The 128,225-nt window shown below is 45.6% G+C and overlaps 2 protein-coding genes across 4 annotated transcripts; both read right to left on the bottom strand.

Moving 5' to 3' along the window:
* Positions 1 to 20,453: 20,453 nt before the first annotated feature.
* Positions 20,454 to 51,038, bottom strand: ALDH4A1 (aldehyde dehydrogenase 4 family member A1). Its single transcript, XM_074975717.1, has 15 exons — positions 50,915 to 51,038; positions 45,550 to 45,643; positions 44,481 to 44,573; positions 42,573 to 42,620; positions 41,318 to 41,473; positions 39,383 to 39,532; positions 39,113 to 39,187; positions 32,900 to 33,087; positions 30,539 to 30,612; positions 28,245 to 28,441; positions 27,782 to 27,829; positions 26,252 to 26,404; positions 24,701 to 24,822; positions 23,184 to 23,302; positions 20,454 to 22,923 (listed from the first exon to the last, which is right to left on the bottom strand). Exons 1-15 carry the CDS (start codon positions 50,968 to 50,970, stop codon positions 22,811 to 22,813), a joined length of 1,686 nt encoding a protein of 561 aa, XP_074831818.1. The 5' UTR covers positions 50,971 to 51,038; the 3' UTR covers positions 20,454 to 22,810.
* Positions 51,039 to 64,324: 13,286 nt separating this feature from the next.
* Positions 64,325 to 125,025, bottom strand: IFFO2 (intermediate filament family orphan 2). 3 transcript variants are annotated; one of them, XM_074975732.1, is made up of 9 exons: positions 124,154 to 125,025; positions 86,829 to 86,889; positions 85,448 to 85,543; positions 82,077 to 82,217; positions 80,034 to 80,176; positions 75,637 to 75,757; positions 72,481 to 72,573; positions 71,595 to 71,725; positions 64,325 to 71,146 (listed from the first exon to the last, which is right to left on the bottom strand). In XM_074975732.1, the coding sequence occupies exons 1-9, from the start codon at positions 124,753 to 124,755 to the stop codon at positions 71,041 to 71,043; spliced, it is 1,494 nt and encodes a 497-aa protein (XP_074831833.1). In that variant the 5' UTR covers positions 124,756 to 125,025; the 3' UTR covers positions 64,325 to 71,040. The 3 variants fall into 3 exon arrangements, with proteins under 3 accessions (XP_074831833.1, XP_074831834.1, XP_074831835.1); XM_074975733.1 differs by lacking the exon at positions 82,077 to 82,217; XM_074975734.1 differs by lacking the exon at positions 82,077 to 82,217 and having other exon boundaries at positions 80,034 to 80,119.
* Positions 125,026 to 128,225: the final 3,200 nt, after the last annotated feature.

The following is a 128,225-nucleotide window of genomic DNA, read 5'->3' as shown; positions in this document are numbered from 1 at the left end:
CAAGGTTACATGGTCTCTGCCACCCCAGAGTGTGCAAGGGGAGTCCTTGTGGTCAGGCAGACCCCTGGGGAAAGGAAGTGGGAGCAAGGACTGAGATCCTTTTGCTAGCCCATTTCACCCAGGTAATGTATAAGCCAGAAACATTCCCCACAATCCCAGGACCATTCACCCTTTGCACCTGTACCCCACAGTACCAAATCCAGCCCTCTTCTCTCCCCACACCTCTCCCCACCAGTTTCACACCACACATGAAAAGGAAAAAGAGGAACTGAATGACATGTTCTGAAGGCAGAGTGCTCTTTAATGCTTTTAGTTCCAGGCTATTTTTCAAACTTTAGGGGTGTTTTTGCTCTATGTACAGCTGTAGCCCTGGGCCAAGACTTGAGTTCCCTAGACACTACGGTAAGACAATAATAATAAACTCAAAGTCTTCAGTTCAAAGTGACCCATTCCTTTTTACCCATTGCATGCAAAGCACCAGTGCCTTCACCATGGAAATGTATTTGTAGTTCACATTTGCATTGGATTTTATTTGCATGCATGGCAACAGGAACATGAGCTAGTAAGATTTGTTCTTTCAGTAATGTCTAAGACTAGTTTAAATGTAGGGAACCTCCATAACAGGTAGGTTGCTATTTGTAGCAAGCAACATGGGGACATATAGGTAGTTGTGTTTTAAAGCAGATGTTTTAAGTACTGGCCTAACCAGACCTTTCATATATTGGTTACTATTTTGTTATTGCAATATGAAGAGACAGCACGGCCTGCCTGATAGGCCACTGGCCTAAGAACCATCATGGTAGGTTCAATTCCTAGTTCTGCTTCTGATCTTGAGCAAATCACTGCCTAAGTTTCCCCTAGTGCTCTTTGTCTTGGGTATTTACTCTGTAAGCTCTTAAGGAGAAGGGCTTTCTGTACAATATCCACTCCCTCCTGGGACTGCCATAATGCAGGTAGGTAAACTGCCCAGTTTGTTAGTACATTCAAGAATTTAGACATTGACATGCCCTACCCTGCATTCATAAGTATGGAGACCAACATCTGAATGGCTACTCCTAAAAGCTGGGAGATGCTCATTTAGGGCCAATTCACACTAAGAGATATTTTACACCTTGAATCGCCCTACAGGATTCAGGGTGTATGAACTGGGCCCTGTATCTGGAGTCTGGTTCCCAGAGCAAGCTTTATTGTAACCCCCCATACTGTGTATTCACCTCTGTGCATGCTCTGATTAGAAGATAACTCCACTGCTCTTCACAGAAGCACAGTCTGAATCGTTGCTCAGACTGCAGCACTTCATCATTTTATCTCCAAAGTCTCCAGGTTCAATCCTCTGGCCTCCATCTAGATGATGGGATGACAGTACCATAACTAGCTGCAGAAAATAATGAGAGTAAATAGCTGGAAACTCAGAAGTCTGCACCTTGTTCTGCTTGTGGAGCAGGATGGAGAAGGACTTTAGGAACAAGAACTAGCAATGCTTTGGACCAGCTAATCAGTGTGAAAATTGGGATGGGGTGGAGGGTAAGTGATGTCTATATAAGACAAAGCCCCAGTTATCAGGGCTAGCCCTATAACAATGGGTCATCTGGTCACCCCAGCCAGAGCCTGCTATGGTGAAATACTGTACTCTGGGGCCCAGCATCAAAAAAAGAGAAGTTACTCACCGTAGTAACGATGGTTTTTCGAGATGTGTCCCCATGGGTGCTCCACGATAAGTGTCGAGCTCGCCCCGGCGCCGCAGGTCGGATCTTTCCAGCAGTTTCTGCCGGACCGCACATGCGCCGGTGCAAGCCACTCCCTTGCACGCTCCCGGCCACGTGCGCGATCCAGTCCCCACCAGTTCCTTGACCAACCGCCTCGGATGCTCCTGAAAAATACTAAACAGAGATCCGAAGCGGGGAGGATGGGCAGGTGGTGGAGCACCCACGGGGACACATCTCGAAGAACCATTGTTACTACACTGAGTAACTTCTCTTTCTTCCTCGAGTGTCCCCGTGGGTGCTCCACGATAGGTGACTACCCAGCAGTAACCCAAGATAGGAGGTGGGTAATCGGTTTATGTGCAGCTTGTCCCCGAGAGGACTGCTGTCGAGAGGCGGGTATCCTCTTGGAATACCCTGTGAAGGGCATAATGCTTGGCGAAGGTGTCATAGGATGACCAGGTCGCTGCTCTGCAAATGTCTTTTAGCGCAACGCCCTTGAAAAAGGCTGTTGATGCCGCCACTGCCCTAGTGGAGCGAGCCCTAGGCGGGGCCAGTAAAGGAGTCTTTCTAAGTTCGTAGCACATTTTTATGCAGGATACGATGTGCTTCGAGATTCTCTGCGAAGAGAGACCTTCTCCTTTCGATTTGGGAGCGAGAGAGACTAGGAGTCTATCTGTTTTCCGGAAGGACTTAGTCCTGTCTATATAGAAAGCCAGCGCCTCCTCACATCCAGGAGGTGTAGGCGCGCCTCTTTGTTGGAGTTATGAGGCTTTGGATAAAACGAGAGTAAAACTATAGGTTCGTTAATATGAAACTCTGAAGAAACTTTCGGAACAAAGGCTGGATGCAGCCGTAAGGTTACTGCCTCCTTGGAAAATACTGTGCAGGGTGTCGTTGCCATAACTGCCGCAAGCTCGCTCACCCTGCGAGCTGACGTAATTGCAAGAAGGAAGGTCGTCTTTATCGTAAGGAGACGGAGGGAAACCGTGGCTAAGGGTTCAAACGGTGGTCCCATTAGCGCATTAAGCACCAGGTCCAAGCTCCACGAAGGTGGAAGCGGTTTCCGAGGGGGGTATAGGTTTACCAGCCCTTTGAGGAACCTGGTAACCATGGGATGGGCAAACACCGTGTGCCCTTCCTCTTCATGTCTGAAAGCCGATATAGCAGCAAGGTGGACCTTCAACGAGAATAGGGAGAGTCCACCTCTCTTGAGGTCCAGTAAATACTCTAGTATTATGGGTATAGGCGCAGCAAGGGGGGCTAATTGCTTGGTAGAACACCATGCAGTGAATCGAGTCCATTTTTGCTTATAGGTCTTCCTGGTGGAAGTCCTTCTGCTATTTTCTAGGACTTGTTGCACTCCCTCTGTACACGTGCGCTCTAGGGAGCTGAGCCATGGATTAACCATGCTTGCAGTCGCAGGCCTCGGGGGTGTGGATGCACTATGGACCCCTGGGCTTGCATGAGCAGATCCGGCGCCACCGGGAGGGGCATCGGTGGACGGTCTGACATGCGCAGGAGTAAGGGGAACCATTGCTGTCGATCCCACGTGGGGACTACTAGGATCATTCGGGCTCTCTCTCTCCTGGCTTTCTGCAAGACTTTGTGGATAAGCACTGTGGGAGGAAATGCGTAGAGCAGGGGGCCCCTCCACGAGATCGCGAATGCGTCACCCAGGGACCCCTGTCCCAGTCCTGCCCTGGAGCAGTATTGTGGGCACTTCTTGTTGTGTTGAGTGGCAAACAGGTCTAGCTGGGGAAATCCCCATGCGTGAAAAATCGGTCGTAGCAGATCGGAACGGATCTGCCACTCGTGTGTGAGTGCGAAGTGCCTGCTCAGCTGGTCTGCCTTCACATTGTGAGCGCCTGGTAAATACGAGGCTTTCAAGGTTATATTGTTGGCGATGCACCAGTTCCACAATCGGACTGCTTCCGCGCATAAGGCACGGGACCGAGCTCCTCCTTGCCGATTTATATAAAACATGGTGGAGGTATTGTCTGTACTGATCCCGACTACTTTGCTTTGTATATGGCCTCGAAAGTGTTTGCAGGCGTTGAACACTGCTCTGAGCTCCAGTATATTTATGTGCAGTGACTGTTCCGTGGAGGACCACAGTCCTTGCGTCACCTTTTCGCCCATGTGTGCTCCCCACCCTATGTGGGAGGCGTCGGTAGTGAGAAAAACAGATATTTGTGGTTGGTGAAAGGGCACCCCTGTTAGCATGTTCTTGGGGTTCACCCACCATTGCAGGGATCTGCGCACCTCTGTCGTGGGCGACACCACCCTGTGGACGGTGTGTGCTGCCAGTTTGTAGACGCTCGCCAGCCAGTGCTGCATGCTGTGCATATGCAATCGGGCGTTCTGTACCACAAACGTTGCTGCTGCCATGTGGCCCAGCAGCTGTAAGCATGTCAGAACCGGCACCGTAGGGCTGAAGGTGATGACTTGCACAAGGGAACCAATGGCGCGAAAGTGGGCATCTGGTAGACAAACCCTTGCTGTGATGGAATTTATACGTGCCCCTATGAACTCTATGTCCTGTGTGGGGTCTATCTTTGATTTTGCCAGATTGATGACCATGCCCAGCGAAGATAACGTGTCTGCTGTGACGCGTATCATGCGAAGTACCTCCTCCTTCGAGGCCCCTTTCAGTAGGCAGTCATCCAGATATGGGAATATAAACATCCCCTGTCTGTGCAGGTAGGCTGACACCACTGCCAAGGTCTTGGTGAAGACTCTGGAGGTCGAGGAGAGGCCGAACGGCAGAACCTTGTACTGAAAATGTTCTTTGCCTACCATAAACCGGAGAAAACGCCTGTGAGCCAGGTGAATAGTTATGTGGAAATACGCGTCTTGTAAGTCGAGGGCTGCGAACCAATCTCCATCGTCCAGTGCCGTAAGTATAGAGGAGACTGTGATCATCCGAAAGCGTTGCTTGCGCAAGTACCAGTTGAGGCCTCGAAGATCTAGGATGGGCCTCCAGCCTCCTGTCTTTTTCTCTGTGAGGAAGTATCTTGAGTAAAACCCTTTCCCTCGGAGTTGCTCCGGCACTCTTTCCACTGCCCCTATAAGCATAAGATGGTCTACCTCCTGCTTGAGTCTCACTTCGTGGGAGGCGTCCTTTAGGTGGGGTCTGGGTGAAGGTCGTGGCGGTGGGAGCAACTGGAAGGGAATCGCGTAACCCGTGGCTATGATCTCCAGTATCCATTTGTCTGTGGTGATCTTTTGCCACTGGTCGTAGAATGGTCGGAGGCGATGGTGGAATAGTAGCTTCGGATGACATTTCGCGATGGTAGTGATAGTGCAGCCCTCGATCTGTGTGTCAAACTTGTGGCCTTTGGCCCTGCCCCGAGGACGCACGGCTCTGTTGGGAACGTCGCCTGGGAGTTCTGTACTGTTGGTGCTGTTGATGTCGCCCTTGCTCGTAGCCCCTGTGGTACTGGGGACGCTGTGGTTGATACTGGTATCGTCTTTGTTGGGGGTAATACTTTTTCTTTCTGTATGGAGGGGTGTAAATCCCCAAGGTCCTGAGAGTAGCTCTTGAGTCTTTACTGGAATGAAGGACCGAGTTGGTTGATTCAGCAAACAGCTTCTGCGTGTCAAAGGGGAGATCAACGATCTTCGCCTGCAGATCCCTCGGGATACCCGATGTCTGGAGCCAGGACTCCCTGCGCATGACCACTGCCGTAGCTGTTGAGCGTGCTGCCATATCCGCTACGTCTAGGGTGATCTGAACTCCTGTCCTCGAGGCCGCGTAGCCTTCCTGCACGATGGCCTTGAGCACCGGCTTCTTGTCCTCTGGAAGCAAGTCCATGAGGGAAGTCAGCCTGGAGTAGTTATCGAAATTATGGTTCGCTAGATGCGCTGCATAATTCGCCATTCTCAACAGTAGGGTAGAGGAGGAGTAGACCTTTCTGCCGAACAACTCTAGTTTCTTGGCATCTTTGTCCGTTCCCCCTGTCTTGTACTAAGAAGTTTTCGACCTCTGTTGAGACGATTCCACCACCAGAGAATTTGGTTGCGGGTGACTGAACAGGAACTCCATGCCCTTTGCCGGGATGAAGTACTTCTTATCCGCTCTCTTGTTTATAGGCAGAGTGGATGCAGGGGTCTGCCATATTGTGGTGGCGGACTCCACGATTGCTTCGTCAAGCGGAATAGCTATTTTGGAAGAGGCCGGAGGTCTCAGGTTTTTAAGGAGCTTATGGTGTTTCTCCTGCACCTCTGCTGTTTGGATGCCTTGCGTGAAGGCCACCCTTTTAAACAGCTCTTGGAACTGTTTGAGATCGTCCGGAGGATGGACGTCCCCTGGGGCCGTGGCCTCGTCAGGGGAAGATAGCGAGGAACTGCTAGGGTAAGCCTCTCTGGACCCCTCTGGGTCCTGTTGATGGTGATACATCCTCTCGCTAGATGCTTGCGAGGGAAAATCTCGGGGTTCCAGAATCAACTCCCCCTGAGATATCTGCGTTTCCGTCCCCGTCTGCAATTGCCCTCGGGGATATTGAACCGTCTGGGGGGACCTGTTCCTGGGAGTAAGCCTATGGTGTCTATGCCCCGCGTGATAGGGGCGACCATGGCAACACGGGCACTGTTCCTGAGATGGAGACCTGGACCACTCTGGAGGCGCATACCCCCTGCGTCTGGGGGAGCGAGATCGTCTGGGTGATTGAGATAATGGAGAGACTGATTTGTTGCAGTATTCCAGGGGTTCAAAACCCAGGAAGGGCGATGGTGGTCCAAGCCATGGTGATGCTGGCTGTAGGAATGGGGATGGGGGCTCAGGGTATACTGGAGGTGACCCCTGCCACCTCGTTGGAGTCCGCAGCATAAGTGGAGGGCTTAGAGCGAGTAGCCCTGCAGCCCTGTCTGGAGAAGGGCTGTGGTGCCGGGTTTTCTAAGCTGCCTTTCCCCTCCCCTGTGGGGCTGGCTCCACCCCTTTCCGCGTCGGGGATCTCGGCTCCGCTGTCTGCGCCGCGCTCGGCACGCTCCGCTGCGGTGCCGCGCGGGTGGTCTCCCTCGGTGCCTGCAAGCTCTGCACCACCGGTTCCCCGGGGGTCGGTGCCGCCAGCTGCGGTGCCGCCGGTTCCAGCGCTTGCCTGGCCGCCGCCCTGCCTGCGGTTCGGGGCGGCTGTTTGATTATCGGAGACTCAGCCTCTGCCATGTGCATCTCTGCACCGCCGCCGCTCAGCTGTGACTGCGGCTGGGGGCTATGCGCTTCACCCGTCCCGCTCGCTGTGGCTGCCAGCAGGGATCGGGTTGGTGAAAGCTTCCTCCGTTTTTGCGCTGATGGGGTTAGGGAAGCAGCTTTCCTTTTATGGGCCCCTGCGGGTCCCTCCTGCTGAGGCCGCTCCGGCGCGTCTGGCTGGAGGGCCTTGTCAAAGAGCAGCATTTTCAGCTGCATCTTTCTGTCCTTCCTTGCTCTGGCTGTGAGCTTTGCGCAGAAGGAGCATTTCTGGGTGACATGAGATTCCCCGAGGCACCTAATGCACTGACTGTGCCCATCGGAGGCCGGCATCGCTTCGCAACTTGACTCATAAGAACATAAGAATGGCCATACTGGGTCAGACCAAAGGTCCATCAAGCCCAGCATCCCATCTGCCGACGGTGGCCAATGCCAGGTGCCCCAGAAAAGGAGAACAGAAGACAAGTGATTTATCTCCTGCCATCCATCTCCTGCCCTTGTTATGAAGGCTAGGGCACCATACTTTATCCCTGGCTAATAGCCATTTATGGACCTGACCTGCAAAAATTTATCAAGCTCTTTTTTAAACCCTAATAGAGTCCTGGCCTTCACAGCCTCCTCGGGCAAGGAGTTCCACAGGTTGACTGTGCGCTGTGTGAAGAAAAACTTCCTTTTATTAGTTTTGAACCTACTACCCATCAATTTCATTTGGTGTCCCCTAGTTCTTGTATTATGGGAAAAGGTAAATAATTTTTCTATATTCACTTTCTCCACACCGTTCATGATTTTATATACCTCTATCATATCGCCCCTCAATCGCCTTTTTTCCAAACTGAAAAGTCCCAGTCTCTCTAGCCTCTCCCCATATGGGACCCTTTCCAAGCCCCTAATCATCTTAGTCGCCCTTTTCTGAACCTTTTCTAATGCCAATATATCTTTTTTGAGGTGAGGAGACCACATCTGCACGCAGTACTCGAGATGTGGGCGTACCATAGTTTTATATAGGGGAAGTATGATATCTTTTATCTTATTATCGATCCCTTTTTTAATAATTCCTAACATCCTATTTGCCTTACTAACTGCCGCTGCACACTGCGTGGATGTCTTCAGAGAACTATCCACTATAACTCCAAGATCCCTTTCCTGATCTGTCGTAGCTAAATTTGACCCCATCATGTAGTACGTGTAATTTGGGTTATTTTTTCCAACATGCATTACCTTACACTTACCCACATTAAATTTCATTTGCCATTTTGCTGCCCAATCACTCAGTTTGCTGAGATCTTTTTGTAGTTCTTCACAATCCCTTTTGCTTTTGACTGTCCTGAACAACTTGGTGTCATCTGCAAACTTTGCCACCTCACTGCTTACCTCATTTTCTAGATCATTGATGAACAAGTTGAACAGGATCGGTCCCAGGACTGACCCCTGGGGAACACCACTAGTTACCCCCCTCCATTGTGAAAATTTACCATTTATTCCAACCCTTTGTTTTCTGTCTATTAACCAATTCCCGATCCATGAAAGGACCTTTCCTCCTATCCCATGACCACCTAATTTACATAAAAGCCTTTGGTGTGGGACCGTGTCAAAGGCTTTCTGGAAATCTAGGTATATTATGTCCACTGGGTGCCCCTTGTCCGCATGTTTATTAACCCCTTCAAAGAATTCTAATAGATTAGACAGACACGACTTCCCTCTGCAAAAACCATGCTGACTTTTGCCCAACAATTCGTGCTCTTGCCCAACAATTCGTGCTCTCACTTTTTGAATCCTGAAGAGGACATTGTGGTGAGTCTTTGAGTTGTTAATAGGGTACTTAGCACATTCTCTGTGCCTGTTCCCCTCTCGGACTCAGCCTGCCGCGGTAGAAGGCCTAACGGCCTTAAGTCCCCGGGCCTCCGCTTGCTACTAAGGCTGTAAAACTTTACTTTTTACTCTCTTTTTTTTTTTTTTTTTTTTAAAACAATAACAAGCTAACTTAAGCTAAAAGACTGAAAAAGAAACTCTAAACACTTTAAAAACATTAAATACGCTAACTCTGGCCATAGCCTGAGCAGATTCTGTCTGCAGCCGATGGCGGCTAAAGAGGAACTGGCGGGGACCGGATCGCGCACGTGGCCAGGAGCGCGCAAGGGAGCGGCGCGCGCCGGCGCATGCGCGGTCCGGCAGAAACTGCTGGAAAGATCCGACCTGCAGCACCGGGGCAAGCCCGACACCTATCGTGGAGCACCCATGGGGACACTCGAGGAAGAATGTGTAGCTGTGCATGAGGGAGGGCAACCAAATGACATGCTGGGACATGAGCAGGTGGAGTCATCCACATCCACACCCACCCCAGTAGTTGCGCCTAACAGGGAACGTCGTCAGGTGAGGTGCTGCAATTCATTAGTGAGGCACATGACTAATCTCTCACAGCTGCAATATGGAGGTAACCACACAGCCTTGACTAAACTTTCAGAGCCTTCCAACATAACCTCCAGTGCAAGGCGAAACCTGCGGTGAACTCCCTGGGAGGTGTTGGGGAAAGGGACACAATTTCTCATCTCTTTGTTGTTCCAAAGTCAAGGTCAAAGCTAAAGAGAGGAGATCTGCAGAGGTCATATTAACCATTTTCCTAACCTCAGTGATTTCCCAGGGGTCTATAGTTTCATCTGTCTGCACAGGTACTGTATGACGGAGCTGCTCCATACTGAAGTTTGATATCCCGGAGAATGTGTCTCTTGGCCTGCTGTATTTCACTGCCAGTCAGTGACATAAAAGCCTTTAGCCTTTTATTCTCTCCCACTGCGTTCCTAGCCCTCACATGCTGGCAGAACTGATGTGTGTACAGGTCAGCTGACACAAAATCCACCCTGGCTGTGAGTGCCACGAGGCCAGATGCACCATAAGAAAGACAAGGTGGGTGCGGTAAGCTGTCCTGTTGGACCAGCTCCAGGTGCTGAGAGACAAGCTTCCGAGCTTACACAGAATTGTACTTCAGGTATGAGAAGTATATTACACATATCACAGCACACACAGACATTCCCAGGCGATAGCTGGCAGAAGGTGCAGCATTGCTATTCAAAAGGTCAACTCAGTAACTGCGCATGCTCTACGGTGAGCAGTGGGTACCTAACGAAAAGCCCCGCACTCCTTCCACAACCAAGCCAAAGGGCATTCCCATGTTACCAGAACTTTCTATTTCCCAGGAATAAGCAGCAGATGATATGAGATATGTGCATAAATTTGGCACAGAGTTGAGAATTTTTTTAGGCACATGTATTGGCCTGTCTTCTTCGTGCCTGTTCTGGGGCTCTGAAGTCTCTGCTTCTATAATATCTCCAGTTCTTTATGGACAGGGCCCTAACACTGGGACACTATCTTAATGGGTCCAGCACTCAAGACCCCCAAACGCTGCTTTTACTCCTTTGGAGAGGTGTTTCAATGAAGTGATAACACATGCATCAATGCACAGTTAGCTGTGGGTTCCAGAGAAGAAAATAATTGGTCCTGCTCTTGAACACGTCAGGTTGGTTTGCATCTGAATCCCTTCTCATGTTTGCCAAGTCAAAGTCATGGCATGCACAGAGCTATAGGGAAAAATAAGAAGCCTCCATATGGTTGTGTAACAGTAGCCTACCAGTCTCCAGAGCCACAGGGAGCTGGAGTTGTAACATGCCCTGCACGCATCCCTGCAGTAACTGAATTCCCTGATTCATGTGCTCCCTCCAGCTGGCTACTTAAGACCATAAGACTGGCCATACTGGGTCACACTAAAGGACCATCTAGCCCAGGCGCCTGTCTTCTGACAAGAGCAGTTCCAGAAGATACAAAGGGAATGAACAGAACAGAAGAGCTATCTGTTGACCCAGCCCCCATGATCCAGTGCCAGCTTCTGGCAGTCAGAGGCTGAGGCCCCTGGAGCATGAAATTGCATCCCTGTCCATCTTGGTTAATGACCATTGATTGAACCTATCCTCTGGGAACTTAGCCAGTTCTTTTTTAACCCAACTATACTTTTGGCAACAAATTCCACCAATTGTGTGTTATATAATACTTCCTTATGTTTGCTTTAAACCTGCTGCCTAGTAATTTCATTGAGCGACAGCCTGCCCCCTGCATGCACGCACACACACACACAGCAGTTCTTGTATTATGAGAAAGGATAAATAATACTTCCCTAGTCACATTCACCAAACTGCCCCTGAGCAGATGTTTTTGGAGGGCTAGCCATGACCCCAGATCTCATTCTTGAGGAGCAACAGCTAATTTAGACCCCAGCATTCTGTGTGCACACCTGAAATTAAGATTTTCAATACACAGCATGCTACACTTACCGATGCCGAAGCTGCTCTGCTGCGTTCTTGACTAATAACCCAACTTTGGGAGATCATTTTGCAACTCTTCACAGTCAACTTGCATTTTAACAATCGAGTAATTTTACACCATCTGCAAACACTGCCACCTCACAGAGTCACCTACTTTCCCAGATCATTTATGAGTATCTCCTTGCACAGGTCCTTCAGAACATTAGGGTAAGTACTGTCTGGTCCTTGTTACATGCAGCTGTTTAATTTTTCAACCTGTTCCTAAATCTGGGACTGATTCTCAGATTTGTCACCTAAAAGGAATGGCCTGGGGGTTGGGAATCTCCCTTACAGCTTCTTCATTGATGACTGATGCAAAGGAGTCGTCTACCTTCAGTGCAACAGCCTTGTCTTCTCTGAGAGCTCTCTTCACCCCCTCCATTGGTCAGCGGCCTCATGGATTGTTCAGCAGGCTTCCCGCTTCTGGTGGGGTTTTTTTTTTAAATTGCTGTTTGTTTTCATCTTGCTGGTTGCTCTTCAAATTCTCTAGTCACCTAATTCTCCAGATCTGAAGAAGTGGGTCTTTCCCACGAAAGCTCATCACAAAATAAATAATATTGTTAGCCTTTAAGATGCTACAGGACTCCTTTCTTTCTTCTATATTTTTATACTTTGCTTGCTAGTTTGTGTTCCTATTCTCCTCCGTAGGGTCTGACTTCAATTTTTTTCAAGATGCCTTTTGGGATCTAACCCCCCTCTTTTACTCTGCTTTTTAGCCACAGTGGCATTTGTAGAGAGCTTACTGCTTTTCCCCTTCTGGGAGATGAGTTAGTTGGAGCTTCGCTTCTGGCTTTTTTTTTTTTTGTTTCTACGAAGCTTCCAGGCATTTCACTTTTGTGACCATGTCTCTTAATTTCCAGTTAACAAGCATCCTCCTTTTTAGGCAGCTCCCCTTTTTAAAGTGAAAAGCTATTGCACTGGCTTTCTTTGGCATTGTTTTGCTCCCTGCAAGGACCTTAAGCTTGATTACATTAGGACCCAAGGCAGCTAACTTCACCTCATGGACTAGCTGTGGTGCTCCTCTTGGAATTAAATTGAGAATTGCCTCTCCCCTCCTGGGTGCTAGAGCAGCAGTTATTTAGTGTGAATATAAACAAATCAACAATCAGGGAGAAGCGCATCCTAAAAGCCCTTGGAGTTGAGCCCTCGAATTTAACCATACAAGCTGAGGAAGTGTATGGTTAAATTAAATGTAATTAATACTCAGATTCTTAAAGGGAAGGGTGGCTTTGGAGTTGAAGTAGTGGCCTGGGACTTATTGGCTGGCTCCTGGTGGGTTTATCATGAACAGACCAAGTAACTTCTAAAAATCACCTCGTCCAAATTTTTCAAAAATGGTTTTGGCGAGTTTTTTAGGTGCCCCTATTGAACAACCTCACATTTCATGGAATCATGGCATCTTAGGACTGGAAGGAACCTTAGGAGGTCATTGTGTCCAACCCCAACATAAAGCAGAATCAACCCTAATTAAATCATCCCAGCCAGGACTTTGTCAAGCCAGGATTTAAAAACCTCTAGGGATGGAGAATCCGCCATCTCTCTGGGTAATGCACTCCAGCACTTCACCACCTTCCTGGGGAAATAGATTTTCCTAATATACAACCTACACCTCCCATGCTGTTACTTGGGACCACTGCTCCTTGTTCTGCCATCCACCACTACTGACAACAGCCTCTCCCCATCGCCTCAGAGCCCCCCCTTCAGGAAGTTGAAGGCTCCTATCAAATCACTCCTCACTCCCCTCTTCTGCAAACTAAATAATCCCAAATCCCTCAGCTTCTCCTCATAGGTCATGTGCTCCAGCCCCCTAATTATTTTGGTTGCCCTCCACTGCACCCTCTGCTATGCACCTGCATCCCTTCTCTACTAGGGGGCCCAGACCTGGATGCCATACTCCAGATGTGGCCTCACCATTGCCAAATAAAGGTGAAATAACCTCTAGATCTGCTGGGAATGCTCATTTGATTTTCACACTCCAAGCAGACAACTTGAAATAAAGACAAAAGAATCTGTGAGAACCCTGCAGATCTGAAAATTAAGCCTTTGGGGTCACAAGTTTATCACTCAAACTTTAAGCTCAGTTTTGAAAATTTGAGCCCGTTTCCTCCCTCTGTAAAATGGCCTGATATATACCGCCTCCCACAGGGGTTGGGATTTAAGTCAGTATCATCTGGGACATGGTTAGAAAAAAGGCATTGTGTGAACACAAGGTGTACCGAGAAATCTAGGATAAATTCTCAGTTTGGGTAAGGCTGTGTTTAGACTGCATCACAATCTTGAAATAATTTATGCAATTTGCACAACGCAAGTTGCATAAATTATTTCAAGACCTTATTTCACACTGACACCATCCAAATGGCACCAAATTTCAAAAAAAAGTGGTTCTCTCAAAGATTCCACTACCCCTCTCATGACAAGAGGTAGCGGAACCAGAATACCACGCTCAAAGTAGCGCTACTATTTCAAGTTCTGGGAGAAGCCGTGGAGTTGCTATTTGGGATGCATTTGTATCCCCAAATAACCACCAGTCTAAACATAGCCTAAATGATGTCAGCAGGGGGTCAAATCAGATTTGTTACCTAGGGCAGCGGTCTGCAAAGTGGGGAGGTGGAGGCCCCTGTGGAGGAGGCATGAAATTTCCTAAGGGAAGCATAGTACAGACTTACTTTACACAAGTGCCAAAGGGATTTTCTCTTTCATATGAACATCACCAAAATTTCCGTGAGCTTGGATTACATTAAACAAGTGGGGGCACGGGGTCTGCTAACTGCAGGGAAGAAAAGTGGGCCCCGATATAAAAAGTTTACTCACCCTAGAACTAGGTTAGGTTAGTTTAGTTTAGGGAGGGGTGAATGGGGTCCCAGGCCAACAGCTTGACATTCCTTTTAGCAGAAGAGGCCCAAAATCTTGAAATATTTAGGTAGTGGAAAGAGACTGGCTACTGTACCTTAGAATTGGGCAACTTTAAAACAAACACTTTTTCAGCAAAAAATGTTTTAACAAGTGCAGTTAAAAGCCTGAATTGCTACAATTAAAACTTGGTTACATTTTCAATTTTTTTTTCATTTTTGTACAGAATGACAAAAAAAAAAATCAAGGAAATTACACTTTTTAATGGTCAGGACAAAAGTTGGGTGGGTTGGTTGGTTTGTTTTTAAATTATGATCTGCTGAAATGTCCAGAAAGTTTTGGGAGGTTTTGCTTTGACCTGAAATGTATTTTTGCAGACCCCCACCCCACAACCAAACCAAGAATCAGCCCAGCTCTCCTTGCATCTTTATTTTGCCCACAAGATGAGAAATGTGTCAGCATGCAGATCGGCTTCCCTAGTAAGCACTGAGCACCCTGCTGCTGGATCCCGAGAAGGTGTTAGCAGAGATTGCAGTGCCATTAACGTCTATCATCCTAACGTGTGAATTAAAAGGGTGAGATGCGACTTGAAAGGATTTGACAGGAGCATGAAAACCAGACAGAGCTGAGAGATGCTCCCTGATGGTTCTTGGCGAACATCCAGCATTAGCAAGGCATGGTACATCCTCTCGAGTTCACTCAGTAAATAACACGAGGATTGTCTCTCTCCGATTCCAAACCCTCTGAAACAACAGATGATGTCATCAAAAGTAACCATGGCAATTAATCGAGGCGGCTTGGTGGCCTGTTGCCTTTCCCTTGGGGAGTGGTGGGTGGCAGAGAGGAGCTGTTTGACTGAACCTACTTGTGGTAGTACTGCAGTACTTACTGATGGGGAAGCCACCCACGCACTAGGCACTGATCGGTTAGCGCACTGGTTACTGGTTTGCAGCAGTAGGGCCCTCTCCTACTACCTCTCTGAAATCCAACTGAACCTAGGAAGCACTTGGAGTGGGGAAGAGCTCAGCACCTCACAGGATCTGTCCCTTAAAGGGCCAGATTTTCAAAGGTCTTTCAGCACCTAAAAAGGCCGAGAGGACCCCAGAGGGATTTCCAATCCATCTGCCTCCTGAGATGGTGAAACACCAGGTCCTGTGTTCGTTTGGTGAGGCAGAAATAATCCCAGCTCCTTTGGCCAAGTTTAGATTTGTGATGAGCAAAAGAAATTCTCCAGGACACGGCTGGGCTTTGCAACTCTTTTATGAGCACTACCTGCCTTACCCTGAGTATTATTCTCATCCATCAACAGCAGCAGAATGTTTCATGTTAAACACCTGGCAATGTTTAGCCCAGATTGATCTGCAGCAAACAGCAATCCAGCCTGAGAACAACCAAGGAATCTTTTGCAAACACTCTCAGCTTTTCAGAGTGTTTGCAAAACCTAGTAAGCTGAAGTTCATCCATTATGAACAACCTGCTCACCCACTTAGCTGTCCATCTGATCAACCTTGCTCTCTCTGTTCAGGGCATTTCAGATAAGACCCATTTTGTTCATATGCCATCAACCGGATATAGCTGTGTAGACAACAGCATTCAAATTATTACTACGAAGGAATCAACCAAATGGAACCCCTGTGCCTTATTATAAAAGCATGAAAATGCTGGTTCCATTCACAGCTTATGGAGGTGGAGAACTGCCATTACAGATCATTCCTCTAATATGAATATGGCATTAGGAATATATTACCGACCACCTAACCAGGACAGTGATAGTGATGCTGAAATGATAAGGGAGATTACAGAGGCTATCAAAATTAAAAACACAGTAATAATAGGAGATTTCAATTATCCCCATATTGATTGGGTGCATGTCACCTCAGGACGGGATTCAGAGATTAAATTTCTTGATGCCTTAAATGACTGCTTCTTGGAGCAGCTAGTACAGGAACCCACAAGGGGAGAGTCGATTCTCGATCTAGTCTTGACTGGAACGCAGGATCTGGTCCAAGAGGTAACTGTTATTGGACCGCTTGGAAATAGTGACCACAATATAATAACTTTTAATATTCCTGTGTTGGGAAGAACACCGCAGCGGTCAAACACTCTGGCATTTAATTTCAAAAAGGGGAATTACACTAAAATGAGGAAGCTAGTTAAACAGAAACTAAAAGGTAGAGTAATTAAACTAAAATCCCTGGAAGCTGCATGGAAACTGTTTAAAGACACCATACTAGAGGCCCAACTTAAATGTATACCCCAAATAAAAAAACACAGTAAGAGACCTAACAAAGAACCACCATGGCTTAACAGCCATGTTAAAAAGGCAGTGAGAGAGAAAAGGGCAGCTTTTAAAAAGTGGAAGTCAAATCCTAGTGAGGAAAATAGAAAGGAACATAAACACTCCCAAATTAAGTGTCATAATGTAGTGAGAAAAGCCAAAAAAGAGTTTGAGGAACAGCTAGCCAAAAATTCAAAAAACGATAGTAAAATGTTTTTTAAATACATTAGAAGCAGGAAGCCTGCTAAAAAAGCAGTGGGGCCCTTGGATGATAAAGATATAAAAGGAGCGATCAGGGAAGACAGTGCCATTGCGGAGCAATTAAATGATTTCTTTGCTTCAGTCTTCACGGCTGAGGATGTTACAGAGGTTCCTAAATCCGAGCCAGCCTTTTTAGGTGACAAATCTGAGGAACTCACTCAGATTGAAGTGACATTAGAGGAGGTTTTGGAATTAATTGATAAGCTAAATAGTAACAAGTCTCCAGGACCGGACGGCATTCACCCAAGGGTTCTGAAAGAACTCAAATGTGAAATTGCGGAGTTATTAACAGTGGTTTGTAACCTATCCTTTAAATCCACTTTGGTACCAAATGACTGGAAGACGGCCAATATAACACCAATATTTAAAAAAGGCTCTAGAGGAGATCCTGGCAATTATAGACCGATAAGTTTAACATCAGTACCAGGCAAATTAGTAGAAACACTAGTAAAGAGTAAAATTGCAAGGCACATAGAAGAGCACAAATTGTTGGGCAAAAGTCAGCATGGTTTCTGCAGAGGGAAGTCGTGTCTAACTAATCTACTAGAATTCTTTGAAGGGGTTAATAAACATGCGGACAAGGGGCACCCAGTGGACATAATATACCTAGATTTCCAGAAGGCCTTTGACACGGTCCCACACCAAAGGCTTTTATGTAAATTAGGTGGTCATGGGATAGGAGGAAAGGTCCTTTCATGGATCGGGAATTGGTTAAAAGACAGAAAACAAAGGGTGGGAATAAATGGTAAATTTTCACAATGGAGGAGGGTAACTAGTGGTGTTCCCCAGGGGTCAGTCCTGGGACCGATCCTGTTCAACTTGTTCATCAATGATCTAGAAAATGGTGTAAGCAGTGAGGTGGCAAAGTTTGCAGATGACACCAAGTTGTTCAGGACAGTCAAAAGCAAAAGGGATTGTGAAGAACTACAAAAAGATCTCAGCAAACTGAGTGATTGGGCAGCAAAATGGCAAATGAAATTTAATGTGGGTAAGTGTAAGGTAATGCATGTTGGAAAAAATAACCCAAATTACACATACTACATGATGGGGTCAAATTTAGCTACGACAGATCAGGAAAGGGATCTTGGAGTTATAGTGGATAGTTCTCTGAAGACATCCATGCAGTGTGCAGCGGCAGTTAGTAAGGCAAATAGGATGTTAGGAATTATTAAAAAAGGGATCGATAATAAGACAAAAGATATCATACTTCCCCTATATAAAACTATGGTACGCCCACATCTCGAGTACTGTGTGCAGATGTGGTCTCCTCACCTCAAAAAAGATATATTGGCATTAGAAAAGGTTCAGAAAAGGGCGACTAAGATGATTAGGGGCTTGGAAAGGGTCCCATATGGGGAGAGGCTAGAGAGACTGGGATTTTTCAGTTTGGAAAAAAGGCGATTGAGGGGCGATATGATAGAGGTATATAAAATCATGAATGGTGTGGAGAAAGTGAATATAGAAAAATTATTTACCTTTTCCCATAATACAAGAACTAGGGAACACCAAATGAAATTGATGGGTAGTAGGTTCAAAACTAATAAAAGGAAATTTTTCTTCACACAGCGCACAGTCAACCTGTGGAACTCCTTGCCCGAGGAGGCTGTGAAGGCCAGGACTCTATTAGGGTTTAAAAAAAGAGCTTGATAAATTTTTGCAGGTTAGGTCCATAAATGGCTATTAGCCAGGGATAAAGTATGGTGCCCCAGCCTTCATAACAAGGGCAGGAGATGGATGGCAGGAGATAAATCACTTGATCATTGTCTTCTGTTCTCCTTCTCTGGGGCACCTGGCATTGGCCACCGTCGGCAGATGGGATGCTGGGCTGGATGGACCTTTGGTCTGACCCAGTATGGCCATTCTTATGTTCTTATATGTTCTTATCACGCAAGCCCAGCATTTGTAGAGTGAAAGGGCAAACTGGAGGGCAGGATTAAGCAAGATTTTACCCACAGCTGATCACTTTCCTGTGTTGGGTGGCAAGGAGGCAGACACAGAAAGGGGTTCTTATCAGCAGTTCCTAATACTGGAAAGTGAAGTTCACGTATCATTAGGAAGGATCAAAACGGAACCCAATTTTTTCCCCACAAGCCACCTGGCCATACAGTAGCACAGGAGCAGGTTGTCTACTGCAGCAGATGGCAATGGCTCAGTCTGCATCCACTGAGTTTTATGCAAGCAGCCTCCTTGGTTTTGAGGCATGAGATTTGCACCACTTGATTCTGTGAGCACTGGTTCCTTTGAACCCAAAGTCAAAGTGGAACTTATGTAAGCCTATGAATTTCACAGGCTTCCCAAATGGGACAGGACCGAGCTTGCAACTAAAGACAAACCCAGGTTCTTTCTTGCAACAATAGCACTAGTGAGTCCAAGAGAACCCTTCTTATTTCACCCTTATGCTAGGAAAACCTGGTATTCCAAGAGGGTCATTCCATGCTTAAAAGCTTTGGGCCTCTTAGATCTCACTCGTTTTCATGAGGAGGTACAAAGCCAGGTCATCTCATGTCCCAGACTGCCACAAAGGCAGGTGGAAAAGAATGGGATTAAATGAGAAACTACACTCAATGCAACAAGAAGTTGGTAGAATTAGGCGCCATAGGGCCTGGACAGCAGAATACTATGGAGCTAACTCAGCAGTTTCGATCCAAGTTTAACAAGAATGAGGCATGGAACAAGCTGAGAAGCTGCAGGTGCAGATTCTGTAGCAATCACTCACAGTTGGTAGGGAAGGGACTGAAGACATGGAGAGGATAGGTAAGAGCTGGGAGGATCCAAGTCACTCAGCACTAAGGGCGTATGTCAACTCATCTTAAGGTAAGACCATTTAATTGCAGTGCAGATGGGTCAAGCTCAAGCTCCAGACCCACCTCTGGGTATTCCCACTTGGCAGGGTCCTAGAGCTCGGACTCCAGCCCAAACTCAAATGTCTACAGCACAGTTGAGCTGCCCCTTAGTCCAAACCCTGCAGGAAGGGCCAGCCACAGGTATCTAACTACAGCATACATGTACTTCAGGGGGCTTCTCCACATGGGTCCCCAGGGAAGACTGCAGGAGCGTGAACTGCAGCGCACACAGTCTTGTGCTGTAATTGCCCTGGTAGACTTTGCTAGCACAAATGAAAAAAGAGTACACACCTGGTTCACAGTAATGTAGTCCCGTTAGAAACAGCCGTATGCTGGTACAAAGTGGGTCTCTCCCTAAGCTCAGGGTCGGCAAAGTGTAGGGGAGAGGGGTGAAATTTCATAAGGAGGCCACAGCACAATCAGCTGCTGGGTCTCAGGTTCATGCAGCTCATTAAAAACGTTGAAATCTGTTACTGTTTTTATGTCTGTGTATTCACCTTTACATGGCCATCAAGGAAGTTTTTACATTCTACGTATATATTTCCGTACACATGCTGAAAGAGTTTTTTTCATATGAATATAACCAAAATTTCCATGTTTGGATGACAGACAGGCTGGGGGGCCCTGCTAATTGCAAGGATGAAAAGTAGGGCCTGACATAAAAAGTTTACTCGCCCCTGTCTTAGTTCATGCTAGCAAGAGCTACATGGGGCAATTTCAGCACAAGCTTCAGTGGGTGCTACAATCCAGACAAGCTCTACATGCAGAATTAGAGGAAGAGAATTTATTCTTACCAGCAGTGTTACACAAACTTACCTCATACACCTATATAAAATAGGTATCAATCCAAGTATCCATCACATGAATATTTGTATTTACTGCATGTATTGCTGATTCCGTTGGCTATGCGAAATGTTGTGGCAAACCACTGCAGATTAATGCTGTATAAGATTACATAGAAATAAAATACATATACAAACTGTATTTCTTTGAATCAAACACTTTAATACAGTGAATGCCTTCAGCCTTACACAGTTAGAACCAAGTCGTGCTGCTATCGTCAGTCATTTACAAATATTTGCTTCAAGAATTACCTTGTGAAGAACCACACAAGCCTGTGCAACTCAGTGAAGGTCACAGCTTCTCATGATTCGGTCTGGGCTATTTGCAATAAATGGATACCAATTTCAGTGGAGGTACCCAGTTATGGACCTGAAAACTAAATACTAGCCAAGATGCAGCAGTCAGCCAATTAACATCAGGATTGTCAATCATCTGCAGTTCCTAGTTCTGGCTCTGAGATGGTCACTCGTAACAGCTTGCTAGCGAAAAAACATTCCAAGTGAGAACTGAAGTTAGACGGTCCAGTCCAGCCAGGATGTGGAAACTTGGAGAGAAGACCTCCGTGGAGAAGTCCAGTGAGAACCTACTAATGGGCCTGCAGTAGCATTTGCAACGGAGAGCAATTTTGTGCCTCCAACCAGGAATGTACAGCCAGGGGTATACACTGTACACACAGCAAAACAGACTCAACACTGATCAGTTCACGCTCCCTCCTAGCACCTGAGAAGATTCCTGTTGTGGCCACGCACCTGCTACTAACATCTCTCTCTCTCTCTCTCTCACACACACACACACGGGAAGAGGAGATGGTCTCTGCATCTATTCAGGTAACCGCACAGGGGAGGGAGGTGCCTGCCAACTGAACAGCTGCCAAGGCTCTAGGAAATCCCAGACCAAAAATTCTTATTGCAGCTATTCCTGAGGCAGTTGCAAAGTAGTATTCTATGACTAACGCTTGGCCTTGGCTTAGCACAGGTAGGGACTGTTCTAATGTGAAACCTGTGGCTAGTGCTGAATATGTTTTAAAGCCAAAAGGTTTAACAGCAGAATAGCCATGAAGAACGCACAGTCACAGCATCCCCTCGGTGTTACATGCAAAACAGAGCTGCCACCACAATGCTATTCAAACTGGAACCTCAGTCAAACCAAAGCCTCTGATCAGCAGTTCTGGGAAAACAGATAGCTAGAGTCCAACTGTGTAGCTCTCTGGGTCAATTCAAGGCAGAGTTCACCTCCATTTCACACCACATGAAACAGAAACTCGTAACCCACCAGCAATTTAAAAATCACATTGAACAAGTCTGATTTGTAACATGGCCAGAGCATTAACCAAAAACAAGCACTGGGAAATAACAGAACTCTGAAAGTAACAGCAGCAAACCCACCCTGTTAACACCATTATCTGCTCCAATACACTTCCTCTCTCTCTTGCTTTAACTGTGTCAGGAATCTCACTTCAAGGGGAAAAAGAAAACATGTCCCCGGTCCGGTCATGGGCATGACAGCCTGCTTTTAGGAAAGGATGGGCCGAGTTTGAAGACAAGGGCTCTGCCAAGTCTCAACTCAGCAGCTCTACTGTTGTGCATGACTTCCCTAAACACATCTTCCTTCTCACCTCCCTACAAAACCCTTACAGGAAATTAATGTAAGTCACCCCCTGCAAGAGTCTGAGGATAAAATATGTGGTTCAGCCGCACAAGCTCTTCACTTTCAGCAAGCTGGGAAGCAAATCTACCATGCACAGAAATTTCCCGAGTGCGCTTAGATTTACCCCACTTGGAGTAGACTACAGTGCACTAGGGAATGACTAGAAGGCAGCAGCAAAGTCCACCAAGACACTTAGTGCCCAGCAGGGTGGATTCAGACTGCAGCTAGCAGCAAAATACACGTTCCTTTGGCCCAGCCCTTTAAAGAACATGTGTTCCCACCCTCTCCAGGAGCAGACTTGCTCCATAGCTGCAGCAGGAACCACTCAGTTCCCGAGCACTAAATGCAAAAAACACACTCACGCCTGGACCAATGCAGGTGGGAGAAACAGACAAGAACCTCCCAGGCCATGTTCCTCTATGACTTGACAGGACTTGGAGGGTGAGCAGGAGGATTTGTTAAGCCCAGATCAGTAGGAGCCCCAATGATCTCAGTCCTTCCCAAACATCCCCGCTACTGCCTCTCAGCCCTGGGATTCTTGCTGTTTCATTCCTGTTCTAGGCTAGTCATTATGAAGTTCCTGACTTCCTTGATCAGCAGCCTCCTCCTGCCAAAGGACTGTGAACAAACTGAAGAACCCTGCCCTGGTCTAACCCTCTACCACACAGCTGAGACAATCACAAGAACGGCTCTTCTTGATGGGTAACAGTCCATTACGTTTTGTCTGAAACGCTTTAAATACAGTCAGAGCTTAGCTATTGCACTCTAGAATGGAGATCGGCCACTATGCTCTGCATTTGCACTCCGCCGGAAGGGGGCCCTCTCCCAGCATGGATGGAAATGATCAGCCATCACTGCATGTACGCATATGTCCAGTCCCCCAGGGGCACGTGGGTCTCCTTGATGGCCTGGGGAGACGTCCAGCGCAGGAGGTAGTGGGGACTGCCAGGTTTGTCGTTGGTCCCTGTTGGAAAGCCAGGAAAGGCTCTTTACTGGACGGAGGAGTCATTCAGACTCCAGGGAGATCCCCCTCCCACAGCTGAGGAGATGGCAGCGTGGAGCAGGAGTGGCTGGCACAATGCCACAGGGCCGGGAGTAAAACTTGGGCCTGTTCACTCCCAACACCTCCTCCCCAGGGAGGGGGCCGTCACAGCCTGCTGACTGTGGGTCAGCTGACAGCTCCTCCCCCTCACATGAGCATCTGCCCCAGCACAGGGCTCTCACCTGAGACACGGGAGCCCCCAAAGGGCTGCTGGGCCACGACTGCTCCGGTCGACTTATCGTTAATGTAGAAGTTGCCAGCGGCATTCCTCAGAACTTCCCTGGCTTCCTGGAGGATGCTCCTAGGAGAGAGGGATCGGGGAGGACGCCACGCTCAGGGCATCACTCTTTCATCCGGCTGCGAGCCTCCTGGCCCAAGGTGGCGTATGAGAAAACACACTGCGGCCAGTTGCCCCAGCCTGACACCCATCCCAGCAAAGCAACCCACCCTTCCGGTCCTGCGCTGTCCTAGAAGAGATTCAGCAGCCGTGGCGCACACTGGGGAGCTCGGTGTAGCCTGCACTTAGCTTAACTTAGTTGTATATGGTTTAGGTTAATACTTATTGCATTTTAATAGACATTGAGAAGCCATGACAGTCTAGCTAACTGAGGCCTAGAAGGGCCTATGCCTACCCATCTTTCCTGTCAGCAGTAACGCAAGTGGTCTGCCAGTTAAACATGGCATGAGGAGGAAGCTTTGGGCTAGACAGTTTTCCATACATAGGTTTAATGTCAGGTTAGTCACGGTATGCGTATCAGTCTGTGCCATCTAAGGACATGTCTCAGACACCAATATACGCCTAAACTTTATTTATTGATGTTAAATAAACAAACCATAAGTGCTGCTAAAATTGCCTGTGTTAATTACTGGGAATCCCAAAAACTCACCTCCAGCCTGAGCCTGAGGCTCTGCCTCAGACTGAGCCGTTCACTCGGGGGAGGTGCAAACCTATAATCTTCAACTTTTAAGTCAGATGAGCGAGCGTTCTCAAATCCATATATCCTGCTACCTTTCACCCAGGTCAACGCCGGTCAATCCTTGGCCCCTGTGCTGAAGCTGACCACAGAACTGGCCCACTCTTAGTCACTGCTGCTCTAGGCTCGGCACAGCCCCAGCTGCGAAATGTGTTACCGCTCCGAACATGTCCCCAGTGCGACCGAGTCCCAGGGCGCTGCACCAGTTAACGGTCACTCCCTCCGATGGCAATGGGGTCATGCTAACCAGCCGGCTGGGGCTGGCAGGACACAGGAGTGGTGTCTTGAGGGGAAAAACCCCTTAAGACTCAAACAGCAACAACCCCCTGGGACGACACTTCAGAGCCTCTTTGGAGGCTCAGCCAAAGCCTCCCCGCCCTAAATCACTATTAGATTCATTCTGTGCAAGGCTCCTTCCCTCCTCCAGGGTTGTGCTATTGGTCCAGGACTACAGGCGAACAAATTCTTATAGGCTCCAAGTCTCCCCTTTGGTGGAGTGATGACAGTAGGAATAACCCCATCACTATGACTGATTTTTGATGGTGGAACTACAATAGGGTGTAAAGACGACAGGGTCTCTGAAGACAGAGATGAAAACGTGTGGCTCAGCATGACACAACCCAAAGGGTCCAGTGATTGTCACCCAAGCGCAAGCTGGAAAGAAAGGGAGCGGACTGCAAACACGTAGCGCACACCGCTAGGGCAGTGAGAATTCAGGCACTTACTTATCCTGGGCAAACACTGCCCCTGTGAGGCCATAAGGGGATGTGGTGTCTATGAGCTGCAGGACTTCCTTGTACTGCTTTTCTGGGTAGACATACACAGTCAGGACTGGGCCAAAAATTTCCTGTGTAACAAAACAAAGGCTGTCAGGGCTGGAGTAGCCGAGTCCATGTGCTTGAGAGCGTGGTCCACAATTGCTGCTCATTATTGATGCCACCATCTGCTGCTCCAGCCCACAGCTGGTGTGGAACAGGAGCCACGACCAACACCATGAACCTCGCAGGAGCTGGGATGGACTTCCAGGGAAAGCAGAGCATCACCTTCCAGCCCACCTGGCTGCTCACGCATAGGGTGTGTGTGGCACACCAGGCCCTTACAATCCTGCTAGGGACAGCAACGTGACATTGATGTTATCAAAGACATTTAGGGACCCATACACAGTGCTTGGGCCAGACTCCCACCCACACAACACACACTCCCCCCCGTCCTTCCCACCCCGGATGGACCTATGTTACTTAGGAGGCACAGCTCTACATGCATCCATCCCCGGATTGGAAGGTCAGAGCTATTCTGGCTCAGTAAATAGTCATGGGAGTGCATGGGAAGCACAGATGAAGAAAAGAAACAGCTGCACATATACTACAGGGCTGGGACATGTCTATACAATCAGACACCCACACATGGCCTGTGCCAGCCAACTCAGGCCTGCAGGGCTCTTTCATTGCTGTGTAGATGTCTCAGAGCTCAGGGTCACTTCAAGGCTGGAAGTCTACACCACCAGCAGGAGTGAGTCAGCTGGGACAGGCCAGCTGCAGCTCTCTTTGCTGCATAGACATAGTGGAAAAGGCATCTGCTTCTGCACTGCTTTCATTGGTGGCACCGTGCGTGTAGGGAATGCTCTGCGGGACAGAACCCAGCCCTAAACCCATGCCCACAGAACAGCTTGGGGACAAGGCTGAAGCCACGGTTGCTGGGATGAGGCGGTTGCTTCTTCATTTCAATGGGCTCTAGTTTTAAAGTGATTTGAGGAGCTGACCCATTGGCCTTTACCACTGACACAGCCCTCATGCTCTCGACATGCCGCTTAGCTGTGGTTTCCGCCCATCACGTGGCAGAAGAACACAGCGCTCTACATCCTTCCTAACATACACCACAGCCCCAGCCTGGAACCTGCATGTGGCCCCATCGCTCCAGCCACTAACAGCCGGAAAGACAGCATGGGGAATAATCCTGTATCACCTCCTCCAGCACTGCGCCTACGGCCTCCTATTGAACCGCACATTCCCGCACCATGGAGTCTGCGTTGCTCTGAGGCCTTGCGAGCACCCATGGGAGGGTCACAATCTAGACAGGTGGCAGCCACTCTCACACTGAGTTGCTCATTAAGGGGAGGGGAGGGAGTCCTACAGCATCCACCCTAGTTGATGGGAATCTCTGGCTCAGATGGCCAAGATTTTTCTCTCCAAAGTTCTGTGCTTCTGCGATGGCTCTTCCTCCTGCTCCTCTGGCTGTCAGGTCAACCTAGACGTCACCGGCCAGTCAGGGACTCTCACCTGCTCCATGATGGGGTCCTTTGGATCCTTGCTCTCCACGATACAGGGCTCGATAAAATACCCAACAGTGTCATCGCACGCCCCCCCGGCCAGGATGCTGAGGTTGGGCGACGTCTTGGCGTGCTGGATCCACTTCTGGATGCGTGCAAACGACTGAAAACAACAGTGTGAGGAGGAGGCTGAAAGGGAGCCCTGCCTGTCAGTGACACTAGCCAAGGACCGGCGTCATTCACTGGCCCCCTTGCCTGCTCAGATCTGCCAGCAGAACCAGTGCATGGCAGATGAGCTATGACAGGCTGTGGAGTCACATCCCAGAGGGCTGCCTAGCAGGCACTGCTGGGGCCGTACCTCACTGCACCTCCCCGGCTGTGCTTCCAGGAAGATGCTTCATGAGCACTTAGAACCTTAGGCCCCTCCGGGACAAGATCACGAGAACTGTCCCCGAGGGCTACCACTGGCCATAGCAGGCTCAGTCCAGTGCAGGAAGGCTGGAGTGCACAGACTTGGCTAGAAACCCAAAGCCACGTCTGCTTTGCACACCGTCGATGGCCCCGGAGACACAGACCCCAAGACAGCTGAACCACTCTAATCTGGAACTCTCTCATCTGGCAACATCCATAACCAACAAGATGTGAGTTAGCCAGACAACCACTTATCACAGGCATGGCCAAGTTTCCCGTGGTCCCATAAAGTTTGTTTCCAGCCACCAGCCCTGGCTCTCAGTGTTCTGTGCTGTTATTTAGCTGTAATTTACCCCTAAATGTCTGCGAAGAGCCCAGTGAGCCGTGGAAGTGTTGGTGATGCTGCCAGACAATATTGACCTGCTGTGGTCCAGCAAATTCTCTCGTCAGGACCCCGAGAGCGCCAGACAAGAGAGGTTCAACCTGTTCTACAAGCAAAGTGGAGCACCGCATGGAGGGACCTGCAGCACGACCAGCCATATCTCTGTATTAAAGATGAGCAGCCACAGTCTTAGGTGGTCAGAGTTCTGCCCACGCTGTGCAACAGACTAGAAAGATGGACCCGGCCTCCAGTGGGGTCACGCACAGCCAGGAGCTGCCCAAAGCCTGACAGTGAGGGGCAGGCCCTGTGCCGCAGAGGCCTACCCTGCCTGATGAACTGACACCAAGAGGAATCCTCCTGCAAGGCCAGCCCTGAGGAAGCCAGGGCAGGATATGCCCCAGGCACCACCAGCTCAGAAGGAAGCAAGCTGGGAGGCTGGTTCTGTGGGAGAGTGGGAGGAACCAACCTGCTGTTTCCCAGCTCAGTACATCTGGGGCAAGGTAAGAGGACGACGTGCAGCACCCGACGAGGCCCAGCGCAAGGGCGAAAGGATAATCAGTACCCAGGAGGAGCCAGCTAGCCTGGGGAACACCACACGGCCGCTGGGGAAGCAGCAAGAAAGATCAAGCAATGGCACCTGGGTAAAAAGGCCCACCTAGGTGCCTGGGTGCTTGCTAAAGCTGCCCCCGAGCCAGGCCCACCCTCAGGAGGGACTCAAGCACTCAGCCAGCAAGGGATCGAGCTCACCTTGTCATCTATCACCGCCGAGAAAAAGGTCCCGAAGTCCTGGGCAGGCTACGGAAGGAAGAAGGGAGCTGGTGACAGGAGCGAGCGGGATGCCTCGGCCCACAGCCCAACCCACAGCCCGCCACCAAGCCCCAGGCAGGTCGCTCAGAAGGCAGGAGAAGGAAGAAAGAGAATCTAAATCCCCCGAGCGCTGCTGTCCCCTCTAATATCACACACCCCACACCCCTAAGAGAGAGCAGCCGGTCTTTTTCAATTATGCTGCGGCGTTAACAGTGCCTCACAATCGTCCCTCCGCGGTCCAGGCTACAAGTTAATTTCTAATCGCTAAAAAGATGAGGGGGGAAGAACCAGTGGATAAAAAGCTCGGTTCAATAGGAATTAGCAGCCAGTGACTGCAGCCTCTAATCCCATCAGCCGCCCGCTGAGCCACAAAGCCCTTCAGCAGCCCAGCGGATCCACTCACGTCTCCCACTTTGATCTTCTTGTGCTCCTCCAGCAGTTTCTCTTTGATCTGGGGCCACAGCACGTCGGGGGCGTAGAGGCGGGAGCAGGCCGAGCATTTCTGGCCGCCGTACTCAAAGGCCGAGCGCAGGGTCCCGCTCACCACGCTGGGCACGTCGGCCGAGCTGTGCACGAAGTGGAAGTTCTTCCCGCCACACTCTGAGGAGACAGAGACCAGGCCAGTCTGCTCTGAGGGAGCCGTCGCCGGCTCGGCGCTTCCCGAGAGGGTGACTTACAGACAGTCCCAAACACTCCACTCAGCATGGGAGAGTCCCTCTGAACACCTGAGCCAGGCCAACCCTGCACCCACCTAGCTGGACACCCTGCCCCAGGCTTTTCAGGAGTCAGAGCTGACTCTCAGCCAATACACATCTCGGAAATAAACGCCAATGATGTGGGAGCCACACGCCTCGTTCTTCCACAGCAGCTCAAGCCACATGTCGCCCCCTGAGGTGGGTGGGAATTGCCTTGTCTGCCTTACACCGAGGGAAACTGAGGCACCGGGCAGGGGAAGTGACTCCCCCAAGGTCATTGGCAGAACTGGAGTTTGAACCTTTCTCCCTTAGGCCCAGGTTTCCCTCTGGCCTTGCAATCCCTCAGGTTCACCCTGTCTCCTCCAAGGGCCGACCAGCAGGAGGACAGCATCTGCTGGAAGCTCCTGAGAGAGAGCAGAGAGGAGCACGCCCAGCAGGGAGCTAGAGCCTTACATAATCACCCACCTAAATAGCTGCAACAGCACCAACCAGCCCCAGACATCCCTTCCAGCCCCACAACCACCCGTCCTCTGCTCTTCACCCAGCTCCTCACACACCACCCACCCGAGAAGCCACAGCCGGTTCTGCACCAGGCTCACTAAGCCAAAGCCGGCTGCTCCCACCAGGAGGTTCAGTGCAAGCCCCCTGGCTGATCTCAAGATGGCATCAGGTTCCCTAAATACCTTGGCACCATCAGCTGAGCCCAGGCAGAGTGCGCTGGGTTAAGGATGTGCTCTGTAACAGTACAGCCAGGCAATACGAGATCGCAGCTGGGCCGTGGCTGTAACCAGCACAGAGTACCACGTGCAAGAGCTAAATGAAGCAGCTTCGGATCTTTACTCTGTGTCGGAGACAGAGAGGAACAGCCTCACGTCTCCCTGCATGGCTGGGAAGACAAGGACTCTGCCCTGCCATGGTGGGACCTGAGCACATGCCCCTTTGGTGTTCACATCACCATGGTCTGCCCTGCTCTAAACTCTGAGCATCCCTAAGGGGAATAAGCCCCGTCTGAAAGCTCAGCAGAGAGCAGTTAACGGAGGTGCCCCACCGGCAAGGCTCCAGCAGAGCTCTGACACTACAACCCAGGAGTCCCGGCTTTCAGGCCACTGCTCTAAACACCAAACCGCGCTCCCTCCAAGACCTGGGAAAAGAACCCAGGAGTCCTAACCCAATTCCCTGATGGCCACACTGAGCTCACTCCTGCCCAGGTACGTCTCTGGATGCCTAGGCTATATCACATGCATGTGTTTGGTAGAAGGCTGCCTGAAAGGCAAAACAGCTATGGAATTGAAGAGTAAGCTGGCTCTTATTGGGGTGCATTAGCAGGAGTATTTCCAGTAGATCTAGCTTGAAATTATTCCCCTTTATTTGGCACTCGTGCGGCCACATCTGGAGCATTTCACCCAGTTTTGGGCCCTTCAGTGCAGAAAGGATGTGGATGCATTGGAGAGGGTCCAGCAGAGGGCAACCAAAATAATTAGGGGGCTGGAGCACACGACCTACAAGGAGAGGCTGAGGGATTTGGGCTTATGTGGTTTACAGAAGAGAGCAGCAAGGAGTGATTTGCTAGCAGCTTTCAACTTCCTGAAAAGGGAGCTCTAAAGAGCATGTAGACAGGCTGTTCTCAGTGGTGGCAGATGGCAAAACAAGGAGCAATGGTCTGAAGTTACAGAGAGGAGGTGTAGGTTGGATATCAGGAAGAACTATTTCCCCAGGAGGGTGGTGGAGCACTGGAATGTGTTACCTAGAGAGGTGGTGGAGTCTCCATCCCTCGAGGTTTTTAAGTCCTGCTTTGAAAAAGTCCTGGCTGGGATGATTTAATGGGGTTAGATCCTGCTTTAGACGGGGGCTGGACTCGATGACCTCCTGAGGTCCCTTCCAGCCCTAGAATTCTATGGGTTGGTGTTGCCCGGCAGCTGCTCAATGCCTGCTAAGGACTGGCCCTGCAGCTGGCACAGCCTGGGTGGCTCTTGTCCCCACACAAGCTATGTCTGGGCGTTACCTCCAGCCAGGCGTGGGAAGGTGCGGTACCGATCCAGGTTCTCCGACACCTGCTTCCAAAGGCGCTTGAAGGTTCTGAAAGGCAGAGGATGAGAGTGAGGCACCAGCACCACACTGGAGGTGGCATCTCTAGAGCTGGGGACCAGGCTCCGGCTCTCAAGCCCCCTCAAGGTTTGGGGGGGGGGGTTCAGAACCCCAAGCCCCAGATCCACAAGCTGGAGAAACTCCACCACCCCCTTCCAGACAAGACGCCAGATCCGAGGCCCAAGGAAGCAGTAGAGACAACGCCCACTGACTTCAACGGGCGTCGAAGCGCACCTGAAGAGAGGCGGGGAGACAACCTGAGAAACAGCAGAGAGCGAAAGGGGGAGAGAGGTGAACCCGAGGAGAATAAAGAAGAAAGAAAGAGAGTGGCAGGAGCTTCCAGGGTTTTCTTCCTTCCCTCCTTTTTGGTTCTGACTGTGACAAACCCCTGAGCTGCAAAACAATAAAAATGCTAATCCACTCCCACCAGGGGAGAGAGCCGCTAACACTAATTTATGAGCTTCCCACCTTTGGAGCCCAATGCTCATCAGACCATGTCATTGGGCTGGTTAGCGGGGGCCCTGGATTTTAATAGCCTGGGAGTCGTGCTTCGGGCAGGGCCAGCAGAGCCCTTCCAGGGAGCAACTCCCCCTGAAGAGCCAGGAAACGAATGCATCTTTGCAGAGCTGCATGGACAAAGGGAGCATCCGCTGGAAACGCCAGAGTCCCTCGCAGGACTAATTCCCAGCCCTTTAATGGCAGTCACTGGGCCCTTCCCTTCCACTGGGCTCCTCAGTGGGTCCCTGTTGAAGCCCCCCACCATGCGACAAGCTCCAGGACCCAGGAGAGGTGGAAGGGGGGACTCGCAGAGGCAGAAGCAGAGTCTTCTGTTTGGGAGACGCGAGGACTAGCGGGGCTCGGGCCTGCTGCACACAGCAGGGGCCAGGTGGGGAGTGCCACATCCCCAGACTCATCTCAGCAGCTCCCCAGCCTGCCTGCGTTAGAGGGGATGCAACCAAAAATTGCAACTCAGAGCAGGGACTCAGCTCCAAAACACTGAAATCTACTTTGGGGGGGCGGGGTTGCAAAGGGCAGCATGCAGTGGGGGATGCAGGCAGGGGGTAGGTAGGGGCTGTGTGCAGTGGCAGGGTGGGGGTGCAGGCGGTAAATAGGGGCTGCATGGGGTGGGAGAGTTGCAGTGAGGCGTGCAGGAAGGGGGGAGCTCGGGGCTGCGTGAAGTGAGGCATGCAAGAAGTGGGGAGCTCGGGGCTGCGCAGAGCAGGGGGGCAGCAGGGGGTTAGCTCGGGGCTGCTTCCCAAGGGCTCTGCCAGCCCTTGATGATGGTGTGAGCAGCCTCTGCCCCCTTTGTCAGACAAGCAGCTGCAACCCCAGGCCCTGACAGCCGACGGGGAAACTCCAAGGCTGGCCACTCCATGGCACTGCCAGGCAGAGGATCAGCCACTGCCTGTCTCTGGTTTCCCACCTCCCACTTGACCAGAGGCAGAGCCTGATAGAGGCATGGGAGAAGAGGAGAAACCGCCCGCCCCCAGACTGCCCCATTCAATTTGGTGGAAGCAAGACACTAGTTCCCCCAACTCTGCCCACGGACTCTGGGCGCCTACCCTCAGGGAGCACGAGGGCTTGGAGCTTCAGTCCTGCCTGGCTCCCAGCCTGGGGTGCTTTGAGCAAGGGACCATTGGGAAAGAACAGGGGATTCTCCAGGATTTCGATTTTGTTGCATGGACTAGGATAGGTTCCGTCCACACCACGGCTTTGAACTGGGGCCCGGGCCCTTGGTCAGAGTGTAGGTGGAAGTTCGGGTTTGTCCTCCAGCAGCCCGGCAGAAAGTGCCCACAGCAAAGCACTCCATCTTTGGAGCCTTTGGTAACGTCCACTTTGGTTTCACTACGCCCTGGAAATCCACGTCACTCCAGTTTCACCCAGAGAGGCCAAGCGCTCTTTGTCCTCCTACCCTCAGAGCAAGCAGGGCTGGGGGAGATGAGAACAGGACACACTTCAGACAGCCGAGCCTTTTCTTTTGCATCTGGACTGTCCCGACCCTGCTGCTGCCTGTAGGATGTTAACCAGTCCTGATGGAACCTTCTGCGCCTGCCCCACACAGCCACATTACCGCCAGACCTGTCAGGCGATGGTGCCCAATAATCATGACCCCACATAGCCACCTTGCTACCTCAACCCTCAGCTGATGGTGCCTCAGCATCGTGACCACACACAGCCACGTTGATGCCTGACCCCTCAGCTGATGGTGCCTCATAACCATGACCACACGCTGCCCTGCCCTCCGGCCTCTCCGACACACGGCCCTCAGCCCACTTACGGCACGCTGCCCGTGAAGTTGAGCCCGCAGAAGTGCTCAGAACTTGTGACTGTGTCTCCAAACACAGGCCCGTCAGCCGGGACAAACTGAATGACGTTGGGTGGGAGACCGGCCTCCAGGAGGATCCTGTACACGGCGACGCTGGACAGCATGGCCGCGTCACTGGGTTTCCACAGGACCACGTTTCCCTGGAGGAGAAATGAATCAATCGATCATGGAGGGCCGTCCTGGGTAGGCAGCGAGGTCCCCCACTGTGCTGAGTCCAGGGATCCAGCCGAAGCCTCCAGCTGCCAGCAAAGCCGATGGGGACAGCGTAGCAGAAACCTGCCATGCTCACTGGGGCGTGTGGGATTTATAGCCCTCCCCTGCATTTGGCTTCAAGTCTCCGTTTCCAACACCGTTGAGCATCACGAGCCCAAGACAGCAGAAGCCTCACAACTTCTCCCGCCTCACGCTGACCCCAGGCGGGCACCAGGACGACCCCTCTGCTTCTCGCTGGCACCAAGCCTCAGCAGAGCTCACCTCAGCAGTGCCTGGCCCCAGTGCCCAATCCGCAGGTGCCCCCCACTCACACTTTGCAGATGGGGGAAGAGGGGCACGAAGGAGAGGAGGGACTTGTCCCAGGGGGCAGAGCGAGATGGGAACAAGGCCCGGGGCTGCGCCAGCAGCTTTAGCCACACAGCTCTTCCCTCAGGTCAAGCCAGGTTTCCTTGGAACTGGGTGTGAGCTAGGGGGTGCTTTAACCAGCCAGGGGAGGGAAAACTCTTTTCGGGGCTGGCTCTGTTCACCACAGAAGCCGGCAAATCAACTGAAAGACACTGGACAGTACCCGCTCAAGGGGTGTTCCCCCTCTCCAGCCAGCCCAGAGCCATGACAACACATCCTACCCGAGTTTCCCTTTTACCCAGCAGCCCCGTCCTTTTAGACTCTGCTCCAAGCAGCCATGTGAGCAGCAGGGATCCCCTAATCCTCACCAGTCTGCCGCCCCTTTCCCTCAGTGCCCTGGGCCCAACTCACACGTCTGAAGCCAGGTTTGAAAGGTTCCACCCAGTCCTGCTGCTCAGCATAGCGGTGTCGTGAACAGAGACACAACAGTCAGAGCAGACAAAGCCTGGGGAGTGGCGGCCGGAACTGCCAAGGGGCCATATACACTTATCCATCTAGACTGAATGGTCATTTCCTGAGCCCCTCCACCAAACCCGCCCCTCCTCACTCCCACCTCCAGTGGTGGGAAAAACCATATCATGTTCAGCAAAACGTTCCGGTAACTGTGAAATCCAATCCAGGTCCCAGCCAGGGAAAAGAGAGCAGAGCAACCAGGCTGCTGCTCTGATGTGGCAGAAGCTCTGCTCCTGGGACATCCTTCTCCCATCACCCTAACTAATCATGTTGCTCTCTCCTGCTAGTCAAGCGGCTGAGATACTTTATCCCAGTGGAATGCCACTGTAAGTTACTAAAGCACTAGTCGCTATGATGCTAATTAACAACCACTTGTTATAAAAAGTTAGCACTTGACTCTTCATTTCAATTACAGGGGCCCAAGGCAGGGACATGGCTTGGGCAAACCAGCCACTTCTCTGACCCCAGGAGCAACCCCTCCCTTCATGCATCTCCTGGGACAGCCCAGCACCAGAGGCAGACATCTCAGCTCTCCCAACGGCAGAGAGGGACACGGCATCTCTGCTGTGGCTTGTCCTCTAGGGAGAAGCGACACAAGGAAAGAGACCAGAAAACATGTTTAGGGATGCATTAGACCTGCCAGACTGAGTCAGCCATCACACAAGTTCACCCCACCCAGCCAGAATTGTCCCTGATGCACCAATGGGGGCAGCTCTGGGGGCTCTGAATGCCCCAAGCGAAGGGGTTTCACCCCTGCACCTCGTGAGTCTGCTCCCCAGGCAGACAGTTCACCCTGTCCAAAAGCTTCTCCTGTTCTCTATCTCCTAACATTGCTGTTATTTGTATGACCAGAACGCCTGTGCCCCTAGACCCACACCCCAGGGTGCTAGGTGCTGTACAACCAAAAAGATGGCACCTGCCCCAAAGAGCTGACAATCTGAAGACCCACAGTTACACCTCCCTGTGTCACTCTGCCCCCTTGGGATTTATCCCCTCCCTCTGTGTCCCCTGCCTTTGGCAGTGCTTTAAAAGACCTACACAGAGATTGATTTAGAGGAAAAAGCCATCCCCTCCGACTCCAATGGCAGATGCTGTGCTGCCGGTGGCATCTTCTTCCCTGTGGAGTCACAGTCTGAGGGTCTGGGTCATTAAAGATGCCACGGCACTTTTCAGAAGATTAAAAACATTGCTCCTGGTGTCTGGGTCCAATTTCTATTTGCCTCTCTGAATCCCGCCCTGTGCTTCTACTTGGGCTCCAGCTGCCATGTGCCCTGTTGAACAGCTGTCATGCTCTGCCCCAGAGGCAGCTGCACTCCAGCGGCAGGCAGGGCCTACATGTGACGCTGCCCAGATCTTGCAGTCTAATATTTACTCTGCAAACTCCCAACCACCTCCTCATCCCACTGCTAGTAATACCAAGAGGTTTCCTAGGACAGGAGCAAGAATCCCTGCTGTCATTGCCAAGCTAAACCCTGCAAGACAAAATGTGCAATTTGGGTAGCTGTAGCACCCACGGAGCTCCAGTCCTAGACCAGGTATCAGGCCCTGTACATACACAGAATACAAAGCCTCATCTGTCCCTTCCTGTTCTTGCTCCACTTCCGGGATTATAAACACCTCATTCTCTCCAAGATCAGAGGCAATTTTCTCCCCGTCGCCCCACTCTCCTATCTGCATTACCCTGACTTCTTCTTGAGCCAAAGTTGCCAGCACAGAACCAGACTTGGTCCACCTGATTGAGCTGTAACACCCACTGCAATACATCTGTGGCCTTATCATCATATATAATATTTTTGCTGCGTCCATCCTGGTGAGGTTCTACCACATTCTCCCCACCAGATTCTGGAAAACTCTGAAATTCTATAAAGCTCCGAAGTATTCTATCAAATTCTTCAGTGTTCTAGACCACCCTAGGTCTTAAATCAGGGAAGATGATCGCACTGCTATGGAACTTAGCACCACATGATGGTCTTTGCAGCTGCACCTGTCTCTTGGTGAACTAGGTGGTGAATGGACAGCTCCTGGAGGCAGCTATTGCCGGAACAAAACAGCATTGCACTTGTTCCACACATCACGCTCCAACCTACCGACAATATCTTTCCATTGCGTAGCAGAGACGTCAACTCCCAGTCCAGTTTGCATTTGCCATGACCATCAACGAAGCTCAGGGTAGACACTACAGAGAGCCAGTGTCTAGCTACACGACCCAGATTCACAAATGGACAACTCTATATTGCTGCTTCCCATGTTGGCAACCCAGACAACAGCTGCTTACCACTGCCTACCAGAGAAGACTCAGAATGTAGTCTATCATGACATTTTGTGAACACCGTTTTCTAATTTCTCCAAGCAACAGCTTCTTTGCGTTGTGATGATAAACTCTGGATGTGTGTTACAGTAAGTTTCTGTCTACAAGTTTCTTCCAGCCTAACTTCCACTTGAAAGCGGAGCTGCAACGGGTTCTCTAGTCTTTAAATCAATAAGGAAAATCTTGGTAATTAGTGTCTGGTGAGCACCTCACCTATATACTCAGCAAACCGAGAATCTTAAGCCTTGTCTACAAAGGGAAATGGACTGGGCTACCTACCACAGAACAGTGATTCCCTATAGCCATGCTGGTTAATTTCCCTGTATTGATAAACCCAACACGCCTGTACTATCATTCACCATGGCAACTGACACGCCCCATTATCAGAGACACCCCTTTGCCACCAACAGCAGGACTTCATTAAGCAGTCATGGCCATTTGCACTTTTGCAGGCGTGGTTGCATTGTACCAAAGCAAAATGACATTTAAAGCTTGCAGCATCAGGGCTGAACACAGCCGTTTAAACAGCCAATACAATTACCACCATTTACATCCATGAAAGCCAGCCAGAAAGTCTTGGCAGCTTCTATTGGGACGTTTTACTTGAACTGCAAAGGAGGTGGGGTAATGCAGTGTGTGCAGGGGGCCTAAATTTTCACCCTCCCCAAGATCAACAGCAGAACTCAGTTTGAAGGTGCCTGGCCTAGGAGACACACTGAAGATTTTCATAGGGCAGATGCTTAGCAACAAACTAGGGGGCATTTCAACTTGGAAGCAACCAAAAGCACTGGTTGATTGCTCTTTAGGCTTAGACTTCTTTGGCTGGGTTTGATGGGGAATCTGAGTTAACTCAACACAGACACTTGCTAGTCTAGTGCAGGGTAGAGCTTAGTTAATTTCATTCAGAGACACCTTAACTGTTGGTCCAGAATCTCTCCACCTATATGGACCAGGCCAACCAGCAGGAAGTGGTGAAATCTGACCTCAACAGACAAGCAGAGAATTATCCAGCATAAGGGAGCTCTCAGGTGGCAAAAAGTGGCCTAGCTGGCACCTACAATGAAACACCCTCTCACTCCCAAAGCGCATGTAAAGCGCATCTGTGCCTCACCAATTCACAGCTGACAAACTAGAGCAGCCCCTAAGCTGCTCTAATGTACACTGATAGACAGGAGCATAGGCAAATGCCCCAGGAGGAATCAGGGAGGTATGCCTTGCTCTCTGTCAATCTTGTGTCCAGCAGACCTCAGTGAAGGAGAGAATGTGAGTGAAGATCTGAATTCTAGAAATTAATCCTTCTCTTCCCCCTCCCTTTCTTTTTTAAAGATCTCCAAGAGGCTACAGCAGAGCTGCCAAGCCAGGCTGGAATTCCACACCCGCCCACCTTCACAGAGTTGCGGCCATTTTATTGCTCTGGCCCCTCCCTCTATCCCTCACAAACTAGCTGAAAGCACAACCCTGGTACATCCCTCCTCCCGCCCCAGCCCACTGCGCAAAGCAGGACTCGTGATGAGCCTCCCAAGTACCAGCTTTCTGCACTTTGGTGCGCTGCTCACACAAAACCCGTCGTTTCGGCCTGACTGGACGCAAGCGCCCCTGTAACATGGCGCAACTGTGAAATCAGCAGCCTCATTAGCAAGTAAATTTCACAGCCTCCTAATGCAACCAATGCTCTACAGCAGACGCTGATTAGGGTGCAGAGTACTTCCCCCAACCTTTCCATGGGCAATATTCAGCAAGAACACAGTGCTACGTCTCTACTCCAGCCTCACCAGGAATACACAGGCTAAGCTGGGCACTCTGACTTCCCTTCTAGGGAACAACTCAGTGGTAAACCCAGGATTGCGAGTTCAATCCCTGAGGGGGCTTTCAAGATCAGATTTGAAAAAAAAAAAAAAAGGCCAGAGGGTGACGGGTACTGCCATGAGGGCAGGGGACTGGACTCTATGACCTCTCAACTTCTATAACACTTTTTCCCCTAATCATAAAAAGAACAAAGGGGCAGTCAAGGGCAACCCATTGAAAACAGAACAAAGCAGCAGTCCTGTAGCACTTTAAAGACTAACAAGATGATTTATTAGGTGATGAGCTTTCCTGAGACAGACCCACCTCCTCAGATCATCACCTAATAAATTATTTTGTTACTCTTTAAAGTACTACAGGACTGGTGATTTGTTTTGCTGGAATACAGACTAACACAGCCACCTCTCTGTTACGATTTAAAACAGATTTAAATATATTTTTGCACAAAGCATAGCTAGCCAGTGGAACTCACAGCCACAATATGTCACTGAGGGCTGGATCTTAGCATGATTTTTTGTTCGGCAGGTGTTGGAGGGAGAGAATATTTAATGCAATCTATTCTCCAAACAGAGAGGTCAAATAAAACTTAAATGCATATAAACCCTCCTCCTTCACAGCACAAGGCAGTCACTAACTGACAGGGAACAGGAAGAGGCTTCCCCCACAGGCAGCTAATACCACAATTATCCATCACACCATTTCCTACCCACTCCCATGGAGCCGCTGGTAATGTCAGCAACAGGATACAGGAATGGTGGGGGTGCCAGCTCAGCACCTTGATGTTTGCATTTTGTAGTACGGGGGTGTTTAAAATTGCAGCCAGAGCCTTCCAGTAAAGCACATTTCTCTACTGACTGCGGAGGGTTGGCTGCTCAGCTATTCGTGGCCCTAGAACACATGGACACTCCACTGAGCAAAGAGCCGCTTAACCATGAACCCCAGCAATGCTAAAAGAAAACCCACACACCCTCCTCTGTACTCACCATCAAAGCCGGAGTTCCTGCCAAGTTCCCACCAATCGCAGTGAAGTTAAAGGGTGAAACAGCTGCCACAAAGCCCTAGCAGGGGAGGGAAAAGGGAGAATTTACATCATGGAATATGCACTCCCCAAGAGGTGCAGAAAAGCTTCCCACTGGGGCTCCTGGGACCCAGGGAGAGCTCAGCATGTCCCCAGATGCAGAGCATCTGGCCTGAGCAGAGATTCTCACAGCCCCACCTCGGATGTACCCAACCCACCCCACCCTTCGCCTCACCTCCAGCCCCCGGTAGACCATGCTGTTGGTGCTGATGGGCACGCTGATGGGCTGACAGCTCTCCAGCTCCAGGGCGTACTTAGCGTTGAATCGAAAGAAATCGATCAGCTCTGCAGCAGTGTCGATTTCTGCCTGGATGACTGTTTTGCCCTGAAAGGCGAATAGGAGAGATCAGCCACACCTGACCCGGGAGGAGGAGGGGGGGAAGGATACAGCCCATGGGCCAGAACTGGCCCCCCAACCCTTGTATTCCGGCCCGCAGCTGTTTGGGGTGGTGCTTCAGGTGCTGCCCCTCACCCCCAGCAAAATCTCTCAGCTCCCATTGGCCAGAAATCACCCAGAAGGAGTTGAGAGATCTGCTGGAGGTGAGGCAGCATTCAAAGCCCTGGCAGGGGCAGGAGAGCTGAGAGCCTTGGAGCATGGCCTTTGGGCTGGGGCTGCTGGCAGGCAGGGAAGCCTGCTCAAGAGTGCTGCTGGCCCCGAGAGGCTTAGCTAAGCGTCTCCCAGCCACAGCTTGCTTCTGGCACTGCACCCCAACTCCCTCCCGAACCCCGCACCCCCTCCTACACCCCTTGCCCGGGCCAGAATCCTCTCCGGCACCCCAGTCCCCCACCTCAGGCCACAAGCCCCCACTTCTGCCAAACTCCCTCTCAGATCCCACACCCTACCTCGCACCCCAGTCCCTTACGCAGAGCTCCCCTCTGCCCCCAGCCTCCAGCCCTGGCCCCAAGCCCCCTCCACAGAAAAGTTCAGCCCTTGAACACTAACCACACTCTTGTCATGTCCCCCTCCCCCATCAAAAATCGTGGCCCACCCCTGCCCTAAATGCCCTCACCGCTGGCTGCTTCCCAAGGACTGATGGACACAAGGGCTTGGCTTCTTTCAAGCTCCGCTGAGGTGTGCTGCCTCAGCCCCCAGCTTGCACAGGAAGGGTGATGAGCAGCAGCAGCAAGCAGTAAGGAAGCCTGACTCTCAGACTCGGGGTGGGTTTGGTAGGGTGTCATCGTCCGCTAGTGTGTGTGGGGGCCCAGCTACCCTAGCGACCCATCTGTCCCCCCACCTCACCCCTCAACCTGCTGCACTCAAGTGAGCCCATTTCAAGGGCTGGGAGCACTCAGCAGCGGGCCCTGGGATCTGCTTTCCTCACTGGGTCAACACAAATCTCAACAGACTTATGTTAGAGACCAGAACAAGGGGCCTCTTCTCCAGCCGGGTGCTGGTGAGGATGCTACTCTTGCCTTGGGGAGGGCGGCTCCTTGGTTTGAAGACCCCATCCGTGCTCCTGAGCAGGTGCATCAGTCCCCCAATGCCCTGCAGGACTCTGACAGCCCCTTCACTGCAGGGGAAACAGGCTCCTGCTAGAACCAAACCAAACCCCCCACCCCTCAATCATGGCTCTCACCAGCCGCTCCTGATCCACCCAAGCCAACACAGCCCCTTCCCTTTAGCCAGACATTCCTTATGTCACCCACTGCCTCACCCGGGCTGGCCAGGGAAGCTTTGCTGACCCTTATGTGGCACGGAAAGCACTGCCTGAGCCCAATCAGCTGCTCATCTCAGGCTGCCTGGGTATGTCCATCCCACTCCACAGCCGCTTCTCCCTGCACCTGGCATCAAAACCCACCTCCTCTTACATGGGACAAGGCAGAGATCTTCCATGCAGCCGTTCCATTAACAAGATCCCCCCACAGCTCCCTGGGGGCTACAAAGCAGCCAGCCAATGGCCCCCAGCAGAAGCTGACGGGCGCACAGGGACAGCAGCAACGGAGGACGTCAGGCTACCCTGTGCTCCCACCCAGCCACAGTTGTGTCTCATATTTGTATCGCCTCCCCCGACCATCCAGATTTGGCCCAGCAGCTCCTCCTGACACCTCCCCCTCGAGTCCATGATCATGGTTTGTCCCAGCAGGTGGACCACTCCACCTGCAGCCTTACCTGCCCAATCATGGTTTTGGCCAGCACTTCCGCTCGCTTCGGCCCACTCAGCAGGTCGGCCGCCTTGAAGAAGATCTGTGCCCTGTCCTGGATGGGTTTCAGGTCCCACTCCTTGCGCACCGCCAAGGCCGCGTGGATTGCTTTGTTAATCAAGTCCTGAGCATTGGAAGAGGGAAGCACGACAGATCTGGGCTCCTCAGAATCTCAGGCTCCCAGGCCCTCCTGTGGGCTCACGGCAGCCCCCTGGCTCAGATCGGTAAACATTGGCGTTGAGGAACCAGCCCCGCCCAAGGCTGCTGCAGACGCCTTTGCAACAAAACCCCAAGACTCTGCTGAAACCTGAAGTGATGAGCCTGGAATTATGCCAGCACTCTGAACGCCAAGGGCTCAAGCCCCTCTCAGGCCACAGGTCAGACTCCAGAGGATTTCCCAGGTTCTCTGCTAATGATTACAGCACTAAAGAACGGCTCCTGCTGTGTGCTCTGATAGAGGCCTCAAAGCACGTTGCATGGACCCCTCAAGTGACACAATCCCAGTGGGAGATCGGGAAGGAATAAATATCAGGGTCCTTCAGCCTCAGGGTAATGCAACCACCGACGGGGAAGGCAGCAGGTGTCCGATACCATACAGCTATTTAGTGCAAGAAACACAGAAGAGTATCATGTCCACCTGAAACCATTAGAGAAACCTGCCTTCTGCTTACACAGCAACCAGGGTGGGACTGGTCCCAAATGCAGGCCTGTGTTTTACAACTCATTTAGTTGGGGCACCGATTCAATGCCAGCTCTGACGGAAGAGTTGCCTCCCTGACTTCACACAACAAGCCCCCTAGGGAACAGGACTCCACCCAGCCCCAGCGTTCACTCCACATACATTTTCAGCCGCCAAGCCCCTGCCGGTGCCCCAGCAGCGCTAGCACGGAGCAGGAGGGCTGACTCTTGAGAGAGGTGCGGCTGGATGCGTGCCGGGTGCGAGCCCAGCGACTGCCGAGATATGCCGCATGGCACTTGCCTAGGTTACACTGCTTAAAGCTGAGCAGCTGAGTGCTGCTCTTACCCACAGCAGGCGAGCCAGAGGCACAGCCCTGTTAAAGCAGAGGGTAAGCGTCCCTGTGTACCTCGAGGCACCTGAGAACCATTCCAGGTTTAACCTGTCACAACCAAAGGACAGCTCGGTTTCTCCGGAGTCCATTGCCTGCCCCCTGCAGGAGAGATGCTGGGAGACAGGCCTGGGCATGACTGCGGGGCAGACTCACCTTGTCCGCATAGCAGTACTTGGCCACCTTGTGCGAGTGATTGAACGGCTGAAAGGAAGCGAGCCTGGGGTGAGTAATGCTGTAAAGAGCCCCGCGCACCCCACACACCCCCTCTGCCTGCCCCCCACAACACCTCTGCATACAGAGCAGTCAGCCATTCACATAGAATCCTACGGCTGGAAGGGACCTCAAGCAGCCATCGAGTCCAGCCCCCTGCCTAAAGCAGGATCAACCCCAACTAAATCATCCCAGCCAGGACTTAAAAACCTCTAGAGATGGAGATTCCACCACCCCTCTAGGTAACACATGCCAGTGCTTCACCACCCTCCTGGGGAAATAGTTTTTCCTGATATCCAACCTACACCTCCCCCTCTAGAGCTTGAGACCACTGCTCCTTGTTCTTCCATCCGCACTACTGAGAACAGCCTGTCATACGGAGGGACAGGGGGTCAAAGCAGGGACAGAAGGCGTCTGTGTGCATCCATCCCTCAACCCTGCTCCAAAGCAACTTCCATTGAACAAAACACTGCATGGGCGTGCCCCAAATGTGGATCACTGAAGCAGGACCCAGACCCCAAAATTCCAGCAACTTCTGCTGGTTTCACCCAGACACCTGAGTCCAGCGTGAATGGTCCATGATGGGGACACTCGTGCAAGGTACTTTGGTTTTGCTTGTGTAGACAGAAACCAAATCCTGTGCCCAGTCCTGGTCTAGCTACTCAAAGAGGATAGGCAGTGCCCATCCCTAAGTTGTTCAAGGACACAACTTATACTGTAACTCACAGGAGCAGCTTTCAGATACCAGTAAGGCTGGCTTCTCCTGAGGCAGCACAGAGGTCAGGGGAGACCAATGTGACTTGACTTATATTTTTATACTCCCCATGGAGCACAGGATACATACAAGTCTCCCCCACTTCACTCTGGACAAAACTTCGAGCTGACCCCAGAAGTACCCCAGTTTTTATCCTTCCATCTCAGTAGATCTTCACCATGTTGTCCAAGGCCTTTCCCTTTTGTGTTTGCCTTGCAAGTTCCATGTGAGAGCTTGACGGACTGTGCTGGACGATGGTTTTCTGAGAGTGTGACCTGGCCAGCCCCACCTTCTTCTCTTGATTTGACGCCAAGTGGTTCTTGCCCTGATCTATTCTGAAGCTCCTTATTTGTGACGAAGCCTTGCCATTTGATGGGAAGGATGTACCTCAGGCATCAGTTTCTGAATGTCTCTAGCTTGTGATTTGAAGACTTTTTAGTACACCAGTTCTCGCATCCATACAGGAGCGCACACTTCATATCTGTGTTGAAGATCTGCAGTTTCATTTTTTGAATTCCATATGGAATGGAGAGTCTTGAATGCAGCTGTTGCTTTCCCTATCCTGGCACTGATATCTTTGTCTGTTCCTCCATCTAAGCCCATAATACTCCCCAGGTAGGTGAGCTGCTCCACATCTTCCAGGTTATCCCCTCCCAAAGTGATGGCGCTGGTGTTGGACTGGTTGATCCTCATTTTCTTGGTCTTTCCCTTGTTATTGCTCAGTCTAGTCACGGCAGTAGTTATGTCTAGTATTGCATCCTTTTCTTCTGTGCTTTCAACATGACCTGCCATCTGCCTAAGGCAACTTTCCTACATCTTCCTCTGCAGCTGGCACTGGCCACTCTTGGAGACAGGACTCAGGACTATGGGTCAGCCAGTCTGGCAAATGCCATGAGGGACTTCCCAAAAGATCATCTCAGGGAAAGTGCCCCTATTTCAGCAAACCATCATGTTACCACAAGGCACTGCTTAACAAGGACCCTAGGTAAAGCCGCACCCCAGAAGAGGAAAACTTGAATGAGCCGGAGCAATCCCCAAGGAGGGGAATGTCTGCCAGGAAGGGAATAAAGCAACCAGGCACTCCCCCCAGGACTCACCGACAGCTGGTACCTGACATCGGCTGTCCACACCTCTTCTCCCCCCACCACACATGGGATGGCCTCGGTCTTACCCTTCAGGTCGTTCAGTGCCTAACGGAGGAGTCCGAACAAAAACGCACCAGTGAGACTGACAGCTCCTGCTCTGCCAAATGGAAGGCAGCCCCCCAAGATGGAACAGGGACCCAGCCAGCCACTGTTCTGATCTGCCTCCCGCCCCAATACACACTTAAACCAGGTAAGATAATGCAGCATTTCTCAGCTTTTATTTAAAAAAACATCTTTGTTTCAAGACCTAAATAATAAGTACCCCCAGACTTCTCTCACATACCCCCAAGGGTATTTATTATTTAGGTCTTGAAACAAGTGCCATTCATCCTTTCCAGATGACTGCAACTTTTCAGGAGTCAGATTTGTTTCCCACCAAGTCAAACCTCACTTGAAAGTGACCTACTTACACAAACATGCAAGAACATCACAGATGACAACGACTGAAACCTTGCTGGCTTTCTACCATCTCATGATCAAACAAATGAATGGGAACAGAACTACTATATTTACATTTCAGTGTAAGGTGTATGAACCAGTAGAAACAAGTCATGGTCTGAATGAACTTTTAGACTGTACGGACCTTACTAGTGTTTTTTTTCTGGAGACTGTTGTAAAAGGAGGCGAATATCTAGATGAGCTGATGCACCCCCGGAAGACCTCGATGTATCCCCCCTCGTGCCCCAGTTGAGAAACGCTGACCTAATGGACCTACGTATGACTCTGCCAAAGGGACATGGCAGTGTCCCTCTCGAACCTGTCTGCCAGACCAGAACTCTGCTCGTGTCCCAGGGAAAGGGACCCTTGGCTTTCTTCAGTACAAAGTTCGGTCCATGTTGATAACAGCCCCCTATTATGGGGGCCATCTGAAGTGTTAAGGGAGGAGTAACAAGGGCTGGACAGGCAAAAGGCTTCCACCAAAGAGAGGGACTGGGCCGGTTGTCCTACTCCTTCAGCTAAAGATCACATGCGTGGGAAAGAGCCCAGTTTCTTGGCTGCACCAAGCAGCTCTGGAAAATACCTTCTGAAGAGCTGCTCGTTCCGGACTGCCCTGCTTGAACTCCAGAATGGGCTCGTTGGTCACCTCCACAGCTGACCGGTGTTGCCATCGCAGCCTGGGAGGAAAAGAGAGAGAGAGAGAGAGAGATTGAGAAAATCACAGTGGTCTTCATTATCTCTCTAGTGCCATGTTCCTGGCCAGGGAAATGACACAGGCATCCAGGCAGTTGCAGCTGCTGAAGTTCACTCACTATTGCCAGCAATACAGGCCAGATCAGACAGACAGACATCTGAAAGATCACATTTCCCCTGGAATGCAGTTTTGCTCCAAGGAGCAACAAGCTGAAAGAAACTGGGAGATGTTTCTGTTCCTGTTCTGGGATTGTACAGCACCTAGCACAAAGGGGGCCAGTGCACTGCAGCCAACAATAAATGCCTTCTCTTTCCAGTTCGTTTACTATGTAGATTTGGCACTTTGTGTGTAGTCAGCTTCACTGCCAAGTTAGACCCACACAACACAAGAAGGTTAACACAACAGAAAAGAGAAAGACCATTCTAAAGAACAAGAAAACCGTAAAACAGGAGACAGCAACTTACCCGAGGCAGAGTGCCGAAATTTGATCTTTTGACCTCTCTGTATGGTCTAAGTGCGGGTGATACTTTTTAAAGCTACTAATAGTCCTACTTACAACAGCTTCATTAAGACATAACTGAAGATGCAGAGCGTTACCCTTCAGGTGATGGTTGGTGGCTTTACCTGGTCTTTTGTTAATCCACAGGCAGCCTTTCTCTGAGCAAACTCCAGGCTGCAGGGGGGACGAGGGGCGGGGCAGAGCTCTTGCCTCACATGCCGATGAAAACTGGCTTACATACCACTCTTGGCATCTGTGCCAGTGGTTGCTGACCCTTGCACTAGGCCATTATCCCTCTCAACCTGCACCAGCCTGGAGAGACAGACATTTGGGAAAATGCCTGAGGTATCTGAACAGGCATAGGACACACTGTCTGGGTACTCCTGTAACAGCAGAGTGCGCACAAAAACCAGGCAGGCCAGCCCAGGCATGGGCCATGGGATACCAACAGGAGGACTAATCATAATAATGTCATTACGCTGTGCCCACACAAACGTTTCATCAGTATAATTCCTAACAGAACTGAGGTCAGTCATATCCAGTGCAGCTTAACTAGTCCCACATAAGACCCCCCAAGTCAAGGGTCTGCAACCTATGGCTCTTTAAGGACTTCTTTCTGATGCCCAATGCTGTAATTGCAAAAAAAAAAAAAGCCCTGATTATTTTCAAACAAACAATGACACTCGAAGTCCAACAATGAACAACTCATACCTAAACAGCAAACAATATGAGATCTCGAAACACTGGATAACTTGCACTTTGATATGAGCAGTGCTTTGTGGGTAAGATACTGTACCTGTGTTTTGATTGTTTGGCTAATATAGTCTTGATTTTGAAAATGAAGCTTGTGGTGTTTCTGCTGTGAAGGGCAACATGCATTTTAAGAAAACTGAGATTAAGCATGAAGTAAAATTGGCATAGTTAAAGTGGGCTTGGGAGTGAAAGTCAAGACGACAATGGTACAAACACACACGTAAAATGTGAGGAAATAGAATTTGTAAGATGAATATGAAATGTTCAATGTAAACGAATATGAAAGTCCTGAAGTAAACACATATCACATTACAAATTGTTGGGTATAAGCTGTTCTTAAAATAGTGGTTACAAAATGTACGGTTTGACATTTTTCATTAAGGACCAGATCTTGAAATATTGATTTTTTTACTGAATTCAGAAAAAAAAAAAAGGGGGGGGCTCATCTTGCTATTTTGGTTGCTGACCCTGGCCCAAGATCAACCAAAAGACGACAATGCAAGTGGACATGAGAACAGTTTCCGCCAGAAAAAAAAATAAAGTTAAACCAGCGTAACTTCCTCCTGTAGACAAGGCCTCAGACAGGAGACTTCCCAAAAGGGAAGAAGGACGCAGGAAGTGGTCCACAATTCAGCAGGGGGCTTTCTCCCATCTGACTTATTACTAACTTGGTAGGAGGTTCTCTGCTGCAGAATGCACCATCTTCCACATGGGAGGGCAACTCTGGCTTTTAGAAAATGCTTAAAGTGCAAGGGATGAGGGGTTGCTTAGTCAGCACAATGCATGCTTGAACAGGTAGCTGCAGATTACCCTGGGTTCTGTAACTTCCTAGGCCCAGCCTGGCAGTCAACTCTCCACCTCAGCAGTATTTCCCAGAGGCAGTTAGAAGAAAACAAACCTGCCAAAGAGGACAAAGGAACTCTTGCACTGGTGAGACGAAAGATACTGACCGAGGATCGGGTTCGGGGAGAGGTGGAAAGCAAAGGCCAAGAGAGACAAATTAGTGGCAGTAATCAGCACATGAGTTTACTGTATTTAATGCAGGAAACTGGAAGTTCAAGACGACAATAAAAATTCAGCAACAACTCATGAGAACTGACAAGATTCTCTGTGCTGTCCATGTCTACAACAGACCCAGCGCAAGGAAATACTGAGATCTCCTTAATACAGTAAACTCTTTCATATCTGGCATTCCCAGGACCAGGAGGTTGCCAGATATTCAAATACTCTGGATAACAGAGAGGTATACCTAGCAATGAGTTACACAAGAGAAAAACAGGATTAGCCATTATGGAGCAAACAAACAATGTATGCAGAGGACTTTATCTACCAACAACAGGAGTATTGTACAGTGTATTTGCTGTATTTTTTATGTCTTTACCGTCACTATACTGTAGTTATGGAAAACGTAACTAAAATTTCCTTATGACTAAAATGCCAGTTATTTGAGAGTTCCAGATGACAGAAGGCCAGAAATGAGAGTTTACTGTAGCAGGATTCAAACGCATCTATCTTTTTTGAAGAAGAGGAAAGCAGTCACTTGGGATTTGCATTCATTAGGTCTGATGTAATCAAACCCAAGATACCATCACACACATCATGTTGTTAAAAGTTCCCTGTTTTATTCCTTTGGTTTTTAATACAGGTTTTTATGTTATAAAACTAAAATTTCAATATTTGTTCAATTCCATCAAGGTCAGAACTCTGCCCACCCACCCAGAACGGGAACAGAGTACACAATGGTTATGGCTACATGGCACAGGCTCCCTAGTGCTAAGCACATAGGTTTTGTAAAAATCAGGTTTAATGAGTTAACTGTTTGAATGGTAGGTTAATCAGTGAACAGGAGAGAAAGGGGGAAGAGGCAACTCCAGCAGGGCAGCTCTGTCTGGGCTGTAGTACCCCTGCCCATGGTGCACCGGGGAATGGGGCTGCTCCAGCTTGGCTACAGCATCCCTGCCCACGGTGCTGCTGCAGGCAAGAGGCATTCCAGAGCAGCCCCAGTCCACAGCAGCCTGGCCTGGGAGCACTGCAGGTAGGGATGCTCCAGCCAGGCTGGAGCAGTCCTGGTTCCCCATCAGGCCCGGGTGCACCGTGGGAAGGAGCACTCCAGCAGAGTGATCCGCCCCGGCCGGATGCTGCAGATGGAAGCTGCTCGAGTCACCCTGGAGTGCCCCCCACTTGCAGCAACCCTGTAGGGCTAGAACAGCTCCCTGCCCACACCAAACCGAGAGTTTGCTGCAAGCCCTATTGCTTCATCATTAACTTTCCTATTTAGCACCTGGATCTGAATGCTTGCATTAGCGCAGCATGGGTGCAAGCATCCACACCACAAAGCCCTGCCCATGTGACTATGTCCTTCCTGGTCCTGCACTCACATGGGCCTGTCTGGGAGCAAAGCCTGTGAGTCTGTGTGCCGAGATCAACGATTCTTTCCTAGTCAACTCCATCAAGCGTTGGAGACCTTGTCTCTCTTCTGGGGGAACTGTGGGAAAGCACTGGAGGACTGACAGCACTCAAGTGATTTCACCTCTGTGCTCGCTGCAAAGCAGCTGGGTTCCAGCCCATTAAAAAGCCAAGTCTGGATTCCAACTCATACCCACAGATGGGTCCACTCACTGAGGCATACCACACCTCCAAATCTCAATCAGTGATTTTCCTGTGTGGACACTAGGGTAGTTCAACTAAAATCCAGCTGAAAGCCCGAGTTAACTATGCAGCACAGACACGGCAGATAGCAGTAGAGCAGGATACCAAGTGGAATTCTGTCCGACAGGGGAAAAGGTCGCTCCTGCCCTCCTGAATTCTGGTGCTTGTAGATGCCACTTAAACACACTGCGTAGGGAACAGGGTTACAGCACACCCCATAGCAATGCAATCTCAGAGTCCCACAGGCACACCAGGCCTTGTATCAGCCTTCCAGTGACACTACATATATACACACACACACACACACACACACACACACACACACACACACACACACACACACACACACACACGACACCACCAGCAAGACACCAAAGCAGCCACTAAGCAGTATATTCCGTAGCAGTGGCCCAGGCACAGATGCTGCACAAGCCAGGGACTAGACAGCCCATTTAATCCCAAAAGGGGCCACAAATCTGCGTGGATCATCACCCCACCGGTGTAGGGCAGCACAGAAACCACAGGGAGTGCGGCCAGTGTCAGGATCTGAATGCAACAGGCGAGGGAAAAGGACTGATTTAGACCTGGCCAGCATCTGCCTGCCTAGGAAGCAGATCTCTGCCTGCCGCTATGTTCCTATCTCCGGAAGTGGAGATAAGTCTAAACCTTCACTCCCCGAGATAGCAGAGCAGCAGGAGCAGCGTCGGGCAGATAAGGGGAGCACACGCCAGGGTGGAGGGCAGGTGCGAACAAGGAAACTCTAACAGAGATAAGCAGCTGCAGGCGAGACAGAGGAGAATCCTGGCCTCGCGGAGTCCCCCCAGCAGATTCTCTCCGCCCCAGGGACTCCTGAGCAGCTGCTCCCAACTCTCACTGAACCCAGCACTGGAGGGGGCCGCGAGAGGTCACCCAGTCCGGCTCTTGCCCTCGCCGCCGTAAAGGGGAAGGGACTCAGACCCCCGCTGCGGGGCGTTAGAGAGCAGCAGGCCCTGGCAGGCAGCCTCCCCACCGGCAGGCTGGAGCGCGCTGGGCCACGAGGGAGCTCCGACCCCCAACCCACGGGGCGGGCAGGGCCCCGGCGGGAAAGCGGGCGGGGCAGCTCCCAGGCAGGTCGGACGGGGGCTGCCCCTTCGGCCAGTTCACGCAGCGGTACATCAGAGCCGGGGATGGCCGAGGCAGCCAGAGGAAAGACCGCAGCAGCGGCTGCCCTAGGGCGCTCCCGAGGGTCTGCACCCCGCCCGCGGGGGGATTCCCTCGGGGGCCGGGGAACGTGCGCGATGACGCAGCCCCGCGCGGGGAACACCCCCCCAGTCTCAGCACGGGGGCTCCCCGGCAGGCCCCGCACTCACTCACCCAGGGCGGGGGCAGCCCAGCAGCGCTCTCCGCAGCGCGGGCAGCCGGGGCAGCATCGCGAGCGGGCGGCGGGACGGATCGGACTCTTCCAGCAGCGCATGGCGAGCCCGGGACCCCACGGCCGGGTTGTACCATCACCGGGGGGGGGAGACTGCAGGTCCCTGGAGAGGACCCACCCCGCGCCCCCGCTCGGCTAATGCACAGCGGAGGGCCCCCGAGCAGACGATACGTGGAGATGTCCCAGCTCAACCCCACCTCGCTCCCATTCCGCAGGGATCTCCCCTTGGGCCGGCCACTCACCCCTTCCTCCCCCCAGCAGCTGGTGCAGTCCGTTCCTTCCTCGGGCGGGGTTCCATCAGCCAATCAACTTATAACTTTGGGGTCTTCTAACCAATCAGCGGCTGCTTCATGTCGCAACCCGAAGCAGGGGAGGGCCGGCAAAGTTCTTTAAAGGGTCACGCAGGGGGTGGGGGAGGCAGAGTCGGGGGAGGCCAATGAAATGTGCGAGGAGAGGGGTGGGGAAGGGAAGCAAGTGGGGAGGCCAATGAAAGGGCGGGGGAGGCCCCCACAGGCTTCACATTGCAGTAGCCTCCCCCCCCCCCCAGACCCCTGCTGCAGGGAACAAGAAATAGAGCCTAGAAGTAAATGGAGGTATTGAAATAAGAAAAATCAACAGGAACGAGAACAACAAGAAGTCCTGTGGCACCTTGTAGACGAACAGATTTTGGAGCATTAGCTTTGGTGGGCAAAGACCCGCTTCATCAGATAGCTGATGCTCCAGAATATCTGCTAGTCTACAAGGTGCCACAAGACTTCTTGCTGTTCTGGAAGCTGCAGGCTAACACGGCTACCGCTAGAATAACAAGAAGTTTGTTAGTCTAAAAGATGCCACAGGACTTCTTGTTGTTTTTGAAGATACAGACTAACTCGGCTACATCTCTGCTACTAGTAGCTAGAATCTGACCAAACCGGGGGCATGGGCACCCCATGCTCGGCATCACCTGCTTTCCGTGAGCACAGCACCGTGACCGGCTATTTAAACGTGCAGGTGAAAACTGTATCCTCTGGGCTGGAGGATATAGACAGGAGTATGGCGCAAGGAGACAAATGCTTCTTGGCTCACAGGTTGAATCATTGGATCTGAAGAAGGGGTCTCTTCCACGAAAGCTCATCTCTGAATAAATCATTTTGTTAGTCTTTAAAGTGCGACATTTCTGCTGCTCTGTTTACTCTGAATCATTGTCAGGCTCTTGGAACAAATCCAGGGCCACAAGGATTTTTACAGTTATCACTGCATTGCACCCCAGAGCCCTTCATAAGAACTCAAGGGGTACCTGCTCCTGCTTCAAAAGACCTTAGCTGACAAGGAAATCTCTGCCCGAGGAAAAGTAGCACTTTAACAAAATAATTTATTAGGTGAACTTTCATGGGACAGACCCACTTCTTCAGGCTATAGCCAGACCAGAACAGACTCAATATTTAAGGCACAGAGAACAAAAAATAGGAATCAAGGTTGACAATTTCTGTGCCTTAAATATTGAGTCTGTTCTGGTCTGGCTATGGTCTGAAGAAGTGGGTCTGTCCCACAAAAGCTCACCTAATAAATTATTTTGTTAGTCTTTAAAGTGCTACTTGACTGCTTTTTGTTTTGATAGTATATAGGCTAGCACAGCTTTCTCTCTGTTACTATTCTGCATTAGGAGTGTGAGATGCAGTTCACAGGTCTATGGGATGGGCCCTAAAGAAAAATATACAGCCCTCCAGCAAACCTGCAAGGCTGCTTTGAGATCCACTCACTAATGAGAGTAATTAAATCACACAGTTTTTAAAAAATGGTGCAAGGATTTTCAAAAGCAATTACAGGTAGAACCTGTCTTATCTAGCACCCTCCTGACTTGACCAGTGGCAGATGAATTTGCCAGGTGACGGGAGGTCACTATTTTCTAGCACATTGTCAACACATCCACTGCTTACTGGGCTCTTCGAAGATGTTCGGGGTAAGTTACAGGTAAATAACTGTACAGAACACAGAGTCAGCACTGGTGGCTGAGAACAAACTGTATGGGACTGCACCAGAGGTTCCCAAGCTTTTCGGCATCACTCCCCTCTTTTGATGCTTGAGAAACCCTCATGCCCTGTCCCCTTCTTTACCATTATCCATCCCCCTTTAACAAATAATTTAATTCCCAGTTTAAAAAAAAAACACCAAAAACTGATATAAAAAGTTATTTAAAAATAAAAATAAGCAAATAGTTTTCATTGGCCCAAAAATTAATAAAAATGTAATTTAGTGTCAGAAACAAAATTAATTTAGCAAGAAAGATGATGAGCCCCAGCCAGCCGCCCGACCCGCGGGCCCACACACCATGGGCCCGAGTCCCGTGGGCCGGCTGCCAGAGCCCCAAGCCGCCAGACCCCTGGCCAGATACACTAGCTGTAGACCCACTGCTGGAGTCCCAGCCATCTGCCTGAGCCACAGACCTGACACCCGAGCCTCACCAGCCATGGGCCCGCCGGCCCAAGCCCTGCCAGCTGCAAGCTCGTTGCCCTGAGCCACGAGCCTGCCGTGGGCCGAGCCCCGCCAACCACAGGCCTGCCGCCCAAGCCGCACCAGCTGCAGGCCCACCACCCGAGCCCTGCCAGCTTCCAGAGCCCCTCCCCTCTTCCCAAGGCAGGTATCCCAGCCCCCTCCCTTACCCCAGACCCCACCCCTTCACCAGACACCCCCAGCTCCACATCCTCCTCTCCTCCATCCCTTCCCCTTCCCCCAACCCTCACTCACTCACGTTTGCAGGAAGGAACTCCACGTGGCTCTTCACAGCTGCCTTCTTTTTATAGCGACTGCAGGGTCACCCATGTGAAAACAGCAGGGGCAGCTCACAGCACCCATGCGTGCTGAAGGAAGAAGGCCTCAGCTGGTAGTTAACCAACTGAGTCCTTTGTTGAGAGTGGGCTCTTTCTTGGGGTAAGGGGGGATGAATGTGGGGAGGCTGAGTTGCCTCATGCCCCCCCAGAATTTTTTCATGCACCCCAAGAGGGGCACACACCCCAGTTTGGGAACTCATGGACTACGGGAAAATTGTCCACACCCGTAAGTGGATTACAGAGTATGCCAGACAGGACAGCTCAGGAGTAGAGAGGTTCACGCTGTAGAAATTTCAGAGATCTATCTTGAGCTATCTGAAAGGGGTGTGTTCTTTTAAGTAATACAGAGCCTTCACCCTCTGAAAAATCCAGCTATTTTGGCATGGTTCAAGCCAAGCAGCCACAAGCACTATTTACTTTGGAAAACCTGGCCTCTGGGTCTAGGAAAGCCAGGTAAAGTTCATGATGAGTTCCTGTGGAAATACAAATAGCGGCCAGTGGAGGAAGTTACACTGGTTGTGTCCTAGTAACAGAGAGTAAGCCGTGCTAGTCTATACACTATCAAAACAAAAAGCAGTCAAGTAGCACTTTAAAGACTAGCAAAATAGTTTATTAGGTGAGCTTTCGTGGGACAGACCCACTTCTTCAGACCTGAAGAAGTCTGAAGAAGTGGGTCTGTCCCACGAAAGCTCACCTAATAAACTATTTTGCTAGTCTGTAAAGTGCTACTTGACTGCTTTTTGTTTTGTTTGTTTCCTGGGAGCATTGAATTTTGAGAGCAGCTCGTGTCAGTCCCCACCCAAAAGAAAGAAAAAAATCTCTTCCTCTGCTAGAGGGATGTTGACAAACCCCGACTCATCTCTCCCTCCGAAAAGGTAAACAAAGCAACCACAGCTTCTGGGCTTTGTGCAAAGACTGGTTTTTCATGGTAGCACTCAAGAGGTGCACCTTCCTGTGCTACCAAGTAAATTAATTGCCCCTACACATCCCCTCTCTACCACTCTTTTCCCCCATAGGCTCTCTAGGGTCTGCTGAAGACTATTTTCTTTTTTCAGCTATGGGTCAAGCTACACACAGAGGAAACGTGCTGATTTCTGTCTGTTTTCGGAACTCTCTAGGAACCTAAAGCAGTTTCTTATGAATCTAACTACATTCTTGGTGCCCCTTTGCTGCTATGTTACATATTTCACTTTGAAGAATTCCTTCCCCTCCATGAACACTTAAAATTGAGACATGCTTCTGAAAACAAGGGAGCTTTGAATTTTCCTGTCATCTTCCCTCTTGCTCCTAGTCCATAGGACAGTTGAGGAAACAAATGAGAAACAAATTAATTCACCATCAGTGCAGCTGAAAACCACTCTTCTAAACAAGCATCCACAGAGAGGACAAAAAAGTGTGTGCGGGGAGGGAAAACGGTGGAGAAATGGAGAGCATAGAATACAGGGGGCTTAATTTTTTACACACCAGCATGATCCATGTGGTTTCAAGGGGTTAAGAGGAGCACAGGCGCTCTTTAGACACACAAGGACGTGCTTTTAAAAAGTAAAGTTCTTCACATCCTTACTAACTTCCAGCAGAATGCAGCGGGAGAGGGACCAGGAGGATTTTAACAGGAATCCCCCAAAATTATAGCTCAGTTGTTGCTTTTTTAAAGCCGATGGAACTTTTGCTTAGAGAGTATTTAAAATTCAGAGGCTATTTGCTAGGACAACAATAAAGCCGCAAGTTAGCTCAAACACTGGGTTAAATGTTCTTTGGTGAGCTTGGAGTGGAAGTAGAGGGAAAGGTGTTTAGACATTGCCCCAACTGGCATGCTGTCCTGTTCCTTTTTTATTTTAAAACCACTTGCATTTTAATAAAGTTTCTCATTCACCACAGACTCTGCCATAGTCCTGCACTACATGAAACCTACATATACATTACTTTGCTATAAAGTGGTATTACAAAAAAGAGTTACGTCTTCTGTAATTGGGGTTCTTCCAGGTGTGTTGCTCATGGCCGCCCATGCACACCCAGTCGCCAAAAGCTTTTTGCCCTAGCCAGTAGCCATAGGGTTGGTGTGGTGCCCCCCTGGAGTGGCGCCAATATGGCAACCAATATATGCCCACCCGGCCCTCTCCCCCCCTCAGTTCCTTCGTGCTGGCTACTCCAACAGGGGAGAAGGCGGGAGGGTTTTGGAATGGACACGAGCAACACATCTTGAAGAACACAGAACAGGTAACTGTCCTCGCTTCTTCTAGTGATTGCTCATGTGCACTCCAAGTTGAGTGAATACAAGTGGATGCCTAGGGGGTGGGGTCATAGCCCCTAACGCACTGCAGGACAGCCCTGCCCACTGCAGCGTCTTCCCGTGCACGCTGCGTCAAAGCGTAACGTGCTGTAAACATACGAATCGAGGACCAGGTGGCTGCCCTGCAGATGTCCCAGACAGGCCTGTGCCGAATACGCCACAGACGATGCCTACGCTCTCGTTGAGTGCGCCCTAAGTGGCGGGGCAGGAACTCCCGTGAGCTTGTAACACTCCTTGATGCATGTCACTATCCAGGAGGAAATCCGCTGGGAGGAGACTAGATGGCCCTTCATCCTATCAGCAACTGCCACAAAGAGTTGCCGCGTTCTTATAAAAAGCCTCATCCTATCCAGATAGAAGGCCAGTGCTCTTCTAATGTCCAAGGTATGCAAACATTGCTCCCTTGGGGAGGCAGGGGGCTTTGGATAAAATACTGGTAGGGAAATGTCTTTGTTAACATGAAACACGGAGACCACCTTAGGCAAAAACACGGGTGAGGTCTCAGCCTAACCTTATCCTTGTGAAATACTGCGTACAAGGGGTCCATGGAAAGTGCCCTCAACTCAGATACCTCCTGGCTGAGGTGATTGCCTCCAAAAATGCTGTTTTGTAACTCAGAAGCAGCAGGGAGCAGGTAGCCAGAGGTTCAAAGGGGGCCCCCATATGCTTGTCTAACACCAAAGTGAGATCCCACGGGGGCAGTAGTGCCCAAACCTGGGGCTTGATTCTTCCTAAACCTTTCAGAAACCTTTTGACCATGGGGTCTGAGAACACAGATGATGTTCCACGACCCAGGTGAAAGGCTGAGGTAGCAGCTAAGTGCACCCTAACCGAGGAGAGGGACAAGCCCTCCTGTACCAGACCCCATAGTTAATCTAAAAATGAACGGGATGGGTGTTTGCTAGGGAGATAGCGCTCTGTGAGACACCCACACCAAAAAACTTTTCCACCTTAGCCAAATAAGTCACCCTTGTGGAGGGTTTTCTACTTTTTAACAATACTTCCTTTGTGGGATCCAAACAGGCCAGCTCCCGGTCCCTCAGCCACGAAGCATCCACGCTGTGAGGTTCAGTGACCGAGACTGGGATGTTGCAGTCTTCCCTCTTGCTGCTTCAACAAGTCCGGACAGATCGGCAACATCATCAGCTTGCAGATTGACAGGTGCAGGAAGGCCGAGTACCAGTGCTGACAGGCCGCTGACGGTGTCACCAAGATGATCAATGCCCCTTCCAAGCAAATCTTGAGGAGGACCCTGTGAACTAGCGGAATGGGAGGGAACGCATACATCAGCCTGCCCAACCTGGGGACACTGAAGGTACCTGCCCAGGATCCTGGGTTCTGATTGCAGTAGGAGCAAAACGTCCCACATTTCGCATTGAGGTGGGAGGTGAACAGGTTCACCTGGGGATACCCCCACCTCGGGAAAATAGAATGAACGACCTCAAGGTGGAGAGATCACTCATGATCCATAAAGGACCTGCTGAGTTGGTCCACCAGTGAATTGTGCACACCTGGCAGGTAAAGGGCCTGCAGCATGATGCTATGTGGTATGCAGAAATCCCAGAGCATCATGACCTCGACACAGTGGAGAGGAGCATGCACCCCTTTGTTGATCTAGTACATTGCTGTCGTGTCCTCTGTACTGACTGACACAATGCCCCACTAGACTGGCCTTGAAAGTCACACATGCTAGTCTGATGGCTCTGAGCTCCCTCACATTTAAAGAGCCTGGGTTTGCGGCTGACCCAGGTGCACTCCCCACCCTGGCTCCTAAGCATCCATCACTAGGGAAAGTGAGGGCTGCTGAGGGGAAGGGGACTCCTGTGAGGACGACTCCTTGTCTGACCACCAGTGCAGGGTCAATAAGTCCATGGCAGCACCATAACCACCAAGTCTGAACTCTCTCTTACAGGGCAAGACACTGATGACAGCCATAGCTGTAGAAGGTGCATCCTTCACCTGCTGTGCTGTACCACAAAGGAGAATGCTGCCATATGATCCAGCAAATGCAGGTAGCACCTGGCCATCATGGTGGGAACTGCAGGATGTCTCAGATGGTGGCTCCCATGGACCAGAACCTATCGTCGGGCAGAAATGCCCTGGCACACCTGGTGTCCAGTCGTGCCCCTACAAACTCTGTTGACTAAGATGGAAACAACACTGACTTTGCCTCGTTGATTAAGAGACCAAAGCTTACAAAGGTCTGATGGATCAACTGTACATGCTGAATCTCCTGCTCCCTGGAACGACCCTTGACTAGCCAGTCATCCAGGTACAGGAATGGCTGCACCCCTTGCCTGTGTAGGAGCACTGCTACTACCACCATGCGTTTGGTGAAGGCCCTTGGGGTCACAGACAGACCAAAATGCAGGATTGTGAACTGATAATGGTTTCCATCTGCCATGAACCTGAGAAACCTCCCGTGAGGAAGGTAGATTGAAATATACATCCTGCAAGTTGAAAGCTGCAAACCAATCCCCCCGCTCCAGCATCGGGAGTATTAGACCCAGGGATATCATATGAAACTTTATCTTTTTCATGAATTCGTTGAGACCTCTTAGGTCCAGGATGTGTCTCAAGCCTCTCTTTGGTTTCGCAGTTAGGAAATACCAGAAATAAAACCCCTGTCCCCTGAACCTGGGAGGAACTTCTATGGCCCCAAAACCCAGGAGGGATTGCCATTTCTGCTGTAACAGGATCGCGTGAAAGGGGCCCCTGAAGTGGGACAAGGAAGGAGGTTGGGAAGCGGAGTATGAAGGGAACTGAATGGCATATCCCCTCTCTACTGTACACTGGACCCACCGGTCTGTGGTGATGCTGTACCACATGTGGTAAAAGGGGATAGGTGGAACAAAAACTGTGGGGATGCTGGAGTGCGAGAAATTGATTCAATGCACCTGACCATGCCATCAAAACTGTGGCTTGGGCCCCTGTGGGCCCTTCTGGGGGCCCTGAGGCTGTTGGCCTGAACGGCGCCTGCCCATCCTGTTCTGCCTTCTACTGCTGTCCCTTTGTAGCTGCAGAAACTGTCTTTGCTGAGGACAGAGGTTAAGATGCCTGCGTTGATTGGCAGGTGTATGCAGGCCCTAGAGCATTTCAGACTATGCAGTCTTATCTCTTACCTAAACATAGGGTAGGGCCATCAAAGGGGAGGTCCTGGATCATCTGCTGGACCTCATGAGGCAGGCCAGAAACCTGCAACCAAGCCCCCCTGCGCATTGCCATTCCAGAGGTCATAACCCTCGTGGTAGTGTCCACAGCATCCAATGCTGCCTACAGGACTGTCCTTGAAATCGGTTTGTTCTCCTCCACCATGGCTGTGAAGTCCTGCTTGGCGTCAGGTGGCACGATCTCAGAGAGCCTAGATAGGACGCTGACTATGTTAGATGTATACCCACTAACCAGAGCCTGCTGGTTAGCAATTCTTAATTGCAACCCTCCCATTGACTAGACCTTCCTCCCATAGAGGTCCAAGCATTTAGCTTCTCTATTTTTCAGGGAGGAATCCTGGAACCCTAGGGGCTCTCTGTGGTTAGCAGAGTCCACTACCAGGGAGTCAGGTGGGGAGTGGGGTGCAAGAACAAATGTTCAGTGCCTTGGAATGGGACAAAATACACTCTCTCATTCCTATGGGCCATAGGAAGGGTGGAAGCAGGGGTCTGCCGGACCATCTTAGCTGTAATAGCAATTGTTTTGATTATGGGCAGAGCCACCCCGGTGGGGCCTGCAGAGGACAAAATGTCTGCGACAGGGTCCATTTCATCCGGGACCTCCTCTGCTTGCACCTCCAAGTTTTGGGCCACTCTAAGGAGCTGTTGAAAAGCCCTGTCATCTTCCGACACAGGGGAAGCCGATAAGCCCTCCACCACCTCATCTGGGGAAGAGGAAGAAGATGGCCCTTGTGCCTTCATTGGAGGGGAAGGGCAGTAGTGACCTGTTCAGGCACTTGGCCCCCCTGGAAATTATGGGCAAACTGGGGGGCACCGTAGGCAGAGCTGGCATAGGTCAGCTGGCCTGAAACCACCGCCACAGGAGACACAGATGGCACTGTTACTGCTCCCTGCCCTTGAGCTGGTGCCAGTGCCTGGGCTGATGCCTGCCCCATTGGCACCAGAGGTACAATTACAGATGGCGCCGGCACCGAAAGACTCCAGTCCCACTGCGACAGCGTCAAGAACAGTGCCAAGGTCGACGCAGATGAAGTAGACGCAGGCAGCTCCACAATGACCTCCACTTCCTGTCTTTGTTCCCGTGGTGGGGCACCCAGGGACACAGACGGTGCTGAGCACGGGATCGGCAGGGCCCCTGGCCCCGTTAAAGGGACTCCAACAGCCTGGCCCTGCACCTCTTGGAATGCCCACAGGGTTCTCAAGGGCCACTGCTGAGGTGCCTGGGACGTCTGTGGTGTGACCTTCTCAAGCTCCCACTCCGTCCAGAGCTCGCGCAGGATTCCGACTCCGACACCAAATCGGGGCAATGACCATGGTGGGGCCATCGGAGTCTGCGCCGATGTCATGTGGGCCGAGGACAGTGCCAGTGCCACAGTATAGTGCACCGTAAATTGACCCAGTCTGTTGGGTTGGCACCGGATCGCTCGGCACCAAATAAGGTGTCGGTGCTGGCATTGACATGAGCACAGGGGTTGGCTCCAGGGTCACACCCATGGGCCTCAATCGCTCTGTTTCAGTGGTACGGCACCTGTCCTCCATAGACAGAGGACCCGGCTCTGTCATCTGTAGAAGTCCTTGTGCCACTTGAAACGCCTCCAGCATTGAGGGCAAGTCCAGCGTCTGCGAGCTCCTGCTCCACACCCACTTCAACGGACGCACCTCCTACCCTTCGGCAGGGCCCACTGGAGCCTTGGACTTGAGACCGCCCCACTTCGACTTTGGCAAGTGACGCCTCTCGTGTGCCTCCTGCTCTTCATTGGCACCAGAGAAGGCGACGGTGCTTGTCCCTGCTCTCTGTGCCGAGAGTCCTTATGCAGCACCGTGGTTGATGGCACTGGTGCACTTTGCACCGAGGCAGCTCCACTCTCCACTTGTGCAGGAGACTCTTGAGTCTTAAGAGCCGCCTCCCTTAAGAGGACTTTAAGGTGCTGGGATCTGTCTTTTTAAGTTCTGGGTTTACACGCCTAGTAAATATGACAGCAATCACACAAATGTCCTTCCCTCAAGCAAATCAAACAGGCTGAATGGGGATCACTTTTGGGCATGTTTGCCATATTTTGAACAAGGCTTAAAGCCTGGGGAGCCAGGCACTCCCTGACCGAGGCAGGAAGCGGGATGGAAAAGTCCACTTTGGCTATTAGTTAAAACACTAACTATCAAGTACTAAACTATTTACACTTCTTCAAGAACTATTTACACTACAATAGGCTACTAGCTAAAGATTTGAGCAGAGAAACCCAAGAGCTCCTCCAGCGAGAAGGAACTGAGTCAGGGAGGGTGGGGGCAACGCATATATTGGTCGCCATATCGGTGCCACTCCAGGGGGCACCGCACCGATCCTATGTCTACTGGCTAGGGCAAAAATCTTCCAGCAACTGGACGTGCGCCTGTGCACACCCAACTTGGAATGGGGATGAGCAATCACTCGAAGAAGCAGTATTATTCATTTCAACAATAAAGATTCTAAATTAGAGCAGGAGCCTGGGAACTAGCGCTCCTGAAGTCACTTTGTCACTCAATAGTAACAGAGGAAGCCGTGCTAGTCTATACACTATCAAAACAAAAAGCAGTCAAGTAGCACTTTAAAAGACTAGCAAAATAGTTTATTAGGTGAGCTTTCGTGGGACCATGGTCTGAAGAAGTGGGTCTGTCCCACGAAAGCTCACCTAATAAACTATTTTGCTAGTCTTTTAAAGTGCTACTTGACTGCTTTTTGTTTTGTCACTCAGTGAGCTTGTTAGCCAAGGTCACACAATCCCTGCCTCACATTCTCAATAGGTAAAATTGAGACAGCTACCTTCATTACAGGGTTGTTGGGAAAACTAATGGTTGTAAGGAGCTTTAAAAGCATTGAATTGTTATAAAAGTGCAAAACATTTTGAGGATTTATATGAAGAACCTTCAGAGGACTTAACTGATTTTCAGAAATTTCATATCATTTTTGCTAAGACCGAGGAGAACAGTAAACAAACTATTTGACAGCTGTAGCTCAGTACAACAGCCCTATCTGCTCTGCACCTTCAGATTTGATCTGGGAGCTTAGGTTAGCCTTTAGCTTTACCTGTAGGAGATGCTGCCACTCATGTTTTTCAGGTTAGTTGATGTGTCTAGATCAGGAATCTCAATGATTTGGATATTGGCATAGAAAGTACGCTTATTAAGTTTGCAGATGATACCAAGCTGGGAGGGGTTGCAACTACCTTGGAGGATAGGGTCATAATTCAGAATGATCTAGATAAATTGGAGAAATGGTCTGAAGTAAACAGGATGAAGTTTAATAAAGATAAATGTAAGGTGTTGCACTTAGGAAGGAATAATCTGTTTCACACATACAGAATGGGAAAAGACTGTCTAGGAAGGAGTACAGCAGAAAGGGATCTAGGGGTTCTAGTAGATCACAAGTTAAATATGAGTCAACAGTGTGATGCTGTTGCAAAAAAAGCAAACATGATTCTGGGATGCATTAGCAGGTGTGTTGTGAACAAGACACGAGAAATCATTCTACCGCTCTACTCTGCGCTGGTTAGGCCTCAGCTGGAATACTGTGTCCAGTTCTGGGCACCCCAATTCAAGAAAGATGTGGAGAAATTAGAGAAGGTCCAGAGAAGAGCAACTAGAATGATAAAAGGTCTGGAGAACATGACTTATGAAGAAAGGCTGAAAGAATTGGGCTTGTTTAGCTTGGAAAAGAGAAGATTGAGGGGGGATATGACAGCGGTTTTCAGATATCTTAAAGGGTGTCACATAAGGAGGAGGGAGAAAACTTGTTCTTCTTGGCCTCTGAGGAGAGAACAAGAGGCAATGGACTTAAGCTGCAGCAAGGGAAGTTTAGGTTGGACATTAGGAAAAAGTTCCTAACTGTCAGGGTGGTCAAGTACTGGAATAAGTTGCCAAGGGAGGTTGTGGAATCTCCCTCGCTGGAGATATTTAAGAACAGATTAGATGTCTATCAGGGATGGTGTAGATAGTGGTCGGTCCTGCCGTCGGGGCAGGGGACTGGACTCGATGGCCTCTCGAGGCCCCTTCCGGTCCTAGTGTTCTATGATTCTATGAAACTCTCAGCCTGCAGGCCACCTACGGCCCAAGCAGTTCCACAATCCAGCCCACGCATGGCTGTCAGCACACGAGTCTCTGTAGACCAGGGGCAGGGGGAGGAAGAGGGCTCCATACGCTTCCACAAGCCCAGCCTCTCCTTCACCCCACCCTGCCTCTTCCTTTCCCCTTCTCCCACTCCCACATTGCACCAACCCTCCCCCAAACTCCTGCCCCTGAATGACACAGCCTTGGGGACTACTTGAGGGGCTTGTTATGGGGCATTAGTGGGGTCACTCCCCCACAGCACTCACCATGGTGGGGAAGCAGAGTAATTCAACAGCCTCTGCTCCTCTCTGCCACCATCTCTCAGGCCAGCGTGGTCACTCCACTTCAATGCGGTGATAGAGAAAACAGAGTGGCCAGGAAGATGGCAGCAGAGCACAGGCTGCTCCATCACTCTGCTTCCGTGTGGCTCCTGCCACTGTGGTGATGGAAGGGGTTCTGGGGGGCTGCTAGGCTAACCTCAGTATGGATGAGATGGTCCCCATAGGATGGTTGGAGCAGCTGTCACACAGCCCCCCCCCAAAGGGTGGGGCCCAGAGCCGCCAGCCTGAACTGTCCTGTCAATGGGACAGCTCTGTACACACCACCTCCAGGCCACAGAGACATGTGAGCAGTGGCAGAGCTAGCAGCTGGAAGCTAGTCTAGCCCCACTGTGCTGCCAGCAGTGTGGTGGAGACTCCTGGGGGGTTTTAAATCACCCAGGAGCAGCAGGGGAGGACAGCACATAGACACTGCCTCCCACCAGTGCCCACGGGCCTGTTAGGAAGATCTGAGGACCGGGACTGGCCCTAAAGTAAACTGAGCTTGAGGCCCCTGATTTAGATTTCAGAGAATTCAGACTAGAACCATGTCTTTGAAGGCTGGAGGGTCAGAAGAGCGAGTCGATGCTGATGGGCTGCTGCTCCACAGAAACGTTTAGCAGCATTTAAGCCAGGTGTTATGGAACAACAGCGATAGAAGACAAGAACTGATACACACAAAACCATCAACCAGGAAGTTTGGCATTTATTTTAAGAGGTTTTTTTCCTTGTAACCATACAATTACCATAACCCGTTTCCATCAACGAGCTTCAGAACATCACCTTTTCACAGAGAAGCCCATTTCGTACATGACTTGGAAATCAACATTCATAGTTAGAGTTTTTATAAACCAAGAGCAGAAGGATGAACCAATATCACAGTGCTGCTCTGAAGAGCAGTGCCACAGCACAGGATGGCTTAGAAAAAATGGAGAGACAAATGAGTAGACTTCTGGCCCTTTCAAGGAAGAACCAGGGGGGAAACAAACAGTATAAAGGTGGCTAGAGGTCAGATCTACAGTTGCTGGATTTGGCACTAATAGGGGAATCGCAAGTTCCAGTAGAGTTCAAACATTTTGCTGTGCACGTTTCTAATGCTCCTTCCAAAATGGATAATTCAAAAATTCTGGACAGTCTACAAACCACCTGGTTTACTCTTGTCAGATTGCCAAACAGAGGGGCAATGCGTTCAAGTCTGAACTTGGGCAAGAAACAACGGCACTTCTGAAGCAAGCTTAGGAATTGGTTCATCCTCAGAACTTTCCTTGTCAGAGATCAAATAGCTTTATCACTTACGTCATTCTTCCCTTTAAAATAAGCTAATATACAGAATATAAAGCACAATATTTACAACAATACAGTAAACAGGTTTCATTTCCACTCTGAACAGTAGTCTGTTTTAATGAGTATTAAAAAAACCTATTACATGATCCAAAAAATAACTGACACAAAGTGACATGGCATGGAAAGGAGTTAATGTCTCCCATTTAAACCCTTTAAAAATAAATACCATTTTTGGCAAAGTTTAGCTAATTTTTTTAAGCCTAGGGACAGACGACTTTGTATATTCCTTTCAGTGAAACCCTGTTACAAAGGAAGTGGGGATATGTGCCCAAGTTCTAAACCATCTTAAACATTAAATCTTTGTATGGGTTGTCAATTCAGGCAGCCAGCTAACTAAACATAGCCCTGATTCGCAACACAGTGGTATGTATATGGGAATGATTTGAACTGTTAGTTTCAAAAAGCCTTTAGGCAAGTACTGCAAAGAAGTGGGAAGTGTATATTTCTTAAACAGTTTTTCTGATGTTAAGCCTCAATGCCTGCCTGAAAAGACAGACCTATTCAGATTTAAAACCTTATCTTGTTTGTAAAAAAGTGCTTCATTATTGGAGGGCCACAATCACATATAAGGAAACCAGACATGCTCTTTTAAAGAGCTGAGAATCCCAGAAGCATCCAGCTTCATCCAAGCTCTCAAAAAATCTCTGCTTCTTCAAAGGATTAGCTTATTGGAAGACTGCTTTAAATACAGAAGATTCAAGACCCCAAAGCTATGCACAAATGCATGTGAAAACATTTTAAAAGAGAAATTTAGGATCACCTAGGGAGGTAAGTTCAAAGCTTGACAGGTAAGTCTTTCAAGTTTACTTTTAAAAACTTGTATTGAGTACAACCCTATGTGTGTATTTAATTGATGATTTGGGACCTTGGTTTATCTATGAGTGTTACCTCCGCTCTCTGACACCAGGTATAAAGTCTGTCTAAAATTTGTAAGAATAAGATTTGACAAGATTTAAGGACAATTGTTTCTGATTTTTATACAATTTCAGAGGAAAACTTCTTAAGTTTGTCTTTGCTGTGCCTGCACTCCAGATATTGCATCTTTGTGCTAGTGCACCAGAAACTTTAAACAAGAAGTCTAGAAACAAAATGTGAAATAAACAATCTGAATATTACCTTGAAGCCTTGATCAGCACTAATACCCGAACAGTGTTTAAATTACAACAGAATAAGTAAGGCAGGAGAACCTTTTAAGAAGTTTTCCACTGTTACAAGCATTAACAGCACTAGGAGTTAGTCAGGAGCACTCCCTTTCAAATATTAGGCTGCTCAAAAATGTAGCATTCACAAAAATGAAGCACTGTCAGAAGCCCTTCGTTATTAATGTGTTCTTCACTACATGTTCTAGGTACAAACATTCTTCCATCAATACAATCTTTCCACAATACAGAAATAAGGAAAACATAAGCAAGTATTTGCTTAATTTTAGACAGATTTCTGGGCATTTGTGGTATGGCTGTAAGCACCCCATGCCACCTACTATTTGGCCACTAACTATACTAAGGGTATTGTCACTTGCCAATAGATTGACACTCACTGCACAGATTGCAGCAGTGCCAATTTAGTGGATCCGGTGAAGACATTAAATTGATGGGAAGGCACTCTATCAATTTCTATACTGTGCCTCTCTAAGAAGCATAAGGAAAGTCAACATGAGAGGCTCTCCCATTAACACAGACCTGTGTAGCCACTGTGGTAAGCGCATCTAACAATGTCAGCTTCAGGTATGTTGTTCACCTAAGTGAGGTTGTGTAAATTAGATTGATTTACTGCAGCAGACTAAACCAGCCCTAAGTCTGGACTGACAATGGCATTTCAATTTGATAGCATGTATGTTAGGCAAATATCTTCTTTTACCATTTAGAAATTGCAGTCATTCTATAAAAAGCTTCCTACATACAGAAGGATTCTGATTTCCTACAAGTATAATTTCCAAGGAGTTATTCCCCATTTATACTGGTGCAAGGAAATTATCAGCCCCCCCACCCCTAATCATCTAAATTGCAATCCGACTATATTCTGCCCTGCTAGAGGGCAAAATACAAATCTCATTCTAATTCACATTTTAAAAAAACACATTAAAATGTATCTGAAGTATTATTTGTGCTTAACAGAACAGATATCAGTCCATGCTCACCCTCTCATAGAAGGCACTGGAAACAGTGAAGATGGGAGAAAATAATTCTGCAGTTACAGTAACACTCACAACCTATGTTTTACTTGCTAGGAGGAAGAGATGGAAGGAGTGTTTCACAGCCAACCACGCTTGTTACATTTGTTTCTCATGCTATTACTTGGAAAGCATTGAGAATTTGAAGTCTCATCAAAGGAGAGAACACTTTACGGAGGAAGACCTGTATTTGCTAACTAACTTCTGTTTGCACATTTTAAAAAACATCTAACAAACAGAATATGCTATGTTACTTATAAATAGATTACACATTTGTCTTAGTTACATTTTTTTTTCAATCAATCCTTACTTTTAAAAAATTCCACTCCTTGTTTCTTGCCTGACCTAACGCGGTCAAAGCCTTGAAAAAAATGTTTGTACCACATGACTCTTTGGACTTTTTGAAGAACATGCATCCACAGAAGCATAGATTTATTCACTGAAAACACTGTTGATGTACAAACGTATTTTAGGAATTTGATTTACTTTAATACGTTGCTAACAAGCAAAAAGTTTGCTTTCTTGAAATCCTCTTAAAATATGAGAAAAAACAATGAGGAGGATTTTCTGATAAGTCTAAAAAAGTGTCAATATGACACTGCATTAAGAATAGAAAATAAAAAAGTATTTACAGCTTTACAAAGAAAAAAAAAAGAGGTCATCAAAATGAATTCCAGCATTTTCACAATTTTTCTTCTGGCAAGCTTTTATCCTGTCACTACAGATGCGACACTACAGACAAAATGGGACCACTCTGAGCTAAATCAGCAGCATCATTTGAAACGAAACAAATAACCTTATGGGAAAAGGACCATGGGATCGACAAACTACTAAGGGGCTGACCCCACTACCTATCAAGTCACTGCCTTGACTAAAACAACCCCAAACCCAAGTATGAAGACAAATTTTAAAATGGAATACATACAGTTATAGAAATAAAACAGACAACAAACATGCTCATCGTTATTACCATCATACATATTTCATCATCATACACATTATTTCTATTCCTTACTATACAGGTATCTCCACCTCCTACACTTGCAAACAATGCAACCTGATTACAGATGCTCCTCATAATTTTGTCTATGAGATGAAGTGTAGGTTACAGGTTACTTGTATCAACAGTTTATCTAGCATTTCACTCAACTCAACACAGGATATTCTCTTCTCTTTCCCTGCCTCAACATGCCAAACGTTAAAAGAAACGCACTGAACCAGTCTCCTCGAAGAACACTGCATTTTACATAGAAAGCAGCAGCAAAGTAAGGTGGTTCTTTAACTGCTCAGCTTCTCCACTACAAAAAATAAAGTTTTAAATCATCTGAGGACATCTTATTGGAAGGCTCCACGAAGGCTGTCTTACTACAGGTGTGAACTCCTGTCACAAACACTGTGTCCTCCAAAGACGTGGGAATATTAACTACAAACATTCAGCTTTGGCAGGCAGTCTCTCAACCTTTTGAGAAACCAAATATACTTAGCAGCTGAGGTTCAAAGAGGCTTGGGAACCTTAAAAATACTAAAACTGAAAACACGGAGTCCTGCTCCCTTATCAAAAGGGCATGACTGACATGTATTTTTCACCCCACTATGCAAACCCCACTCCTAGTGAATGTAATTTACTGATTTGGCTAGATAAAAGATCCTAGGAATGAGCACTTTGGAATACAGGTTTCCTTAAAAACAAAAAAGCCCTAAGCACAAAACAACATGTAATGAATCATTTTAAAAAAAGGCCACTGAGGTATGATGAATAAAAGAGTTCCTAACAAGAGATGTGGCTTGAATGTTTCAAAGAGCAAGAGAAGTAAAATTAACAGTCTGTCCTTGCATTAGTTCTTCTCATGGACGGGAGAAATTTAAAACGCACATTGTTGATCCAGAAGGGTCTCATCACACTAGTTCTCCCCACCCGGAAAGATATCGGTGAGGGGGTCATCTGTTTCAGATGGTTCAAATGGAGAAGTCAGCTACTGGAGATTCAACAGGAATAGCAATGAAAGAACTAAAGGCCATACATGGAATCAGAGTTAGCAGGTTGGTATTGTACCCAAAGTTGCACTACAAGCAAGGATCTGTCAGGATTACACTGTCTCCAAAGTTAGGCAAGTTGTGCAAAATTCCAGTAGGCATTCTCTGCCTAATACAGACACTATTTTAGTGAGGCTTGTGCTCTGTTATGGCAAAACCAGCACCCTGATGTGTACTGGATTTTGTTTGCTCACAAAGCCAGTCCCCTGATTTTATTTCAAGTTGATGGATACAGAACAGCCATCTCAGCACCTGAACACAAAAGATGCTAAAACCTGACAATTAGCTGTCCAATCTATATGAAACAGTATGGGAAGAAAAACAACTCCCTCCCCCAGAAATTTCCCCAAATTCCTGTGGGAGGAGTTTCATGAAAAGGGAAAAAAATTCTGATTTGATATTTAGTCCCCATCGTAAAATGGTCTCCAGCTACTCCATTACTCCTAAGAGCTATTAAATATGTCTTCTACAGTGGCCTGAAAAACAGTCAGAGGTTTCCATTTTTCTTTTTTCTTGGCTGAGTACGTCTAACAATAGCCCATCTCATGTTGCCAGCTCTCTGAATAGAAAGTCAATTCATTAGACTTTTGATGCTGCTTTCTCTGGTTTAAAATACAGAGGAACAGACAGGTAAGGCCTAAGTCTACTTGCTTTCTTGCAGAGAAAGTACATGGCTGTTATTCCCTAATTCCAGAGCAGTAGTATTTCAGGATTCCTATTATTGTGCCCTAAAAAGGATAAGATTATTTTCTCATGCAGGTTTTCCAAAGGACAGTGGTCTGTAATGTCATCACATCTCAAGCCTACATCTATAGTATTGTGTATCAGCTCAGCCTGATGCTGCAGGGACACCGCTCAGCTTATCTCCTAAACAGTAAAGTAACACCAACAACAATTATGGTTTAAAAAAAGTATTGGGGACAAAAAAACAAAAAACAAACAAAAAAAACCACAACAGGAACTGAAGAGCTAACCACCTTCCTAATCCCATCCCACGAAATATAGGCATTTTAACAGACATACCTCAGCAAAGAAAGCTCTACACATAACTAACATGTGCAACTGTATTTTTTAATCTTCCTTCCACCAAGCAATAAATCTAGCCTAGCAGGGACCAAACATTTCACATAAATAAGGCGAGCATTTTTCTTTTTTTTGCATAGTAGTTTAACGGTGATATTCCCACCCCAGCGTACCCTGTGCAACTGCTTTGCCACGAGCTGAGAACTGTTTCTTTTGATTCTAGACTCAGGCATGAATTTTGTGCCAATTCCAAAGGCCCCACCACCCAGATAAATAGCATAAGATATCCCTTTAGATACCTTATAATTGCATGAGCCTGGAGTCTGCCTCTAACAGCTACATTTGGAGGTGTATACTTTTTTTCTTTTTTGGGTCAGATAACTGCGGTTACCCTACTGTAATTGTGTTCTGTTCCCTGTTCATTCTAATACAGTGTCCCTTTGCCAATCAGTGCAGCTTCAGTAAGTCATATAACCCTACTGAAACGCTCAAGGCTTTTGCAGCACCATTTTCGGCTGCTGCCAGATTCTCTCACCACCCCCACTTTTATTTATTTTTTTTTAAAAAAACACCTGCTATTAATATTCCATTAGAGCTCAAAGTGGCTCAGCTTGGGGCAAAGGCACAATTAAAACACCATATTTTCTTACAGAATTCTGCATTTGTAATTTGTAGAACAGTAGAAATGTACAGCACCAATCCTTAGGTGGGGTGGGGATGCATATCGGAATGAGTCCTCAGGAGCCCTGTACAAGGGCGCACTAGTCTTTGTTCTGTCAGTATTTTTTTCTATTTTTTTCCTGTGTTCTCCCTTTCACTGATGTGATTATTTATCAGCTGACCATAGGCTCCACGTCTGCCTCTCTATCGAATTCATCTTGGATCTCATCTGTGTTTCCTGAGTCACTGCTGGCTAAAGAGCTGGGAGATGGAGAATTTCTGCAGAGAGATGTAGAGAAAGATTTAGAGACAAAGTTGAGCAAGTGATGTTGTTGAACACTGCTCTCTTACTGATTGTTTTTAAGAAAAGAGGATCCATTTCCATCCTGAAGTAAGGTTTAAAAAAAAAATAACGCCTTATGTCATTATATCTCAACTTCCATTTTCCAATAAATATAAACAGTGTATCTATCATTTTTCATCCATAGAATCTCGGTGTTGTATAAATGGGAGCATTGTTAGCCCCATTTTACAGATAGGAGGCCGAGAGCAAATGACATGCAAGTCTTCCAACGCAATAGAGAACAACAAAGCTATTTGGGTGGTGTGTAACACTTCCTTTCCAAACTGAAGAAAGCACCAGTAGGAAGTATTTTACTTAACTGCTCAGCAGTGTGTCTGCAGGAGGACTTCTTAGAGAACAGCAAAAAACTAAGGAACATCCTACCTGACAGCTGAGCCTTTGATAAGTCTACGACAGGTTTCCATCTGTACATCCAGGCCCCTCTTCATGCTGCACATTTCCATATATTCGTGAAGGTGGCGATTCATATCACTCTTGGCTGTGGCTAGCTCCAGCTGTCCAAAACAAGAGAGACAGTGGTCCATATATAACAAGGAGACTTGCTTAAGTCCCCATCCTTTCCCATTTTACGGATTGCTGGTATACTGAATATTATGCAAGCACTCCAGTAACCTATTCCATTCACAGTTGTGAGGTCCGCAGGGCATCCTTATCTTCCATTTTATCTGAGATTACCATATTTATCGGTTTATTCCCACTATTGCAATCCAGTTTAGTTCAGCTCCTTTTAACAGCTCTTGGCTCCTAATTGTTTGCCTCCTGTTTGTCAATGTTCCTTAACACTTGAAAACTACCTCTGAGATGCTATTTATATTTTATGGCTCACAGAAGGAGCATAAATATCTCGAAAAGCTATACTACTGCATCTTGTCATTCTTGGATATAATTTCTTAGCAACTAGGATTTCCCACAGAGCTGAAGAGAGATTATTATAGAAAACTGGCAAAATCTGAACACATTTTTATTTATACCCATCTGGGCTGACCTTTATCCACCAGTTACAATATTTCATTCACTCAATACAATAGTCTCAGGTAGGTTATTGCTTTATGGACAAGGGATGTGATATATGGGGTATCTTGCTGAGGGTCAAGTTCTGCAGTTACATATACACAATCCATCATCTTCAGTGGTTTGCAATGGAGCGCACAATAAGGCCCCCAGAGTACTGAAGTTCAGAACAGTTTTGTAAGCTAGTGAATAAATCCTTATGGAGAATATTTTTTTCTTTCATAGGGCACTTTCTCACCTCAATCTGTCCTATTGTTTCCTGATATTCTTTATCTCTTGTTTTGAAGAAAGATTCTGTTTCATGGATCAAGTTTCCCAGATTCTCCTCCTGCTATAGAAGAACAATACAGGGCAATTAGGACATATTAAAACAGTTTATGGAATAGCTCATTTGGGTTCCAATCACATAGCCCTTTAATTACACAACTAGCTGTCTACTCTATCACTGCTGCTTATGGATAACTAGTTCAGAACTAGTCACATTTTTAAACAGCATTTAGGCACTAGATGGATTTTCAAAAATACCCAAGTGCCCAACACTCAATGATTTCCATGGGTGTTAGGTGTTTAGATATGTCAAGAGCATGCCCGCCACCAGAACACCAAGCCAAGAGGAGTTTACTATTACAGAATATGTTAGGTTGTTAAAAAAGACAACCAGCAGCAGATTATGAAGAGATTATGGTTTGAAATAATTTAAGACATGTTACTTTATTTGTACACAAAGAATACTGTTTTGGAAATGTGGCTTATAGATTGCATGAATCACCCTGATTTACTAAATCTCAATTATTTTTGGCACCGTACAGCCGAGAGAGACATCCACTACTCCAAGGAGTTTGCACTGAATAGAGAGTACCAGTGTAGCAAGTGCAAGACAAAGCCAACTAGGTTATAAAGAGATATTTTGATAAATTATTGGCAGGCTTCATGAAAGCTACATGGGGTTTGAGCAACGTGGAAGTAGTCTGATTCATGAATCTCAGCCACTAAATTTCTGTACCAAGCCCATAACTTCTGCTTGAGCTATGAATTTTTTCTTTCCACAAGACATCTATTCTTTATTTAAATGAAGTATATTACATCTCTAGATAAGCCGTGCAAATCACTTAAATTGTCTAGTTTCAACTTCAAATCATTGAACTCCATTATGCTTTTTCTTTTAGATCAGAAAGCCTTCTACCATCAGAAATCTGCTCCCCACGTAGGAAGACCATGATCAGGCTAACTCTAAATAGTCTCCTTGGATAAACAAACTAAACTGAGCTTTGTAAGTTTCTGACAGAGGGGCATATTTTTCAGACTCGGATTTTTTTTGTTTTTATCTCTTCAATAACCTTCCAGTTGTCTACACTCTCTGAAGTGTTGACACCAGATATGGACACAATAGAGTCCTGTAATGGTCTCACTGTGTATTAATTCATATTATTTAAAGGAATGCACCTCACCAAGCAGTTCAAATCAGTCTGTAGAACTGACCTGTTCCCATCATTATTTACCATTCCACTTTGTGTATTACTTGCAATTTTCTTCTAAAACATTGAAGATATTAAACATTGAGTATTCCTATAGGAGGCTCCAGAAATAATCCCACTGGATAACAATTATGTATTTACAATTACTCAGATCCATCAGTTAACCAGTTTTTAACCTATTTAATATGAGCGACATTGATATATGTATAGATATATATCTTTTTTTTTTTTTTTTTTTTTTTTGAAGAAAAAGTACTATTCAGAAATCAATGCCAAAAAGGTTTAAATCAAATGCCCTACAGAAGGCTAAGCATACCTCCATATTTCACTTGATATCAAGTTTGACAAAACCTGTTTTCCATAGAACTATAATGATTGCCATTAATTACATTACCATCCTTTAATTGTTTAAATATTGCATCCATATCAGCATTTCCATGAGTTTGCCTGGGATCCATGTCAGGTTACCAGGCCTATGATTAACCAGTAACATCCTGTTTGCTTTTTTTAAACATACAAAGAGGTTTTGAGAAAGGCCACAAATGAAGCTGTCTGTGGTGTGTTGAGTAAGAACTCCAGCAGGGGAGACTCCAGCATGTAGAGCACTATAATGCTAAAGCCCAGGCACAGAAAGTCTTTATTCAAAATCTACATCTACAAGGCAAAGCTACCCTTTCCTTGTATAATATTCATTCAAAAGGATTTAAGCCTCTTAAAACCTTTAAAATTACACCACTGAAGGTCTGAGTTCTGTAATACACCACTGATAATTGAGCTTATACATGCATACATGGCTATATGCAAATCTGTCTCTAATTCCAGCACACAAATACATTACTTTATCATTCTGGCACTCTCTCTGCTCACCAGCAGACATATAACTCAGTATTCAGTCTTAGCTCTTTTAAGTAATCTCTGCAGTTTCAGCATGTGCCATATGATACGCAAATGGAAAGATGTAAATTAACACACACTCCTGGCACTCAACACAAAACCATATTCAGGAGACAGCTGCCTCAGCATCTTAATATTCTAATGGGGTAGAGGAAGGCAAGATTCCTATTCACCCAGCGTTGTCATGCTGGTCGGTTATGGTGTAACAAGCTATACACCACTGGGGCCCCCTGTTTAAATCTTAACCCCCAAACCCTGTCTCTCTCACAAAATTTTCAAAAAGAGGAAGCTTTACACAATCAGGTTTCTTTCAAACAGACTATGACTTGAAAGCAACTGTTTATTAACAGCAAATTGCATGAGATGCTTGAGAGATGGCCTTATCCAATGTGGAGACAGCAGCATAGGGGCCTCGGTTTCAGAAAATCTCAGAGATCTTTTCTAGACTATTAATTCCATTCTGTCTGCTTTATCTGGACCACATATTACAAAGACAGGCTTTAAAAATACCTGGATGGCCAAGATGTTCAAGCTCAGCACATCTGGGCACGTGGATATTATTCTACACACAGAATATCTAAACAGATATTTCCACAGCACCAAAGGTATACATAGCCCTGCACAAAGTAACTAAGATGCCATCCCCTAAATGGAGGAGCTTACAGTCAAAGGTAGTTAAATGACTAAACAGATAATGAGCAAGCATAAGGAGGAATAAATTTTAAGCAATAAATCATGAAAAGAATTAGTTTAAAACACTTAGTTCCCTTAGCCTTGTATTTTACTTTAATGCTATAATTTCAGTTTTGAAGGAGCAAACAAAGAGAAGATTGATGGAAGGTAGACAACCAGAAAATGCCAAAAGGAGTAACTGTTAGGGGATCTGAATAAAAGCAAGTTTTCATGGCCAACTGGATCACCAGCCAAGGATCCAAAGGCTGAGAGTGGCTACATATAATAAGGTGAAGTTTGCCAACCTCTATAGGAAATAAATGGGAAACAAGTGAAAAACAAACTTAGCTCACTTCTCCTGGCAGGTCAATTGAAGGATTACAGTTCGTGAAGTCTTCCCAGAGAAGCAGGGTGTCCTCATTCTCCTCCCACGTTAAACTGTCACAGTCATCATCAAAATCAAACGTTTCACGTCTGTTAAAAGAGCAGTTAAAAAAATGGATAGAAACTATTTCAAACCATGTCTTTCCACAGGCATTGGAAATATCTCCAAATAAACAGGTTAAAACACTACATTAAAACTATAACACTGAAGGGAGAAAAGCAGCAGTGCAGCAGGTGAAAAAAATCGAAAACCTGTTACAATAGATTCTGCTGCTCTGTCTACAAGATTGACACTTGCGCATCCGCTCACCCTACAACAGAGTACTGGACTCTTGTCAACGTTAATTCTACTTTAGACAGACAGTTCCAGTTTTGACCTCTAGATGGTACTTTAAGTTTAATATTTCAGCACTGAACAGTTGCTAAACCACAAGAATGTTTTAAACTACTCCCTGTTATTTGAAAGGAAATCATGTTTGACTGAACATGTAGTTTTAAAAGTTCCCAAAAGCAAAGGCCAATAGAAGAGTTCCCATGGATTTTTTTCTTTGAAGTGTCAAATGGACAGTTATATATAAACATTCTGCCTGCAGCATTTGCAAATCAAATGTTGCAATTCCATGAAAGGGACCAACTGAACAAATAAAATTGACTCCATTAATTTTCATTCTCCTAAAAAAGGCACAAAACCGCATAATGAGCAAATGAGAAAGTCACCAAGATTACTAAAATTCCATCCTGAGTAATAGTTTCATTCACTTAAGTTAAAAATAGCCTGAAATAATTTTTAACTTGACAGAATCCCTTTACTTTGGTCAGTCACTAAATAAATTAAAGTTACAAGAAATAAAACTTCAGGCACTTGAACAAGAGCAGAACTGAAATTCTAAATACTATGTTTCTTCTCCTTGTTGAAGTGCAGCCTGAAAAAGGTTTCTTGTTGTATTTTCGCTCTCTTCGGATTTAGACATATTTTTGTTTCCTGAGTTCATTTCCTTTTAAGATGATCACAGCAAGCCGGAAGTTGAGTCCAATTCTGTATCTTATTAAGCAGTTAAAAAAACTTGGCAAGAGGACAAGCAGGGAACGTGCATCTAGTGATCTACCATACTTGCTTACTTTCAAAGCTTGTAGTTAAAGGCACCCACCCCGAACCTATTTGATCATAGCTCTTTTCACTTTAAGAGCTCTCTGTTTGAAAAGAAAGACCTTCCAATTTAAACTGCTGCCTGCTTCAGCTGTATTCATTGTTCAAAGATGGTTATTTATTTGAATACTCAGTACTTTCACCAATAACTGTGCTTTAATGATGCGCCTCATTAAATTAGTTTCATGTCTGGTGTTGGAGAGTCCAGCTATTTGGTGGTTTGGATCCCTACCCACAACTCCATTGTCACAGAACACAAGGGAGGGTGCAAATTTGAAATACCTTTGTCTATCATGGTCATTTAGGTTAATCTATGACCAGTCAGTGTTATTTAGATCAGTGTTTCTCAATGAAGAGCCTGGAGACCCCTGAGGGGCATAGGCAGATCTCAGAGGGTCCACAAAGCATGGGTAGCATTAGACTCACTAGGGCCCAGAGCAGAAAGCCAAAGCCCCATCACCCAGGACTGAAGCTGAAGTCTGTGCAATTTAGCTTCACAATGACCCACATAGAATGGGTTACTGGCAATTGTCCAGCTTACAAAACTAACACTGGCCTTGGTTTTAGGAAAAAAAGTTGTGGCATAGCTAGGTGACTGATTTTTTTAATAGCATGTTGGTAAGAGGCCTCAGAAAGAGAGGTTGAGAACTCCTAATTTGAAGTCAACCACGTCTGAAGTGAATGACCAGATTTCTAAATACTGCAGCTGATAAGAGTTCTTTCGTATTAAATGAAATTTACAAAAACAAACCATTGTTTGAGCTTGTTGCATTTGAATAATGAAGTCATAAATTGCTACAAAGCTTGTGTCAGTAATTCATTGGCAGGAAAAAGCAAAGCAAAAAAAACACACCAGCAACATGACTGGGTGCATGAGAAGAGATAAAGCCAAGTATCTTCAAAATGGTGTCACAAATGAGTTCTCCTCAATAGAAAGAGGAGCAAAATGCGTGCTGTGGACTTGGAAGATTTATTTGCTCATTAGGAGAATATTAGAGGCAGTATTAAGAGGACATTTTGCAGATCAGTTCTTAAGTTCCTTGTTTTTTATAACTAATGCTGGAATCAGTGTTTGTATCATGTTTTCAATAATACTGTAATTGGTAATTATTACTGAAACTGCCACTAAAATAATCTGCTGGCTTGCTGTAAGGTACCTTGAATTTCAGCAGCAAAGGAGAATTAAAGAACCTTAATATCAATTTGATCTGCACTATGAAAAAACTGACAAGAAGAGGACCAAAGATAATGAGCAACTCAGGTCCATGTCTGGAGTGGAATCAGCAAGGGAGCCATCTCCTGCCCAGGGAATTCCCATTATGTAAGGCTTGAAAAGCTTTATAGTGACTATTTTCATAACAGCTGAACTCCAGAAACTATGGAATTTACTGTCTAGTACAGTAGTCCCTCGAGTTATGCCAGGGTTGCATTCCTATGCACGTTCGCGTAACTCAGATTTCACATAAGTCAGGGGGCTGCTTTTGCCCTGGTGGAACACACATTCTGCAGCTGGGGAAGCAGCAGGAGCACCTGGAGCCTCCTTTTGAAAGATAAGTCCTGAGGTGGGGGGGCACCAGCTGGGGAGGGTTAAGCCTGGCAGAGGCTTGGTCCCATGGAAGGGGGGCAGGCGGGTTAAGCCTGGGTGTGTTAGGGCTGGAGGGGAGGGGATGAGCTGAGCCAGAGCCGCACATGGAGGGAGTGAGACGGAGTCAGAGCCACTTGTTGGGGGCACTGAACTGGGGGGGTGGCCAGCGGGATTCTGAGTTGCACTTAACTTGCATTAACACATTTCAAGGGTTTGCTGTACCCCATTTTAGCTCATGTTGGCCACGTCTACACATGCACGCTACTTCAAAGTAGCGGCGCCAACTTCGAAATAGCGCCCGTCACGGCTACATGTGTTGGGCGCTATTTCGAAGTTGAAATCGATGTTAGGCGGCGAGACGTCGAAGTCGCTAACCCCATGAGGGGATGGGAATAGCGCCCTACTTCGAAGTTGAACATCGAAGTAGGGCACGTGTAGCCGATCCGCGTCCCACAACATCAAAATAGCGGGGTCCGCCATGGCGGCCATCAGCTGAGGGGTTGAGAGACACTCTCTCTCCAGCCCCTGCAGGGCTCTATGGTCACCATGTGCAGCAGCCCTTAGCCCAGGGCTTCTGGCTGCTGCTGCGGCAGCTGGGGATCCGTGCTGCATGCACAGGGTCTGCAACCAGTTGTCAGCTCTGTGGATCTTGTGTTGTTTAGTGCAACTGTGTCTGGGAGGGGCCCTTTAAGGGAGCGGCTTGCTGTTGAGTCCGCCCTGTGACCCTGTCTGCAGCTGTTCCTGGCACCCTTATTTCAATGTGTGCTACTTTGGTGTGTAGACGTTCCCTCGCAGCGCCTATTTCGATGTGGTGCTGCCCAACGTCGAAGTTGAATGTCGACGTTGCCAGCCCTGGAGGACGTGTAGACGTATTTCGATGTAGCATGCACGTGTAGACGTAGCCGTTGAGTGACAAAAAACACAGAGCCACCTACTTTCCCAATGCATTCACCCAAGAGACAGACAGGATCCACTCACTATTTGAGATAGGAAAGGCCAGAGCTTGCGCTCCTCTTCTCAAAGTGGCACAGCCAGTCATTGTGAAACTGTGACTAAGTCCTCAGAGCATGCTTGCCACCATTGGTGGCAGACTCTAGAAATACATGAGTCCTTCCTGAAGAAGGTGAAAGGAACTCTGCAGAGCTCCTCGGCCCAGGCTTCCTGAACTATCTTGTCCTGCAAAAGCATGATGGTTCTAGAGTCTTTGATAGGCTGCTACAGCTGAGCTACCACCACCCAACTTTTTCCTGTCTCCCAGGAGTAGCAAGCAGACAGGAACCGGGCAGCAGTTTACAGGGAGCAGCAGCACGGCTCAGTTTCCTGGATCCTACAAGTGGAGGGGAGCCAGGCTGCTGCCTGGTTCCCAGCTCCCTGTCACTCATTATTTCAACTCGCGTTATTGCAAGAAACACGTAAGTTGAAATTATGGAAGTCAGGGGTCTTATACACTACCAAACTTCTGCAGTTCAACTAATGTTGAATATTTGGTGAAAAACTATATCTACTGATTATTTATAAAGTTTGAAGAAACATCCTGGGGTCTTGGAGTGCAACAACAACAAAAATCGAAATTTGGGGCTTTGTTTGATCTGCAAATCCCACAATAAAAACAACATACTCTCCAGAATACTCACAGCTGATTAAACATTCGCTTCATTTCATCTGTGATGTTCAGAGAACAGCTGACTTCATCATCTGAGAACCTGCTGTTGTCTCCATCCTGCTCAGAGAGGTCATCATCAGATGTTAGCTTGCGATCTTTCTTTTTGGAAGCCACCTTAATTGGAGAGAAGGTGAGTGACTAGAAGGTTCTACTGAAGTGATGCACTGAAGGGTGCAGAGATAAGAAAGGAGAGGTGTTAGGCTAGGTGAAAGATAATGGTTCATCTGTTACCAGTCAGGTGCATGAGACTACACGCATTAAGGATAGAAATCAGATCTATTTACAAGAGGTGAACGTGGAGCAAAAGGAAGCAATTCAAAACGGCACAGAGCAAAGCAAGCTGCAGACTGCCAAAGCTCTATATACAAGAGTATATTCACGGACAACATTGTAACTGCTACAAGAAAGCATGCAAAGGCTTGAACGATACAGGGACCACACAAGCTGGTAAGAATGCTCGGGCGGCAGGGTTGAGAGCAATGACAGTACTCTCCCTCTCTTGCCACTATCACCATATGCATGGTGCTTTCTGAGCTGAACACTCACAGAAAGTACGCAACACTTTTTTTTAAAGGTAATCTTGATTCCTTTGCTATTCCCACCCACTGTCACAGGTTGCTAGTAATCAGTTTGACAGTACAAGAGAGATGCAGGAATTCAACTGTGAAAATATTTGGACAAACCCAAATTAATACAGGTAATAAATGTATAACAAACACCGAAAGCTACTCCTGCAAAGTCAAGGATCATTCTTTTGTCCCATGGGACTTCATCACAACATGTGTAACACATTTGTGAATGTTTGTGCTGTAGTCTTCAACACAGTTTAAAGAACAAGTGCCAAATCTCCTCTTTATTCTTCAATAATTTACTAAGTCATTCAGGTCTGGTACTGGTGTTGCTCTTTGTGCTGATTTTAACCGCTGCATACTTGATGAAATCTGTGCACTCAATTTAGAGCAGATGCACAGTTTTACCGCTTATCAAACTTAAGACAAAATGTCTCTTTAGAAACTGGAATACTGCTAAATGCAGAGGATCTGCAATTTCTTCTCCATCTATCAAGTTGGTAACTTGAATCAAGTTCTGTCTAGATTACCAAAAAATAATGAAAAAAGCTCATGTTTACCTTAGCTAAGCATTTTACAAGACATTAAAAAAAGGTTGATTTGGAATGGAAGAGGGTTTCCTGTTCATCACATTTAAGATATTTCTATATGGAAGGCTAAAAATGGCAAACTTTTTAAAAAAAACTCTTTGTACAGTCCAGCCCCTAATGGCTACTGTAGTAGAGCGATTAAGGAAGTCAGGGCTATTTATGCAGCGACAGAGAAAAGGAAATTAAGAGGTAAGTTGAAAGGGCCAATGATCAAAAAAGTGACTGTGCTTAAGGCACTTATCACTCAATAGCTCTTTTGCATGTGTATTCTCAGCTGTAACTGCTCACTTTTGGAGCAAAATACGGTACTTTTTCCCCCCTTTTAGTACTGCAGAACCAACACCACTACAAGAAAGTAAACTGCATTCTATTCTCCTTCACATATCAAAGTAATTGTAGGTAACTAACCATTGGTCACAGAATGTATTTAGTTGAGTTAAAAATAAGAGTTTAACTTAGAGATCACTGGATGCAAGTGCAGTACTTGAAGTTAAAATCTTTTTACTTGTGCAGAGAGCAAATCTGATAGAGCCATTTAGACAAACAAGGAATCCCAGGCTGTTTCCTCTTTAGTCACTTGTAAACTACCATGAAAGAACAATCTGAGTTCTCTTTTGAACGCTTTCTACAAACTTTGAAGACTAAACACTTCAGTAGAGTGTGTGGATCACTGCTACAATTGGGCATAGATTTAGGATGAGAAGAAGTCTATTGGGGAGAAATTTCAAAAGAAGCTGAGAATGCTGGGTGAAGTTTGAGCTTAAACCAAACTGCCCAACATTCCCTCTCCTGCCCCGCCCACCGCCCCTTGCTGCCATCTTATCCTGCCCTAGAGAAAATTCAGGGCCTAATCACCTGGTATATCTTGGAAACGTCTTCAGAGTTGCGCTGCTGTGCTACATCGCACAGCTTAGCTGTAATATCAATTCGACGGCAGATGTCCATGTCCACCTTCATGGCTTTTTCTTGGATCTTTGTGTCCAGGTCTGTCATGGGCTGCAGGAAGGACAGTAGTGGATTATCTTCTAGTGTTACACAGTTCAGGAGAGAAGAGATACCCACAGTATCTCTATAACCCAGACCACACCATTCTTACACCACACTGAGCCTGTTCTCCAAGGAAAGGCAGGACAAGGAGAGTCTAGATTAGACAACTGCTGGAATTAACACTTTCAGATCTGACATCAACAAATGCAAATGTGAGAAAGAACACTAGCTAATGGGACAGTATTAAGAGGACATTATACAAATCAAATCTTAAGTTTCTTGGTTTTTATAACTAGTGCTGGAATCAGTGTTTGTCCATGTTTTCAATATAATAATGTAACTGCTAATTATTACTAAAAACTCCACAAAAATAATCTATTGGCTTGCAATCAAGCACGTGGAATTTCAGCAGCAAAGGAGAAGTAAAAAACCTTAATATCGATTTGATTTGCACTATGAAAGGGGAAAGACTTAAACCTTTTAAGGAAGCAAAGAACAAGATGTGGGATTTGACACATCATCATTTTTACCCATTTCATATAGGAAATTAGCACCAACTTTGATATACATTAACAAAAAAGTGAAAGGGACTAGGTTTATAGACATTCATTAGAGGCTGACACAGAGTAAAAGTTATACCCTCATTAATCTGTCTTGTCCCAGCATAGAACTATACATGTCACTGCATCATATTGTGCTGCACATTACACTGAAGTTAATATATACTATTTGTAAGTAGTTGCTCATCCTTCCAGATGGGCCATGTTGCTGTATGATTGTGAGATGTTCTTTATTTACAAAATAAGAGTTCCTGTGCTAGAGAAACCTTACTGGGTAGGGAAAGACAGACCTGAGTGCAAGTCATAGCCTCCTTTTACACTGTACTTGTCAAAACACCAGACACACGCATTACCCTGTAAAAGCCAAAGGAGGGTAAGATACAGCCTGCAGACTGGATCCGGATGGTGGGCTGCATCTAGCCTGCATACTGTTTATTTCCTGCTGACAGGACTTGGGAGGCGGTGGGCTTTGTAAGCAGTTGAAGGAACCCTAGGTGGCAGATGAGCAGTGTGATAGCTGTGGGGGCTGGGAGGCAGGAGCCCTTTAAAGGACTCCCAGCCCGGGGAGCTCCTGTGCCACCTGGGGTTCCTGCAGCTAAGGGCTTGTGGCTCCCAGTCCCACCATTGCCAGGGTAACAACAGGGGCCAGGAGCTGCTGGCTTTTTCAATAGCCACAGGAACCCCAGGTGGCCGCCAGGAGCCATTTATATAGCACCAATTTAAAGGGTTCCAGGCTAGCCTCTCAGCCCCTGCTACTACCTAGCTGCCTAACTACCAGCTGGGGTTCCTGCAGTTATTTAAAAAGCCCACAGATCCAACCCCCCCATTGCTACTACAGCAGCAGGCTATATATAGCATGCGGGCCAGATGCACCATGGATGGGATCCAGCTGACTGGCTGTATCTTACCCGCCCCTGCAATAGATGGTGATGTAATTTCATTAATAAGAAATGTGCAGCATCTGACACCTTTCCATAATTTGTGGAGTGGGCCCTGAGCAAAAATTATTGCCTGCCCCTACTAAAAGCACTACTTTCCAAGGGAAAAAGTTTTTGCTAACAAAATCAGAAAGGTTTGTTTTGTTTCTAATTCCCATTCACCCCACTCACATCCAGGGTTATCATTTTCTACAAAAGACAAGTAGACTAGGGAAGGTTGAAAGGTTACATCAAAATGTTTGTGTTCAGGGGAAAAAAAAGTCTACATGAGCATGAAAATGTTTGACAAAAATTTTGATAAGGAGTATTCATATCTATTCAGTTTGTCGGACACAAAATATCACCTACAAGTCATTTAGCCAGGGGTTTTAGGTGGTTTTTCTTTTGTGGGGGAGGGGGGAAGGAGGTCCTGAGTATCATTGTGTAACTGAGCAAAAACAGTTACTGCTTTCCATACAGCTTTGTTGGTTTCTCTATCAAGCCATTTAGACACATCTTGCAGAGTTCAGAAAGGCTGGAGGAAGCAGTTGTCCTTCAAAACACAACAGGATGTTGTATTCACTGCCTACTTCAGTATGCACAGTAGAAAATTACCATGGGAAGGACACATCTGTAACAACTGGTTCACATACTGAGTACCTTTTCCAGGCACGAAGAAGAGCTTTGAGCAACCTTCTCTCTTTCATCAACAGAAGCTGGGCCAATGAAAGATATTGCCTCGCCCATCTTGTCTCTCTAAATTGCTCTCCTTCGGTTTGTATTTGATCATCTTTCCTTGATGAGCCACCCAAAGATAGGTCTAAACCTATAAAATTCAGCACCTATCAGCCCTGAGAGCATGGATGCAACTTCAGGGAGCAGGTTCTGTAAACTTGTATCAGAGCAAGAGGGGGAAAAAAATTCTTATAAAATTACAAACTAGATAGTCATCATGAATGATTTTAAAAACACTGTTGGCATCGACAACTCTTCAATACAAGAGAAGCCAGGCGAACACTAAAATCTTGCTCTATCATCTTACTTTCACATTTTTCACTCCACCTGTATCTCAATACAACAACATCTATACACAGACCGTCAGACAATACGCTATGACTACAGCCACATAAAGTAAAAGTTCTGAGAACTGACGTATCCCATGTAGCTCTTTGGGAAATTACAGATTCAAAGACGACAATAGTAGAGCTCCATAAATACACACAGTTTATACAAGTTTTCTAAAAAGGAGACAGCACTGCAGTCAAAGCCATATCCTGGAACCAGTGACACAAACCGAGGTAGACTCTATAAAGAGCCTTTCACAAAGGTAGAATTGGGAGAGCCATTTTAGATTTCCTTTTTAGACAATAACTGCTTATAGGACTAAAATCAAAAGCCACCTATATTATCAGAGTACCAATGGCTGCATAGTGGCTGAACTTTTACCCTAATAGCATGTAGCTTCTCCACTGCATCATTCTAAGGGCTGCAAGTTTATATGCCATCGCTACTAGCTGGTGAGAAGGGAATGGGAAGTCAGGGTTATGGGCTAAGCAGCAAGTTAATGCATCTCTACACAGACCAGACAGGAAGCAGGGGGAAGGGTGATCTGTCTGATGCATTAGATCATAATGGCAGCCATAAAACTAACTACAAAGCAGCACTCATTAAGTTCATAACCTCTTTATGAATGAAGCCATATGCATGACAGACTTTACAAAAGCAGGTGGGGATGAGCCACTCTATTTTCCAGAGTACTTACATCACTCATCAGACCCTTAAAGACAACAAGCTCTGCTTTCAGCCGCTCAATCTTTTCATTTAGCTCTTCCTGGAGAGTTTCAGCTTCTTGAGCATCCTACAAGAGAGAACATAAGGGAAGGGCTAAATATCTGGAAGCATTTACTGATCTACAAAGTTTCCCGAATGTGGAAAATAACTGGTAGGGAATATTGGCTCCCGACAGTCTGCGTGTACCACTTCAACCAATCTCAACAGCCCCACTGCTACTGTGGTACAAATCCAAGTGGAGGAAGGGCAAGCATGAGTGGGTTTCGTAACGGGCTACCCTTGCTGTTCAGCAAAGAGCACAGTGAGAATGCAGGAAAAGAGAACATTTCAGGGCGTGTCTACACTGGAAAGTTATTTCGAAACAATGTCCACTATTTTGACATAATTTTGAGAGCATCTACACAATGCAACCACTATTTTGAAATAGCGGATGGCTTATTTTGAATTTGCTAAACCTCATCATTCTATGAGGAATAGCGCCTATTCCAAAGTAGATATTTCAGGATAGGGGCTGTGTAGAAAAGTTATAGGGGTTATTTAGAAGTAATCTGTTCCAGAATATCTTATTTCTAAATAAAGCTGTTGTGTAGACATAGTAATTTGGATTAGAGCCCCTGGAAGCACTGGTCCCAGGGGCTCTAATGTGAAACAGGCTCTATTGTGTGAGGACACACTTTATTTCAAGTAAGTTTTGCTGATTTTGGGGCTTCCCTGTAGTGCAGACCCATTATTCTGGGATAACTCCAGAATAAACTATTCTGGAATAACTGTAGCGCAGACATACCCTTACATGGAGTGTTGTCCAGAGTAGCAGCATATTTTCCCCTGTTTCAGTCTGAACACCCAGTACTATGTAACAAATGACAGGCATTCGTTTTGTTCTATTAAGACAGGTTCTCATGATGACAAGAGGCTAGGGGGTTGGGCTACTGTAGCTGAACAGTCCAAATAAATACCCCTTTTTGTCATTAAGTTAGAGATTGCCTTCCACAAAAAACCTCAAACATTAACATCCCACTTATTGTGTATACTGAAGAATGATGATGTACTGCTTACAGATTTAATCAGGTGATTCATGACATTTCTCATGCTTCAGTGACAAAACTCAGCATCAAGAAGCCCAATGTTTCAAATATTAAAAAGCACCTCTATCTGACAGGAAGAAATTCAGCTGCCATAACAACAAGGGCTCAGGGCTCTTGGGATCAAAGAATAATTAATCCACAAAATGTTGATTTTAAATGACCAGAGTAAAGGGGAAGAACCTATACTATGAAGTATTTTAGTTCAAGAGTTGGAGGAAAAGAGAGAGTGTCAATACTAGGAAAGTCCAAATCCCACTCAAAACCCACCTCTTGCAGGTTTTCTACCATAGACTCCAGACTCATTCGCTTTGCCAGTTCCTCCTCCCATCTGAAAGAAAAAAAATTGCAGGCAATGTTCAGATCAACATTTCTGGTGGAGTTTATTCCAGTCACAATGATCTTATTTTACCACTCATAATTAGAAGATTAGTTAGCTATTGCAGCAACGAAGGGTCCTGTGGCACCTTATAGACTAACAGAAAAGTTTAGAGCATGAGCTTTCGTGAGTTAACTCACTTCTTCAGATGCTGGTCCTGGAAATCTGCAAGGCCAGGTATAAATAGGCCAGAGCAAGGCTGGGGATAATGAGGTTAGCTCAGTCAGGAAGGCTGAGTTGTATTGTCATCAGTAGATCTGGAGGTGTGAACTCCAAGAGGGGAAGCTGCTTTTGTGTTTAGCCAGCCATTCACAGTCTTTGTTTAATCCTGAGCTGAGGGTATTGAATTTGCAGATGAATTGTAGCTCAGCAATTTCTCTTTGGAGTCTGGTCTTGAAATTTCTTTGCTGCAGGATAGCTACTTTTAAATCTGCTACTGTGTGTCCTGGGAGATTGAAGTGCTCTCCTATGGGTTTTTGTATATTGCCATTTCTGATGTCTGATTTGTGTGCATTTATTCTTTTACGTAGAGAAAGAATACTCTGATACTAGTTAGCTATTGTAAGTGTCAAACTGAAAGCTTCCCTCAGCTACATGTGCACACACTTACCCAAATTGCCAATATTGAAAGTACTAATTAAAGTTAAAATTAGCTTACTTGTTAACACTATTTTCATTCTTTGACTGTAGCATGTGGACATTTATAAAAAAAACACAAACACCTACACTGCAAGAGGATGAAAATCTAGACAAGTAAGCAAATTTGCTGCTTCTGGTATTTAGCTCTATAAATCCCAGGGACTAGTTAGAAGTCTCCTTCATGGCAATATCTTTAAATGTGCATGCATTTTCAGTCATGTAAATACAGTTCCAAGCAGAGGATCTACGCTGCAAAGGTGTCCTTGGATGCCATTTAATGCAAGATATTTATGCCTTGTTACTGTCATATGTTCAAGGCACAACCCTAGTGGGGACCAAGATGATAGTTCGGGAGTTAAAAACTTTCTATCCATCTCAGACTGGTGGGCACACACTATTTTACAAGCATGGCATCTTAAGGAAGGAAACTCCAGAAAGATTTTTTCACATTCCATATTATCAGTACACCTTATGCTTATGAATTCAAAATGCTAGTTCCCAAGCACAGGAAATGAAGAGCTGGTAAGTGATAACAAGGCATTTGGTTCCCCAGGAATTAAAAATGAAGATTGTCCAATGACATTACCACATGAAGATGACACTGAAGGCATGCAACAAACTTGGCCAAAAATAGACTAAGCTGCTTAAACTACCACTTAGAAGACACCACTTTAAATATATATTTATGCTAGTGAATAGAAGCAATTCAGGATGAGTGATATTGAGTATAAATATAAACAAAATGAGTTCTTCATGTACATTTATAGATCTGGTTTGTCAAACCCAGGGCCTGTTCAATAGTAGCAGCAGCAGTTCATAAATCTGAAAATACTGTTTGCTGACATATCTGACAAAAATAAACATGAGAAGCCAGGGACGTCAGCGAGAGAAAACAGAGCACAACCACTGAAATAAGAAAGGAAGTACGCCAAGAAGTCAGTCATCAGGTTCAGATCCAATCCTTTCAATTAGCAGTTTTTGAAGAAAATCTCGTGGAGTTTTTTAATTTCTTTTTAAAGTCTAATTGGTGCTAGTTTAATAGTTTCTATCCTTTGAGCTGATATCCAGCATAAATTAAGGAAGGTATGAACTGGGCCAGATAGCTTTTTAGCACCCGCCTCCCATTTGGGTCTTTGCCCATGAAAGCTTATGTTCCAAAATATCTGTTGGTCCATAAGGTGCCACAGGACTTATTGTTGTTTTTGAAGATACAGACTAACTCTGCTATTTGCCTCCCATTTGAGTGTTTTGCACTTCTATGTTCCCCTCCTTTCTTCTTCGAGTTTTCCTCTCACCATCCACCTCTTCTGATGGAACCTACTCTCTTTCTAAGCCTTTGTATCGTTCTTGATGGCCACCAATAGCTTTACCATGTTTCTTATATGTCAGAAGTATGGCATTGGTGGTCAATGTTCCACCAATACGCTTACCCTCATAATTTCCAAGTTTTTTCATTTATCTTTGCCACTCAACTATCTCGTGTTCCTACAGTATTCAAATCATTCAGAATTATTACACACAAGTTTTCTTAAGACCTAAGATTTCAGCACCTTACCGCACGTTTTCGTGTTCTGTTTAGTTTGCCAACAATAAAGTCAAGTCTTATATTCATAGGACCACAGGATTTGCTAGGCCAAAGCAAAATAGTTACTCCATTAGAGGCCAATATGCATCAGTCCAGAAGCAGAATTCCATCTTTGTCACAAAAACCCACAATGCATATTTGCAGTATTGCATGATTTGCAACTCCTTTCCCCAAGTATAGGTAACCCAGAGTCTTAATGCTGGACTATTCAGAAAGATCAGGAGCTGAAATTAACTTTTAAAAGTGATTATATTTCCATAGAACAAAGAGATTATTTTTAAAATAAAAATGTTATTAAATTTTGTTATGAAAAGCTCTCTATTTAAAAATAAAGCCTTAATTTAAAAGACTGTATATCAAGTACCTGGTAAGTGTTTACTGCTATAGGATACATCTTAGTCTAATGTGTTATTTAATTTTTAAAAATTGAAATTTATGCCCTTTTAAGAAGGTATGTCAAAAGGATGGATTTAATCCTGCAATTCATAACGTTGAATTACGAATCCACCATTGGATTAGTGTGAAAATATCATGCATTCATCTTTCCCTTCACGCACAAAACAAAGTATTGTAGAATTATGCAAGGTAAATTCTGGAGAGGATGGCAACAAGGCTGCTTTTCCTCAGTTCATTTTTACATACACAAAAGATTGCTACAACTTTTCTTGAGCCAAGCTTGTAGAACTATTCTTCAAGAGAAACATTCTTATTGGATACTCCTTATTCACTCAGATTTAGTAAAAGCAGAATCTTTATCTCTGGAAAATCTGTTTGAAGCATTCTTGACTCGTTATCCAGTCAACTGAACCTCAAAAAAAGAAAAAAAACAGTAGCATCATCAAGCAAATTCTCCCATTTAGAATAACTCTTCTTTCTATAGTTTAACAGAAGCTTGGCTTGTGACAGTAGCAGTTAAAAGGAATCAGGGTCCACTGACTCAGTCAGCTAAACATTCAACAAAGTTTCCATTAAGTAAGCCTTTGGAATGCAACAGGTCACAAAATCATGCAGACCTTTCACTCAACAAAACCCCTGACAAAGCCTGGGGATCCGAAAGCCTAGTTAAGAGTATGACTGATTGCTGCCATTAAGAAATTTGCTTGCACTGATCCAGTAAATAGTCTCCCAAATGACAATTAAAAACAGTCCTGTACTCACTAAATACAACAAGGTATGCAAGAAAGTTATTTTTGTTCACATGCAAATTATTTTACCAGTATATCAGAAGAAGCAAGTCAGATGTAGAAGTCTGCTCCAAAAACATTTTAATCCAAATAAGATGGGAATAAGAATGTTCCAAGGAAAGGGGGAGTGCATTTTCTGGGTCAATTTTATAATCTTGCTTGCTTAACTTAGTGTTTCAGTATGGAAAACTTCACCATCTTTTCAGTTTACAAAAGAATCCTGCTAAAAGTGACGATTATGTGGGATGTTTATGTCACACTGAACAATTCTAAGTTCACATGCCATACCACGAGGTCTCAAACCCCTCGGGAAGTAATGAAGTTACTATATGGGGGGCTTCAAGCAACCTCTACCCCAAACCCACTTTGCTGCCCTCATTTATGATGGTGTTATAAATTAAAAACCACATTTTTAACACTTAAGAGGTAGTCACACTCAGAGGTTTGCTATATCAAAAGTGTGACAAGTACAAAAGATTGAGAACTACTGCTACATCATAAACTTCATCACACCCCTCACAGATTTCAGTAGATGCTACAGTTTTCAGTTTTAATCCAGGGCCCAGTAACGTATCACATGTTAAAGCAGTAGCACAGACTAGGCCTTGCACTAGTGCATTACAATGCAACAGTCTGACTACATTTACTCTTCCCCCATCTCTGCAGAGCAGAAATACGTGGCAGGGTAGCATTATGTGAACACTCCAATATGTAACTGAACGCTGAACTGATGCAGAAAGATATCCCAGTTTCTTTTCTCTGCCAATGTTTTACTGCCAACCATACAAAAATAGTTAGTTTGGAATGTGTATTCTCCATAAATAGTTTAGTTTTCATTTCCAACATGCTATTTGCATTTAGGCTACTAATCACATGTACAAGTAGCTTTGTTATTTTTCAGACCTCATTGGGTCATCTGACTTTCTTGACTGTGATTGCTGAATATTAAATTCACTACCTGCAATATGGTCCCCTTCTGCTACATTGAGGAATGTCATATGGTTTTAATCATTCATGCTGCATTGCTGCCAGCATGCTGTCTGTTGTGAATGCAAGACAGTGTAACCAGATACGAGGAAAACTGCAATGCGCTGACTCGAGAGATCTGAAATTTATTACTTAAAATGATAAATGTGACAATTATATTTAGACAAAGAGATTTAACCCATTATTTGCATGTCCACCCAATGCATACTGCTCTGAAAAAAAATAATTTTTTGGTAAATATCACATTTTTTTCCCCAGAGCAAACAAACGAAAAATCAAGACCCTGGTTTTCGGCATAATGGACGGTTCGAATAGGAGAGGCAGACGCCACAGAGAATAAATAGATGATATAGTAGATTGGTGTGGAGCTAGTCTACAGACACTAAACCACTCCACACCACACACGGAAAGATGGAAGGAAATAAGTGAGGGAGCATCAGACACCAATGGGCACTGAGCCCAGTGTTATTGATGATATTTTTAACTGATTATAAGCCAAAAGCAAGCAAAATGCTTTAACTTCCACTCCCAAAGGTTCAGTCACTCCAGGAAAACTATCAGAATTACCACTCAGTGTCTACATACAATGTATATGGTACTAGCATTAAGTTAGATCATTCCACTGCAGTCCCACTGGTTCAGTTTTTCCATCTTTACGCTATAATTTAACTGCATGTCATAGACAGAAACCATACAGCCCCAATTGTTTTAAATGGAAACCCCAGATAATTTTTGTGGAGAATGGAAAAAAAGGGTGCCATCTATTAGACAGCGGATTATTACATTATGTTTTCAGCATATATTTATCCATATCTCAAATGGAAATGGAGACCTATGCTTTCTTAACACAGTGGTAAATTTTAACTAAAGTTAAGCTTTCTTCTGAAAGTAAGCCAGGAATTACATTAGACTCAAGATAAACCAGGGTCCCCATCATAAATCATGGCTCAGTAAAGTCATCTTGTTCTCAGCTTCAAAATGTATTCCTAGTGCCAGGCTGATAAGTCTCATGTAACACCTGGAAAATGAAATCACTGAGTAGACATTTGGGGGAAGAAGTATGGGGAGAGGTCTTAACACAAACCTCTGGAAACTTTTGTTTTCGGGGGAGGAGGAGGAACAATGAAAGAAGAGGGGGAAAGGAGGATGAAGGGAATTTAATCTTCAATTAAATCCTCTCTCAATACTTCCAAGCAAATAAGCTAATAGATCAGTTTTTGATACTATCATCCTGTATTTTCAGTAGCATACATATTTTAAAGTACCCTTGGCAACTGCTGCTACTGTACATTTGAGCACAGCAATAAGCAAATAAATTAACAGCATACTCTCAGAAAGGTGCTAAATATTGTGCACTGGTGAGAACAGACATATGAAATATGCACTGAGCCATAATCCAGAATTTTACACTAGCCAATTTCTGCCCCCTCACTCTCTTCCAACCCAAGAGCTTAACTGCATTTCAAATCAGCACGTTTCAGATGTCCTTAAAAATCCTCTGCTTGTAAGCAACCTAATAGGCCTCTCTCAAAAGCACACGCAGGGCATAGAAGATGCTTCTGCAGAACTTTAACACATATGTTGGTTCCTTCCCTCTCCTCCAGGAAGAGAAAGGAGAAAACCAATCTGCTTAATCAGCATCACCCCTGCAGCATAAATGGGAACCTGTAGTTTCCTGGCAAGGTTATTGTGGGAAATCAGATCAGCTCTTCCCATTGGAGAAGTGATGTTAGCTGCCCTGAAGAAAGAGGTATCAGGAATTGCTAAGACAATAACGCACAGAAGGGAAGTGACTGTACAGGCTACCAGGCTGAAAAACAGCAGTCCTCACATCTGTGCTGCAGGATATTAACAAGACAACTGCTTCTGCTTGTCTCAGATATAGCTATTTCTTGGCTCCAATATCAACTTGTACAATTTCCAGCTGCAACTGAAGGAGCTTTCAGAGCTGGAGAGACAAATGTTGCCAACCTGAAGTGAATATACAGATTGAGAAAAGGCTACTGCTAGCCTAGATAGAGGTTACTTGGATTGTTGTTAAAAACAAAATTCAGAAAGTGCAATTTCAACACTGACTACATTCTTCTCCTCCCCCCTACTGAGGACAGGCTTTTCAATGTTATGACTACTTTCTACATTCACAAGTTTACCGGCTCATATTACATTCATTAGAACATGAAGGACCAGTGAAGATAAAACTGAGGATACAGTCTCTCATTTCCAGATGCAACAGTACATTCCAAATGTATTCGATCACTGCATTTTCAGTCCTCAAACCGCCTTTGTAATCATGTGATTAGAAATAAGTATCTTACGTAGATTGGCAGAAAGCGAAGAACTGTGCGCCTTTTAAGACAGGAAGCAGCTAGAGTATGAGCCATTGAACTAACAAGATAGCAGGATGCCAAGTAGCCCGCAAGAACTAACACTGCTTTTATAATACATCTGAGTCACATTTCAGACTCACACAGTTCCTTAGAAAATAAAACAGTAAACCAGATATCATCAACACTTAGATGAACTGCTGTTCAAAAGCAAATGGGTGGAGACATCAAGGAAATTTACCGACAGCAAAGTTTTCTAAACTTCCACTATTCATAGCTTTCACTGGAACTAGAAAGGCATCCATGGCTGACAGACAATTCACAACTGATCTAGTACCCCACTCCGTGAATCACCAAGGATAAGCAATATGATCTTACAATAGCTCTTTACCATTACAAGGATATAAAACTTGGTATGATTCCGAGTGGTGGAGGGAATTGCCAGTTAGAGCCAGACTGTCAAAAGAGCTCAGCATGATGAACCAAAATTTGTCTGAAACATATTATCAAACCTTTGTTAACAAAACAAGATAATGGAATATGCCCTCATACACACATGAGGTTTCCTATTTTGGTAAAAGATTTTAAAAGAATAAATCTCTCTGATATGAAAAAAAATGTAGCCAAAAAAAAAAAAACAAAAAAAAAACCACTGCCGCAGGATGTTGTGAAGACAGAAGAAATTCTTTGCATGGTACTGTTGAGATTTTTCTCAGTCCTTCCATCTCTAATGGGTACCATACAGGAAGCTTACCTGGGCTTGATTATTGCTATGCTTTCTTATTGCCATGGTATATAGGAATCACACAAAAACATCCCTTCAAAGCATGAGCAGTCACCTGAATATTATCAATATACTACCAATGGAAATACTGCCTACAAAAGGTTGTTACACCTGACTTAAGTGGTGCGGTGTCAATGATTTGTTACAGGATAGGAAGCATGCAAAAACAAGAAAAAAAAAAACCAAAACACTCAAAGATATCAATATTTCATTTTGGCATGCAAGACACACCTAGTATGGCTCATCCTTTAGATGTGAAGCACCTAAGATTTATTCTCTGTGATGTGCCCCACCTATAAAGACAAAGATGGCCAAAAAAAAAATGTACATTCTATGCCAAGCTCAGTTAATCATACTTTAGGTGTTGCCCAAACCCTGTGTGGTTCTGCAGTCACAGGTTATAGACACGTGTTTTGCTGTCTTGTGGCACCATTGCTTGTTCTTTTGTGGTTTCACACCTTTTGACACTCATACTTTAAGTGTACTGGCTGGGTGTGCCCCATCATTTGCGAATACTGGCATGAGATTTGATGTTTAGCATGTTCGAGCTCAACCAATTTAATTGTTTGAGATTAGTCATAGCAATATCTCATACTCGTTTTCTGTGAGAGTCTGTGGAAACATGCCCATTAATCTCTTCTTCCCACATCTATCCAGTGATACCTAGATATCACCACTATGACTTATAGTTGTGGTTCTCATACACTGATTCTATTCTCACTGGCATAGTGCTCCAGCAGTAGCACATATCTATCCTGCCATACAAAGAATCCAGGCTGATATCCCATTTTTAATTGCACAAAGACCATTGAGGATACTACTTCTGATAGAGGGTGCCCTTGCTTATGAGGGGAATGTACTTAAACAAGCAGAAAGATGAAGATCTCTTGGTCAAATCTGCTAACGTGAAAGTGTATAAACTTTTTTTTTTTTAAATCCCTGTATCACGAATCCTGCCCCATACTGAATCCCACATTTGTAGGCAGTTCATGGAAAGAACCTGTATATAAGATGTACATCATTATCTCACCAATCTAGTGCAGGGACTAGGAACAGTTAAATCTGAATCAGCAAATCAAATAATATTGAAGACTCACAATGTTGCAACAAAAGATGCTTTTTGTCAAATTGAAACAATTATAAAGTATCTGCTTTTACAAACCCCTGCTGAGACTTATTTTGTTAAAATAAAACTGTCTAGTAATAAAGAAAACATTCAGAGCTTTAACGTTATAGAACTCTTACTTATATTGTAAGCTTCTCAGGCAGGAAACTGTACTAGTCCACGTTCTGTATAGCACTGAACACCTAAGTACTCAGATTATGCTGAGATGGGGACAAGAGCTGGGATTTTGTGAACAAGATAAGTGAGCATTAGTGAGTTTCTGATGGATAGTCTCTTCAGATTTATTCCAAAGAGACCAATTTCAGACCCAAGAGCCTTGGTTTCTTACTGAAATACAAATTAAATGGTATCTGATTAATATATTTTACATACAGCCAATTTTATTTGAATGTCTGACCCCATTACAGCCTGGCTCTAACACAACAGCACAGCATTCCTGAATGAAACTCGCTATTTCTCAATTGCATACTCTCTACCTGAATAGGAGGAATCTGTTAGCTGAGGAACTGGTCATCTCAGCACACATTTCCAGAACAGACCACTGTGATCAGCATTCCTGTTCCAACTGGTTTCTGAATTGAAAAGAGATTAATTTATATCCTCAAGTACTGAATTCCAGTAAAATTTTTGGTACATGTAAGTAGATGAGATACATCAATGCTGATAAACCTTTTCTACATGAGAAGCAAGCATTAAGGGACTCCTTTGGTCACTCAGAAACCATTTCACCTCACCCACATTCAAAAACAGCTGTTGATACTTCTGTAGGTCAATTTTACCAGCTCATATTCAGTTTGGACATGCAGCACTAAATGTGCATTGACGTGCTCTCTATTCAAAGACTGTACAGGAGGCTGCAGAAAAGCAGAGAACTCAGAACTGAGCCCTCGGCACTTTGAATATGAACAAGGAAAGACATCCTATTTCTGTCAAAAATATTAACAAGCGTTGGCAATAAGGGCTTTTTCTATATTATGCAGGCAATTTCTCAGTCTATCAATTTTAATAACCGTCTGACCTTGATATAACACAATCAGTCTAAAGAGCGTTATGATGCAATCTCAGTAGATATAACAGGTTGTTGAACTGTCAGTTAAGTATGTGAAAAAAACCACCTATATGGTTCTACATCATACTGCCAACCCAAAGCATTCAAGAATCATTAGCCAGGCTCCAAAGAGTCACAGCATTTAGAAAAAAATATATTTAGGGTTCTTCTTATTTGCCTTCCATTTTTTGCACCTTTAGCGTATAAAAGTCACTTTTGTCATCTCTCCTCCACAACCACAAAGGAATATCTCACTTATTTATTTTTACAATTAAAATAGAAAACAGATACTCATCCCATTAGGATTCCAGGAGCTGGAAGTTCAAAGACAAAGCATCATGAGACTTACAAATAAAGTAAAGGAAAAATGATTAAATTACAGAATCACTGCTGGGAAATACATGCTATACAATACATGCACACAAAACGAAATGGAAGACTGTGTTGTGAATTGAAGAGAAAAGTTGTCTGAAGAATTCCTGTCTAGGAAAGAGACTGAGTGCGTAGTTAACAAGTATTTTACTAGCAAAGTAGTTATAATATCTCAACCCACAAATTCAGCTTTGCAGGCTACAACTGAACATGACAACTAATTACAGTACTGTCATAGGTGATGAGTTTCATGGGCCCATGGTGGCCCGGCACCAGGAATATTCCTGGCCTGGGACCAGACTCCACCAAAACTCACCAACTGCCTGTGCTCCTTGCATCTCCCAGCTTTCCTGCTGCCCTGCGCATGATCACCACCAACCACCACCCTTGGCGCTGCCTGCTGTCCATGGGAGATTTAACATGCCCAGGAGGCCCACTGTGGCCACCAGCAGCAACACCGTGAGGTTAGAGTGGCTTCCAGCCACTCACTCCCCACAGCTTTCAGGACATGTAACCCTACAGCCCAGGAGATGGGGTGGTGTCTCCATGTTGTGTGCTGCTCCAACAACTGGAGCAGAGCACGGAGACACAAACACACACCCTAGCTGCAGGGACAAATACTAGAGGCTGCTGGGAGAAAGCATCTGGAAGCCACTCTAACCCCACTGCGCTGCCAGTGGTGGTGGCAGCAGCAGGGCTGTACATGGGTGAGGCAGCACCTGAAGATCCCTTGCCCACCTCCCCCAGAGCCATTGCCAGAGGGACATATCTCCAAGTTAGCATGACACCCCATCCACTCCTCCCACACTCCCTCCAGATCCTGCAAACCACCCTCCCCTGCCCCAAAACTTCCTCAGAGCCTGCACGCCAGATCCCAACAGGTGAGTGCTGGAGGGGTGTGGGGTCTAGGCATTCTGGGCACCACCAAAATTTCTGCAAAGTTGCCACCATGACTACCCAGCTCAATACACAGGCTATGTACAAACATACTATCCTTCCATTTTTCTACTGGAAGGACTTCTGTGGTTCTGTCACAGACTGAAGATCTATATAAACCCATGTTTGAAACATGTGCTCTGTTCTCTCTAGAATGCAGCCCTTTCAACAGTAGGAATTCCTTGGAAACAAGTTATTAAATAGAGCTTACTGTTTTATAATACACTGTACAATTATATATTGTGATTAAACTTTTATGGGAAAGTTCTTCTAATTGTGTTACTGTAACTATAATAAAATAATCTCTTCCAGTGAAGCTAAGATTCAGGTTTTGCTTCTGGCAGCACTGAGTTCCTGAGAAGAAGCACAGCGTAAAATTATCAGGGTTTAAGGTTTAATGTCACATGGAAGCAAAAATCTTGGCTACTTTCTTCAGAATAAAATATTGATGCCTTTAACATGCAAAAGCGTCCACCAGTGCTTTATGTGGAAGGCTCAAAATTAATTAAAATCATTTCATGCTATTTTAAATTACATCAATGTCTCATGCACGATATGCTCTTGCTAACAGCTTTAATAGGTGTGTCAAAAATACTCAGGTATTACAACAAAGAAACTTCATGGTAATCCAAAGGAGTAACACCATGTATGATTTGTCCCTCTTCCCATACAGAAACAAACCTGGATTTCACCAGCACAAGAGAGAAGTGAGTCCAGTCATTAAGAATTAAACTGCTTATTCGAGGAGTCTTTTTGGCACAGCATGGGATAGCTTGTTGTACATGCTAAAAGGTCTGGCAATATTTGACAGTTTCTTAAAGAAAAAGCAGTGGAGAGAACTTGCTGAAAAGGAATTTGCACTGTGCAGCTTTAAGACTCAGCTTTGTGATAAAGTCAGCTGAGATAACATTGAAGTCTTAATTGACCAACAAATTCATGATTGTTTGCATGTATGATAAATTCTCATACCAAGAGACAACAGCAAGAGCAATTTAGTTGGAAACAATAGCCCTAACTCGACTGAAGGTCACAAAAATCATTCCCTTATGTTGGCTGAGGACGATACTGTGGTAATGGATAACTTGTGAAGCTGTCAAGCAGTCTATATTCCTGGCTTCTGGTTTTAGCAAGAGACCAAATTCACAGATCCCAGTCTCCTTTATTTTCTAACAGTTATTTTGTTCAGGGATCTATGTCAACCTGTATTCAGATCTTGACTGTAAATGCCTCAACTACTGACTGACAAACTCTTGTACTCAGGAAAAGCTTTTGTTTTCTTAAAAAGTAGCTTATGTACTGGGAACATTTGCTCTTAATCTATAGGAATGAGCAAGTAGAGTTTACTAAATTAATTTACTGGGGTATGAGAAAGCAGGCAGGTGAAATAGTTTCTTCTACTGAATCAACTTGTGTTGGTACGAGAAACAAGCTTCCAAGCTTACACAGAGCTCTTCTTAAAGTCTGGGAAAGCTATTCAATGCATTGAAAGTCTCTCTTTTCCTTTCCCTCCCTTCCTATTATTTTACAGGATTCTCTGTAGCTAAAAAGATACAAAAAAGACAGATGTGTTAATTTTACGCATGCTAAGAAATATGGGAACCTGCCTCAAGTCACTGAGAAGCCAAGATAATAATCATTGTTTCTGAGTGGGCCAAATGACTAGAGTTCTGTGTGTGTGCGTGCACGCACGCGTGCACACACACACACACACCCCTACCTCTTTGCCTAGAATAGCAGGTTTTGTTGGCAAAATGGCTCCTGCAATGCATCCAGATTCCCAAGGGTGTTCTGTCGATAGAATGCAGCACTTTTGTCGACAGCTGTACCTCCTTCCCCATGAGGAAGAACGCTCCCGTTGACAAAAATCCGGTCTGGATGTTCCGGGGGGGGGCCTTCTGTCGATACAAAGGATTTCCCAGGACACTGGACAACCCTGTATGCTATGCTTCTGGTTGGCTGTTTGCCAACAGACCACCTAGACAGTCCTACCGCCGTGTCAACAGAGTACATCGTTCTTGCAATCCATTTGGCAGCCTGGTCACGATCTGTTGACAGAAGTTTTGTCAGAAAATAGCATCCAACAAAAACTTCTCTCAAGAAATCGCTCTAATTGAGAATGAGTCTACGATTTAACCAAATGTTTTATGTAGGACCTTGCTAAATCCGTGGTGCATTTTGGTCAATTTCATTGTCACAGGATTTTAAAAATAGTAAACATCACAATTTCAGCTATTTAAATCTGAAAATTCATGGTACTGTACTTGTAGGATCTTGACCAAAAAAGGAGTGGTGTGAGGGTTGCAAGGTTGTTGTAGGGTTTGTTAATACCACACTGTTGCTGGTGACAGTGCTGCCTTCAGAGCAAGGCAGCTGGACAGCAGCAAATGTTGGACTTGAGCTGGGCTCTGAAGTGAGAGCTGCCTGCCGCCAGCAACACAGTAGCAAGGATGGCATAGTATCATGTGATGTTGTCACCATTCTGTGCTGCTGTCTGCACAGCTACACTGTCAGCAGCCACCACTCTCTGGCCATCCAGCTCTAAAGACCATGCAGAAGTAATGGTAGAAACTCTATTACCTCCCACTCCCAAATAACCTTGGGACTTCTCTGTAATGCCCTTTTGGGTCAGGACCCTCCAGTTTGAGGAACACTAGTCTCCCCTGCAAAATCTGATAATTTCCGTGCTTTTACCCTATACTATATAGGCCTCACGGGGCAGATTCAGTTTCACAGTCTGCGACATGATTTTTCATGGTCATGAATTTGATATGTAATGCTTTGGCATCTATTCATTTCAGCATCGTTATATTAGAGATCTACTAATGAACTAGACTATGGAGGAGGGCCTCTTTGCATTAAAATAGAGATCTACTGCCATTTTTTCTAACTTCTCTCCATACCTAATCAATTGCACTGTTCATATGAAAACGTTTGTTTCATGATAGTAAAATAATAGCTTTGATTAAAAGTGTAAATCCAGATAAGACACTGTCCAACTGAATACTGAAACTATACCAATGATAACTGTGAAAGTTTAAGTAGTCATAAATTATTACCTAGATGTGATTTCCTCCATGCTACCTTCTCTTATATCTGCTAATGTAATGCAAGAAATTGAAGAGATGTTACCCAAAAGCTTCTTCTATAATATAGCTGGATATTGCTTTTTGTAAGATGATATATTTACTTCTCGGCATACAATAGCAACACAGAGCCTGCACATTAGGGGACTAATTGGTATTATCAGTACTAGCAGTACTGAAGCCTCAAGTTTGAGTGGATAGTAATCCACTACCTGGATTCTTTCAGAAATAAATGCCCCTTCTGGATAATCACAGAAATGGAAGAGTCATGCGATAATAAGTCATCGAATTTATGTTCTTATGAACATGTTAGTTTCCATACCAGAGTAGGCCATTGATCCAGATGGATTAGTTAACCTTCTTAGGGAAATAAGAGAAAGCAACATGCAAATAACTTGAGCTGAAATTGATGGCTTTGTTTTGTTCTTGGAAGGGAGAGGGAAAAAGGGAGAAGATTAGGAGCTCTCCACTCCTGAATAATGGGGTGAGAGAAACAGACAATATGATCCAGTTTTAGAACATGATTAGGACCCAAGTGCAGTGAGCATTGCAAGCTACTCTACCCTTTAAGGCAAAAAAAAAAAAAAAAAGGTTGAGTTTACAAATGCTTTTACTTAAAATATAAATTGTGGTGGGAGAGTGTTTAGAAAATAGCTTTTGGATTACATAAATAAGGAATATATGCATATCCAGGCTAAAAACCTAGAAAGTTCTAATTCCAGGCAAGCAGTTTAGTGTCCCACACATTCCTATAAAAATCTTTATGCTGATAGTTGGAATCCTTCAACAAACCTGCATTCCTCTAAACCAAATGGTTCTCAACCTACCAAATCAGTACACAGATGTAACCTGTGTGACATTCTCAGGGCCATATAGGTAGTACTGGATGCAGTCTACAATGGGAAATCTAAAATCCCTTGGGGCATCCAACATATGGAAGTAATCCATCTGCAAATGTTAATGTGTAAGAATTTTTGTATTAGGACCTCTTACATTGAAAAGGTCACTTGAAACAAGTTTTTAGAGGCCCACAATAAGCAGAGGGGAAGTTGCTCGATTAACATGTACTGAGGAATACAGTATGCTATTATCACGGTGTCCTGGTAATGCCACATGATTCATTTGGACAGTTCATCTCTGGCACCTCCATCATTGATAGAAACACCATGGGCTACAGTTTAACAGGAAGAGAAAGGAAAACAGCGTATTTTAACATTTTCTGAAATTACTTAAATTGGAAGAGAATAAAAATATATTCACATGAGTTAAACAGTGACTGTACAGTATTGTAAGTTTATCAGAGACAAAAGAGCAAACAGAAGATGCAATTGTGACAGATATTCCAAACCCAGGCAATATCTTTAGGGACTATATCATGTTGTTTATGAATGATTTATGTACCGCTGTAGGCCAGTGACTGTGTGCTATTCCAGGTGAGAGGGTAACCATAGTATACTAGGAACCATCCATAACTGAGAAAACAGATAAGCCTCTGTAGCTCAAGTACCAGTTGGTAGCCTAAGATTAACAAACCAACAATGCCAGTTATGAATTAAACATCTAAAATTCCACTGTTATGTTTATACCCGCTAGGAAATAGTCCTTCAGCAACCTTCTGATGTAGGGCACCATCAGATAAGATTAGAATTAAACTAATGACATACCTAAGGACACTTTTGCTTTCTAAGTTTGATTTTCCTTTAACTTGAGCATTCTAAACTCTCAACTTGTCCATTGGAAGTAATCTTTCAAAGATCTTGGCTCTTCCTCAAATACCAAAGTTCAAAGAGTCTGAACTAAAATTAAAATTTTCACCATAGGAATATAAGCTGAGAAGCGTCTCCCCACATCCACTAAAACTTTATCCATTAAAACTTTATCATCCAGTCACCTCCAAAAAAGAGCATTTTGCTTCACTACAAATATTATGTTTTTAATATTTAAATATGGTTTGCTATCTTACTCCCTTTAGATAAGATTGCACAAAAAACTACAGTGACATCTTATTTGCTTGCAGCTCAACACTGCCCACACAGAGAAGTACAAGATATTCTATTCTATGGCAGCTAATCAAAATACACTGGTACCATCACTGTTGTGTAGTGCTTGGGAATGGACACACCAAGATGATCGACAGACAACATTCCCAGATGTGGACTCAAACATGTAATGAACTGTAACACAAGTCAAAGAAGACACTATGGCTATGTCTACACAACAACAAAGTTGATTTTAAGGCATTTAGCTTGATTTTGCAATGTTACTGTCTTCACTGAATACCATTAGGTCACTTTTAAGGAGCACTAAGGTCAACATTCTTGAATCGACTATCTGATGTAGTGTAATTCCAAGTTCAAATTTAAGAAGTCGGATCAATGCTAGTGTGAAAACAGGGTTACTTTAAAATCTCTTATTTGCCTCCAGAGGTGTCCCACAGGTATCCTAAATGCCCCTCAGGTGTATCGTCTGTCCACTTTCACCTCCCCCGCTCTCCAGGTGTACAGGAAGTAGGAAACAGGAAGCCCAGCATTCTGAATTAATTTCTCGGGCCGTGTCTACACTAGCCCAAATCTTCGAAATGGTCATGCAAATAGCCATATCAGCAGATAGGAATATGAGGATTTTGAAGTTGGGGGTCCTTTTCGAAAAGGACCCCCATCTGGACGAGCCACGCAGTAGCAAAAAGCAACAATTTTGAAGAACTGTGGCCGCTGGCGTGCTATTTCAAAGATTTGGGCTAGTGTAGACATAGCCTCTATGATTAGTGTGGTGATCGCATCTAGTCATGAAAGAGACCCCCAGCATGGAGCCAACAGGAGAGCCAGGGTCTCAGTTCAGCTGATGGGCTATCCCCCGCTACACCACACCATGTGGTGGCTTGGCTGTTGGGACCAGACAGTGGCACATTAGACAGCAGGGCAGCACACCCTGCCCTGCATAGGCTGAAGGCTTCTTCCCTGGACAGGATGTAGCAGGGGAAGCACAAACTTTTTTTGTGCCTCACATTTCTGTGGAACACACCCCCAGCACCATACAGTTGGGTTGCTTGTCCCCTCCTTAGGCACCATGAGACTAGCAGACTGGCCCCCGCCCCACCACACCACAATCTAGCTGTGCAGTGTGGACCATGCTTCCAGACAACAGCATGTCCTGGCCTGCACAGGTGACTGCTTCTGTGTGTCACATTTTCTGAGGGTCTACCAAGTGCTGGTGAGCTGGTTCCCCCTTCAGAAGAGATTTTCGGGGGCTGGCTGACCCCAGTAAAGCAACAACACATGATAGGGGAGGGGTGGCTCCCACAGCAGGAAATTTGTTCTGGGGCTGTTGCCGGGAGGACAGCTAATACGAAACCAGGTGACTGCACCATGTCAACAGGAGCCTCAGCTCACTCCTGCCAGTTTACCTGGGGGCCAGCCCCTGACCTCACCTATTTTCCGGGATGGCACACCTGCCGAGACATACCACTGCAGTACTCTCCCTTCCCAAGTGTTTGGCTCAGGGGAGCTGCAGTCTCAGCAGTGGCTTGTTTGACCTCAGTTTTTACCCGGTAAAAACTGAGGTATCTGATGACATGAGTCCCTCCCTACCATTCTGCATGTGATCTGGTTTTAATCCACTGTTATCGTAAACATGTGGGATTGAAAGGTGTTTTCACCAGGGGAAAACTGAGGTGCCTTTTGCCATGGGCAGTCAGCTATGTGCTCCCAGACCACAGTGTTGAAGAGTGCTTCAGCTTCTGAAGCACACTACCTGTTTGGCTTTCTTTCCCTTGGAATTCTCTACTTTCTTTCTTTGTGAATAATATAAGTCTTTACCTATTCACATGGATCCAGATTCTTCTAGCATTTGCTGTTCTCTCAATAGGGGAAAACTAGCTGAGCAACCTGTTGACATGGTTCAGTCATAGTTTTCTTTCCCCTGGGATTCCCTACTTTTCCTTCTGAAAAAAATGTCTGTTTGCTTTCGAGGAGAATGAGGGTAATGCAGTCTGAAAAGATGAGGGGGTGCTCTCAAGACACATTTAGTTAAAAGGTCTGTAATGTGGATGATAATTTCTCTCATCGAGGAAAGAAACTGCTGAAAAATGGCCCTTTAGTTTCAAAGGGAAGGGAATGAGGGCAATGCACTGTAAGAAAATTACACCACACAGTCACAACCACTTGTGGGGCATTTTTTCCTCCCCATTATGCACCAGCAAAAAACCCAGAATGCTACGGGGCTGACGGAACTGAGGGATAGGTTCCCACAATGCACTGCTGCAACAGTTGAACTTTGGCCATTTAGTGGGGACTCACTAAATCAACTTTGTGGGAAGATGCAGATACTCAACTTTGATTTTATAAAACTGAGCATTACAAAGTCAATTTTAATAAATTCGACTTTATTTCATCGTGTAGACATAGCCTATGTTAGTTTCTTCAGTCCATACAAGGGGAAAAACAAAAACTACAATTAAGCAGTCAAAATGGAGTGGTATAAAATATTAGTTAACACTTTTGCAAATAAGTAAAAGTACTACAAGTAGGTGGGCATAAAGCTTTGATATAACTATTGCTCAATAATGAAAAACTAACCTATTTTAAAATTACATTTCAATATGAAATCTGATTGAAGGAACATAGCTGAAAAGCAAATTAGCAGAAGAGACACAGCAGGGAAACATGATACTACTGGACAATAAGGGCCTTAATCTCCTTTGTATCATAAATTACCTCCTCAGTTAATCAATCGTTTTTCAGGATATCCTCATGATTTATATATTATCAAGGGTATGTCCAATGGCAGAGCGTAACAATTTGTAGCTCTGGTTGTGTCACTTACTTTATACGTGCAGGTTAGCATATAATGGTATTCTTCAATATTTAAAAAAAATGCAGGAAATATTGTTTTTACATCACTCATTTAAAACACTCCATTTATTATGAAATAACCCTTTAAGATCTACACTAATTCCCACCAATTCCTCACCACCTGACTGCTGCAAGTAGTTCTTAGGAAAATAAGGTTACTTTGTACTTAACACCATAATGAGAATACCCAATTGTTAAGGGTTGGGAACACAGTGCGTAGTCAAATGAGGTCTTTGAGATGCCAAATTAAGATTTATGGACTTCAACATATTGGTTAAGGTGCAAGTCAGTCCCAAGGTAACTTGTCGAGCCTCATTTCTGCTACACTAATTTTATAAATTCCAGATTAATCTCACAACACACTGAATTTACAAACAAAATCCACTATCTACCCATTGAAGATATAACAGCAGAATTAAGTACAAGTCTCACAACTGCAATATAGCATAGTAATATACTGCTGTTAAAAAAAAAGCTAACAACATTAAGTTATTTGAGTGGCCCTATCTTCTGATGGGAAGAGCTTGTTGCTAGGAATTATGGCTGCAAATAAATATTACCAATTTCTCAAGTTTTCAAATATGGTGAAAGCAAGTTTTGAACACTGCCTCCAACTCTACAGCAGCCAGAAATACTGCAGACCACAGGTTTCAGACAAGTTTTCCACAACTCTGCACTAAACATACAGATAATGAGGACATCACACATACCAGAAATAAAAGCAGAGAGAGTTAAAATTGCAAAAGTCTCACATTGGAAAATACTGGAAGACAGCAAGCTTGTACCAGCATCGAATAGGTAAATTAGATTAACCCCATTATGCTCTTCCATGCACACAATGACTGAAGCTAAAAGTGCTCATTGACTAATGTCACCTGTTGACTGTAACAAGTATGTGAAGTACCTGTGCAAGGATTATGCACTTCTAAATTATTACGTATATCAAGATACTAATGTGATATTAACTGGATTCGATGAAAGACTCACTCCTGAGGAAGGACACATGCTGCAAGGGTCACACGTTTGGATTATTTTTGTTTTAATGTAGAGATAGACAAAGGGACCAGTGACTGAGACAATTGCTTCAATCCCTTGTGTTTAGAATAACATGAAATTACAAGAGTGCTATGCTTGATGTCATTTATCTAAAACTCATAAAAATTAGTAATAGATCAGTGAGCAGCAAAGCCATGCAAGCATGGCACAGGAAATAAAGTCTATGCAATCAGCCAAAGTCACTACTGAGTTTGAAGCAATCGGGGAGAGAGACACGCAATAAACGATCAGTGCATCTCTTGGAAATAAGGTGACTTGAGCCTTTGAAACCAAAACTGAAAAGCTGCATCTTTCTACATCAGTTATACCAACATGCAGCAAATTCTGCACATCTGCACTTATTTCACAGTAGCGAGAGTAGTGTAGTTTATTCTTGGAATCTCAGGAAAATAATCTTGTATGTACTGACTGACTAAAATTAAAAGGTGGAAGAGGACGTATCAAGTTTCAACAACTACATGAAATTTATTAACTTAAACATGCTGTAGGGATAGACTAATCCAGCACCAAGAAAGAAGAAAGGGAAGCAGAGGCTTTTATGGAGCAAAATGTTTTATCTGCAACTTGATAAGATACTACCATGGGGGCGGGGTTGTTTCATTTTAGTACTAAATAAGCTGACAGATAGCTTATTTCAGCCCCAAAACAGCATTTTTAAAAACAACAAAGCTTAAGCAATATCCCTACAAATGGTATTTAACTTCCAGTGTAGCTGTGTCCCCTTAATAAAAGCTCAACAGCCGCTGACAACTAGTAGCTATTGTATTGTGTACAAGAATACAGACTAGCAGCAAGGATGTTTTACTGTGCATTACAATGCTTAAGATTCTTAAACGAAAAGCAATTCTCTCTCTTTTTTTTTTTTTTCAAGCAACACTTTTAAGCATTATCTCCATGCTACACATAAGGAACTAGCCTCACTTATTTGCTAGAATAACAAGTCTTGTAGCTAAGGAAGAAGTGGTGGATGTGGTATACTTAGACTTTAGAAAGGCATTTGATACGGTCTCACATGATTGTATCTATAAACTAGGCAAACAGAACTTATATGGGGCTACTATAAGGTGTGTGCATAATTGGCTGGATAACCATTCTCAGAGAGTAGTTAACAGTTCACAATCATGCTGAATGGACATAACAAGTGGGGTTCTGCAGGAGTCTTTGGGACCGGTTCTATTCAACAGCTTCATAAACAATATAGATAGTGGCATAACGAGTAAGCTTATTAAGTTTGCAGATGATACCAAGCTGGGAGAGGATGCAACTGATTTGGAGGATAGGGTCATAATTCAAAATGACCTCGACAAACTGGAGAAATGGCATAAGCTAAATAGAAGGAAGCTTAATAAGGACAAATGAAAAGGATTCCACTTAGGAAGGAACAATCAGCTTCATACATACAGAATGGGACATGACTGTTTAGAAAGGAATACTGCAGAAAGAGGTCTAGGGGTCATAGTGGGACACGGGCTAAATATGAGTCAGTGAGATGCTGCTGTGGGAAAAAAAAAAAAACAAATGTGATTTTGGGATGCATTAATAGGAGTGTCATGAGCAAGACACGAGAAGTCATTCTCCCACTCTACTTAGCACTGATTAGGCCTCTATTGGAGTACTGTGTCCAGTTTGGGGCACCACGTTTCAAGAGGGATGTGGAGAAATTGGAAAACGTCCAGAGACGAGCAACAAGAATGACTAAAGGTCTAGAGACCATGAGCTATGGAGGAAAGACTGAAAGAACTGGGCTTGTTTACTTTAGAAAAGAGAAGACAGAGGGGACATGATAGCAGTTTTCAAGTACCTCAAACAGGGTTACAAAGAGGAGGGAGAAAAATTGTTCTCCGAGGCTAGGACAAGAAGCAATGGGCTAAAACTGCAGCAAGTGAACTTTAGGATGGACATTAGGAAAAAACTTTCCTAACTGTCAGAGTGGTTAAACACTCAAAGGGTGGTTGGGGAATCTCCATCACTAGAGATATTCAAGAGCAGGTTAGACAGACACCTGTCAGGGGTGGTCTAGATAGTGCTCGGTCCTGCCTTGAGGGCTGGGGACTGGACTCTGAGACCTCCTGAGGTCCCTTCCAGTTCTAGCGTTCTATGATTCTATGAACGAGATGGCTATTAAGTAACTTACCATTATCACACAGAGATGCAGCAACAGTATCATATATAAAGCGCAGGTTGCCTGACTGCTCTAGCATACTGTCAACCAGCAAATGCTTCCGCTTCCTTGGCCCAAATAAAAAAAAAAAAAAAAAAAAAAATTAAGTTCTCCAAATATGAGTATCAGTTTGTGATTGCATTTGTGCCAGCAGTTACTTTTTGAAACTAAAAGAGTATACCAAAACCTGCTCAATAGCACGTATAGATACGATTCACTTTATTAGGATGCCAGTCAGTAAAAAGCCAGCACTGACAACCTGATCAGCCGTAGCTGAGAATAGACTTGAGCAGGTGATTTAACAGCTGTTATGGAAAAAGACAGTGGTTTCCTCTGTATTTTCTTTTTAAAAAAAAGGGGTGGGGGGGTGTTGAAGATTTCAAAAATTTTAATAATTATGTCCCACTTTACACCTGTTCTAGTTTAACTTAAGGACTGTGTGGGATGAAGTCTTGGATCCAACCTCTCTGTTTTAATGGTAGTTCAGATGAGAGAACTGGTACTAACTTTAATAATGAATATAAACAATGTACATTAAAACCTCAAAAGGAAACTATTCTATAGCAATGCAAAAAAGCATTTACATATAACTTGCATTTTATAAGACATTTATAACTCAAGTTATGTTTGTATTGGATAGTTTACAACAACTCTGCATGTTGAACTCACATATGAGAAAATTTAAACTAGGGAACCACAACGCTATTTATCTTGTCTGTAGCATCCAAAAAGAAAATTAAAATTAAAATGTTCAGACTGCCCGTAATACCAAGTTTTGTTTTTAGCAATAATTTTAGTGCATATCCAAAGTAACTCTACTGATTTTACTATCAGATTAAATTCTAAATTTGGAACCACATTACAACCAGCAATGATGGAAACAGTGTTAGATTGCTAAGGGACAATATACTTTGGGAAATTCCAGGATGGTGAAAGCCAATGCTGGAAGGACTGGACACTAATCCACAAAAAAGTCCAGTGTTTCGTCATTCTAACCAAGAAGTCTGATCCAAATCCAAAAGCTTATTTTCCAATTCTCAGTCATAAATTTTAAGTAGAAACATCTATCCTTACACATGTAACCAATTTTATTACATTATATTCTGTTAATTTGAACCCTCTTTCAAGAAGTAATTACTGGGGCAAATTGAATACATGAACTCTAGCAAGATGTTTCACAGTTCTGTGTCCAGTCATTGTCAGTCACGTGGTCATGAAAAAGGTGGGGTAGAACTGCCCAAACAAAAAAACACATACATCATCCGTAATTTAGTTTCACACATTAACAATTCAGCTAGATAGAAGTGCTATGGTCACTAATAAGGAAGACATCATTCATGTGCACAGAGCACCATTCTTTCTAGCCTCTCTAACAGGGTGACCAACCTATCTGCATTGAGTGGGACAGTCCCGTATTTGGGATGCCAAAACAGCATTCCTACTTATTTTTTTAAAAGGGATGCATTGTCCCATATTTAGGCCCTTGGGGGGCTGGGGGCAGGAAGCTCCAAGCAGGGAGCACCAGCTCCCTGGGGCTTGGTGCAGCTGGGAGGAGTTGCCCCTCCTCTCCGACCCCCAATATCTCCCTGTCCCATATTTGGGACAGGGAGATATGGTCGCCCTACTTGTTACTGAAGTGGGCCTGGGGCAGGAGTGATGTAATGTTTTGTATATGGATCAATAACTCAATGAATACATACAAAGCAAATACAGAGATTTAAACATGTTTTAATATTACAGCCAAATATGATTAGATTTACTAAAAATGATTTTAATCAGATGGGGTACATCTACACTAGCTGCCTACTTCAAAGTAGCCGGCACAATGTCGAAATAGCACACGTCGCATCTACATAAGCTGTGTGCTATTTCAACATTGAAATCGATGTTAGGTGGCGAGACGTCGAAATCACTATTCCCATCCGAAGATAGGAATAGCGCCCTACTTCGATGTTCAACGTCGAAGTAGAACATGTGTAGATGATCCACGTCCCACTACTTTGAAATAGCAGGGTCCTCCATGGCAGCCATCAGCTGAGGGGTTGAGAGATGCTCTGTGCAGCCCCTGAGGGGCTCCATGGTCTCCACATGCAGCAGCCCTTAGCCCAGGGTTTTTGGCTGCTGCTGCTGCAGCTAGGGGTCCATGCTGCATGCACAGGGTCTGCAACCGGTTGTCGGCTCTGTGGATCTCGTGCTGTGCAGGCCGAGTATGTCTGGGAGGGGCCCTTTAAGGGAGCGGCTTGGGGCTTTGCTGGCCCCTTATTTCGACAGGGAGCACTTGTGTGTGTGGACGCTCTGCATTTCCTTCCGGGGCGGCTCCTTTCGACTTTCTCCGTCGCTACTTCGACGTTGAACATTGATGGCACCAGCCCTGGAGGACTGTAGATGATACGTGTCGAAGTATCCTATTTCGATGTCCTTACTTCGAAATAGGCTACTTCAACGCAGTGTGCTAGTGTAGATGTAGCCATGCTATATTAATTTCTTAACTGCACAAACAGTTACAAAGTAAAGGATTTTGCTACTGAAGACTCCACTCTCCATTGCAGAAAACAATGGAACTATTCCTCCACCACAGAACTTTCTGGAAAGTTATCTGCTTACACACCAATTCAGAACTTGTGCATGTGTAAACAAGCTGAAGATGTGATAAATCACTGGATTTCTACATGCGTTAGATGACAGAATGAGTCACAGCAAGCAAACCTGTATAAAGTTCAGTCTAAAACGCAGCCAAAAAGCATTAGCCTTCTGTTCATTTTAGGAAAACCACCACTCCTTCCTATAAAACTTCCCCTCAGCTGATATGAATACTGATTTCTGGATCACCAGTCAATCACTTTCACTCACAGATCCCAACCAAGACATTTTCACAATGTATCTGAACGCTAGTGCCAAACAGAGTAACAACAAGATTTCTTGTTGTTCTCGGAAGCTACAGACTAACACGGCTACCTCTCTGATACTAGTGCCAGATGTCCATCTTAACATGCCACTATAACCTTATGCTGTTCTGCTAGTCAAAACTGAAGTAAAAGGAAAAGTTTTTCCTTAACAAATCAAAAATAAGAAGGTTTGCATACAAACTGGCAGAGGAACAGTGAGGAAGAGACTAATGCTAAGATCCATGAATAAACATAATATGAGAGTAGGGATTCTGAGTTGCATAGGCAGGTGTGTGGGGGAGGGGAAGGATTTATCAGAGTATTTGCCAGAAAAGTTACTTTGAGAACTGCAAGTTAAAAATATAGCCTTGGGGTATGTTGTTTCTTTGTTTGCTTACTGAGCCAAATCCCAGTTGAAGCCTCCTGATCCGTTTGTTACTCCAAAGTTCACCACATAGTTCTAGACAACTTTCTACTAAGCAAACGAGGCATGCCTGAGGGAACACTTTAAAAACAGTCCAAGCTGCAAAATGGCTTCAGCTAATGGCTCCCCATTTCAGCACTCCTAATTTACTTTAAGATTTTAACCCAATGGGTATACAGGTCTCCAATAGAAAATATGGTTTCTTCACCCCCTTTGTGCATACTTTTGTCTAGATATGCCCAAACACACATTTTAAAAACAGAACCCTAGACTATTTCAACAAAGCAGTCAACAGGATGACAAAAAAAATATATATATGCAGGAAGCCAATGCGAAATCCTGGCAGAGTATCACCACAAAAACCTGAACCACAAAAACCAGCTGCTAAACTCTGCATCAGTCTCATTCTTGAGCTACAGAAAGCCAAGCACTTGAAATGCACTATTATATACCAATTTAAACCTATGATTACATATAATGAATAGCTAGAAATACCTTGTTCCTGGATTTGTTTTCACTTGATTCCTAAATTGCATACGTCCTCAAAGACAATTTGGGTTTAAGATTTTTTTAAAGGGCTTGTTTTTGCTATGTCAAATGTACTTCAGAATTCAGTTTTTCAGCCTTTGAAAAACCTGAAATTTCTTTCATATGGACTATCAAAATATTGAAAGGTGTATTAAAACCTATAAACCAGTGGGAAGTATTTTGCATGCATGCACCACCCTTTGAAAAGAACTGAATACAGTTCAAGTTTCCCCTCAGACACTCTAACCAGAATATAAAAGGAATTCCATCCATTCCTGTGCTCCAGAAAATCTACCTCTACCCTAACCCCACTTTAGAGACAAACAAAAGAGGTGGTTGGGGACAATAAGTGAAAACCCAGGATGACTTTTTCAAGTGGACAAACAAAGGGGAACAGAAAAGTTGTAATGTAATAGAGAATTTTAACTAGTATGACTCAGAATTAAGTGATTCCCACTGTTAAGATATTGTATTGTCACTGTCCCCCTTTTACTAAACTATTTGAGGGAAGATCAAATTTAAACAAGACACATGAGTGAACTCTTCAGGGTAAAGGTTCCAATCCTGACTGGGTCTGCAGTGCACTACAGCAATATATATAAGGGAAGATTGAAGGGGAACAGGACGTTGCCTTCTCCCCAAAAGCATGAGTGCCCTCATTACGTGGTCAGCTACTCTAAAAATACATCAATATTAAGGAGAATACAGAAGCACAATTCACAGACAAAATAAATTTCTTGTACACAGCCTACCAAAGTCTAAGTCAGTTATTTTCAACCTACAGACACTCAAGGGACCATTTATAATTTTTAGAAGTCCTCAAACAAGAAAAAGCTAAAAACCATGAGCTTAAGTGATTAAAGGCAGAGTTTAGGGAGCCCAAAAAACTCTGTTTCTCTAACTTGTTGCACAGCTATTGTTTTTACTATTCATCAAATGACAGAATTTCTGCTCAAGAAAGGGAGAAAGTTTTCTCGCTTCTAATCTCTAGAATTCCTTTACCATGAACTTTCAATTTGAGAAGCATGAGGATTTACCTCAGAATATTCCTTCAATTAGTGTGAAAGGTATCTAAATTCAATTTATCCTTCTGGTACTGGCACTCAAACTGTAAAAAAGAATAGAAATATACTGGAATTACAAATTAAAGGGAAGTACATTACAAGTTCTGGAACAAACAAATATGGAGAGGAGGGGGGAAAAAAAAGAAACTTACTATCCTGAAGAAATTCTTCTGGTCACTTCACAAGCCATATTATAAATGCATGGGGACTTAATAAAAACACTTTTTGTCATATTACCATTGATATTTTAACTTAAAAGTTTACTTAGAAATTCATCCAGTGTTTGTCCTAAGCACAACTTTTTAAAGTTCCTTTAAAAATATACATCTAGTTAGTTTTGACATGCTTTGCTTTTGATAACTTAAATTTGCTGTAGCTGGACAATCTCTTTCTTCAACTGGACTTCTTTAATCTTCAAAAGACCACTCTGAGGAAAAATAACTATTTCCAGCTCAACTGTTAAGTTTCTTTCCAACATTGCAAGAGAATATCCCAACATCTGGTAGAATCTAAATATCTGAATCAATTAAAAACCGTTTTAGACCCATCAAATATAAACCCATACAAGTGTTCAAACAAAGGCACTGGACAGACTGATGACCGGATTTCTTGCAGAATTTTTTTAAAAAGCTATTCAGAGAGAAGAGCATGGAATATCTGCATGAGGGTTTCTGCAAACTCAGCACACTTTTCTTGGCCACACACAGGACTATGTGGACAGTCACAACACACAGCAGTGCTCCCACATCTTAAAGGGATATCACCACAAATAAATCTCAGTGCCTCAAGAGGTAAGAACCTGAACTGTTATCTGCCTCAAAATAAAAAGTGCAGGGTCCATTTTTGCCTTGAATACCATATTCAAAACCAAATTCTTTGCAGTGAACATTTTGGCAAACAGTAGTCCCTCAAGTTATGTAAGGGTTGCATTCCCACACATCCTCGCATAACTCGAATTTCATGTAAATCGGGGGGGGGGCTTTTTCCCCCCAGCTGAACACATGTTCTGCAGCCAGGGAAGCAGTAGAAGCTCCAAGAGCTCCTTTTGAAATGTAAATCTTGGGGTTGGCAGTTGGGGAGGGTTAAACCTGGCAGTGGGTTGGGGCTGTGGTAAGGGGGTTATGCCTGGGGTGGATTAGGGCTGCAGGTGGGGTGGGAGAGGGTGGAGTTGAGCAGGGGCCACACAGACCTGTGAGGGGTTGAGCCAGGTCAGGTGCGGAGGGAGTAGGATATTGAGTTGTGCTTAACGCGTTAATGAGAATTAAGCACAACTCAAAATCGTGCATTTCAAGGGATTACTGTATTTCATAATCTGAGGTGTAACTCTCTTTGGTAAGCCTTGATTTGTAACGCTGCTTCTTCAAATAGAGAAAGACGCTCTCCTACAGTTCAGGAGACTTCATTTCAGTGTGTGGATGTGTAATTAAGCTCATTTTTTGGATCATGTTGATTGGATTCCAGATACACTACTTCAGTTGCTAAAATATAACAAGGACCCTAAAGTGTTAGCATACTAACAAGGTGATTATGTAACACAACAACTAGACTGAACTATGACAACTTTGTTTACAGTTTTGAATCATTAACTATTCTTCTGAAACAGAATGCTTCTTGTAACAAGCTATGTCAGAGGATCTGGAGCTTCCTTTTTGTTATACAGCAGTCATATCACTGCAATTAAACTGCTGATCACTGTTAGTATAACCCAATATTTCTCAACCTTTTCTATAAAATACCCCTTTAAAAAAATTAAGTGACCCCATACTTCTCGTGTACCCCTAAGAGTACCCATACTGCCAGTTGAGAAACATGGTCCTAAGGAAATCTGATAACTTGAAACAAATGGTACTCAACCTGTCCAGTTTACCCTGTGCCCTTTTCAGGGATCAGATTTGTTTGGCACACCACCAAATTACTGTACACCTCACTCAAAAACTACTTACTTACACAAACAAGCAAAAATATCATAGAAGACCACTACTGAAAGCTTGCTGACTTTCTACCATCTTACCAAATAAATTAGAATAGAAATAATGTACTTTTGAGCGTAAGCATATCAAGCAGTAGCAACAAGTCATTGTCTGAATGAACTTTTAGATTTTACTGACTTTACTAGTGTTTATGTAGCCGGTTGTAAAGCCAGGCAAATACCTAGATGAGTTGACGTACCCCCAGGAAGACCTCAGTCTGCCCCCAAGGGTACATGTACTGCTGATTGAGCAACAGTGGTCTAACCAGGTAAATGGCTGTGCATATATAAAATGGCTGCATTAAGCCAATATAAAATTTAAAAATCCACATTTTATATACAGTAAACCACTGAGATATGTGCAGCCAATACACTCGCGGGACCCAGGAAACTGACCAGCTCATGGCTGCAGCTCAGCTCCCATATCCCCACTGTTTACAGGACCCGAAAAACTTACTGCCACATGGCTGCCCCCTGGCTCCCCACCACTCTGTTTCCTGGTTCCTGCAACCCCAGGGGATCCGGAAAGCAGGCTGCAGCCTGCTTCCCATCTCCCCTCCCCACATCCCAACCTATAGGAAAATGTGAGGCATGTGGATGCAATCCCATGTAACTCGCAGGTTTACTGTAATTACAGGTCCAATGTCTCTCAAAGAAAACACTGAAGATATTTTCTTCTCACATCTATGTTTTCCTTCCTTTGACAAAAGACACATGCAAGAACACTAAGTTTTATTTCTAACATTTAGAAGCAACATTAAATGTAACTACTATTGAAAGGCTGGAAAAGTGATTCACTGGTTTTCTTATTTTAACTGTTACAGGGGAACTGAGATTGACTGCATACAGTTTCTCCCACTTGCATTATCTCTCAAATAGCAACAGTAAAGTTAAAATAAGTGGTGCTAATCAGATGACAAAAATTGATAGAAGACCTTTGAGAAGGTTCTTGAACCAGAAGCTACTTTTAGTGATTATCTAGAAATTAATAAATTCAGAGTGTTAAATCTTTTTGTGCTTCTCTTTAATAAAAGGTCTGTGTTTACATATCCTTCAGTAAAATAGTATAAGGGAAAAAATAATTAGTTCTACACAGCCCACGTCTCAGTCAGCTGATTCTTCCTGGGAACTTTTGTGCATTTCTCATCCAGATTTTAAAAGAAATCAAAATGTTCCATTGACCATAAAATGTCAAAGGTTGTACATTTCAACATTATATCACAGTAAGCTAACACTCCACTTCCAAAAAAATATAGACTTTCATGGTTGGAAAAAACACATAGGAAATTTAATAATGTCTGTTCTTAGAGGGAAGCCATTCATAATTTCAAAATTCTCTCAGTCCATAAGCTTGTAAACTTTGTCTGATCAAAAATCTGGAACACATCAAAGATTCTTTAAGACAGTTTTAACTCCTCTTTACCAAAAACTGCTCTCAACTGAGTGCTTTGTTTTTAAGCTTGCACATATAGCATGATTTCCATATTTGTTCAAATGAAAGCTTTAAAATTTTATTTTATTTTGAACATGATTCCCCCAATCATACCCCATCACCAACTACCATTAAACAGCTGCACATGAGCTACTAGACATTCAAATTCAAGAGGAAACTGGGCTAGCCACACCTTACAATCCAGTCCTGAAACTAACTGCAAATTGACAACTATTTCAAACAGGGGATATAAACACACACGCACGCACGCATGCACACACACACACCAGCAATAATATTTGCAGAACTCAGTAATGTAGTCATTTGTCACACATCTCGGTACCAGTGCATTTTCCATAAGATCTATGCATTAGAGCTCATACGTTTTAAAATTGCTTTCTGAAATGTATTATTAATTAATTATCTATATGGTTACTATTTCTTGGTTTTGTGATAAAAAAGAAATATCACCAGAAAATGTGCTTTACAAACTTAGTGTTCCTTCGTAACAGCTTCTTTCATATCTCAGATAACTGGCTTATGGTTTTCCATTTTAACCACAAGTAAATGGAAAATTAACTACATAAGTGCAGTATAGAGAAAGGAAATATCAGTTAATTCAGCTAATACAGTAGAAGTTTAACAGTAGTATTGTATACTGTAAAGAACTCCACACACATTTTTGTTTCTTAATATCTAATTTCGTCTTTCATTAGTGTTATGCATTGCTACATATATCTTTCTATTATCCAGAATATTTGAATATCTGACAATCTCCAGGTCCCGGGGGCTGCCAGATACAAAAGGGTTTACTGTACTTACAAAAATGATGGGCCTAAATTAGTTACTACTACTCAAGGTTACTCAGTGATCTTGGGGTCATGGTAGATAATTCTCTGAAAACATTCATTTAAATACAATGCAAAGTCAAACATTAGGAACCAAAAAGAAATTGGTAAGACCGTCGCTATTGTGTTGTTATATAAATCTCTGGTATGTCCACACCTTGAATACTGAGTATAGCTCTGATCTCCCCATTTCAGTGACAATAATAGACAATGGGCTTTAAAAAAAAAAAGAAATATATAAAACATACAGTCAACCTGTGGAATTCATTGCCAGGAGGAGATGTTGAGAAGTCCAAAACCATAACAGGATTCAAAAAATATTAGATAAGCTCATGAAAGATAGCCATTGATGGACCTATTAGCCTATAGTTTATGCTGGGATGAGCAAGAGAGGATGGATGGATCACTCAATGATTGCTCGGTTCTGTTCATTTCCTTTATAGCATCTTGCATTAGCCATTGCCAAAAGACAGGATTGTAAGCTAGATGGACCATTGTTTCACCCATATGACCATTCTTATGTTCAAGCCCATGCCTCAAATATCACCGTGCTAGCACAAAACCCCCTGTGCATTTTAACTTGCAGAGCTAATAAGAGCATGGACCAAACCTAAAATTTTCTTAACAACATAAATCACTTGAAAACAGATTTTCCAATGCACTCCATACACAAAAGGCAAATATGTTAAGATACAACAAGTGAATTTGATTCTGAATCTCAGATTTCACATTCACCACCCACTCCATTTTCCGCACCCCCAAAGGAGGAAGTGCTTGACAACTTTGTCCTCCTGTCCATCATACCCACTAGAGAATAAATATACTGCTTCAGACAAAAGCGTATGAATACACTAACCCTACTTTCAGAAATCACATTCTTTGTAAGAGCGCGATAATTTACAGCCAGTAAAAAGACTCAAAACCAACTACCACCATTAGTGCAAGACATCTTATCCTAAGAGGCAAGCATCTAAGACAACGTAACACACATTGTAACTACATTAGTTCTCTTCCTCTAAGGAAGCTGAAGTTTGCTAACAGGACCCATGGAAAGATGAAGAATCATTACACCCCAAGAAAGATAGTAGCCTTTCAAAAAAGAGATTCATTTGCCAAGACAAAGTATTGTACCTTGCTTTCCAAGTTAAAAATAAGCAAGCTAGCCAGATTACTCTTACTCCTTTGCAGAGCAAGGCCTAGGCAACAATGGGCAACCTAGGCTAATAAGTGGCCTCCATCTCAGTGGGCCACAAAATTGTTGTGAACCAAGGCAGCCTCCCAGGATAGGGTAGTTTTGCTAACTGCACTTACATACCTAGAATTTGTGAGGTGTGCTGATTGAATTGTAGAAAGCATTTGATTGGAAGCAGAGCAAGCACGTACAGGTCCAGTGACAGGAATTCCACACCCCAGACATGACAGTCAAAGGGCACTCTATCTCACTCTCTGACAGAGCTACAGGAAACACCCCATCCAGGGAAACCCCAAGCATTACCCCTCAATCAGGGGACCCCTTGGTTGGTCACAAACCCATCCATCACCTGCCTGGAGGTACCCCTCTCACCCTCCTTCCACTTTCTGCTACCCCTGAACAGCTCTGATCACTGTGGTCCTTTGCACAGCTCAGGATCTTCCCTCCTCTGTGGCCTCCAGCCCACCTTTGCCCCTCAGCAGTCTTGTGACACACACACACACACACACACACACACACACCCAGCCATCCCTGCCTACCTCTGCCCCCAATCCTCCCCTCTTTTCCTTTCCAGCTAGGTTCCCCCACCCTGTACCCAGATCTGACAAAGCTTAGCTCCCACCTTTTCTTCCCAGAGTGGCTTCCCTCCCTCCACCCCCAACCCATCCCTTCTGAGCTGGGCTCTCCCCTTCCAGTCATTCACATAGTTACTTACATAGCCCCCTCATACCCTGCAGCTCCACATATCTGAACTCTGGAGCTCCCAGAGTACTACCATGCTGCTACAGCAACACTATTTAAAAAAGACACAGGAAGCAGCAGCCTTGGCCCCCCCTAATGCACCAGGCCCTGATGTAATTGCCCTCTTTGCCCCCCATCAGTGGGCTTGAGTGCACAGCTCTGACAGTCAATGTTGCGTGCAATCAGCACGCACATCACCTTACATGCCTTTTCTTTATGAGTGTCACTTTAGTACCTGCAGGAAACCAGCTTAACCTGGCAACTCTGTGCAATGGTAAACTGTGTCTTGTGGGCCACATAGAGAATCTTGACGGGACACATGTGGCCCAGAGGTCCCAGGTTTCTCAACTCTGTCTGAGGCACAGAGACTTATGTACATTTAACTCTGCTGTCAAAGTTTTTTTCCCAAAAGTAATAGTGGCAAAATCCACTAGCTTCTTTATTTGGAGACCACTGTGCTTGGAATAACTGAGTTATCCAGGGTGACAGAATCGCATCAGGTAGTTTAAACGCAAAATGAGATTTTTACAAGAATCACACAGTAGAAATGCTGGCTACCTCAGTCAGTAGCACATCAGGCTCTTAACCTGAAGGACCAGGATTCTAACATCTGTCTGAGCACAGTCAGCTTTTTATTAAATAATCCTACCTTGAGTGCAGAGGAATGGATCAAATGATCTCTTGGGTTCCCTTCCAGTCTTACACATCTATGATTCTAAATGTTTTCATTTTTAAAAAATGATAATTTGGGAAGTAAACAGTCCCTATGGTAATAACTGTAGCAACTTAAAGACTAATACATTTAATAAATTAGGTCATGAGCTTCCGTGGGCAAGACTCATTTTCTCAGATTGGGTCTTAACAACAGCAGCTCATTACATAATAAATTTATTAGTCTTTAAGGTGTTCTAGTTCTGCTCGTTATTTATGAAGCTACAGACTAACACGGCATTCTCTCCGAGTCCCTGTGGTGTTTGCAATGCAAGCATTCCAATACTGTGGTAGCACATGAAAAAAGAAAAGTGAAATCTATTTTTACTGCTAGAGATGAGTGCAAGAGTAAACAGCATAAATATTTTCTAATCACACAATTAATTTGCTAGAAAAAAAGACAATCAACTCCAAAGAGCATGTCACAAAATCTAAATTTGACTAACTGAAAGCCACAGACAAGGAAATGGGATCAAGAAGGCAAACAAAAATTATAATAGTTACTTTAAAAAAAAAAACTAGGACCTACACATATTGAAGGAGATATTAAAAAAAAATTAAAAGTTAACATTTTACTTTCAGATGGACTGTTACCTGCTTAAGCTTTTCATTCTGACAAATTTAAAAAAAAAAAGTCTTTCCAAGGGGGACTCAAGATGTTATCACAATCATACACACTTAGCAGTTGTCTACACAATTTATACTATGCTAACTGCCATAGTTTAGAAACAGATCTAGTTAAAGCAAGAAGCCCCCTCCCCTCAACAGCGGATGCAGTTACACTGATATGTAATGGTTTATATCACAAGCAGCTCCACTGGTGTAAGTACATTGTAACTGCATTCACAGTAGGGGGTTGTACTTCTTCAACTTGATCAATTTCTAAACACAAAGTTAAAACAGTGCAAAACCGCACTGACTACCTGTTCACCTCTTCCTGAGAAAACAAACTGTTCACCTCTTTCAAAAAAAAAAAAGAAATATAGCACTAGATAGTCACAACATGAACCACATCCTACACAAAACTTTCTTAAATGAAAAATGGTTGAACACATATTCTCCCAAGTGTTACCATTCCATCCCTCTTAGTATAGAATATGAAAACAAAACAAGCCCACGTTATAAATGTGCCCAACACTACAGACAACAAAATACAGCCCAACTTAACTTCAATCAAATTTTGATAGCACTAAGGCTCCACTGACATTTTCAGAGGCCTTTCACCCTGGTTTTAGAAGACGCTAACGAACAGAATAGCAGCTTCATAGTGAACAGCCATCCACATCACATAGCCAGTATAACTAATACAATTTACCACAAATTGAGAATTTAATAGACAAGACTGGATGACTTGACTATGACTCCTTAAAGAAGAAAAAAGTTGTCTTGACAAATAATAGACAAGCCATCAGCCACCTTTCAGCATCATATTCGAGTCCCCACTCCACAGAACTCGTACTACTGAAAGCCACTTAACAGTAGAAATCAATTGGAACCGGGATTTCCTAGATTTTGTTTTTGTGGTTCACACAGGTACATGCAAGGAAATACGAGGATTCAAAGGGTATTTTTAAAAGTAGCCAAAGAAGACAGCACTTGTCACTCATCTACAAGTGATTTTACCACAATTTCCAATTTAAGCCAACAAAACTGAAAAGAGGAAACTGTATTAGCTAGCCATTGTCCAGCTTCACCATACAGTCTCTGATTCTATGCTAAGAAAAAGTCTCTTCAAGATGATGCATAGGAACCAACAAGAACAGCGGTTCTCAAACGATTGTACTGTTGACCCTTTTCATGTAGGAAGCCTCTGAGTATGACCTCCCCCACATAAATTAAAAATTACATATTTAACACCATTATAAATCCTGGCTGCAAAGCATATTTTGGGGTGGACACTGATAGCTCGTGACTGCCCATGAACTAATTTCATGACCCCTAAGGGATCCCTACCCCCATTTTGAGATACCTTGAGCTAGAGCAACCCCAAAAGACATATTTATATAATCACACACCTTCCCAATTTAAAGGTTTTTTTTTTAGGCAAATAACTCGAAGGATACAACTGTAAGTGTGACAAACTAACTGTTTATAAGGAATACGTCAGACCATTACAATCAGGATGTGATTCCACACAGCCAAAACCCTGGATGTCCCACAAAAGGGCAGTCTGAATTTGCTCTTCTACAAAACCAAAGTGCCAGAGACAGACCCTATTTAAATCAGAAGGGAAACAGAATTTAGCAGTGGGTGCCCTAGACTGTCCTTTGGACACCCTGAGCACTTACTGCATATAGGATTCTGTCTCCAGAATCCAAACCACTGATGTTTACTGGCTTGCTATTCTGAGTGCACATACTCTAGAGTGGACACAGGGGTTCAAGTTTAATTTTATGTTATGATCACCCAAGACTGAAATTTAAATTCATGTAAAGCTTTTTTTTCTCCAACCTTCATGTACATTTGGTGGAGTTTTGTTTTTTTGTTTTGTTTTTTTGACATTTCAGTGTTAATAAACCGCCAACTTTTGTTTGGATGCAAACCTTTCCCTGCAGGGTTTACAACCCAAATACTGTAACACTGAGCTATTTCACTAATACCAGAAAGTGAAATTGATGATGAAAGTGATTAAACTTGTTCTCATCATCCAAGCTAAACCAAGGTCTAATTGTGTAAACAAACATTAATAGCAGATGGGGTCCCTGGCCAAGGACAATTTTGGTTTTTTTTAAGTATCTGTTAGGCTTGCAGGGCTCCTTTTAAGACAACTTACACAGAAAACCTGAAATTGGGCCTTCAACCTCCAAAGAGCTTCCAGGTTTTCCAAATGCCACCCACACCATCCAGGGTGGTGGTGGTGGTAGGACAAATTCTCCCAACCAACTCCCAAGTTTCCCAATCCCTTTGCCTCCTCTCCACAGATAGGAAGTCTGGGGAAAGGGAAGCCAGGTTCCCTCATGCCTCTAACATTCCTCAACCAAGCTAGGCCTCCCTCACCCTGGGAGGGTGGTCATGAGGGGTCCCCCAAACCTTCTCCTTCCACCAACTCCCCCATGCCAGAAAAAAAAAAAAAAGGTGGGAGTAGTGATGCTGGAGCAATGCGTGTAGTGCGGGTGCTTGGAGCCACTGACCCCAACCGTAAACCCTGTGCAGAATGGAAACCACATCAAGCTAGGGCATGCTGCGGGGCAGCCCCCCACCCCCTATCCCCAGCAGCTGGAGGGGGGGCCCACATTTTCCCCAGCTTCGCCTCCTGCCTCCCATGCTCCCCCTCCCCCAGCACTCACTTTCTCTTGTACTCGTCCCTCTCCCGCTTGACTTTGGCCAGCACGTTGTAGAGGGCCCGGATCTCGGGGGTGATGGTGTCGATCTGCACCCCAACGCCGTCCGGGTGGGTCCAGGAGACGCCGGGGCCCTGCAGGGTCTCCAGGCCGCCGCCGCCGGTGCGGCGCACCTGGGTGTAGCTCCAGATGGTGCCAGGCAGGCGGCCGTAGTGCTGCGGCGGGGAGGGCGAGGCGGCGGCTGCGGCGGCGGCGGAGGGGCCGGGCGGCAGCGCGCCGTGCCCGGCGCCCGGGGCCCCCGCGTCTGTCTGCACGGCCTGGTCCCGGGAGAAGGTCTTGTAGCGGAAGCGGCGCTCGCTCTGCTGCGCCTGCAGCTGCTTCTCCAGCAGCCGGTTGCGCCGCTCCAGCTCGTGCACCTTGGCCAGGAAGCAGCGGAACCGCACGTTCAGCCCCTTCAGCAGGTGGATGTTGGAGCCCAGGTCGTTCCGCAGCGCCGTGGTCACCGGCGGGGCGGCCGGCGCGGGACCGGCGGGGCCCAGCGGGCCGGGGGCCGGGCCGGCGGCGGAGAAGGCGCGGGCCATCTCGCCGAAGAGAAGCGAGTTCATCATCCTCCCGGGGGCCGGGCCCTCGCCGCAGCGAGGGGCGAGACGGGGACTGGGATCCTGGCAGCAGCCGGGGGCGGGTATTCACCCGGCTCGGGAGGGTGAATGTAACCGGAAGTGGCGGTTCGCCGGGGCGGGGGGAGGGGAGGCTATTTCTGAGGTAATAAAGACCCCGGGATCGATCCCCTCCTGCAGTCCGGGTGTCTCGGAGGAGAGGGGGCGGGGGAGCGCCCGGCTTCGGCTACTCACGCCTGCGCCAGCCACTGCCGCATCCAACGCCGCTGCCCGGGCGCTGACTGACTGACTGAGGCCGGCGACGCGGGGCGGGACTCTACATCGGCATCCGCGCGAGACACGCCCCCCCTCCTCGGCCGGCTGCAAGCGAAGCCCCGCCCCCTTTCTCCTCTGCCCTACACGCGCGGCCCGTCTGGCCCTGGCCCCGCCCCCTTCCTCCTGGGCCCCGCCCACCCAGCCTCGGCTCGCCCAGGCCCAGACCGTCTTTTCCGAAATGGCCACGCCCCTAGTGCTCTGGCCACGCCCTCGCGGGGTGGCTCCTCCCTGCCTTGTGCCGTTTCATGTGCACGCGCTAACTCTTCCAGCCCGCTGCTTGCTGGAGCGCGATGGCTGGAGCCGGCTTTCTCCCGGCTTCTGTGGGGAGTCTGCACTGTAACCTCTGCTCTTGGGGGGAGGGCAGCCTGGCTGCTCATGGCCAGGATACACAGCCTGTGTGAGTCCAAAAGGGGCAGCCAGCACCTCTTAAAAGTGTTGGGGGCTGGGGGTGCAGACCTCGCGCATTCCCTTTGGCGCTGTGTGTGAACAGCTGCAGGGAACTGTGCCCTGGGTGCTGGGCAGGCATGTGATCCATTAAAGAAAGCATCCATCCCCTGAGGGAGGAATCATCAAACACCCCCTCCTGCCAGGAGACAAACAGTGCTGAGGACAACTGCCACTCTTACCTGGAAAGATGCAACTATGGTTTCCCTGTTCACAGGGGCTGCCCTTCACATTGGCTGGGGTATTCTTCCATCACAAGTGGGAATGGTGATTGGGTCAGTAATTTGCTCCCACTGAAAGGTTGCTATTAAATCCAAAGGGAGTAAACTATAAATAGCTAAGCATCAGCAGAGTGCTTAAAATTGCCCTGCAGCCCTCAGAACCCTAAACAGTACAGTAGGGTCTTGACATTTGTGAGTGCCACGTTCACGAATTCAGTTATTCGAGAGTGACCTCGCTTCCCCCCAGCTCCAAGGCTGAGAGTGTTGGCAGCTGCCGCAGGTTCAGCGGGGCTCTAGGGCTGGAGCTTCAGCAGCTGCCACTTCCCCGGGGCCCCAGGTGGGGAGAGCCCGCGGCTGCCACTTCCCCAGGGGCCCAAGCCCCGCCGCCCCTGTCCATTCACGAAAATCAAAATTTGCAAGGGTGCTGAACACAGAACCCTCACAGATGTTGAGACCCAACCTATTGTATCACACTTCCCCTGTACTCCTGTACTCTCTTTGAAACAAGAACAAGACAGAGGCAAAGAATGCAGCCCACCTAAATCTCTGTTTAGTTTGCGTTGGTGTAGATAGCTTGTAAAACAGGCAATGTTAAGGCCTGCCTGAGTCACCAGTCCTAGCTGTGCTAGTCCTTATCTGCAAAAACAACCTTGTTGTTTCAAACAAAGCAGGAGAAACCTAGCACTTTAAAGACTAACAAAATGATTTATTCGGTGATAAGCTTTGGTGGGACAGACCCATGCTCATCACCAAATAAATCATTTTGTTAGTCTTTTAAGTGCTACATTTCGGCCACTTTGTTTTGTTGGAGTACAGACTAACAGGGCTACCTCTTGTTTTTTCAGTCATCAGTGAAATGCCAGAGAGGGGACTGAGGAACCTATGTATTGTGAAGCATGCATGGGATTCAGGGTCTTGAAAAGCCTGTTGTTTTTCTTGTGCTTAAAGTCTGCCCTGCTTATAAGGCTCACTAGAAACTGCTTAAGTTTCCCTAGCTGATCTAAACAGAGCTTGAAGAACTAGGTTTTGATTCTACATCATGCATAATTAAAATCTAGGCAACCTATTCTAGCTGCAAAAACTGGTCTTTGTTATGAAATAAACATTTCCCCCACAATCTGCCTTCTGCAGTGCCAGGTTCAAGTGGTATTATGAATTGTCTCCTTTGCAGTTCCCTTGTACTTGGTCTTATAGGAATGCTTAACAGGACATGGATTTTTAGGGTATTTCATTGTTACAGTTCTGAAATAGGAGGAGGGTTTAGAATCATCACACATGTACAATAACACACTAAGTTACTAATTAGTGCTTTAATTTAGTCCCAGCATTTGTTGTTTTATGGTATTGTCTTCTAGATCCAGTTTTGGCATAGACATAAGGGTGCACCTGCCTAAATTAACAATGAGGTTGACATGTTTGCTTTCAAATAGGCCATTGGCATGATCCCGTTCCCAATAAAGTTAATGGGACCTTTTGCCTCTGAGGTCAGAAAAATGCTACATGCTACAAATAGGCCCTACTGGGAGTTGACAGTGGTCAGGAGGTATTCAGCACCTCACAGACTCATGCCTTGAATGAGTTGGTTTACATAAGTCCCATAATATGACTGTGGTCTATTAAATATTTATCATACTTTTTCTATTTAAGCTTTAGGCTTATAACAATTATTTAATTAAGATTAAATTATATAGTGATACATTTAGTTAACACTTGTATAGTATTTTGGGGGTGGAAAGCCCTACTTAAGTGCCAAGTAATAGTGATATTATGCAATTAAAATTATATTAAATAAACATTCCCTGACACTACAGATCTGTTATCTCTGAGCTGCTCAAAAATCAGAATGTAGTTTAATCTTATTGTACAAGTAGTACCATAGGTGTACATAACACTTCACAGACAAATACGATTCTAAGGAACCAGATTCTGATCTCTCAGTAGTTTTGGATTTGGATTTACTCCATTAACTTTAAAAGAGTTAGCAATGTTAATACAGATTTACTCCAATGTAAATAAAGCAGACTTTTGACATAATTTACCTGTCTATTTGTAGTTAATGTCAGAAAAAGAACCAGTTGCAATATTAATTTTTTTAGCCTGCTTCTTGTTTATGAAAAATGAATTACACTAAAGAATTACATATGTGAAATGTAGGTTGTGTGATAGGAAAGGTATCTTTCAAATATAACACCAACAGATCTTAAGAAAACAAAATATTTTCTTGGAGAAATCAAACTGTGTATCACCTTGACATGCTAGGTGAGATGTTTCAAAATGTAACACCTCCTCTCAGGTAGAGACACACACATATGCAGTTTTGCCTCCTGCCTCATGGTGTACCTTAGGCATGCAAACTTTTGTCATAAAATAAGGCTTGTTCTGCCTGTTTAAATAAATATTTAGGGTGGATAGGTTAAATCAGCCTAATTGTCATAAATTACATAGCCCTGATTAGTAGTCACATTTGTTCTCTTAAGCATT

This window comes from Carettochelys insculpta, chromosome 23, assembly GCF_033958435.1.
Source record: "Carettochelys insculpta isolate YL-2023 chromosome 23, ASM3395843v1, whole genome shotgun sequence".
NCBI classification, from domain to species: domain Eukaryota; kingdom Metazoa; phylum Chordata; order Testudines; family Carettochelyidae; genus Carettochelys; species Carettochelys insculpta.
This window is presented reverse-complemented; position numbering and strand designations above follow the sequence as displayed.

Coding starts and splice junctions, on each gene's coding strand:
- ALDH4A1 (XM_074975717.1), bottom strand. CDS start 50,970: ATGCTGCCCCGGCTGCCCGCGCTGCGGAGAGCGCTGCTGGGCTGCCCC. Junction 39,188..39,382: donor TGGTCTACCGGGGGCTGGAG/GTGAGGCGAAGG, acceptor CTCCCCTGCTAG/GGCTTTGTGGCAGCTGTTTC. Junction 28,442..30,538: donor CTTCCCACGCCTGGCTGGAG/GTAACGCCCAGA, acceptor CTGTCTCCTCAG/AGTGTGGCGGGAAGAACTTC.
- IFFO2 (XM_074975732.1), bottom strand. CDS start 124,755: ATGATGAACTCGCTTCTCTTCGGCGAGATGGCCCGCGCCTTCTCCGCC. Junction 82,218..85,447: donor TTAAGGGTCTGATGAGTGAT/GTAAGTACTCTG, acceptor TCCTTCCTGCAG/CCCATGACAGACCTGGACAC. Junction 72,574..75,636: donor CAATTGACCTGCCAGGAGAA/GTGAGCTAAGTT, acceptor GTTCTTCTATAG/CAGGAGGAGAATCTGGGAAA.